This window comes from Lontra canadensis, unplaced genomic scaffold, assembly GCF_010015895.1.
Source record: "Lontra canadensis isolate GAN:19392208 unplaced genomic scaffold, GSC_riverotter_1.0 scaffold34, whole genome shotgun sequence".
Taxonomy (NCBI): Eukaryota; Metazoa; Chordata; class Mammalia; order Carnivora; family Mustelidae; genus Lontra; species Lontra canadensis.
In genome coordinates, this window is record NW_022631028.1 from 9,159,181 (window position 1) to 9,303,359 (window position 144,179).

Genomic DNA, 144,179 nt, shown 5'->3' on the forward strand with positions numbered 1-144,179 from the left:
GGATGGGCACGTGACCCAAATTCCCTGAGAGTTACAACTGGTATGTAAAGTAGTCCTCCTCTTTAAAAGAAAAAAAATTTTTATTCTGTCCTATAGGGATATACACTTAAGCTTCTAGCAATCAACATTCTTGCCTGATGGAGTATTCCTGGCTACAGCAGAACCACAAAAATAAATCACAATGATAATAATAATAATGGTCAAATACTTATGTAGTATTGACTCTGGCAAGCACTATTCTAAATGCATTATGTTTATTACCTCCCTGAATCCCCACAACTTTCCTCTGAGGTCAGCACTCTTGTCCCAGATGAGGAAACTGAGGCATAGGAAGGTTAAGTAACTTGTCCAAGGTCACAGAATAAGAGAGATTCAAATCCAGGCAATCTGGCTCCAATGTCTTCACTCTTATGGGCTACCATAGAGCTAACAAGGGAAAAAGAGAGAGATGTCATCGGTTAAGGCCCTGCATCTTGCCGTGTCTGAAGCTGCTAACCGAATTTCCCAGCATCACAAACCAATTCATTCCCTTTGGTGCTTAAACTACTGTGTTTTGTTGTCTGTGTCTTGCAACCAAAGGAGTCCCACTTCATCCATCCCTCTAATACATTCTGCCTGGGTAGAAGACAGACAAGAAGCATCGCAACAAATTTTCTATAGTGCATTTAACAGGGTTCTGACTATGAACATGAAATCCTTTTTTCTGCTTCTATTGTTAATCTTTTTCCACAGACTATGAAACAGAGGCTGGAAGAGGTTGAGTCACTCCTCCAAGACTACATAGCTAGTAAGTGACAGATGTGTCTGAGTCCCCTCAGGTCTGCCTGATCTCCTGTCCATGACCCTGACTACCTTCCTTCAAATCCATAGTGTCATTATGTTGATTTGTTTTTTAAAGATTGATTAATTCATTGATTGATTTTAGAGAGCAGAGAGTGTAAGCAGGCATAGGGAGTGGCAGAGGGAGAGGAAGAGTCTCAAGCAGGCTCATGCTGAGTGGACAGCCCATTATGGGGCTTGATCTCAGGACCCTGAGATCATGACCTGAGCTGAAACCAAGAGTTGGATGCTTAATTGACTAAGCCAACCAGGCACTCCATCATTATGCTGATTTTTTAATGCACAGCCCAACTTCTTCCAAAATTAACATAAAGGGTCATAATAGAAATGCAGATGGCAGGACTGTTAGATTTGGTGTTTTTTTTTTAAATAATCTCTACTCCCCTCCATGTGGGGCTTGAACTGATGACCACAAGATCAAGAGTCACATGCTCTACTAATTGAGCTAGCTAGGTGCCCCTAAATTTGGTGTTTTTAAACAATAGTTTTATTTATATATAATTCCCACATTACACGATTCAAACATTTAAAATGTACAACTCAATGATTTTTCTCATATTCAGTGTTATGCGAGCATCACCAAAATCAATTTCAAAACGTTTCATCACCCGCAAAGAAACCCCGTATCCTTTAGCAGTCACTTTCCATGTCCTACAAATTTGCCAGTTCTAGACATTTCAGTGCTTTGTTTTTTACTGCCAACACTGGAAATTTTATGGAAATATTGCATTTTATTTACCCATTCATCAATTGATAGATATTTGATGGGTTTTTTTGTTTGTTTTACTCTTCGGCTAAATAATGCTGTGTACATGTTTTCCTGTTTTCATTTCTTTGGATAAACCAGGAATTGCTGGGCTATATGGTAACTCGATGCTTAACCTTTTGAAAAACCTCCAGACTATTTTCCAAAGTGTCTGTATATACCATTTTACATTCTCACCAAAAGTGTCTGAGGGTTCAGGTTTCTCCACATCCTCGCCAACACTTTTCATAATCCTTGTTGTATTATAGCCAGCCTACGAGGTGCATCTCACCAGGGTTTTGGTTTGCACTTCTCTGATACTTGATGATGGTGAGCATCATCATGTGCTTATTGGCCATTTGTATATGAATATTGGAGAAACATCTATTCAGATCCTTTGTCTAATCGTTGTCTTTTTACAATTGAGTTGTAAGAGATCTTTATATAAAGTCCTTATCAAATATAGGATTTGCAAATATTTTCTCCCATTTTATGAATTGTCTTTTCACTTTTTTGATTGTGTTCTCTGAAGAATGAAAGGTTTTAATTTTTATGGAGTCCAGGTAATCATTGTTTCTTTGATTGCTTGTGCTTTTGACATCATATGTAAGAAATCATTGCCTAATCCAAAGTCATAAAGATTTATTCCTGTGTTTTCTTCTAAGGGTTTTATAGTTTTAGCTCTTACATTTAGGTCTTTAATCTATTTTGAATTAATTGTGTATGTGGTGTGAGGTAGCATGTCCAGCTTCATTCTTCTGTATGTGGATATCCAGTTATCCCAGCAGCGTTTGTCAAAAAGACTATTCTTTCTCTGTTTAGTTGTTTTGGCACACTTGTCAAAAATCTATTGACTGTATTTCTGGACTCTCAATTCTACTCCATTGATCTATATGTCTACCTTTATGCCAGTATCACAATAACTTGATTACTGTTGCCTTGTAATAAGTTTTTAGTATAAGAAGTGTGAGTCTTTTGGGGCACCTCGGTGGCTCAGTGGGTTAAGCCACTGCCTTCGGCTCAGGTCATGATCTCAGGGTCCCAGGATCGAGTCCCAAGTCAGGTCTTTGCTCAGCGGGGAGCCTTCTTCCCTCTCTCTCTCTCTGCCTATTTGTGATCTCTCTCTGTCAAATAAATAAATAAAATCTTAAAAAAAAACTTAAAAAAAAGAAGTGTGAGTCTTTTAATTTTTTTTTTTTTTAAGATTGAGCTATTCTTTCCATATGAATTTTAGAATCAGCTTATCAATTTCTGCAAAAAAGTCAACTGGGATTTTGATAGGATTGCACTGTGTCTGTAGATCATGGGGGATGTATGGCCATTTTAACAATATACAGTTTCTGATCCATGAACATGGGATGTATTTCCATTTATTTAGGTCTTCTGTCTCTTTCAACAATACATTATAGTATTCAGAGTATGGGTTTTGCATTTTCTCTTTTGTTGAAAGTATTCTTTCTAAGTATTTTATTATTTTTAATGCTATTGTAAAATGGAATTTTCTTAACTTTATTTTCAGATTATTGTTGGTATATAGAAATGCAATTGGCTCTTTAATATTGTTCTTTTATTTTGCTGTCTTGCTGAACTTAGTTATAATAGCTTTTTAGTGGATTCCTTAGGATTTTCTATAAATAAGATCATTCCAGCTGCAAATAAAGATAATTTTACTTATTTATTTCCAATTTGGGTGCCTTTGATCCCATTCTCTTGTCTAGTTATGCTAGCTAGAAATTCCAGTACAAATTTGAATAAAAGTGGTAAGAGCAGATATCTCTGTTTTGCTCCTGATCTAAGGGGGAAAGTGTTTAGTCTTTCACCATGTAGTATGATGGGGGCTTTACATGGATGCCTTTCATCAGTTTGAGGAAGTTCTCTTCTATTCCTAGTTTGTTGAGTGTTTTTATATCAAAAGGTGAAAATTAGTTTTAAGAAGAGACCTCAAGACTTTCAGATAAAGACAGAGCATTGAGCACACATATCATTTTGTTCCCTCTTGGAACACCATTTAAACTAGAGTAAAAGTTTTTTGTTTTGTTTTGTTTTTTGAAAGAAAAAAAAAAAAAACACCACAGGTCTGAAAGAATGAAGAGGAGACAATAAAAATATTTTAAGCTGGAAAATAGATGGGTAGGTAGGCACTGCCTGCAGAAAGCCAACTCTAAGCCAAGTTGCAAAAACCAACAACCAATCAAATCCACCAAAAAGTCAGGAATTTATTGCTCATGTAATTCTAGAAGGGCAAGTGAAGGGTAGGGAGGACAAAGTAAGGAGGATTGGTTAAAATCCAGTAAAAAAACCCCAAGTAGATGGCTTCCCACATCTGCTCCCTGGGCTCACCCCTCACTCCAGGATGCAGGAGACCCACTCCTCTCCACTCCCCTCCAAAAAGGAGGTTTACTTCCTGGAGAGTGTGAGGCAAAAGATGTGTAACTGTCTATAATGAAGGCTGAGCCTCTAGATTGCTCCCTATATGTCTCTACCTCCAGGCAGGAATCCCAGAATGGAAAGACCTAAGGACATTTACATTCAGGCTTCCCCAAAAAAGAGTTCCCCCACATCCCTCTGCATTTAACCAGCTCTATTCTTGGCTTGGTGTGTAGAGCCTCTTAGCCCTCCTCTCTTAAACAGGAGATTTAGACACACCTGAGAAGAGCCTTTACCAGGACATAAAACAAGGAACTTAATCGCAGACTAGTCTGAGAAAAGAAAGCTTTCAATCATCATTAACTTTCTCAGATGAGAAAATATGTGGCAGGCATGAAGAAATAGGTGGAAATGACAAAAAGGAAATGTACAGAACAACAAAAAAATTGCTCTTGGAAATTGGAACAATGACAGAAGAAATGAAGAACTTCATAGAATAAATGGAAGGCAAAGATGAAGTGTATCAGTTTTCTGGGGCTGCTCTAACCAATTTCCACAGACGGGGGGCATAAAGCAACAGAGATTTATTGTCTCATGGTTTCGGAGACCAGAAATCCAAAATCAAGGTATTGGTAGAGATAAGTTCTTTGTGAACCAGTTCTACGAGGAGAAACTGTTCCTTGAGTCTCACCCCATTTCTGGTGGTCTGCTGGCAATTCTTGGTGTCTTGAATCTTATAGAGATGTCACCCCAATCTCTGCCTTCATTTTCACCCAGGGTTCACCCTGTGTGCATGTCCATCTCTGTGTCCAAACTGCCCCTGTAATAATGACACCCATCATACGGAATTAGGATGTACCCCATTGACTTCAGTTTCACTTGATTACCTCTGCAAAGACCCTATTTCTAAATAAGGTCACATTCAGAGACACTGGGGGTTAGGACTTCAACATCTCCTGGGACACAAGATTCGGCCCACAGCATGAGGTCGTTTCTTTCTAAGAAGAACAAAATCCTAAAAAGAATACAAAACAGAAATCACAAGAAAATCAGAGGAGGTACAATACCTGGATAACAGAAGTTCCAGAAAGAAAAAGAGAAAATGAAGTTGTCAGTGAAATAGTTCAAAGGAGTCTCCCAACACAGAATGACTAAAATTTGGAGATTGAAAGCACCTACTGGACATTCAACACAGTTATGAAAAAAGGCCCACACCAAAGGGCACAGTCATGAGGTGTCAGTGTAGTGGGGACACAGAAGAACTTCAGAGGCAAAGGGAGAGAATACCAAGCAGACTCCCCACTGAGCCCGACATGGGGCTCAATCCCACGACCCTGAGCTAAAATCAAGAGTTAAACATTTAAACCAATTCAGCCACCCAGGCACCCCTAAGATTTTATTTTTAAGTAATCTCCACACCCAATGTGGGGCTCAAACTCACATCCCTGAGACCAAGAGTTACATACTTAACTGAGTGAACCAGGCAGGCACCCCCAGGTAAGCTTCTTTAAATGTCCAGAGAGAACAAAAAAAAAAAAAGTATTTCACACACAGGATTGGGAACGAGAGGGCTTTAGGCTTCTCATCAGCATCACCAGATGTGAGGAAGATAAATGACTTCCAAGATTGGATTGTAGTAAGTGGGTATGAAGGAAGAGTAAAGACATTGCTGGTCTTGCAAGGTCTCAAAGAAAAAAGCTCTCATACACACATCCTTTCTCAGGACACTACTGGAGGATGAGCTCCACTAAAATGAGGGAGTAAAGCAAGAAAAAGGAAGACCAGGATGGCAGGAAACAGGAGATACAGTGGAGAAGAGAAAGCAGGATATGCCAGGATGATGGTCAAGGGAGGTCCCACCATGAGAACCTGGATGGAGATAGGTCAGGAGACTCTAGGAGAAACGTCTCCAAGAAACTACAACTAGGACACCTGAAACCAATGAATCTGTTGGCAAAAAATGAGAGGACAGGTGAGTTAGAGTGTCAATTAGGCTTTAGTTTCACCCTCCCCTCTGCTTCCACCTCCTCCACCCCCGCTTCTGACCAGCAGATTCCAGGAGGCTATCCCCGGGGATTGCAACTCTGGGCTTCCTCACCCTTGGCTTCCTGTTGGGTTGGCTAATGACTAACACTGGCAGGAGACAAGAGGGGATGAAGCACAGGAGGTCAAGGGTCTTCCATGCCCCTCTGCCTGCTTGATGCCACCATCTTGGCAGCAGCTACATCATCTATCCCTCCCTGACCACAAATCCTGCAAAGCGGCCACTTCTCCACAGCTCCAAATCTACTGGGCTCCAATAACCCTATGTCCCCCCTTTGCCTTTCAGGCCTGGCACTGGTAATGGTTTCCCGCTGTTGCTAAAGTCTGGGGGTGTCTCTCCATCCTTGTCCATGCTTCTCCTGATAGACCTTTCATGGATAGCCCTTGGATTGAAAGCCCATGGTGTGTCAGTGACAAACTCTGTCTGACCAGGACCCTGACTAAGCCTGGGTGTGTTTGGTTTTGAATTGGTGATAAATGCATAGAGATATGAGCAAACAAACAAAAATAATCACTCCAGGAAAACAAACCAAAAGAAAGGAAAGACAAACTAATCGTAGTTTTACCATAAAACTTCACTTGTGTTGTACACTTTTATAGTCAAAATAATATACTGATACCGATCTAATCAAATATGACCTAATAATACAGAGAGTAGGGTAGAGGTCAGGGAGAAGTTTAGATTTGTAAAGTGAAAATGGGAAGAAGGAAAGAGAGCTAAAAATCTCGCCTCCCATAGCAGAAGTTAAGAGGTAACGGGTAAGATGGAAAACACAGGAAGGAGCCCACTGGGCATGATTCTTATGACATACAGAAAGAACTACCAAAGAAATGGTGATAAGGTATAAAAAAGAGTTTCCTGTGAAGAAGGGAAAATGGAAGAGAAGGGAAATGGGACTGGAAGTGGGAATGCTGTTACTCTTAATGTATTAGGTAGTTAGGACTGCATAACAAAATACCACTTTAAGGGCGGCTTAAAGAACAGATGCTTATTTTTTTTCACAGTTCTGGGAGTCGAAGATCAAGACATCAGTCGGGATGTGCTCTGGTGTGGCCTCGCTCCTTGACTTGTAGACAGCTGCCCTCTTACATCCTCACACGGCCTTTTCTGTGTGTGGTGAGACAGACAGGTCTCTGGTGTCTCTATCTCTTCTTATTAGGACACTAGTCTCCTCAAGGAACCCCACTCTTATGATTTCACTTAAAATTTACCTATGTCTTTAAAGGCCCACTCTCCAAAGAGGTCACATGAGGAGTTAGGGCTTCAGCATAAGGATTTGGGGGAACACAATTCAATCCATACCACTTAATATGACCTGTTGATCCAGGAGATGCTTTAGACTATGGGCACATGGAGTAGGGTGTATTTAGGGAGCATCCACTCTATGTTAACGTGTCCTGATATAAAGACCAGGACTGAGGGCAACAAGAGATGAGCTAAGGCTGGAGTATCGAGCATACATGCTTCTTAGGAGTCCTGCCCTGGGATCGCACAGCAGACCCGGCTGTGGGCACCAGGCATCAAGGGCGCCAGGGATGGACCAGACTCACACAAAGAACTTCCAGAGCAGAAGCAATTAAATATGGAACTGAAATTTCATCTCTTCCCCAACCCCAAACCTCAGACCACAGAATTCCCCCACTTCAGGAACATTTCCCAGTTTTCATTCTAGAGCAATCAGACTAAAAGCTAAAAGGTGACTGGGAACATCGGGAGGTATTAATCTTCAGCCTGGCTCTCCCGGAGTTCCATGTGCCTCCACCTGGCTTCACTTTGTTCTCATTGTTAACTAGTCAGCCAGAAGGGGAAACCTGTCTTTATCTGCTCAGAATCTCTCCTTGGATACCGGAGGGTGAATGGATTGGAACGGAGGAAGTGAAGTTGGAATTGGTTCTTTCTCATTCTTGGTCAATTTCTGTTTATATTTCTATAGTCCAGCAAAATGGTGTGGTAGAGTAGTTAATGCTCAAAATATTTGCTGCCCCACCCCGTGGCACCCAGCCTGGGGGATGACTATACGTCCCTATCCCGTGTGGTGTATGAGGCTTGGGCTAATAAAATGTGAGTAGAAGTGACGTGTGTCCCCTCTAAGCAGAGACTGGAAGGGGCCGGGCATGCTTTGCTATCCCTTCTGCCTCAAGACAGACAGTAATATCCCAGCTCGAGCCTGGGTTCCGGAGTAAAGAGAACAGGAAGTGGAGCTGTTTCTCCACTTGTAGCCTGGGTGAGAAACCAACCTTTGCTTTTGTGAGCTGTGCAGATTGGAGGTGATTTGTTACAGCCGCAGAACACAGCCTGAGCTGCCTGATTCGGGTGGGAATTTTTGCAGCTTGAAGCTGCCCCACAGCAGCCCATTATTAACGCATGTCACCACCACATTTCTGCCAAAAATGCATCCTTTGTTCTTCAGGGAGAAAGTCAAATATAGGAAGTGAGAGTCATGCCAAAATTGTCTGGATGCTTCTTGGCCTGCAGTGGAGATATATATATATATATCTCCTGCTGGTTCTTTTTCTCTGGAGAGCCCTAATTAATACATAGGGGTATAAATAAAAGAGAAGTTTACATCTCACCGGTAAGGGGTCAGGAACTAGGCAGGGCACCCTAGGAGCCATCTAGGACCCAGGCTCTATCTTTCAGCTCTTTTAATCCTTACTATGTAGCTCCCACCCTTAAGATGGGATCATGATCCACGGTGACTAACGGAGTTTCAGCCGTCACCCTGAAGTTCTAAGCCGGAAGCCTGAGCAATCAGGCAAAACTAAAGCATGCTTGCCTCCCTCCCATCATGAGAGAACATTAAGAGTCTCTACTGCATAACTGGAAGATGTCCTTGTTTTTATTCAAAGATTTTATTTATTCGAGAGAGGGAGAGCATGCAGACTTCTCATGGAGCTGGGAACTCTTATATGGGGCTCAATCCCAGGACTCCGGGACGACGACTCAAGCAGAAGGCAGTCACCCAACCGAGTCACCCAGGCGCCCTGCCCTTGTTTTTATATTCAAATATGGCCCTTCTAATCAGACTGATTTCAGTCTGGTTGTGCACTTGGCAACACCAGACAAGGGCTGTCAAGGTGTAAGGACTGCCCTGTTCTTGTATAGTCTGTGATGGTTGCCTAACGGGAGGTTGGTCAGACTCTCATTTCCAGGGTGGACTCCTTGCAGACAAAGACTTAGAGTGGGCAGAATAAAGGGAAATGTGCTGACATCCAATGAACTAAGAGAAAACCACCAAGCAGAGGCATACAAAACCGGGGAAATAAAACGTTAAGCCCTGGGACTCCTGGGTGGCTCAGTTGGTTAAGTGTTGCGTTCGACTCAGGTCCTGATCCAAGAGTCCTGGGATTGAGTCCCACATTGGGCTCCCTGCTCTGCAGGGAGTCTGCTTCTCCCTCTGCCCCTCCTCCCCCTTATTCTTTCACTCTCCATCTCTCTCAAATAAATAAATAAAACCTTAAAAAAAAAAAGTTAAATCCTTGGAGGCAAGAGGCAGAGGGCTGGCCCCCAGTTAGGCTCCCCCCACAGGGCCTGCTGCCTCTTGGGATGCTCACCCCTTCTGTACCCCTGGTCTTGCTACTGGAGAGCCTGTTCTCCAAGAGAGTTGGGAAGGCAAAGCCAGAATCTTCAGTGTGGGGAGGACTCTGGGAAGGGAGGGAGGGTATCAGAGGTGCTCACCAGTGCATAGGAGAGGGCCTCTGGCTGTATCTACCCACTGCAGGGCCCCGGAACTGCTCTACTAGACAGACCTCCACTCCTCCTCCTGCCCCTGCCCCACTAGGCTGCAGGGCCCCTCCCTTTTTGCAAGGGACATGACAGAAAGGAGAGTACAACGTCACGCAGGTCTTGGGTTTCATTCTTCTGTGTGTGGTCCCACAGCTCCTAGCCTCCCCAGCCCCTTCCCCTTCCCTAGCCCCCAGCCCACCCCCTGCCTGCTCTGGCTGGGCCCTGTAGCACTGGGGAGGGAAGGGTGGCTGGGACCCTGGGCGCAGCAGCACCCCCACCCCCCAACCCCCCTCCTCCTCCTCGTGGACTCTATTAAGCAAACTCTTCAGATGTCTGGATCGTGGGCGGCGGGGACTTTGGCAGGCACTGAAGTGGATGGTCACGTCAAAAGATGGCCAATGCCTCACCTGCTGTCAGGAAGAAAGGCTTCCGACATCCAGGGAGTCAAGAATTCAGTTAAGCAGGAGTGTGACTAAGATGAGAGCAGATTGCAACTGACAGCCGGGGGGCTCACTGTTAGATGTCCCCAGAAAGAGATGGAGGGGAAACCCAGGAGGCAGAGAGCGAGGGCTGGCCAGCTGAGACCAGGCTGCTGGCATGCACATACCCGGGGTGGGGTGGTGGTTCTCTCCTGTCCGCAGTTAGGATGCCAGACCTTCCCTCTCCTGCACTGGGGGTTCTGTTTTGCAGCCCTGAGCGGTCGGATTTCGTAACTAGTAGGCACCTGAAGGTGACATGAGCTATGCCTTTGGAAGGCTACTGTGGTTCCACATGTGGCCTCAAAGGTAGGAAATGGCAAGTGTGCAGGACACTCCAGTTACCCTGTGGAGCAGGAAACTGACATTTTGTGCATATCTTACCAGGACTCAGGGACTTAGCAGCTCACTAAATCTTCATGTGCCAATTACCATCCTACAGAGAAAAAATAAAACAGGTTAGAGAGGCTCAATAGTTTCCTCATGGCCACAGGCCATCTGTATGTACCCAGTAAGTCTTATCTACAAGTCTTTTCACAAATGCTCCCCCCAGACTTATATTAGTTGGTGGAATAAGTCTTAAAAACACCATGTTAAAGAAACTGAAATGGGTTTCTTTCCAGCGGGACTTCTCAGAGCTTTTGATATGCTAACGATCACGGTGGAACTTCAAGAGGGCTTCTATATGAAACAGGATTTCAACCAAATTTATTGGCCACAGCTAGACATCTGGCCTAACTTGTGTTCAAGGAACATACTTTGGAGGAAGCTGCCCATTCAGCTTCTTCAACACGAAAAGCCAGGACTCTGGATTAGACGGCTTTGATTCAAATCTCAGTTCCTCTACTTACTCTCTGGGTGGCCTTGGGCAAGTTCCTTAAAATCTCTGCGCTCCAAGTTTCCTCATTTGTAAAACAGGCAGGCAGTGATGCCTTCATTCCACAACCATTTATCCCGCCCAGACGCTGCCAGTAACCGTTCTAGACTCTGAGGCCGATGTCAGTGCTCACCTCATAGAATGTGACAGATGGGAATGTATTCCAGGGAGCAGGACATTTTTTCCTCTAAGGGGCCAGATAACAAATATTGTAGCCTCTGTGGGCCACACGGTCTCCTCTGCAACAACTCCACTCTGCCTCGGTAGCAGGAAAGTAGCCACAGACAACACAAGAATGAATGGGCGTGGCTACGTCCCAATAAAACTTTATTTATAGACACTGAAATTTGAATTTCATATAATTTTCACATCACAAATACTATTCTTTAAAAATGTTTTCAACCACTTAAAACATGTAAAATCCATCCTTAGCTCATGGGCTGTACAGAAAGAGGCAGTGGGCAAGGATTTGGCCCACGGGCTGTAATTAACCCACCCTGACTCTACTCCATAATGTTTCTGTGAGGACTAAGGGAGCTAGTAAGGCACTAAAGTCAATACCAAGAAAATGTGCTGTTCTTGCTGCTTAAATAAGTTTCACTAAGGCAATGCCCCTCCACGTGGAGTGGAATGGATTTAGAGTCAGGATGAGATGAGGAATTGTCCCAGAGCTGGGAACATAAAAAAGGGTCCCAGGCAACTGTCGTTCCCAGGACCTACCGTACATGCCCACCATTCCCAGTTCACTCAGTGCCATCGAGGCCTAAGTTCCCACTAGGGATTTACGGGTTTCCACAGAAGAGCCCAGCCAGTTGCGGGCGCTGATTGCTCCCAGATGAATGGAGGTGCTTGCAATTCTCCCTCTTATTAGCCTATTTGTTGGCTGCTTCCGTTGGCATTGTCAGGATGCTCTCTGCACGCAGGCGTCGCTGGAACGTTACAGTATAATTTATTAGAGGGTCTTGCCTCTTGGGAGTGCCTCTCATTCGCACATTTTCCACTCTGGCAGACTGTTCTAATTCCAGCCAATGAGATAACTCTTTCTGGAGACTTCTTCAAACGGGTACAAATTCCTTTAAACGTGAAGAGGCAATGAGTACAATTTATATATCCGCCTGCTCCCGCACGCGGAGCTCTCCTGCTTCTGGGGCTGCTGTGATGGCTGAATTACTCAGGCTAGAAAACTGGTTCTTGTCTACAGTTCACTCTCCATGAGTGTATTTGTGGCTGATCTAGTGGTTTATAGCTCAAACTTCTCTATGCCCGGAGCTTGTGACATTACACGTGTGTGAAAAAGCCTTCCCCATCAGTACGCATGTGCATGTAGACATAGGTACGCACGTATGTGGAGGCAGGGACGGTACGTGTGTGCAACCCACAGCTGGTGCTCACTGAGCTCCTCCCACGGAGTGATGCGAGGCACCCTGGGGGTCCCAAATTCTCCCGCTGACTGGAAACTTTTTTTTGATCACAACAGCGCGGTGAACATCATTTTAAAAAAATCAAACTTTTAACGAGAAGCTGTATTCGTTGTAACACGGTTTGTAGATATGGAAACACCATGCAGCTGGGAAAAATACCACTGGCTCGATTTGCATGTGGCTTGCAACCAACTGCTCCGGGCCAGGGGGCAAAGATATGTATATTTATATAAGTATGTATATAATATAAAAAGAAAAAAAGGATACAAAACGGACCAAACCTTTCTCATTCATTCCCAGCGTTGACAGCAGAGAAGTGTCCGAGTGTTCTGAAAAGAAGGTTGCTCCCTACCAGTATTAAAACCACGATAGAGACCACCACGGGGGCACTGGCCCACTGCCCCTGGGAGCAGAGAACAGGGCAGAGGAGGAGGGTTTGTTCCAGACATGAGGGAAATGAACCTAAGGAGACTCACTTGCCCAAGGTCACCAAGGTCAGGTAGAGGTGGGAGTCTTCTACAGTTCTGACTCCAAGGGTGCATCTTGCTGCTTCCAGGAATCATATCCGTTTGGTGGTTTGCCCTGTTACTTGAGAGTCCCTGGGGTTGGCAGAACCGGTGTGACAGCCTGGGCGGTCCAGCCTGGCCTACATGGTGATACCCATCACCGCCAGCAGGCCTATGGGTCTGGCATTTAGTCACAGTGCTTAGCCCTGGCCTTCTCCTCCGCTCCCATTCTGAACAGGAAAACAGCCTTTTGAAGATTTGGCGTTGGATACTTCGTTTTCTTCTTTCCTCACTCCTCCAAGCCACTCAGCCAGCCTTCCGTTTGGAATTCCAATGGCCGCAGGGAGTGCCCCACAATTGAAGAGTTGCTTAAAATCAGCCTTGCAGGGTTCTCCCAACTGCTGTGGGTGGGATTGGTCCAGGGCAGGAATGGCAAATGAATTTAACCACACCGGAACATGGGCTCTTGGAGCCTGCAGAGCCGTGCTGAGGTTTCAGAGTCTGAATTCAGCTGAGAAAGAGAGAGTACTGTGACTGATGCGTGCTGTCTGGCACAGGCTGGAGACGGGGAGACCAGGAGCTGGGGCTGCCACTTGTATGCCAGGGCTAGGTCAAAAGCACCTGCAGGAGTGGGCCAGTTCCAGTCCGAGTGCACACACTCCTCCCCTTTAGCTGTGTTTTGGCACAGTTGTGTAATCGGCACCACAGAAGCACCTAGTCGCCAGATGCCCCCGAGCCAGCCCCCAGCCGCAGCTTTGTGCTGAACACCCGGAGAGAAGTCAGGGTTACCAGGCAGAACATGACACCTGGGTTAGCCACTTTCACTTGAGGGTCTGTCCTGACCTGAACCCCTTCTTCGTCTTTCTAGACACGTCCCCATGACCTTTTCCAGAAAAACCAGAGCCTTCCCTGTAGTTTTCAGCGGTCCGTTTCTCTTGCCTGTAGCAGAGCCGGGACTGCCAGGGAGAACGGAGCCTTCCTTAACACCCTGAGGGGCTGCCAGGTTAGACTCTGACTTCTTTGACAGGACCTCGATCAAGTTTTTAATTCCAATACAAGGACAGTTCTGAATCTCTCCTTGCTGTGACTTTAAGGGTTCAGAGTAACTCTTCAGAACTGCTGGGAAGTCAGGGACGAGACAGACCAAGGGCCTCTCGGATACCCCTCATCTCCTCTTGGCTGCCCCAGGCAGAGGCTGGCTAGGTGCCACGTCACAGGACTCTGAAGGCAGAGCAGAAGCCTGGGTACCTTCCCGCTTCAGAGGTCATCCTAGCCTTGACCAAGACCAATTCAGCCAGCGTCTCGCCACGCTGGTGTCAGTCTAGCCATGGTGTTCCTCAGTGGGGGGGTCTAGACATATGTCAACCCTGGGGTTTAGCTGAGGGCAAGTGGGAATGAGTCTGTGCCTCCCCTCCTGTCCTCATGACTAGAAAGGATCCACGCTCTTTCCCTAAGAGACATCCTTGCACTTTCACTCAAAGGGCCAACCTCTTGCTGTATGCCTCTATCTGGGGTGAGGGGCAGCTTTCATTGTCCCCAAAAGGGTGGAGCCAGTGCCCCAGCAGTGGGGACCCTCATACAGGACTCCTTAGGTACCAAAGAAAGCTGAGGGGTGAGAGGTACAGCCCATTGCCTGTCTGTACCCACACTGACCCCTGGGAAACAGGAGACCTAATATGACCCCTGACCTTCCACCCTTCCAGATCCTTTCTGAGACTTCTGAGGAGTCAGACTTGGGTTAGGACTGGGTACTGGAAAAGGAGGACAGGGAGAACATAGTTTGCTGTTTCCTCTTACCAGGACTGGCCCATTTCCCAATTCAGCGTCCTGCACCACTTTACACAGTCTTCCTTTCAGCACTAGTTCAGGTGCAAACTCGGACAAAGAAGAGTAAGCGGGGGCGGATCCTGGTGTTTTGAGTGGTTCCCATACTCTTTGAAAGGGTACAGAGGCTGCCGTGGCCTCTTGGCAGTCCCGCTAGCTCTGTTTGTGTGGCTTTTAAGCCCAACGCTGCATTTCGGACATCTGAGGTACGTCACCGCGTACCTAACTGCACTTGGCCAGAAACGGGTTTTCTTCGGAGGGTTTTCAGTCATCCGCTTAACTGTCGTCAGCCATCATCTTCTTTAAATCACCGCAACCGATCTCAAAGGATGAGCTTACACACATTAGCTGCTTTTCTTCCCCCATCTGGACATTCTTTCGCTCAATTATGCTTGCTGCTGCAGCTTAGAGACACGTCCCGAGACACCCAAATCCACTCCCGCTTCTGATAAACAACCAGAGTCGTCCTTAGCCTCCTGCTCCCCCTGGAACTATCCCACAAGCTAAAGATGCAAGTACAAAAAGGAACCATTTTCCTAAGGGCTAAAATCTATACACAAGAAAGTAAAGATTTCCGCGTAAATTTTACTATTTTATTTGTGAAAAAACTACAAGCAGAATTCATAAATAGACATTTCTATTTAAAGCAGGAAAATGATAAAGTGGCTTCTAATAACATAGTCGTGCACATGCCAGTAACAGGAATATATTAACATCTTTTATTTGCTAGACAAAGAGCAGTGTCCAATATAAATTTTCCCAAAACATTTAAGACCTGTGAATTTCTGACCAGTTCACAAAACCACCAACTGACACTTTAGCATGAAGAAAAAAACAAACCTAACAGACTGTCAGCTCTAAAGACGTTACAGAGCAGAAACTTCCGAAAGCGTTATACAAGCTGTCTTTCTGGGCAAATGAAAAATATAGCTCGTATAATACATTAACAAAAATTCACAAGATAAGATTATGTTTTGACATACTTAACAAGCATTCTCTATTTGTCTCCAACAAACAAAGCTAAGGAAATAATGTAACCATCTTTACACAGTAAATTAAGGTTACAAGTCATACACAAGAACAGAACTGCTTGCGCATTAAAAACTGTTCAGCTCCATTGTCATACTCTAAATGTTGGCTCTTAAACCATTTTCGGTTACATACAAGCAAAGGTTATTATATATTCAGCAATTAATAAATTTTCAATAATTTAAGATACGGTAGCTTAAAAAAGTAGACTGAGAATGGTCTTGATAAGGCAGGTGGAACATTTTAGTGGAACTAAACTCACAGAAGCTTCTGCCAATGTTTTTTAAAGATCCAGATTGAAACTGAAAGGTTTTGATTAAAGTATCTTGTGGGTGTCCAGATGTCTTTACCGTTTTTAAAAAACTGCATGACTCGAGCAGAGCAAGTCAGGTAAGCTCTGTGTGTGCGCGCACGCATGTGAAAGATCCTGTGGCATTAAAACAAATGGAAACTTGCAAGTGTAACACTGTGCTTTTTTGTTTTGTTTCGTTTTTATAACCTGCTTACTGTGCCACTGAATACCAAGTATTTCTGGTCCTCTTTTAATATATGTCTTTATAATCTACACTAGTGTTTTTACGAGCTGCCTACTAATTGTAGGGCAAATTGCAAATGCAAGAAAGTTACAGGAATTCCATTTCCAGAATTACATGGCTGAGGGATGTCATCAATTTCGGAAATTAGAAGTTTTAAGGTACCTACCGCCTCACTACCTCAACAGACGACGCGATGGCAGCTAGTGGCCCGGCACCGTAACATCTGTTGAGAGAAGTCCCACTGTTAGCTGCAGGTCTATCCAAATGCCAATTTCATCTCACCTGTTCTAACGCAATCCTCCCTTCCTTCACCCCGCCCCATTCTTTCATGTATTGATTTATCACGGAGGCAAAACTGAAAAACCAAGACATTGGCAATGAATTAATTAGCAGCCTATGAGTAGCTGGTTAATCAGCTTTTTCCACTAATCTAGGGGTCCAATCACTTTACATGAAACTAATTTTGAAAAAGTACACAGTGTTTCTGAACAAAGTGCATACCAACACTTATTGGTTCAAAAAGCAGTGCAACCCACATGAGTTTGGTGGCATTTAAATTTTTTTGTAAAAAGTTAATTAAAAAACGTAGCAATTCCTTACATCTCTGGAAAATAAATATGGCTGACTAATTTACCCTCCCTGAGACCCTTAATAAAAGGAATATTAAAACTTTAGAAGGAATGTCTTTGCAATATCCCACTAATATTAAAATGTGGATTTAAAATTCATAGTCAAATCACTATGTATTATATATTCTGATGCTTACAGAAAGCATCTGATTTCCTTTGGTTCATTAATAAATACTTTAAAAATGTATTTAAAAAGATAGCATAGCTTGCATCCCAGATACAAGCATTATTTTAAAAAGAGGGGAACAATTGTCCATGCACTTGAGAATAGGACCACAGCAACAAATGGCACTGCTTTATCGTCTATACCTTTGAGAACAGAATTTGAATTATGGTGCATTGGTGACTATAGAATAGTTTTAATGTAAATGTGAAAGGAACCTTTCCTGTTGGCTACTCAAATCAAGCTGTTAATTGTTTCTTTTTGTTTTACTCGTTGCCTCCACAGACAGGTACTTCTGTTCTTAAGCAAACCAGGTTTTCCACACCAAAACGTGGCGCTTCATCACAAATCGGCTGCCCTCCCGTGAGTCCTTCGGTACGATCAAGTAAAGGAAGGTAACACCAAGTTCCCATGCTTGAAATGACTCTGAAGCCTATGAACTGTGTGGATATGAATGTTAAGAGTTAAACGGAAGAGAGACCCTAAATGCAAACAAAGCAAAACAAAACATATGAAAAATAAGGAGGGGGTGGAATCGTTATTAGTGGCCTTTGTTTTTTGTTTGTTTTTGCAAGATAGTAAAAAAAAAAAAAGAGGGAAAAGAAACCTTGAAAGAGTTCGCTCAAGCTATCTTTATAATGAGAGAGAAAAATATCACAGGCTCGCAGGAAGTATGAGCTCTCCCTGCAATTCTGGCTGCTAGTGCTTACACCATTCACCACTTGAGTTCCTTCCCACAGCAGGGAATTGAGAAATGTCTCCAAACACTGAAAAGCTCCATGTCGGGACTGGATGTGCAGTTGATAACCTCTGTTCAGTAAAGCAAACAAGAGCAGATTTTAAGAAAGAGAAAGAATTCTTGTAACTAAATTGGTAGGGTAAGGAAAAGGAGGGGACACAACGCAAACCAATTTCAATTACAAAACCATGACTGCAATGTCACGTGCAAAGTGGAGATAGGGAGTTGCTTCTGGTATGGACCAAAAATACAGTTTAGACGGTTTTAATCCTAAAACTAAGAGATGATTTATATTTACCTCAGTCATGAGTAGAGGTCTGGAAAATGGATGGAATTCGAGTTACAGAATACCATATTTTCATGAGTGCTTATGGTAAGAACAGCAATGTTAACATGTAACCGGAACTTACACGAATACTTGGCATTCTGGAGCTAGTTTAGTTACTTTCGAATGATCAAAGCCCTCCCAACTAAACCATTTGTGATTTGTCAGTTATTCCATTGCAAATGCAGGCTATCTGGAGCAGTCTTTAAATTTGAGATCACATTGTTTAAAAAATATATATTTTTCTATCGTCCAGTACTCTTTAGACAGATGAGAGAGTCAAGTTCCCACGTAGGTTGGAACATACTTCATGTAAGACTGATTTTAATTTAATTTCAGCACTTTCATAGAAGGGACTGTCCCAGATCTGTAACTGTTCAATGTTGTATTCACTTCACAGTGTATCAAGCACCAGCGTTGCCATGGATTGGTTTCAAATAACCCTTTATATATAATTTTATATTTATATATATATAGTTATATCAAAACTGATAGTACATAGTATAACTGGAAGAAAGAACTAAACTTAAAAGGATATGCTGAAAGGATGGAGTCTGTGAACACAATAAATAAAAGTTCCCTCCCCCTCCCAACCAACCCCCCAACAAAACAAAAACAAAAAACCAGTTGTAATGTACATGGAAAATTGTGCACAGCAGATTTTTTTTTTTTTTTTATAAAAAGTAGATTCAGGAGCACATCCAATTATAAATGATTGTTAGGAAAATCATATAAAACAATGGAATACATAAAAGTGTCAAGAGTAATCGTCAGGGTGCGAAATTCCTTGGTGGCCAGATGCCCATGGCAAGCAGAAATTATCCCGGCAGCTTCACTAAGAGGCCGATGTCCACAGAAGATTCTCCAGGGGGTGCAAGCAGCATGGGCAGGTGGAGGATTTGAATTTCATACCCTGATTCATAGTTTTCACAATTCCATGTGCAATTTCAGAAAGATTCATCATTTACTGCTGACATGTCGCCCTTTGGCGTGGAGGAACGGGAGGAGCCCTTGTCTGTGCTCTCCGACCCCGAGCTGCTCTGGTTCTGCTGTTCTGACCCTGCACTGGAGGTCACTGTGGATGAGGACGTCGAGGAGGAGCGAGTCTTTTCCTTAAAGTCTGTGATAATGACGGTGACGTTGCCCACAGTCACTGCCAACTGCTGTGCGGTGCTCCTGTCCACGTTTTTCAGCCGGGGCCTGAAAGCAACACCCCAGGGAACAGCCAATTAAATAAGCTATGGATTCAAAGCAACGTCATCAGTACACACGAGACTTCGTGACACTGTGGCAACGAATCTAAACTGCGACCACGCATACCAAAGCTTACTCCTTTGGCAATAGAAACCAATACTGAACAAAGCTTTGGACCAATGCAAATTATCATCAGTTTATCTTTTTCCTGTTGTGGCCACAGTGATACAGAAATGGCCGAAATATACATATACGTGTGTCTTCAAAGTTAACGGCCCATACCTAGCTCATGCTCCCCCCGCCACACCATTCTCAGCCTGCAAACCCACAGGAACAAAACCGCCCATGGGTTCTTGACTAGGACCAAGTAAATCAGAGCATCGGTGCTGTATTTCATTCTAGTTTCAAATACCTTGAGGTGTGATTCGTTTCACTGGTCTTTGTTGTAGCATTTGCAGACTGTATACTGTTTGCTTCGCTAGGAGGATCTTTCAGAATATCAGACTTTGGTCTAAGGTGGGGACACAACAAAAGGCATTTAAAACACAGCTTAGATTCACCTGCAAAATAATTTATAGTGTGCTGAGTTAGCCAAGAATGGGAACTTACTTTGTTTTCTTGTTGGTATTTTTCTTGGTGACACTAGGACTGATTTCCTTATCTTTCTCAGGTTTCTCTTTGTCTTGCTTTTCCACTTTCTCCTTCTTCTCCTTTTTAGGGGGTGGTGGGGTGGCGTACTGTTGTGCCACTTGTTGTGCCACCAGCTGAGAATTGATCCGAGGTTTTCTAGAACATTCAAGAAAAGACACGTCACTCTTTGCTTTATAAATTATTTCTCTCTTTTTTTTAATTTTGGATTTATAATTTCTTCGGTATTTTATTACTGGTATCTGGCAACTCAAAACTAAACTACTTGTTAGTTCTACACTATTGTGTCTGTGCAGTCTAAGCTCATGAAACGTTTCCTCCTTCAAATCCACCTCCCGCGTATATATATCTACCTTTAATGACACATACACATGTGCTCACAAGTCTTTCAGCCCATAAAACATGACAGTGTTTCTGAGAGTGCTGAGAACACTACTTCTTTTGAGCTGTCAAGATTATACTGACTGACAGCTTTCAAATACTCCTGCTGCAGAGGGTTAATCTCATTTTATTAAATGGACACTGGTAATCCCTTGAAAGGAGAATGAAATTAGAAGTGTGACATTCACTTCTCAATCTAATTATTCCAACTTGCTCGGCTCCCCTGCAGCTCTGTGATTGGCATGGACAACACATATAGAGCAATAAAAGGTAACTGTGGTTCATACTAGCTCCCAAGGGGGTGAAAGACTGAGAGTCACTATAAAAAACCTCAGACAAGTGATACATTCATTGTGCCATCAACCATTCTGTCCCCGCCAATCTCCAACTGACACTGGCTCTTAACACTATTGTTTACAAATTCTAAGTGCTGCCCGACACTGTGCACAATGCAAAAGCATTCAGACCCAAACGGGAAAGGGAGAAAGAAGAGCCTATGCATTATTTCTATACAATATTCATTTTCAAAGACATTCCCATCTAGACCGCCATTTATAATAGAATCAAGTCTCCAAAAACAAGGTAGGAAACAAATACCCGGATGGGCCACTAATGAGGTGACCGGCTGGCTGCTGAATGTAACCATCACCTTCAGACCCTAGAGCTCCCTCTCATCCCTCTCCAGGATGGAGAACTGGGCCGGGAAAAATAACCTGACACCCTAGGTCTGGCTCATCAGTGGGTAGGCCAGTGGATGGAACACCGTGGGGGTGGGGCGGGGGAGGGAACAAACCAACAAATTTAGAAAAACAAAACTTAAGAGCTGCTAGATACATGACATGCTGAAACCCTAAGTTAACCGCTGCGTTCCCTGAGCTCCCGAGCGCGGGTGTGGTGTGGATGAGGAGGAAAGCAGGCAGAGGAGGAGACAAATGGCTCACTCGCAGGAGTTCACCAAGGTGAGCCTGAGCATGGAAGGCACTGGGTTTGCTCTGAGTGTTTCAGTGCTCGTTCGGTGCCCATGTGGCTTTGCCTGAAAACAGACCAACATAGGTGCAACCAATCTCAGATCAAGTTTCCTACCGGCCTCCAGCAACACGGGCCTTGCTCATGGGGTGGTGGCACATGTAAAACCCAGTCACAGGTACCCCTCAGCCTGGACCAAGAGATTCAAACACAGATGGGAGGTACCCTAAGGAAAGGGAGGAGTGTACTTACTCTAAGCCCGCAGTCCCCAAACACTTCACAGCCCCTATGTGAAAGGTCACCTTCTCTTTTCCCAGGTTCTGAGAAAGGCAAAAGCAACCATTCTAACACAAGCTACTCCGCCAAAGTACAAGTTCGAATGTATTAATACTTACAAGGAAGATAAGCACCACTACCAAGCATTCCGCAAGCACTCACTGGGACACAAACAGATCCCCTGTCTAAAGAGATTACGGAGCAATTTACCTAAGTTAAAATAAAATGCCATACGCTAAACGCCGCTCAGGTGTCAAAATGAGTAACCTGGCCAAAATTAATACTGTTAAAAAAGCAGAAAAACTTTATGAAAAACTACACCTTAAGGGAGAGTTTCAGTTAAGCCAGTATGTCCACTTTACTCCAGAGAACTCTGACACGCAAACACAGAGGGGGCCCCTGGACACCTATCTAAGAGAACGTTCCACGGAGACAGAATCCAAGGAAACCACCATCCTAATCAACAGGCCCACCCAGTCTGAGTTAGAGGAGCTGTCTCACTCTAGAACACCCTACAAATTTCTGTCATTTTCAGCGCTGTACTCAATTGTTAATCAACTGTATTCTCCTCAGTGGCAAAGATCACATCTTCATCATTCTTGTCACCATGTCATTCAGCACAGTGGCAGGTACTCAATAAAATTATCTACTGGATGAATAAAGACTAAACAAACATAGCAGAGAAAGACCACGTAAAATGAGACTGGACAACAGGGTTCAAGCTTTGGTGGTCGGGAGGACGGACGTCAATGCTGACTTCCAGGAGAGAAGGCCACAGGGGATCAACAGCTGTGAAGACTTGACGGATTACAGGCTGCACAAGGCCTAGCACAGAGGTGGGGAAACAGGAACCCTTCTCTGAGCATCGTGGTGCTGAGGTAGAGGATAGCTCTGGCCATTATCGAAAGCAACAGGCCAGGTTTGAGATTTCTATAGGAAAAGGAAACTTAAATCATGTTGTACGCTGAAAGAGGGAAAAAGGCCGAAGGCAGACCAAAGAGAGGGGTTAACTCATGGGGCAAAGGAGAGAAAAGTACAATGAAGAAGAGTCCTGGGAAAGGAATGGGGACACTTTTCTTTTGAGACAGGAGAAGGATGCTATGTAAAAAGGGGATTATGAGGAAAAATTAGAGGAAGTCAGAGAGGAGAATCAGAAACCATGGACATTAAAAGTGGTGTATGGTTCGGTGAGAAACAGGCACTAAGAACAAAAAGAGAGCTAGTTATGATCAGAGAGAGAAGGAAATTGCTAATTTTAATTTTTTAATTTGAGTAATTGGAGTAAAGCTGACACACAGTGTTATAATACTTTCAGGTAATTCAACAATTCTATATGCTACACCCACCACAAGTGCAGCTTCCATCAAAAAGGAAGTTACTTGTGTCTTGGGTGTGGGAGCGGACATGAGTGTGCGGGCCATAAAGATGCTCTCAACCAGCCAGACATCATGCTTGTCCAGGATGAAGTATTCCCAAACACGGCCGGCCTGCCAAGGCTCTGGGCATACCATGGCCAACAGGAGAGGTGTCCATGTGTTTCTGCCCCTGGTGATCATTCCCTAACACGTCCACAAATACACTATCAGAATTCTTCTTCAACACATGCAACCATGATTCAGTACCTACATGGAAAAAAATCCACATGTACAGAAAAATTCAGCCGTAATTCTTAATATGCAGCACACGTGCACAGCAATGGGACTATTCTTACTTGCTTCTAAGAAAATGAACAGTGGACTAGAATGGTGAAGTTTAGTGCTGTTCTCCAATAGCCTACCAGGCCACAACCTCATAAATGAAAAGGACCCGAGGCTATTTGGGATCTGATAATAAGCAAAAAAGCAAGGAAATACAGAGTGTCTGCTAAAAGCATCTGTGTTGTTTCAAAAATATTGCTGTTTTATGTCATATATGCCCTAAAATAACAACCTAGCTCCTCAGGCATTACTTGCACCCTCCCCACAAAAAACTCTCCACAACAGACAAGCATTTATTACTTAAATTACTACAGCAGCTTTTTCAACCCCCGCCCCCAAACAAGTCCCATAGAACTTCTGAAGGGTACTGGGGATAAGGTAGGAAATAAACCCAACCAATTTTTTTTAAAAGACTGTATTTTTAAGTAACCTCTACACCCAAGGTGGGGCTCAAACTCAGAGCCCCAAGATCAAGAGTCACATGCTCTTCTGAGCCAAGCAGCCACCTGACATCTAACCAATTTTTAAAGGGTGCACAGTGTTTGGGAGCGAAGTGCATACCAATACTTCCTGGTTCAAAATGCAAAGCCAATTATTTTCGAAGGGGAAGGTAAAGAAAACTAAAAGGCTCACCAGTGTGAACCCCCAAAGTGTGCCCTGTCAGGACAGTTTCCGCAGCTCCTGCCACCTGTCCCCTTCTTGTTCCCAGGCCTGTGTCGTGACTGCATGTGGAAGAAGGCGATGTCCAATGCGCCTGGGGAATGGCACACTTAGCTCCAGTGAAGCCGCTCCAGCCTCTCCAGACAAGACACCGAGGGCTGCCTGGAGTGGCTGAGGCAAGGTCCTTGCACGGCCGTCACAGGAGGGGTGCAGCACCTCTACGGGAGGGATGGACTGTCCCCACTTCATAAAATAAGAAGACTGAGGAGCTGCAAGATAAATTTGTCTAAGGCTAACAATTAAGTAGCTCAGCTGCGATTTTTAACTCGGATCTATCTGGACTCTCTATGGACTCCTGTTACAAAGGTAACCTCAAATAACTCTCTCTGCTTTTCAAGAGTCCAGATGTGTATGTGCACGTGTGTCTGTCTGTCTGTGAGAGACTCGGGCCCAGGTACCAGGGATTTGAAAAACCCAGGTTATCACCAGACAACTCGCCAAGAACACCAGTAGCCACGTGGACCTCACCATCCTCATTGTGGAAAGAAGAGAAAAGGGCAGGGGGGTTGACAAGAATGTTTTCCACTGTCTATGGAACATTCCCAGGAAGGAGTGAACCCTTATCATGATATGGGACACCTGCAGATCAGTAAGAAATCATTCCCTTCCACAGATTTACATTGCCTAATGTGTCATCTAAGTGTCATACAACACACAGTGCATTTAATGGGCACAACTTTCAACATGTTGAAAGGGTCAATTCTTCAATATGCAGGTGCCAGTCTAAGTTCTTCAAAATTACCTGTTTTTCAACTAATAAACCTAAAATAAGCAATTAATAGCCTTCACAATACAGTGAGAAGCACTAGATCAAAGCGCACAGCTTAAGCTTTAGATGTCCACTAAGCCTTGAATTAAAGCCAATCAAATAACAACAACCACAACCACAAACAAATGAAAAAACCTATCTGAGAAATGTTATAAATAGGGAGGCCTAGTTTCCCTTCTTTAGAGAGTAAAGTTGACATTAAAGTTTTTTGTATCTTCTTTTAGACTTTTAATGGGAAAAATATCATCTTAAATTATTTTATAGGTTTATTATTGCTGTTTCAATAAACATTTACGAAGAAAATTTGCTGTGACATTTCAATAATAGACATTAAGGAAACATGTCTATGTATTTGCATTTAAAACAGCTAATATTTTGGGATGCCTGGGTGGCTCAGTCTGTTAAGCGTCTGCCTTCGGCTCAGGTCATGATCCTGGGGTCCTGGGATGGAGTCCAGCACTAGGCTCCCTCTCAGTGGGGTGTCTGCTTCTCCTGCTGCCATTTCCCCCTGCTTGTGCCCTTGCTCCCTCTCTCTTTCTGACAAATAAAAGCTGGGGGGAAAAAAAAACACAAAAAAACCCCACACAGCTAATATTTCAGAAAACAGTCCCTTCCATAAAAAGTGAAGCAAATCTTCATGTAGAGACAACCTTATTTTAGATTAGGAAAGAAAAATTTTAGAGTCTGAACATACCTGAATGAATGAATAGAAATGAAAGCACAAAACAATCTTTCTGAATTGTTTTTGTTATGTATACTCATGCCATTTTGGGGGAACACATAAACCTTTTTAAAAAAAATTTTAGTCAAACCTATTTTTAAGAGGTGTTTCCACCATATACCCATTTTCTTGTCTGCTTATGTACTCGGGAACATGAGATCTTACCACTCATTTCTCATGCATTTCTCTATCTCAGCTAGCAAACACACAACAAGACAAATCCATTTTCTTGTGGTTCAGGCAACAAAGAAAAAGAATGTCTAACAAATTTTATCTTTTCCTTGATTACGTTCAGCTTTTCCTAAATTATCACTAACAAATTGTATCTTTTCCCTGATTATGTTCAGCTTTTCCTAAATTATCATTTGTGCATTTTGCCAACTTAAGAGAATTCCATCTGGTGTCTCACTTTTCAATTAAAATACCCCCCAAAGGCTCTGGAATCAATCAACTCATCCTTTTTTTTAAGGTACTTTACAAACTTAACAAAACATCTTCACTAAGCTTGTACTTTCCTCGAGTTCTCTGGATGTTTACAACTCCCCAAACCTTTTCTTGCCTTGGCAATGTGTTGGTTGAAGAACTAGCAACTTCAAGGATTTAACAGTTCTAAGAATGCCTTTCCACTATTAGCTCACTCCAATCAGGAGCCCATTTTTTTATGCTGTATAACATAGTAACATAAAAGAACCCTCACACGACCCATTTTCCTGTCCCTATGTGCAAAAGGTCATCTTATACATAAGTACTGGGCTAGGTAGGTCAGATTCTACCCCACTCAAGAGTGACTGAACTTTTGTATTAATGATGCCCCCAAACAAAAACATACCAGCTGGGAACACAACAATGTCTGTATTTACTTCCAAGGCAATGTACACACTGGGTCAACAACACTGTCCAAACGGCAATAATGGCCCCTGGCTTTGATGACTAGTACAGGAAAGAGGCCCTACAAGAACAACCTGTTTTCTGTTCATTCTACCCACCAGGTCCTGACCCGTTGTTTTTTTTTTTTTTTTTAAATAGCAAAGATAACCCAGAAGAGAAATGCTGTGAACAGTAACAGAAGTTAGAATTCCAGCCCCAACATCAATGACCATGAGACCTCAAAAGGTGATAGAAAACTTTCAAAATCTAGAAATGTACAGAACAGATTAAAGGTAATAGGCCACTTTTAGAGCTCTTCCCCCTTCGTGTATTCTTATTTTTTAGTAATTATCATCTCACTTTATCCTCAACAATTCTAAAGGTAAGTTAGATAGCCAGCAAGAGTCTCAGTTTTAAAACAAAATGAAAGGGTTAACAACTACCCCAAAGAGAAGCAGAATCTTCAGACTATCAGGGTGGTACTCTTTCAGCTACCCATGTAAGCTGAGGCTTTTTTTTTTAAAGAAAGGATTTTAATCTCTTAAAAATTTCTGTACTAAGAATCACCAACGTGATCAATTAGCCCAATGAAGAGTAACAGATAAGGAAATACAGCAGATAATCTGGTTTAAAAATAAATCCCCAGGGAGTTTCTAGTTAAGTGCTTTCTCCAACACTATTTCAAAGGACTGACTATCTTAACAGACCTATGTTCAGCTTTGGGAAAATGAAACCATCCCCAACCCAATTCCTCCATGATGGAGGAAACACAAGACCTTGTCGCACCCGTTATTAGTCCCAACCACCAGGGTGCCCTTTCAGCTGGCTGGCTGGGGCCCATGTCAACATTACTTAGACCTAGCTGGCTTTGCTGTGAAAGATCAGTACTCGTGGCCTTCCCCAGAGCTGCTCCGGCCACAATGTCAGGCCACGCTGCACCAGGGTGAAAAGAAACCTGTATGATCTTGTGACTTTCACTGAAGCCAATCATCATTTTAACATGGATAACTTTAAAAGTCAAGTATCACTTAACTTTGCTAGGATCATACATGGTATGGCATTATTAATGCCTCTCTGCTTCCCAAACAATATCTCTTCTTGCTATTCTTTTCCTTCTAAATGTAAAGAAAATGTTCTTTCCTCTCCCATGTAAACAACACTTGTCTTCATGAAATTTCTCAAATCCTTTGGCTTATCTTTTAGAATTAGCCATTATGTGACCCAAGGGGTCTTAGCTATCATTCTAGATCACTCCTTCCCAAAGTACACATATTTAACTCAGGATAACCACTCTACTTTGTACCAGAAAACTAAAGCTTTCTCTCAAATTTGCCTTCAGCTACCAAGTTTTTAAAAAACCCAAACCAGCACCATTTGTCTCACGTATCTTTCCTTCCGCCATCTTCCACACAGCTGACAGGGAGAGCACAGACTCTGGAGTTAGGACAGCCTTTGGACTGCATATAGGCCCCACTACTGAGAGGCAGTAGTAGTAGTAGTAGTTACTCAAAATGGGAATGGGTCCATATTTCATTTAATACAGTTGAAGTCAAGATTAAACGAGGTGAAGTTCACTTAGCTTATCATAGCACCTGTACACAGAATGCATAGATACTCAACAAAATAATTCCCCTTAAAAGTAACAGACACATTCCAAAACACTACTTTTCCAGCTGCAGATGAGTCTACCACCCTTCCTCAAATACTGGGAAGCAAATGGCAAGATTTTGTAAACCTTGCCCCAGGAAATGGTTCAAGAGATATCAATCCTTCACATATGTTAATATCCTAAAGTTAATTATGCTATCTAACGCTCTCCAGATACAACTTGGTTAGGAACAACTGGCTCTAACAGAACTAATATAACCATCATTAACAAACAGCAATGTTCTATTCTAGATTCAAAATTGTCATTTTAAATATTCATATGTCTCTTAAGCCCTGAAACACACCTACTTTACAAATAACCACTAAGTATATGCACTATATAACCTTTCTAGAACTCAAGCACATTCAACAGGTAAAAGGAGCTACAGGTAGTTTGGAGACTTGAAAGGAAGACATCTTTTTTTTTTTTTTTTTTAAAGATTTTATTTATTAGAGAGAGAGAGTGATAGAGAGAGAAAGAGACAGTGGGAGAGAACACAAGTGGGGAGGAGAGAGAGAAGCAGACTCTCTGCTAAGCAGAGAGCCCAATGTGGGCTCAAACCCAGGACCCCAGGATCATGACCTGAGCTGAAGGCAGACATTTAATCAAGTGAGCTACCCAGGTGCCCCAAGACATCTAGTTTATAAAACAACCTGGCAGCAAGGAGTATCTTAGCCTCATGGTTCTCAAACTGTGGTCCATAGACTCCTGGGCGGAGGGGGGGGCGGTCCTCCAGACCCTTTTAAGGAGGGTCTACCTACAAAAGCCAAAAACTATTTCCACAGTAATTTATTCTCCACAGTAATTATTTCCACAGTAATTCTAAAACACTACTTGCCTTTTCACTTTCCAAAGATTACATGACATAGTGACATCACTGCTCTGACATCTCATGAAATGTGTCCATACAGCTGACGCTTAAAGCAACACAGGTTTGAACTATACAGGACTGCTTATACACAGATCTTTTCTGATACAGTACAGTACTGTAAATGTATTTTCTTTTCCTTATGATTTTTAAAAAGATTTTATTTATTTATTTTTTTTGACAGAGAGAGATTACAAGCAGGCAGAGCAGCAGGCAGAGAGAGGGGGAACCAGGGGGAGAGCAAAGAGCGGGGCTGGGTCCCAGGACCCGAGATCATGACCTGAGCCAAAGGCAGAGATTTAACTCACTGAGCCACCCAGGCGGCACCCCTTTACGATTTTCTTAGTAAGATTTTCTCTAGCTTACTTTACTACGGGGATACAGTAATACATGTAATGTACAAGATACGTGTTAATCAACTGTTTATGTTATCAGAAAAGAAATGATAAGAGTAGGCAATCAGTAGTTAATTAAATTTTGAGGGAGTCAAAAGCTATATGCAGATGTGACTGCAGGGGTTGGGCAGGGAGGTCGGTACCTATAACCCCCCTGTTGTTCAAGGGTTGACTTTATATAGTCTTGTGTTTTAAACATTTCTCAGTTTTCACTTCTGATACGGAAAATATTTATAGATAGATACAACCAATATGACTGAAAGCTCCTTGGGATCTATAATAATTTTATCAACAGAACTCCTGACCAAAAAGCTTGAGAACTGCTATCCTAGAACTGTGCCAAATTTTCTTACTATTCAAGTCTGCTTTATTACAGGCAAAGAAAGCAGACACTTCAGAAAGCAACTTCTAAAAACTGACGCTGAAATTATTTCTCAGCAAAACTTCAAAAAAGAAACATGAAAAGCAACATTACCTCCAAATGCAGATTAAAAAAGTTTGAAAATCAAGACAAATTTTAAATTTACTAAACAACTTTTAAGAAGTGGGCTTAAAGTATTTCAACTACAGACTAAAATCTGGCTTCCTTCTATTTCCTCTCCCCTGTGGTGCCTAAAATAACAGATTTTTATTGTGGTCATTCAAATATTTTAAGTAAATGTCCCATAATAAATATGCCCTTTAGATCTCCCAAGCCATTTCTCAACCCGCTGAGCCACCCAGGTGCCCCTCCCACAGCCATTTCTCAAAAGCAAGCCCATTCACTGATTAAGAATGTACTAGCTGACTTGAAGTAAGGAAAACTGTTTACTAAACTGTTTTTAAACTGGACCTTCTTTGAAGATGGCTAACTGAATTTTTTTGATACCTCTACTCATAATTTTCAACATAAATTTAATTCTACAGCAACAGACTTCAGTGTCCAGACTGAAAAGGTTCTTTGGTTTGCTGGAGATATCCTCTGAGCAGTATCTTCGCACCACTGCCACTCTGGAGGCAGCCTATCATCTGAAGCCACTGTCCGGGACACTACAGGTGCGATGGAGGCAACTCTCCTCAGACCCTCTTTTAGAGGAGAAAGCCCAACAGGTATCCAATCCCTACCTTCTGGGGCTAGCAACTTCTACCTCTCAAACCCCATGTGAGGGAAGGCACAGAGAAATGGCATGCCTTATGCTGTCTCCTCTCCCAGTTTCGCCTCTGGAATTCCAGTTTTTGTTTTCAAATTCACTGAACATGTTTTGCCTTGTGTCTCCTACATGCCTACTCAGGGTGCTGTGCCATCGGGATGTGTGTGGATATATGCTCAGTTTTCCAAGGAAATGAGAAGAATAGATTCCAATGGCCCAGATCGCTGGTGAGGGTCCCTTGTGTTTTAGGAGGTGATCCCTGACACACAAGCTGGATCATAGGACTTAACAGGTGAGATGTCTAAACTCTCCCCCTTTTTGCTTTCTGTATTTTGGAACTTAACTCAGTGTGACCTTGAATGAGTTACGTATCCTCTCTAAACTTTAGTTTCCTCACTGGCAAAGGAGATTAGAGGTAAGTGATCTCTAAAGGCTCCTTAACTAAGACACCTGTATTCAATATTTAATAGAGACAACTAAACTAGAGTTTTTGTTCTCAAGGCAAAGGCAAGTTTTCAGTTTATCTTGTTAGTAACTCATTTAGCCTCTTTTTTAAAAATGGGATTGAACATCCTGAGGTACATTCTACAAACTACACTGTTGTTTTAGTGACTCAGATATGACCTCTCTCTCCTCTTGCAAAAGACACACAAAATTACCTTATAAATGATGTCAATGATTTAAGAGGAATCACAGAAACTACAGATCTCTAAGCAAACCACATTTGCAGATGCAAATAAACCCAATGATGAACCAAGTCTTTCTCTCTCCAAGAAACACTATACTAAAGCAATCCAAATCACTCTGCAAATTACAGCTGTCAAAGATCCCATTTAAAATGCATTTCACTACTTTGAAATTACAGTTCATGTCACAAAACTGGGCACTTGCAAAGCACACAAAAGAATGAGTACATCTTCAAAGGGGAATAAGCGATTAGATAATTCAAAGGAATCTAAGGTCTAGCAAGTCAGTAGCCTTTCTTCAGGTCTTGGTTTTCTCACCAGTAAAATTAAAGGGTTGGGCTTAATTAAGGTAATCTTTAAGGATTCTTTCAAACCTAACCCTTAAAAACAAAGCAAAAATGTACATACTAGAAAATAACAGTTCTAACAAACAAGCTAGTTCCTGGTCAAATTATGATGTTATAGTGGGTTTCGTAAATCACTTAAATCAAAACTTAAAGCATGCCATCACTTTGGAAGGCTGTCTACTACAGAGTTTTCTCAGCCTCGGCACTATTGATATCTTGGACCTCCTCATTTTTTGCTGTAGGGCTGTGCTTAGGCACAGGAGAGTCCTTAGCAGTATCCCTGGCCTCTACCTACCAGATCCAGTAGTACCCCATCCCCAAGTTTTGACAAGCAAAAATGTCACCAGCCACTGCCAAATGTTCTCTAGGAGGCAAAATCAAAATCATCCCCAGGTGAAACCCACTGGTCTGAGTACAAGAATGTTATATAGAGGAGAAATATTTACAAACATGGGGAGGCGGCCCAGATTACAACAGCACTTCTATTAAAATTTTATCGAAAGATTTCCACCAAAACTATGTGTAGTGTGTTCATGATTCTAGTTGCTGGGGTTTACTTACTAGAGAGTGGGATTTAGAAAGAAGAGTCTGAAGAACTCTGAATATATTCAGTTATTTTTTATAGAGTTGTATGATCACTCTTCTCAAACACTGCAATAATCTTATTAAAGTTTTGTACTGCATAGCAACACAAGGATTTACCCATTATAAGAGATATCATTGACACTGATATTAAACTCAGGTCTTTGGTAATTCCATGCATAGCCAAGCATCGCAGATTTGGTCAGGAGCACACCAGTTGCTCAGATCAAAGTAACATCATTTTAATGTGTAGCACCTATTCCAAGGGGAAAGCCCAAGATAAAATGTAAAGCAACTTCTGTATATTAATGACCCTGAGACCAGTCTGATCATCACCAAAGAGATGCCAGAGGAAAGACTATTCGATGGCCTCTACACAATTTCAACTCTGCCTCTTAAGGTCATCTAGATTTCAGGCACTTCAGGTTAATCATGGTTTTTATTTCCAGTAAGCAAAGGGAAATTTTAGGGTATCTCAAACGACTGAAAAATTAGACGTGAATGAAGATGAGGACTCTGAAACCACAAGGAGCTCTCAGCTACAGAAACTAGCACTGGAGTCTCAGAATTCCTTCAACTTGTAACTATGATTTGGTCTTGTGAGCAGCATGTGGGACAGTGTGGCATGGGGTGCAGACAGGACTTCCGGCATTGACTTCTACAGTACAGTGAATCTCTGAATTCAGTGTCTGGTCCTGTTTCTTACACATGAATGACAGGTCTCTGAACAACCAGAAAATCATGAGGATTATCTGAATAAGAACAGAAACCTAAATAAAGACGAGAAGATGTTGAGATCCATGGTCGGCAGCCACATATCACACCCGAACAGGTCCAAGTAGGCACCTATCTTAGTGCCTAAGAAATCAGTCATGCAAGTACCAATATCTGCTTTAGATAAAGAAAACACCTGTTGCAAAATATTGATAGCCACTTCTTTCTAGAATGAATCCCTTTAATTCTGAAGGGCCTCAGAAAGTGATGTTAAGGACATTAAGAAACATTCCTATATAAAAACTCTTAATTCTGTGCACAGCCACTACCTATTAAGTATCTTTTTTTTTTTAAACTTGGGCAAAATTCTCAGAAAAACTTTCCTAGCAATTAAGTAACGGATGTCATCCGAATCTATCATAATGGGTGCTGCTTAATGTTTTTAGTGTCAAACATTTGTTATTACTGTGTTCAGACCAACTTCCTGGAAATACTCTATATTCTCTCCTCCTCATTATTCACATGCTACCATTACCGTAGAGCACTGCCCACTTTCCTCAATCTCTCCTACCAGACTTCTAACTAACATCTTTACTGTCTTCCTCTGTTCTATTTCAGGACCTAAGGACGTTCCTCCTTAGTGTCCTACCAGTAGTTTTCAGTCTTCCCTCTAATTAATCTCACACGATGCTATTGAGACCAAGGGTCTGAAAAAGAAAGTTTGCGTATTTCTCTAAAAGCTCTGCCCCTGCCAGTGGTTTACAGAAGTAAAACTCCCTAACTAGATGTGAAGGGCTCCCCACAATTCAGTTCCGACACTCTGCTCAAGTTCACTGTTCCTTCACAGTCACCACACCTCAGGTTGCTCCTGACTTCTACATCAAGCCACGGGTACCTTAGCTCAGCTTTTTCAGAAGGTATCTTTTACCACTTGCTGTGCTCGCTTATCTACTGATCCCTTAGCTTCGGAAGTGTCCTTCCCCATAACTGATGTGCAAAACCTATACCTATCTGAAGATGCAAACCAAATGCCACAGCTTTTGGAAATTCTCCTGGCTAATACCAGTTAGTGGCCAGATTTTCAGGGTTCCCAAACTGCCTGATCTACCTCTACTACTTAATACTCTACATTATAATACCACCTTATTTATCTGTCTCTTCTTATAAGATGATGAACATCTCTGAGGCAATACTGACATTTTAAGTTTTATGTTATACTTCCGAAACCTGCTTCAAAATAACTGTTTCCTGACAGTAGCTCCATTATTGCTGGCTGCAGGAATGTTGTCTGTACAATGTGGAGCAGACAGCAGATGCTGTATCAGCATGTAACACAAGATTTTAGTATTATAATACTTTACTGAACATTCTCTCTGGGCCTCAGACTGAGGGACTTTGTTCAACTCATCTTTTATACTGCCATTCCCCAGCAAAAGCCTAGGACACAGTAGGTTCTCAATGAATATAAATACCTACCCCGGGGACGGAACAGCTCCCAGTTTAAAAGGGGAGGAAGAAGCAAAAAAAGTAATCAGCAATGAAATGCATCCTGAAAAGAGAGGCACTGTGTTGCATGTTCTGCATGGATCATCTCAAATTCTCACAACTTTCTAAAGTCACTGCAGGAACAAAAGCCTGAAGGTCTGACATAAACAGAAGGCCACAACTAGTAGAGTTTAATCCAAGTTTATGCTCTTTCCATCAACCCACACTGCCCACCCAGTGAACCTCAACAAAGGAAGGAGGGAACTGAAACCAGTAAGTGAGGATAACAAAAAAGAGAATGGCATACTGAGAGAGAGAATGATTACAGGAAAGAATAGCCATAATATTTGAAGTTGCAGCAAATGAGGACTGAAAAAAACAGTTCTCTGAATCTGTTAATCAAGGAGGTGCATTTGCAAAAGAAATGTTTCTCTTCCATTCCTTCACAAAACACAATGCCCCTTTCACCTTTCCTCCTACCTCAAATATCCCAACTATTTCAACATATCCAACCTACACTCAACTATATACGTATGAAGAAAGCAGACTCTGACACTGTGCTGTACAATGTCTGTTATTTTTAAATATCTAGGGCCAATGAATTGGTACAAAATTCTTAGGAAGTCAAGCCTAAGGAATGCTCTTGATCATTTCTGTTTCTCTCACAAAGTAGAAAGATCTATGGGTAGTTAAATGACTTCTCAAAGCATTGCACAATTAATAAGTCTGCTTTCTTAGTCTTACAGGAACCACGTTATCATAAGAGTAAGTACTGTGGCATTAAGTGGGATTCTCCTACTACCTGCAAGCTCTCCAATTACACAGATTTATCTAAATCCCTTGCTTATAGGGGGATATTTGTATAAACTAAGATGATGGTATAGTGCATACATGCAAGTATCTACATCATTCCAACACAAGAACTTTCCAAGCTGGTACTCCATTCCAAACCAAGTATCTGCATTCGGCATCAATGTAAGCCAATTTGCAAGCCTTGTAATAAAATTCCAACAAAATAAAGGTAAGGAACCTGTGGGTTTGCAAAAATGACTCTTCAGTGTCTTTGTTTGAAAGACTTTCTCCCTCTTAAGCCAAACTGCTGTAACTTAACTTTCTTCAAAGATTCACTGAAAATCTGACTCACTAATTTGCAAAGATAAGAGATTTTTCAAATGCTTTGTTTCAGAAGTCTGGAAATAAGTTTTATATGTTTCATTTTTACTAATTTTAGAGTTGCAAAAATAGTACCAAGTTGGCATATACCTGTCATCCAGCTTCTCCTAATGTCTACTTCTTATATAAACGTAACTATCAAAACCCAAAAATTAACACCAGGGTACAGTATTGTTAACTAAACTGGACAATTTTTTTTTTTAGAGAGAGCAAGTGTTGCATACACAAGTTGGCTGAGAGAGGGGAGAAGAGGGAGATAGAGAATCTCAAGCAGGCTCTGCACCCAGCGCAGAGCCTGACATCCCTGAGATCATGACCTGAGTCAAAATCAAGAGTCAGACACTTAACCCACTGAGCCACCCAGGTGCCTCTGGACACTCTTTTTTTTAATTCTCACCCCTTGTCCTACACCAATGTCCTTTTTTTCTTTCAGCACCCTGTTTAGGCTCCCCACACTGCATTGTGTTGTTACTTCTCAACAGCTCCTCCGTTTCCTTGTCTTTGATGGCCTTGATAACTTTGAAGAGTACTGGTCCCTTATTTTGCAGAAATTTCCTTCATTTCTGGTTTGCCTGATATTTTCTCATGATCAAAATGAGGTCATACATTTTGACAACACCACAGCCATGATGCGTGTCCTCCTGCATGCACTGTATCAAAGGGTTCATGTTTTCACTGTCTTGTTATTTGTGACGTTAACCATAACCACTTGGCTATGGTGGTGCCAGTCAGGTTTCTCTAAAGTTACTGTCTTTTAAATCAACATCTTAAAAGAGTATCCTGAGATTATACGTAAGAATATGCAGTTTTTCCTCAAACTTTCACCCACTAACTTCAGCATCCAAATGTGGACTGCACAAAACTTACTATTGTTCTGTTTTTGCCTAATGGTGATTTCCCAAGTCCCTCTTTCCTTCTGTATTTATTAAATAGAATTCTCCTGTAGGTTAGGTTAAGAGCAGTCTCTTCTCTCCCATTTATTTTTATCAGTATGAATTCATGGGTATTTACTTTTTTTCTATAGATGAATAAAACCCAATACTACCCAGGTTGGCTGGGTATCTCAGTCAGTTAAGCTCTGCCTTTGGCTCAGGTCATGATCTCAGGGTCCTGGGATGGAGCCCCACATCTGGCTCCCTGATCAGTAGGGGAGGCCTGCTTCTCCCTCACCCTCTGCTCGTGTGCCCTCTCTCTCTATCACTCTGTCTCTCAAATAAACTCTTTAAAAATAAATAAAATCCAATACTACCATTTATTTATTTTGTTCCAGCTTTGGCCACCAGGAGCTCCTTCTTCAGGTTCAGTTCATTTAAGAGCCCTCATCCTTTTCTGAGCTGTTAAAAGTCCAGAAGATTTTCAGATCAACTGTTCCTAGGACTAGCTTACATTCCTAAGCACTGCAACCAAAACCTATAGCCTAGCTATAAAAGGAATAAAACACTCTTACTTAACAGTCATGTAAAGTGATAAATCATTACATCCTATCCCAATCAGTGTTATATTACAGACAGCACAACTATTAGCAGAAATTGGGTGATGTCTAAGCAAGTAATAAGTGAGAGCGCTAGACAGTATACTCACTAATATACTCCAAATATACTCACTAATCTAATGCTTCTACTAACAGAAAACTGCTGTGTTCTGAAGACATCCTTGATCATCAAACATTTTGTGGCCAGAGGTAAAATTGCCAGGAGGAATGATGACGGATTCCAGTTAGTCAGAAAATGTTCTCTAAAACACAAAACATAAAACTGTTTTTCTGGCATTGGGGGATGCAGGGCAAACTTTAGGCTCTGGAACAAACTGGAAATAGGAAAGTGTCCAAGAGCCAAAGCTGAGTGCGTGTTCAGAAGAGTAAACAGCCCATGGCGTGGGAAACAAAGAAGCCCCTCCCGTCCTCTTTGTGCAGTTCTGTCCACAGCTTTAGGAGAAATAACTAGGGGCACCTCCAAAATGACTCCCCACGTGCTTACAGATGCATGATCACCCACCATCTAAACAAAAAACAAGGGAGGCAGGTAGGAAGAGTAACAGGTGCTATGGTCTGCTAAACGGAACAACTTTTGCCTAGGATACATTTTAAGGCGGCACAATTTACCTAAGACAGAATGCACACAGTTTTAAGAGTACAGATTAAGTTTCAACAAATGTATACAGGGGTCAACACCCCCAGGCATGGTTCCTTTGTGTCTCCCTTCCAGACAACCCGCGCTCCCTGCTCCAGGAGGCCATCAATCTGGTTTTTGTCACTATGGATTAAATCTGAGTTTCACGTAAATTTATGTGAAATTATATGGCATATATTCTTCATTTGTGTATAGCTATTTTTGTTTCACGTAACGTTCTGAGATTCACCCAAGGTGCTGTATTTGTTTACTGTGGCTCCTAATGATGGACACTTGGGCTGCTGCCAGTTTTTAGCTATCAATGATTGAGGCTGCTATGAACGTTCACCAGCAAGTCTTTGTGTGGACATGTTTTCATTTCTCTTGGTTAAATTCCTATGGCAGGTATATATTTAAACTTTATGGCAAAAGTGTATTTAACTTTTTAAGAAACTGACAAACAATTTTTCAAAGGGATTGTGCTGTGTTGTATTTCCTCCAGAAAAGTATGGGCATTCGAAACACTCCACGTCTTCAACAACACTTGCTATGGTCAGTCTTTTTAAATTGAGTCGTTCTAGTGGGTGTACAGTAGTAGCTCAATGTATTTTTTTTTTTAAAGATATTTGTTTGTTTGACAGAGAGAGAAAGGGCACAAGCAGGGGGAACAGCAGGCAGAGGGAGAGGGAGAAGCAGGATCCTTGCTTAACGGGGAGTCTGATGTGGGGCTCGATCCCAGGACTCCGAGATCATGACCTAAGCCGAAAGGTAGCTGCTTAACTGACTAAGCCACCCAGGTACCTCTCAATGTGGTTTTAACATGCAAATCCCCCAAAGACTGATAAAGTTTAGACAACTTTCTGCCTAGGATGTACTTTTATACAAATGCAGTTGGAGTCTTACCAGAAACAGTAAGATTTTATAATATTCGTGAAGATCAAGAAGCTTGCCAACTGATAACCGCTGAAGCTGGGCAATGAGCAGGGAGACTGTTGGCTCTACTTTTTTGTTTAAATTGCGTTTGTTAAATACAAAACCAGAAGCCTGCTGGGTTGCATGCCCACAGAATGTGTTGTTTTAACTGATACAGAGGAACTCAGAAAAAAATGAGGTAAAGAGTACTTGTCTAATTTTGGCAGAGTAATGAAATAAAGCATTATGACTCTGAACTGAACAGCTTTAAGAAATTACCATGAACGAACTCCTATAAATTACCCAATTGACCCAGAAGAGTAAGAGTGCACATATTACATACAAAGGTTTGTAAGAATAAATGAGTAAAATACAGACACAGCAGACAAGTAACAAGACTGGAAAAAAGACCTACCACTTTAGATGACAGAATGAAATTCTGAGGAGGTTCAACAAATTGGAATAACGGATGTGAGATCAGACAATAAGATTTCACAAAATAGCAATATTAATGGAGATTATCTGCTTGTATTTCTTAACCTAAATATAACTGGACTAGTGAAAAGATTCCTAGATGTTAAGGAAATGGAATTTTAGCTCTGGTTATTTTATCAATTTGCAGAATAACAACACGAACCACAGCCTTTAGCCTTGATTAAAAAGAAAAAACCAGTCCTGCACTCCTCTCATAGGGTTGAGGATAAAATGTTGGACCAGCAAAACAAACACTTGGGGGGACAAGTATAGAAGACCTATTTTGGTTTTCACACTCACACTTTTGCATACATATTTAAGTTTTAAAAACTCTGGATTTAGTAAAAATGGAAGAATATTTCCCTAAGTTTCATATCAATATATGCCTCAGAGGGTTGATGCTACATAAATACTCCAACAAGAAAAAAAAGGCAAGCCTTCATTGCCATACTACATTTATTGAGCACCAGTGGTGACAAATCAATTTTCCAGGCAAGTAAATCTGCCCAGGGCCAAACAGTGTTGTTGGTTTTTTTAAAAAAAAAAATAGATTTTAAAAGTTATATCCTATATTTCTCATATTATTTAATACTACATGGAAAATAACCTTTTCTAATTATTTTAGGCAATTATAATTAGGTTCCCTGGAGAAGTATGCAGAGATGCTCCCAGCCCTTACAGGCCATGCCACAGTCTTCATGGTCCATGTCCACAAGAGTGCCACAGCAGTGCCGTTTCTGCTACCTTAGCACCTGCCCACTGTTTCTGTCATTAATAAAGGGTCAGTAAAGGAATCTGGAACACACTTATAAACTAAAAGGCTAGAACTGAGAATACAGTTGTTTCAGAAGCAGGTTATTATGTACTCAGTGTCTGACCACTCATCCAGTATCTTCTCTAAATCAAACTTTTTCTCTTAAATGAGTTATGACTGTAATAAATCCATCAAACATAAAAACACATTTAAAAATTATACTTAACTGTTCTTAGTAGTAAGTTACAGCCATATCATCTCAATATGTATACACATCCCAAACCTAAAACCTAGTAAGGAAAACTTGAAAAAAACATAAACTCGTAAGTCATCCTCATCCTGTAAGTAGGAGCTATTTCCCAAGAATGACAAATACAGGAAACTAAGACCAAAGCTGTTCCCTTCAAACAGCAGCTGGCCAATATATTTTTAATTGGTAGGGAAATAGTTGAGGGCATACGAGGACTAACCATTAAAGTCTTAATCATACAGAGGTGTTTCCTACCCAACAAATGACCCATCTTCTCTTGAAAGAATCAGCAAATTCTTAATTTTAGAAAACTGCCAAAAAATCAGAAATTTACAAAAACTAAATAATATTAATTATCAATTTAACTTTTTTTGTTTCGCGTAATAGCAGAATGAGCTGTCTTCTACCTTTTCATCTGCTGAAGAATGTGATAAGCCCCTTGCTCACCACCTTTTGGCAAAACTGAACAAACTATCTCAATACGTGGACATGCTTAGAATAGAGTGACAGGCAGAGCAAGAGATTCAACTGTGGGGGGAGACATGGCATACAGCAATCCCCCAACCCTAATTTTCTGAATTGTGAGTAATCATCCACAGTCCAAGATCCACAGACTGGATAGGACGGTTACTCCCAACTTCCACATGCACCCAAGCTTCAGATAAGCCCATCTCTTGATCAAAACCATCTTGCCCGAAGTCCCAATTCTGCCTGTGCACAGCTGCACCACTCAGAGGAAATCAACCATACTTAGGGAAAAAAAACCCAGAAGTTTTTCTCAGTTCTGTCCCTATGAGGGAGGATGGAAATTCAAGCCTCTACATACTTTCGGGTCTATGAATGCAAAATCAGCCCCATACAAAATGTTGCAAGAAAATGAAGGTTAATGAGACAGGGGACAGAAGGAAGTACCATAGGATATCTACTAAAAAAAGTACCAAGTACATGTATAAAGTATATCAGAGTTTTGTGCAAAAGGGAAAAGACATCCAGTTGGTGTGGTAAGAAATATCTCCAAGGGCGCCTGGGTGGCTCAGTCATTAAGTGTCTGCCTTCGGCTCACGTCATGATCTCAGAGTCCTGGGATGATCAAGTCCTGCATCCAGCTCTGGCATCTCGGGAAGCCTACTTCTTCTCACTCTCCCACTCCCTCTGCTGTGTTCCCTCTCTGTGTCTCTCTCTGTCAAATAAATAAATAAAATCTTAAAAAAAAAGGAAAAAAGAAGTATCTCCAAGGAGGAGGAAAAAAGGGTTTCAAGAGGACTGTGAAGAATAAACAGGATTTTCACACTTCTGAAGACCTAGCCTGCGCTTGTAATCAAAATGTGACTTTACAGAAACCTAGACCAGTTGCCAAAAGGTGCAAATACAGGCTTCTCAAAGAAACACATTTGTGAAAAACACCCTAGTATCCTCCTCAAAGTTCACAACAGATCATAAACATCAAAGACTAAAAATCCTACATTAAATCCACATAACTCTGTATTTACACAAAAATTCCACATTTATTTAATCACAGAAGCATCTCTGGTTTTGCTTGTTTTCCATGTTCATACTCATTGAATTTCTACCTTTTCAGAGAATCTTCTCTGTTCCATCTGCCTGACCAGTAAACTAAAGTGTGAGGACTAGAACCTTTTTTTTTTTTTTGGGAGGAGAGCAGGGTGGGGGTGGTATTCTGTTATCCTAAAGGAAGTTGTGGTTTGTTTCCATTTTTCTCCAGTAATAAAAGTTAACTCCAGAAAGTGCTGTGTCTGTGAAAGAAGTCTGAATCAATAGCCAATAGAGTAATGAGTTTAAACATTTTAAAAATTACAATTCCCCAGGGTAATCTTACTGTAGTTACAGGATTACAAATGCCTTCCAAAAATGTTAATACATAGGAGAATACCCGCAGAGGTTGCTCAAGTAAGCTCGATACTCTCTCTTTTGTTCAGTTTCAAAGTGCAGAGAGTCCCTGACTTGCAGTGGTATGACTTGATGGTGCGAAAGTATGCACCATCAGTAGTGGCCATACTTCCAATTTCAGATGTGGCTCTTTTTCGGGACTAGTAGCACACGGTATAATCCTCTTGTGATGCTGGGAAGCTGCACATGCAGCTCCCAGTCAGTCCCAGGGCCACAATGGTAAACAACTGATACACTGACAACCATTCCGTTTTTCACTTTCAGTACAGAATTCAACAAATTGCATGAGGTATTATTTTACTTATTTTTATATGGCGGGGGGGGGGGGAGATGGAAAGGGAGAGAGAGAATCCCAGGCAGGCTCCACACCCAGTGTGGAACCCAATGTGGGGCTTGATCTCATGGGCCTGAGATGATGACCTGAGCTGAAACCAGGCATCAGACGTTTCACTGACTGAGCCACCAGTGCTCCTTACATGAGATATTATAAAATACGTCCCACTAAAAGAAGGTTGTGTTAGATGATTTTGCCCAACTGCAGACTAACCCAAGTATTCTGAGCACATTTAAGGTAGGTTGGGCCAAGCTGTGATGTTCCATAGTTAGGTATTATTACATGCACTGTAGACTTGATATTTTCAACTCACAATGAGTTTATTGGGACCCAACCCCCTAAGTCAAGGAAGATCTACTGTTTTTTCACAGTAATAAGTAATTTCCTTTATCTTACAGACAAAGAGGCTTAGAGATAACTAGTAATTTCTCCAAGAATCTGGATTGCATTTAACACATGGTAACAACCAGGTCAGTGCCTAACCAAGACTTGTAAACATGTTTCCCAGCTTATTAACAGAAGGGTCACTGCCTAAAACTCCAAGCCCCAAGTGGTGTCATGTTCTCTTAATATTATCAGGTGTCAAAGGGAAACTTTTACGTTTCCCACCTTCTAACACCAACTGAGATGTCAACAATTTTAATGTGTTACTACTTCAGAAAGATTAAAACATGGGAAAGTGATGTATCAGAACAGGCAAAACGGTACGATTTGATTTATCCCTATGGATCACTTAACTCTTGCCCAGAACAGTTATCACTGCAACAGATAGAGTGTATTTACAACTGAATTAATTTAAAAAATACTGCAATGTTCTATTTTTTTTTTAAGTTTTTTCTACTTATTTATTTAACAGAGATACACAGTGAGAGAGGGAACCTAAGCAAGGGGAATGGGAGAGGGAGAAGCAGGCCTCCCACTGAGCAGGGAGTCCGGAACGAGGCGGAGCTCAATTCAGGACCCTGGGATCATGACCTGAGCTCAAGGCAGACGCTTAACTACTGAGCCACCCAGGCGCCCCCCAACAAAATACTCCAATATTCTAGTTCGGAAGTTAGATTGGACTCCCTCCCTCCAAAATAGTTACCTTTTATTAATATGCAACCTAAAGCTTCAGGGAAGGGGCTGATGTTGTCATATGACTATCAACTGCCTTTTATTTTATTTATCTATTCAAGAGAGCGAGCACAGGAGTGAGAGAATGAAAGAGAGCATGAGCAGGGAGCCCGATGCGGGGCTCTCGATCCCAGGACCACGACCTGAGCTGAAGGCAGACGTTAAACTGAGCCACCCAGGTGTCCCTGTCAATTGCTTCTTAAAAAGTCACCTGAAAAAAAAAAAATAAATAAATTTCCAAATCCAGGAAAAATACTCTTCTTAAAATTGATCTGCACTTTATTCTGCTGCTCTGGGGCACAAAGAGAAAAGAGCATGGGTTAGTAGAGGGAATTATGGGAAACCTACACTAATAAATTTTCCCAGAAAAATACCAGATTTGTGTCCCTGGAATATGTTTATTCACTGTGCTAACTACTAAGGAAACAGAAATAAAGAACACTACCTATGTATCTCAAATAAATTCTTCAGTACTTAACATGGGTCGAGTCTTCCATGGAAGCTTTTGTGAATGAAGTAAAGTTATTAACCTACTCAGAAAAAAAGTATGTGCACAAGTAATTATCTGCATGCAATTTCAGATTTGTAGATCCCACGGTTATGACTGGTCCAACAAATATCAATTTATATAAAAACAAACAAGAACAGGGATGACTGGCCAAGATTCCATCTGGAACTTGCAGAATCTCAGAATGCTAATGTTCAAGCTGTCTTATTCCTTCTTCTCACCCACTAGGAGAACACAAATTCAGTAATTAAGGTGGATCATGCCTAGAACACTATCCAAAAACACAGCTAAATTTGAATGGCAGGCCACACACACACAAATGCCATCTTACCTCTTCTTATCGTTTTTTGTCATCCTACTTTTTTTCTATAAGTCACCTACATTATTTCCACTAAGGTACAATATCCACATCCAAGAATCATTCTATCTTTCCCTCTCCACTCAGCCCTGTCATTGCATTTTATTACAGAGAAATTAGCAGAGTTTTTTTATTTTTATTTATCTATTCTGAAATTGAGTTTTTGCCTCAATTTAAATAATTTAAAATAATTTAAAATAATTTAAATTCCCTAATTATTTTCTGATCAAGCATAGTTCATGCATTCTTTTTTGAAATCTGAGCCTCTGTAAAATATGATCTTGAAGATGAAGAGGATTACCAAACATCTAGTATTACAGGACTGAGAGAAGTTCTGATTCCATTCTCCTATGACACCTTGAACATTAGCCCTGAAATCAAAATCTGTACTCTGAAGTCCTCTCAGACTAGAGATATTTTGGAATATGTTCCAACATGAGGGAATAAGTCTTTTTAAAAGAGTTTTATTCAATCTCCTTTGCAAATGAATCCATTGGGCCAATTTGAAAATGTAACTATTACAGGAGATCCTTGAGTTGATGGGGGTAGAATAAAATGGAGTGGCTTGGGTAAGATGAGTTCCACAGGCCTATGTAGCCAGTTTGGGGCAAAGGCAACTTTCAAAGGTAGAGATGTGGCCTCTCCTGGATGCCTCCAAATGAAATCTCAACATCCCTGATAAAAGTCTACTCTTTCCAACCAAGCAGCCTTCCTTTCAGGTAAAACAGTACTCCAGTATTGTCTTTTCTTTTTGACTGTGGGGCTGCACTTAATGACATGCATCTAACAAACAGAGTATGACTTAAGTGACTTCTGAACTTAGAATAATAGTGTGGCTTCCTCCTTGCTCACTCTTGGACCACTGGGAGAAGCCAACAGTCATGGTCATGAGGAAACTTACAAAGCCTTAAGGAGAGGTTTATATGGTAAGCAACCAAGACCTACATCCAGCCAGCAAGGAACTGAGGTCTTCAGGAAAGTCATTTAAGTAAGTCATTTTGAGAAGCAGACCCCTAACCTCAGGCAAGCCTTCAGACGACTGCAGCCCAGTCCAACATCCTGTGAAAAGCTCATTAGGGACCCTGAGCCAGAATCACTCAGATAAACCATTCCTAGATTTCTAACTCTGAGAGGAGGTTTCAGAATTGAATAAAACTGGTTAAAAGCTACAAACTTCCACTTACAAGACTTAAAAGTACTGGGGATTTTAATGTATGACATGATGAATACATTAACACTGCTCACAGTATATCTGAAAGTTACTAAGAGAATAAATCCTAGGGTGCCTGGGTGGCTCAGCTGGTTAAGCAACTGCCTTGGGCTCAGGTCATGATCCTGGAGTCCTGGGATCCAGTCCCGCATTGGGCTCCCAGCTCCTTCTCCAGCTCTCTTCTCTCTCTGACCTTCTCCCTTCTCATGCTCTCTCTCACTCTCCCAAATAAATAAAAATCTTAAAAAAAAAAAAAAAAAAAGAGAATAAATCCTAAAAGTTCTCATCACAAGGGAAAAACCTTCCCCCTGTTTTTTTTTTTTTTTCCCTTTAACTCTATGAGGCAACAGAACTTACTGTGGTAATCATTTCACAATATATGTAAGTCAACTCATTATGCTGTATGCCTTAATAGTGCTGTATATCAATTATAGATCAATAAAACATTAAAGGAAAAAGGGTGTGAGATAATACATTTAAGTTTAAGTTGCTATTTAGAGGATAATTTGTTACATAGCTCTAGATAACTCATACACACACACACACCCCCTCCCGTATTTCCCAAATCTACAGTATTTTATAAAGTTAAAAAAAAAAAAAAAAAAAAGCCTAGAAAAAAAGACACACGTTCCAGGTTATAAGACATCTACTATTTTCTACAAAACTCTTAAGGTTATACATCTCGATCAGATCCACTCTAAAGCAAATAAAGGTTAATCTGAGGAAGCTAAAAGTAAAATCTTAATTAATTAAAGTAACCCAGCTCTGACCTCATAGTTGACTCTTCAGATATCCAATCAAATCAAACTGTCAATAGTTACTGTATTCCTTTAGACCATGAGTAGAAGGCCAGACTTTTTTTGGCTCTGTAGGCCAAGAGGCAAAAATAAAGATTATGGACATACTTATGTAACAACCATTTAAACATATAAAGACCATTCTGAGCTTTCCAGACCCTATAAATACAGGTGGTCAGCTTCAGAGCCTAAACTACAAAAAGTCATCATCTCTCATATAAAAGCAACCCAAAACTTTCAGTGTCCGTATTTCAAAGGACTTCCCCACAGGCTGCACTTTATCCAAATATCAGTTAAAAAAAATCTTATTAATTGGATTGGCTGCTTTTTACTGAAACAGTAAGGCTTGCCATTCCAAAGTTAATAGTATGTCAATCCCAGAGTCAGAAGAAGAGAGACAGCATTACTGTCAAACTGAAAGAAATGCAAATTTGTTTCACTAAGAATATTAAGGGCAAGGGAGGCAATAATGGTAATACTCCCAGCAAATAAATTTATCGTTAAACAAGGGGCTTGAGTAGCAAAAATGACATACTGGTTATAGCCAAAACAATAAGGAATTCTACTACTTACCTTCAACTATTACCGTTATCACACCCTCTGCCTTTAAAACTCATCAAATTAGTTTCCTCTCTATATATGTAAATATAATTACTGTATATTTGGGAAATGTAAGCTTTGAGATATAGTTTTGAGATAGATACACATATCTATTATACATAATATATATATAGTGTATGTTATATATCTATATATAGCTATAGCACACAGCTCTGTAAAATCAGCTTATTTGCACCAATGGCTGGAGTGAAGCCGTCATTACAATCTTAAGAGTCAGGAGACCTCTAACATCTAGTCCTTACACTCTGTGACTAGCTGCTCAGTCTTTGCCCAGTCTTTTGTCTTCTCTGGGATTAATATTCCACATAAGAGAACTAGAATTTATTATATCTGAAACTTCTAAATAGTAAAAAATCTATGACTGATACATATATAGAGTTGAAACAAGAAGCCTGAAATAAGTTAATTCTGTCTCCTTAACTGGTCTTAGGTGGTAAGCAGGTATTATACTGAACAGAAGAAAAGAAAATAAAAAGAAATTAAGGTCTGGAAAATACTCCATTTGCTTAAGTTTTCATATTAGGAGAATTCTCTAAGCCAATGAAATGTCTTCCAAGAGAATGTCAATCTCCTTGTTAATCTGCCTTAAGACAGTGCTTTATCCCTGTCTCTAACATGCAAACCCATTAATCTCCACAGAATTCTCCCCTCCCCCCCAATAAAGACTTCCTGTTAAATGCACTCTCTTAAGGGAAAATATCACTCAAGAACTTGAAATCAGGCTGGCGGGCCCATCAATGACCCTGAAAACTCCTATAGGAAAATAACAGGATCAAGCTACATCCGCCACAAATGGATACCCAGTGCTGACTGGGAAATTTTATTTAGTCCTGCACTCAACTTGGAGACAGAGTATCCTGCTTAGTGACTGAACGCATTTAGGGATGACATCATCTTATCTTTGGCATACGGTGACAGCAAGGATCCAATCTAAATCCATGCATAGTATGTACTGAGAAACTGTTTAGAGTCTTCAATATTTTAGATATACTTAGCATCAAGTTGTGAATTTACTTAAGAGTCCATACTGAAGTAAAATTTTAAAAAACTGAAAAATATTAAGCACTTTAGGAAAATTCGATGTTTTAAGAAACTTACATTTTCTTAAATTTATTTAATAAATTTAACGCTGTGCCATGGCTAATGATCTTCTAGCCAACAAAATCTATTCCATAAAATTATTAAGGGCTGAAAAGAGGAACAGGAAAGACCTGAATGTTTCAAAGAAAAGAGTGGAAATGAAACTATAATGTTTAATTGAGATTTGGGACTTTAAAAAAATCTGACCATTATTCTCCTTCCTCTATGTTCTACAAAAGATGTGATCGCTTACAATTTTTTAGAGTCACAGATTAAATATTTATATATAAAAAATCAATAATAAGTGAAAAACAAAAGCAGAAAACGAGGAGTAGGAAAAAGAATATATAATACTGTTGCTATATATAGTTCATCGAACGCCAAATTTTGGTTCACAGCTTCCCAGGGCTCCCCTGGGTACATCTGAAAACCACTGAGTAACAGATTCTGGCTGGGGCCATTTGATCATTATGAGTAAATGGAATCTCTCTAATCTTCCTCTGGTATCAGTAGTTTTTTTTTGTTTGTTTTTGTCCATTTTGGGAAGAAGCTAAACAGGATCAGTTGGAGCAGAAATTTTCAGATGAGGGTTTAGATATTAGCAACCAGATAAAGTTAAGTGCTTAAGTATGAAAACAATTAAGGCACTTAAAACCAGGCCAGGTGCCCGCTTGTGGGGTACAACAGAGAAAGCTATAGGCAGTGTTACAGTTTTTTGTTATCTGGAGAGCCCACCTCAGCACATGGACAAGTTACTGAACTGACCTCCCTGAAGTTCTCCATCACAGACCAGTAAGGTGATTCTCACCTGGAAAATTTTCAGCAAAGGTGCCCACCAGGATCACAGAAAGGTCTTCAGGTTATTACCATGGATATTCCAGCTTTGCCAATGCTTTCCGGTGAGTTTAACCACTAAATAAGTATAAGCCTGGCAAGGCCAGTCATTACCAAAGAACACTGGTAAGTCTCTGTGCATTTTGTTCCCCGGACAATTAAAAACAGAAATAACTAATAAAAAAAGTCAACCATGATTATAATCTTTTCCTTAGTTTATGTACTATGATGTGTCTTATTTAAAGCTGTGAGGTAAGTCCAGACAAAAAGAATAGCAGACAACCATGTTCTACTTGTTCTTCCAATTTCAAAATTATTTACTCCAATTTCTTTTGTTTAACAGATGACAAAAATGAAATGCAGATACTTAGTGATTTTCCAAACATTTTACTGACATTTTGTCCCAAGATCCTAACTCCTGGCTAGAGTGGTCTTGCCTTTTTTATTCCATAACACTGCCTTCCTTATAAAATTTCATATAAATATCCTGAATATTATAGAATATTAATATTAATATAGTATTAATATAGTTAATATTATTATACTCTTAAGTATTAGAAATTTGTCTTATGACTCATCTATCAATAAGCATCAAAAAAATTAATGAACAATTGGGTTTGCCTGCCAATTCTGGACTTAAGATTATCTCCACCTCAAAAAAACCCCACCCAACCAAGTCACAAGTACTTTATTTAAGTCAATGAATTTTGCTGCCATTTGACAATGGTTCCACTACAAAATAACTGCTTTTTATTATCTCTCCACTACGAATTTTTGCACACTGACTCCTTACCATCCATCCCACAAATAGGAATGACAAATAGCCAGCACCAATCCCTTCCCTTCCAAACCCAGAGCAAACATGGGAGAGACCAGATGAGGCTCTAGAATCCTCCAAACTACACTCCAGAAAGCTGTAAGATAAAACCCACAACCTATTCTTTTCTCACAACTAGTATTTCCAGTTCCTTCTTTTTTTGGGGGGCCACCTTAGCCTCTACACTAATGCCAAAATCATCTTTTAAAACAGGACTATGATCTTTCCTCTAAAATCTTCACTGTCTTTCAATTACCTAGAAAGTCAATCCTAAAACCCACAATATAACACCAATCTAAAGTCTGCTACCTATATACTTAACAAATATGTCTGGCTACTGACATAATGACAACTCTTCCTTTTCCTATCTCCGTTCCAAAGCTTCTCCTGACTGCTCCTGTTCAGGACACTGTCTCCAGCCAAGCAGTTTTTGAGCTCCTATTAGCTCTCCTATTCTCTTTATTTGGTTCTGTAGACACACATAGCTAATGGAATTTTTGTCCAGTTACTCTGCACTTTCATTTATTCATTCATTCAACATACACTGTATCTCAAGTGCTGTGCTAAATGCTAGAAACACAACAGTGGGTAGATCCCTACTACTCCTAAAGAGCTTCATCTGAATAGTCAAACCAGCAAATAATCACAAATAGAAAATTACAAAAGAGGAAAATAACCCAAAGAAATGTCAAGGGCATATTCAAAGAAAGTAGTCTTAGGGTGGAGTTAATGAGGGATGTGGGGAGGGAAGAGTCAAGGACAGAAGTCTCAGGTAGGGGAATAATGGAAAATGGCACTTGGTATGAAAGAAAGTCTCATGGTGTTAGGTGATACTAAAACAGGACCAAGGTCGCCGATATGCAGAGATCAGGCAGCAAAGGTGAGGCTGGAAGAGCGGGCAGGAGCCAGACAGGCACTATTAATTAGGATCCATCTACTCCAGTCGCCATAAATTCCCTGTCTGCTACTATAATCAAAAACTTAAAATGTACTTGCTGAATGAAGTTAAATATGGAAATGTGTTGAAATATTAACAAAATATGCAACTTGCTAAACAAATCAGCAACCTGGTAGCCAATCCTACCAAATTCATATCATTGATTCCCAATCACGCTTACTTACCCTCAGAGATCTGCAATTCTTAAATCTAACTGCACATCAGATCAACTGGGGGCCCTTAAAGAACAAGGATGCTCTGGCCCTACCAACTGTAATACTGATTTAATGGGTATTTTATGGGGGCCACCTAGACAAATGCATTTTATTTTACCTATTTTCCTGGTCTACATGTTTTTAATCTATAACTGAAGTATAACTGGCTTACAAGATCATATGAGTTTCAAGTATACAACATACTGATTTGACAATTATACACACTACTCATTGCTTACAGTAAGTGTAGACACCATACAATATTATTGTAGTATTATGGACTATATTCCCTACACTGTACTTTCAATCTCTGTTACTTATGATTTATTTTATAACTGGAAGGGTGCACCTCTTAATCCCCTTCATCTATTTTTCTCATCCATCTCCCTATCCACCTTCCCTCTGGCAACCACCAATTTATTCTACTTATGTGTCTGTTTTTTGTTCTTTTTGTTTCTTAGATTCTACACATAAGTGAAATCACATGGTACTTGTCTTTCCTGGTCTAACTTATTTTACTTAGCATAATGCCTACACATCTGTCCATGTTGTCACAAATGGTACTATCTCACTCTTTTTTATGGCTGAGTAATATTCCACTGGCAATACACCACATTTTCTTTATTCATCTATCGATAGACATTTGATTGACTTTCTTATCTTGGCTATTGTAAATGATGCTGCAGTAAACATAGGGATGCATTTATCCTTTTGAATTCGTGGTGTGTTGTTGTTGTTTCCTTGAGTAAATACCCTGTAGAGTTATTGGATCCTATGTTATTTCTATTTTTTTATTTTTGAGGAACATCCATACTGTTTCCCACAGTGGTTGCACCAATTTACAATCTCCCCAATAATGCATGAGGATTCCCTTTTCTCCACATCCTTGCCAATACTTGTTATTTCTTGTCTTTGATTTTAGCCATCCAGAGAGAGAGAAAATGATATCTCATTGTGGTTCTGATCTGCATTTCTCTGATTAGTGATGTTGGAACATCTTTTTATATGCCTACCAGCCATCTGTGCGTCGTCTTTGGAAAAATGTCTATTCCGGTCCTCTGTTCATTTTTAAATTGAAATGTTTTTTGGTGATGAGTCTATATATTTTGGATATTAGATATGTCATTTGTAAATATCTTCTATTCACTAGGTTGCCTTTTTTATTTTGTTGATTGTTTCCTTTGCTGTACAGAAGCTGTTTATTTTGGTTAGTCCCAATAATTTATTTTCGCTTTTGCATCTCTTGCATGAGGAGACAATATCTAGAAAAATGTTGCTGTAGCCAATGTCTAGGAGATTACCAATGTTTTCTTTTAGGAATTTTATGGATCCAGGTCTCACATTTGGTCAAAACTCCATTTTGAGTTTCTTTTGTATATGGTTTAAGAAAGTGGTCCAGTTTCATTCTAAGACACCATCTTTCTCCAACCATATATCCTTGCCTCCTCTGTCACAGATTAAAGGACCACATATACAGGAATGGGCTTATTTTGGGTTCTCTATCCCGTTCCATTGACCTGTGCCTATTTTTGTGCCAGTACCACACCTCTATACTATTTATTCATATCTGGGATTGTGATATCTCTAGTTCTGTTCTTACTCAAAAATACTTTGGCTAGTCCGGGTCTTTTGTATTTCCACACAAATTCTGGAATTGTTTTATAGGTCTGTGAAAAAATGCTATTGGTATTTTGATATGGATTGCACTGAATCTGTAGACTGCTTTGAGTAATATGGACATTTTGACAATACTACATCTTCTAATCCATGAGCATGGTATACTTCTCCATATGTTTGTTTATACTGTCTACAACCTCAGTGTCTTAACAGTTTTGGGAGTATGAAGTTTTTCACCTCCTGGATTAAAATTTATTCCCACATATTTTATTGAGCAGAAGTATTTTAAATAGCTCCCAGAATACTCTAATGTGAAGTCTGGATAGAGAATCATTTGTCTTAGGGATAGTTCCCCTAACAAACTTCTCAGAGATGGCTTTTGTTTCTCCTAGCTGCTCCTTTTGAGATAGGCCCTTCCCCTATTCCTCCTAGGTTTAACACAACTGCTGGTGCTCCCAAACACATCTGTGTAGCTACATCCAAGGAACCACATTCATTCTTTTTATACCCTTTCGAACAAGCAAGTTGCTATAAAAAGCAAAGGGAGTGGAGGTGCTGAATTGGAATTTAAAAACCACCCTGAAATAACCCAGTTCAGTCTTGAATACTCTAGTCAAAATTCTCATTTGTGCAAAAGGGGTAAAATTCCTAAGGTGGGAGACAAAAAGGAGTAGATGAGTAAATTCTGCCCAAGACAGAGCAACGTGCCCCATCATCAGCAAAAAAAGGAGAACAAACTGGGAAAGGGTAACCAATTGATTCATGTTTGCTTGCTTCCCAGGCAAAAGGCTCTGAGAAACTGAAAGAAAATTACAGAGGCCAGGGTCCGAATAAATTGGGAGGAGAGGAGTGCATTCAATCCTGAGGTTGCAGGCATATATCAGCTATGAGAACCCAAATACAAGTCAAATGCAGGTTGACTCTTAAGCTATTAAAATTGCCTAAATTTAAGGAGAGATTTTGGCTATAGCTTTTGTTTTATAGTAAAAGAAAACTGGTAATCAAGGTTACCTGTAATAATGGGATTCTATCCCTAATGCTGCTTATATACAGAGGTAGTATTTAAAATAATTCAAAATCAAATGTATGTTATGAACAATTTTAGAATTCACTGGCTCCTTTAGATCATCTGTGCATGCCCTGTTCTTCAGTATCAGGTTGAGGTGCAAAGCACAAAGGAGATTTTAAATGATTACGTAGGCAGTTTTACCTATTAAAAAAAAAAATCAGTATTTGTTTGATGAAATTTATCTCAAAAGATACAATCCAATTTTACCTTCTGTTTTAAAACTAAACCCATTCTAAGAACAATTACAAATGACACAATGAGAAAAATTAGCTCTCTCCAAGAACTTTCTGTTGTAAGATGAACCTGGGACAACTGTAAATCACACCATCCTGGCACCATTATTTGAAGCCATTTTTCATTTAAGGAGTCTCACATCAATCGCAGAAGTGCCTTTCATTACCCATCCCACTTAATGCACAAAATCTCCCTCCTGTTTCACTGACTGGGGGTATACAGAGCTGATATGAGAATGCATTATTGAGCTTCTTAATGCCTTTGCTTCCTGTTAGCTAAGGGCTGAACACTTGTCAAAGCATCTGAACTGTGCAGCACATGTGGAACTGTCAGCCTAACAGTGTTTTAAGGAGAATCTGGAGTGTATGAATGAAATAAACAGTGTCTGCTCAGCAAATGTCTCCCACCTCCAAACTTCTAAATTTCAAACATACATGAAATGTTTTTTTTCTTTGAATTCAGAACAAGAACATTCCATGTTACCTTTTGATGACATAATTTAAAACACATTTCAATCAGATTTTTATTTCCTTCCCCAAACATAATTACACTCTGAAAAAGAAGTCTGACTGAAAAACGCCATCCACCGCAAGTCAGTCTTTTAACAATGGCTGCATTTTTGGAAATACATTCTATCCCACTGTCACCATTAAGGCAATGGTATGTCTATGTATTTAAAATATTCATTTAACATATATCTTAGACTGGCAGAAGCAATGCAAAATTACTTTATCATGCATTAGGCAGCGTTTTCAAATATACCTCTGTTCATGTGGTTATTTAAAATTATTTCTATAAACGCAGCAATTTAATACTCCCAAACCATTTCCTCTACATTTAGTATTTCTTCCAATTGTAGATGAAAACACACAAAACATTAAACCACCCCTTAATAAAACTGTTTTTAAAGTAATGAGCCTGTTTACACTGGACCAAGCTTAATGCCAATCAAAGAAAGATATCTGGATTCCCTTTTGGAGATTATGACCTAAACCTATAGACAATGCAAGATATTTAGTGCATTCAAAGTTAAAAAAAAATATATCTGGTGCAAGGTAATAGTTCATTCAGTGAACTGGTGAATACATAGGCAAAGGAGTAATAGCAATTTGCTGCAATAAATCCTTAGGACTTCATGCAGAACAGCTGAACACATCCTAATTTTTAGAGGAATCTATGTGACTCAAATCTCTGAGGTTACTGAAGGGAGGAGGGGGACAAGCTGAGAAGAGACATTTCAGAAATAAATGCAATTAAAAAGAAACCCTGAACAACAACAAAAAAATCAAGTAGCTTGCTGTGTATAAATCTATACCATCTATAGAAGGGAAAGAAGTATGCAGACCTGAGATGAAAAAAATGTAATCTGTTTAAGAAAGGGGGGCTTTGGAATATAAAACAACTGATACAATGTGCTCAGCCAAGTACCTGAATGGTAAAAACTGCATTCTCATTTCTTCTTTGGGTGGTTAACGTAGATAGATAGCTAAGTTACTCAAAGTGGGAAGTTTATTAAAGGACAGAGATCTTAGCTTTACTTTCAAAAGTCTGTAGTTATTATTTTTCTCCCCAAATTCGTAATTTTTAACACATTACCCATTATATCAGATGGTATCTCTTAAAAATTGCTATTATGCATTTTCAAAGTGGTTAAGAATCCTTCCTCATAGTAAGACTGATGCCCAACATAAGAGAACTTAAAGGTCTGACTTACTGAGGTACTAAATGCGAATAATCTGAACAAAAACAAGTAAGTTTCCAAAGAATCAAAACCAGCTTCACCTTAGTTCTCCACCAAATTTGGAAAGGCAAAGCCTGAAGAGATGGGTCCACAGTCAAGGGGGATCCTTCACAGCAACACAACTACCTTCCACTCCCCACTTTTCTTCTCAGTGTAACTCCTCTGCAACTCAAGTCAGCGTATCACACTGACTGCAGGTGTGCTCTGGATGGGTTACGGAGAGCCGCCTCTTTAAAATGACAGTGATGCCAGGCACCTTCCTGGCTGCTGTAAAGATAAAAGTCACCTAAAAATGCCTTGTACCAGGCCTGGGAAACTTACGGGAGATTCGCTGGTCACTCATTAAATAGTTACTATCCCACCTCCCGCTGTAGATCAAACTACAGCTCACCTGGGCTTTTCAGTACACACCTGCTCACCTCTGGTAGACTCCTTGCTCTTGTTTCTCACAGAGTCTCAAAGTTCACTCTTTCACTCTCACTGCTTACTTACACCACTCCCTCACTCCAATGCACGAGCCCAAATTCCCACATGCTCTGCAGAGCTAAATCTAAGCTGTTACCCTCCTGACCCATTCCTCAGCAGCACTGGCACTTCGAGTCATTCTCCGGAGATAACCTCTTCCCAGACTACTCTTTCTGCTGCCCAATTCAACCCACGGTGTCATTCTTTTTAATTATACCTTGAGAATCACTTCTTTCATCGACTTGACAAATATTTATTGAATATCCACTATATGCAAGACCCTCCGCATTATTAGCCTCTCTGACTGACAAAGGAACTGACAGCTGGAAACCGCTCCATAATTCAAACCTAGAGTTCTCAGTTTCGCTTACACATCACACTGGTACTGTGTTGCTTCCTCACTTTCAACACAGTTATTCATATATTCAAGTAATTCTCACAAAACAACAATTTCACAAATGAGAAAACTACAATAGGTTCAGCAATGGTATGGACCTTGTAAGATCTAGCTAGTGACAATGCAAATAACCTTTTTTAAGTCTTCTGTGTATACCCCTGAAGCTCTACGGATGTACTTTTCAAAGACCTTGCTGGCTTATTCTCTACCACTAACTACACACCTGTGTTTGCTGCATTACGGTTTAATATTCTCAGGACATGGTTTAATATTCTTGTGGTCCTGTCAGGCAGTAGCAGCAGTTTTGGGTTCGAGTGGTTTGAGTGTGTTATTACAGAAGCAAAGATTGCATTTCTATCTCCACGTAGACCAAGGTGTTCCGCTGTCTGGTGCCCAAACACACTGCTGCTATTTCTGCTGCAAAACCTTCCTGTAAATGCCTACCATTACCCAGAGCCAGAGTGTAATGCTTCATTCAAAAGTCAACCAACACACATTAGGTGTTGACAAGTCAAACAGTACCTGTCTTCTGGGGATGGATAGGGGCAGGGGTGGCCAGACAATCAGGCAAAACATTAATTTTAAATGGGAAAGATGATGGTGAGGATGCTAGGTATTGTGGCACAAAAAAGAGGGAACAGCAAGTTTTCCCTGGGAGATGAGTAAAGGAAATGATGAGTCTTCAGTGAACCAAGTGAACAAAGGAAACATCCCTAGGAGGAAAAAAAAAAAATCTACATATGGGGACAGAGACAAGTAAGTGTGGGAAAGTCCCGAATCATTTGGACAGCAGGTGCTCACTAAGTACTCGGGTTACTGGAAGACTAAAAGCATATGGCTGGTGGTGATGTCTCCAGCAAAGACCATCGCTGCTGCCAATTTCAGTTTGCAGGGATAAAGTCACACGAGAATGGAGTCTACTTGTGATGTATTCTTCTAGCGCCAAAGCCAGTCTCAGACTCAACCACCCAACTCAAAAAAATGACTTCAGTGGTCATCTCCTCAATTCTCCCAAGGGCATACAGAACCAGTATGATTCCGAATGCAGAGAGAAGGTAATGTGCAACCCCGTGGAAGCATCTAACAGTGGAGAACTGGAGCCAGTTCTCTTCAGAATGGATTAAGAAAGGCTGTGGGGATAAAGAACGCTGTGTTTGCACTTATCTCAGTACTGAACACAGAACGGATACATAACTCAACCTGAGGTTTGTTCTCTTATCTGAAAGCTAGTACTAAATGGTAAGGAATTTCCATTGCTGTTGTGTTTCTCTCAGAGGGGAGAGGAAAAAAAGCCGAAAGATACACTATTTTCCGCAGGTCGTAATAAGATACCTGCAAATAAGGCAATTGTTAAGACTGTCAGATGATGTATTTATTTAAAACAAAGCTTTGTTAAAAAAAAAGAAGAAGAAGGAGGAGAAGGAGAAGGAGAAGGAGAAGGAGAAGAAGGAGGAGGAGGAGGAGAGAAAGAATACAGTCTGTAAATTGGAGGATTTAGAGCTGGAAAGCACTCCTGAGCTCTAGTAATGGAGTAATAAGTAGCAACAGCAATCATGGGGAACAAAAAGCATCGTTTTAGAATGCTTCACAAACTCAGTATTTATATTCACTTGAACTGGTTGTATTTCAGCATCAGCTTTTTAGCCTAAAAATACTTTTAAACATATTACTCTATTACTGACATTGTTCTAATCACCGAGAAGCTGATTACTACCAGGAAAAGTATTTTCTAATGTGCTAAGAACACCTAACTTACAGATAACAGTTTTGTAGTAATTAAAATTAGATCATTAAGGTCTCTGCAAGAAGATACTTTATACAAGTTCAACTGTAGTGTGTCCCATTTAACCCTTGCTCTACCAGGATGAATAATCAAAGTCTGAATTTACTTGACTCAAGCCAAAGTATTTTCATGTTCCATTTAATAGTGTTTGTTAACCTACCTCATGGTTGCTGTGATATATTCAGAAACTTTGAAGTATACTGTAAACTATCTATATTCAGATACCTCAGAACACAAACCTAAGTACATCTTACATATAAGAAAAACGAGCAATCAACTCTAGCACACATGACAAATATTAGAATAGCAAATATTAAGGATAATTAGCCAATTTGTAAATCTGATGACAAACTCTCTTCTAATTTATCTCTAGAAACTAATGTAAAAAGAGGACCCCCCCCCCCATGTACCATGAAACCATTTCATAGATGACCAGGACCACATATACACCTGGCAACTTTCAAGGCCAAGATCTACAGGGGAGGCAAAAATGAGGCTGGTTCACTCTTAACTATGTCAGAAGACTAAGAATTATTCCAATCAATCCTTGTGCAGCCATACTAATGATGTGAATAAGAAACAGTAAACACTTTTTTTTTTTTTTGGTACTGCACCAAGAGGGATTCCATTATTTTTAGCAAATTTACCTTTTATAGCACATTTATCCTTAAACGTAGTAGAGCAGCCTAAAGATCAGAGCAAGTATACTGGTCAAAGCCAATTTCTTCCCCAAACACCTTCCCCTCCATATTCCCAAAACACTGACAAACAACTGTCAGAAAATATTCTTCAAAAACAGAAAACCAAAATCCATCATCAACTCCAACTAAATGCTGTGAAGAAAAACCTAATTAACTCACACAGTGAAAATGCAGCCAATAAGCAAAAATATAGTGTTGGGGGAAAATTAAATCAAGGTTAACTTTGGTTACCTGTTTGTTCACTACCGACCTTTCTTCAATAGTCTGCAAACATGCTTCCTGGTTTGTAATCGAAAGCATCCACATCAGCTGGGAGCGGGTCCTGCCTACTCAGTTTCCTAGGCTACTGGTGGCAAGAGGACAGGACCAGATTTTTCCTACACAGCTAGGTGCCGCTTTGCTAGCTGCAGCCTAACTGAAAGCTTGGGGTTAACACAATAGGACCCATCACCATAGAAGGCTTGAAAACTATTACCTGAAATCTGTTTCTGGCAAACTCCAAGATAGTAGATGTTTAAAAGATTACAGCATGCTTATTAAAACACTTTCCCATATTTTCACTTCTGTGAATCAATTATGTTGGGATAAAAGCCTGTTAACTAACTTACATGTCTGCAGAAGCAGACACTCCGTATCCACAAGATGAACCTCCACACAACTGTGTACAATGTACAGCACAGGAGACACCTCCCAAAAAGGCACAGCTAATTCTCTGATGGGAATGATCTCGCACACCACCTTAACATGTTACTCCACCAACACTCCAAATGCCACATACTTTCTCCCTTACAGATTTCTCATTTAAGTTTTTCAGTGAAGCAACTGAATTCCTACCAAACTCCCCCCATCTTTTCATTAAGTTTAAATACGCTGTTTTACTTTCTAGCAACAAGAAAAGTAAAACTTTTGCAAGCAAAACTCTGCCCATGAAGCCGGAAGTGTGCACTCTTCAGTCCATACCATCATGTCTGAGAGGTGAACTCGGGCCCCTCCGGTTTCAAGTTCATTCTCAGAGTTGCCTAAATGGTGTGAGCCTGTGCATGTTTATACAATGCCCAAAACAGGACTTTTCTGTACAGAGAAGATTCATAAAAGACATGGCAGTGCTAAGTATACCGATGAGGTACTCAAATAGCTCTCTAACCTGGTATGTACCTGTTAAGTTTACTTTTATTTGTCATTGCTGTACTGACTTTTGCATATGAGATGATGAGCAGGTAAGAACTCCAACCCTAATGCCATAATTAGGCATATAGTTTGCATTCCTTCCCTTATCAGATTTTAATAATATTTATTCAAAACCTGCCTTGTATTCGATAATTTTGCTAGTAAGCCAATGATGGCAAACTAAGATGAAACTGAAACGTATAGGTATGAAGGGAGGAAAAAAGACAACAAAAAATTAACACCTCTCATGTCAGAATTACACTGCAGCAATTTATTTCCAGATGGCAATTGTTAAAAAGCTTGCTGTAACAATGAAGTCTGTATTAAAAAGCTTCAAAAGGAGAAATAGAAGACCCTTTCTACTTCTTCTGCTATGAGCTCTAAACAGGGAGGAGAGACAAACTCTCCTCAAAAGGAGAGCTCAAATGGAGACACTGGTTCCCCACCAGTCTGAATTTCCAATAATAATTGGAGAGCATTTGGCATTCATTTTAGGGTGTGTATATATTGTGCATCTCCATCAAGCTCATACTTGTACTTCAAGAAAATATCCTGAACAGGCCTAGGGTGAAAGTATTTACTGCTTTTTCACTGTAAACGAATGATGAAAACAAAACTGTTCGCACAAGATTTATACTACATTCAGAAGGTTCTGGGGCAAAAAATATAAATACTCTAAGCTGTTTTTCACTGTTGGTTAAGAAAACTAAGAAACAAGAAAAGAAGGCATTAACCCAGTATCATTTTACCAACAGTAATAAAAGCTCCTAATGTACATATATCATTCTTTCACTGGTAAAACTGCCTTCTTAAAAAATGTACTTCTATAAGACAAAAAAATATAACTGGACTTCATCAAAATTAAAAACTTCTGCCCTTCAAGACACAGGTTAAGAAAAATGAAAAGGTATATGTACTTACTAAAGGACGTAATATATCCAGGATGTAAAACTCTTACCGACTCCAGAGAGACAGACAACCCAATTTAAAAAGTGGGCAAAATATCTGAATTTGACCAAAAAACATATACAAATTGGCTAATAAGCCTAAGATGCTCAGTATCATGAGTCATCTGAAAAATGCAAATTAAAACCACAATGAGGTTCCACAACATATCCACTAAAAAGGCTATAATCAGAAGTGTTGGTGAGGACATGGAGAAACTAGAATCTTCGTATGTTGTAATATAAAACAGTACAACCACTTTGGAAAACAGTTCAACAGCTTCTTCAAAGGTTAAACATGAAATTATCATAAAAGTCAACAGTCCACCTAGATTACCTACTCAAGAGAAACCCATATCTGTGCAAATGTTTATAATAGTACTATTCTTTTTTTTTCTTTTCTTTTTTTTTTTTTAATAGCAGCACTATTCTTAACAGCCACAGATTGGAAACAATCCTAATCCATTAGCGGATGAATAAAGAACATGCAGTTTATCCATGCAATGAAATATTACCCAGCTATGAGATGGACAAACCTTAAAACATTATGCTAAGTAAAAGAAGCCAGATATTAAAGACTATACACAGAATTATTCCATTGACACAGTATTTCTACAGAGACTAAAAGGTATCAGTGGTTGCCTGGAGAGTACAAACTGACTGCAAACAGGCAAAGGGAAATTTTTGAGGTGATTTAAGTGTTCCAAAACCGGACTATGGCGATGACTGTACAAACTGTATAAACTCGCTAAACTGTTTGACAGGTGAATTGTGTATTATAATATTAAAAAAAAAATCTGTTATAAGTGAAAACCCAACCCTCCAAAAATTTTAATAGAAGCTAATTTAATTTTAAAAATATTCTCACATTTACCAAAGGCAAAAGGTTGTATTTTCAAACACCAATTGTATTAGAATTGAAAGGAACTTAAGACGACAGTTTTCCACTTAAGGCGTATTGTTTAGCAATGTCTAACACAGCAGATATTTCACTCTTATCTACATGGTCAAAAAAAAAACAAAACACACAATCAATACATTGCTCAGTAATTGTACTCTTGGGCATTTACTCTAAAGAAAGAAAAACCTGTGTTCACGCAAGAACCTTTACATAAGTGTTTCTAGCAGCTTTATCTGATCATAGCCCAAAACTGAAAACTCAAATACCCTTCAAAGGGTGGGTATTACAGCTTCAGTATGTCCACAGCATGGAATACCACTTAAAAATAAAAAGGGATTAACTACTAATACACACAATTTGAATGCACCTTAAAGAAATTACAATTAAGTGGAAAAAAAAATCCACTCTTAAAGGGTAACATATATATGATTCCATTTACAAAACCTTCTTGAAATGACAAAATCACTGAAGAGAGACCAAATTAGTGGTTGTGGAAGAGGCAGGGAGCAGAGGAAGTTAACTGTAGGGATTCTTGTGATGGACTCATTCTGTATCTTTACTATGATGGTGGCATTACAAACTACTTGTATGGTAACATTACCTGCAACTAAATACGCGTACATACACTCTCTTTCTCTCTCATTTCCTCTATCTTACAACGCCACAGACAGGTCTAAGTAAAACTTGGGAATTTAAAGAAAGTCTGGATTGTGTCATTGTCAATTTTCTGGATGTGTTACTGTTTTCTACAATCATTCAAGATATTATCACCAGGAAAAGCAGGATAAAGGTTATAGGAGATGTGATATGTCTCTAGTATTTCTTACAACTGCATATAAATCTACAATTATTTCAAGATAAAGTTTTTTTTAGGTTAACAAAAATTCAACATAGTTTATTTGCACTGCTACTTCCACAGAATACCAACAGCTCACATATTCTGAGACTGCATTACGTTTTAAGTCTTGCAATATATTACTCTTTTTTATGGGGTAGAAACCTTCTCCTGCACAGCAGACCAAAGAAAAGTGATCACAATCAATCATTAACTACTGCTTCTTAAATACCAGAGAACAAACATAGGAAAGAAATTCAGCACCTAAAACTTCTACATCAAGCTGCATAAAAACAATCACTAGAGGTGGATTTAAAATCTTAACCAAACACCCAGGAACAACCTCTTCAATCGGAAAGGTATCGTACAGATGAAGCCATGCCTTCGAGATTGTAGGACACACAAAAAGGCATACCCTTCAGGATTAATTCCAGGTTTACCAAGTAAGTTCAAATCACCAACCTAGGTTCTTAGCACCTTGACACCTTAAACTCCCATCTGATAGGATACCTGGTTAGTGGAAAGAATTATCACAATAAACTGCTTATATGTCAGTCTTTTGGGAGCCCGATTTCATCTTCATCTCTCAATTCCACATAAAGCATGCAAAGCTATCCCCTTTCCACCTGGTGACCTACTGACGGCGCCCAGTCTTCAAATGCAATGGACAGCTGCCAGAAAAAGGAGGGCTGAGGGTGAAGGTGCAGAAGCCTTCCCTTCCATTTCAAAGTAAAAAGCAACAGCAAAGGAGCCATTTGAAAACTGTAACGTTACCTGACACTTATAAAAGAAAGATAAACAAGATGGGCACATACTGTGGTCCTTTTGCACTCTGAAATTACAGGTAACAAGACAAAGGACAGAAAACATAAGAGACTATAAAGGCACCAGAAGAAAGGAACACCGAAGTTCAAATTATAACTCAGGGAACAATGTCCAGAAGATGAAACCTTCTTAACATTCCAACACAGTTAACAAACAGAGAAGGATTTCAAACAGCTAACAAACATACAAAAAGAAGTTTAAATTTCTGGATAAGGGAAATGTACAATAAAAGAATGAAATACCATTTACCACGGTCCCATTTTCCACTCTCATTTCTAGATCAGAAACCTGATATCCCCAACTGTAGGTATTCTAAAAGAAAACTGGAATTCTGCTGTTAGCAGAAACACTTTGGAGACCAATTTGTAATTCTTAATGCTCAAAAGGCCCATATCATATAATCTCGCAATTCCATTTAAAGATCTCTTGTACTTGTCACAAGATGTGTACAAAGATGCTCACAAAAGTGCTATTTGTAATAAGGACAAGGAAAATCCACCTAAGAATAGATAAGCTGTATTTTATCCAAGGGAACAGTATGTAACAGTAAAAATATGCAAGCTAGATCCAGTTATCAATGGTTTGTATCTCACACAATGCTAAGTCAAAAAAACCCAAAAACAAACAAACAAACCAAAAAAACAAACACACCAAGGTACAAAAAGATATGTGAAGTACACCATTTAGGTAAGATTTTCCAAACTAAGAAAAAAGGTTTATACTGATGATGAATTCATACAAACATGTACCAAAAAATAGGGAAATATGCAAGGGAATGATATGTATCTCCTTCAGTTATAGTGGCTGGGAAAGGCACTGAGGGAGAAAAAGTCAGAAGAGGTGCTCACTGTTTCAATTCCTGCAAAACGTTCACTGTTTGAATATTTTAATCAAAACTATCCAAATCAAATGTGGAAAAAAATGTTAACATTTATTAAATTTAGGGAATGAGTATTATTTTGTGTTTTTCTATTAGTTTAAAAGATTATGTTTTTTCAAAGGTTTTAAAACGGGAAAGTACATTAAGTCAAAGGTAAAAAGGAGATGCAAATTCTACCAGGAATCAAGAAGAGACATCACAAGTCTTAGAGACATTACAAGGATAAGGGAAACTTATAATTTGTGTATGTGACAGCTTAGATGAGATGTCTCAAAGAATTTTCCCAACTACCAAAGGTTACATAAGAATAGGTGATGTAAACAGACCTATAGATACTTTAAAAAACTGATTTGTACTTAAAGACTTCAACAATTAAAAGAATAAAACCAAAAAAATACCCCCAACCAAGACGACTTCTTTGGTAAATCTCTACCAAAAACTTTAAGAAAGAATTCTACACTGATTCTTCCTTCCAAAAAGAACACTCTTCAACTCAGTGTTATGAAGTCAGCATTACCAGAACATCAAAGATAAAGACAACACAAGAGAACTATAGATCCCTCTCAAGAATATGGAACCAAAACTCCTTAAGAAATTAGAAAATTGAATCCAGCAATACCTAAAAAGGATAACACATAATGAACAACTGAGTTTGTACCATGAGTGCAAAACTGTTTCTCGTATCTGAAAAATGAAAATACTAAAATACAATTTTATTGACATATTAGCAACCGACAATTGGAAATAAAACATAAAGTACAACTTAACAACAGCATAAAAAAAACCCCATTAACTATTTAGGGATAAATGTTAACAAAATATGTATAAGATCTATATGCTACAATATACAAAACACTGATTAGAGAACCAAAGACTTAACTGAGTAAGAGATATACCATGCTTGTAGATGAGAAAACTCATTAATGTTAAAATCAATTTTCCTCAAAATGATCTGTAGTTATGATATCCAACACAGCAGCCACTAGTAACATGGATATTTACATCTGTGTTTAATTAAAATCCCATAAAATTTAGAATTCGTTTCCTCAATTTCACTAATCACTTTTGAAGTGGTCAAGTCACATGTCAATCACTACCATACTGGACAGTGTAGATGGGAAACATTACCCTCATTACAAGTTCTTACTGCTATTGGACACTGCTATCTACAGAGTCAATGCAATCCAGTCAAAATCTCACCAAATTTCACAGAAATGAGGATGGAAAAAGAAGATCTCATATACTCTAAATAAATAAATAAATAAATAAATTTTTAAAATTCAGAAAAAGTAGTACCAAGCTGAGGGACTGAGGTTACTGGATTTCATGATTTATGATGACTGCTAACACTATTTAAAGACGGTGTGGTACTGGCAAAAACACAAAGTCCAGATACACACACACACACACAGACACGAGATCATTTGATTTCGAACAAAGATACCAATGGAACTCGTTAGAGAAAGGAGAGTCTTTCAATAAATGGTACAGAAAAAGCTGGGATGTCCATATATAAAAATTAAGAACCTCAATCCATACTTTTATCCATATATAAGAATTAACTCAAAATGGATTAAACACCTAACTGTAAAACCTCAGAGTTATTATAAAACTTCTGAGAAAACATAAAGGAAAATCTTTAGGACCCCCGTCTATGTAAACATTTCTTGGATAAAACATAAAAAGCATAAGTTGCAAAACAAAAAATACATATATTGAATTTCAAAAAATTAAAAATCTCCATTCTCTGAAAGACAGCATTTCCCCAGTTTTGAGAAATAATTGACACATACCACTATATAAGTTTAAGGTATACAGCATGAAGGTTTGATTTATATACATCATAAAATGATTACCACAAGTTTGGAAAAGCCATCATCTCCTATAAATACAATAAAAAGGAAAAAAGTTCTCCTTGTGGTAAGAACTCTTAGAATGTACTCCTTTAACAACTTTCCTATATGCCACACAACAGAATCATGGTCATGATGCTGTACATTTCATCCTTAATACTTATTTATCTTGTAACTTGGCATTTGTGCCTTTTGACCACCTTCCTCAAATTCCCTCTCCCACTGAAAGACACCATTAAGAAAATGAAAAGTCAATGACTAGAAGAAAAAATATACAAAATACGTATCTAATAAACTGTTATTTGGAATATATGAAAACTTGTATGAAAGCTGAGTAATAAATGCAATGGACAAAAAAAAAATCCTGATGTCATTTCCCCAGAGATATATGGGTGACTTACATAAAAACACATGAAAAGATGAGGCACCTGGGTGGCTCAGTGGGTTAAAGACTCTGCCTTCAGCTCAGGTCATGATCCCAGGGTCCTGAGATCGAGGCCCGCATCGGGCTCTCCACTCAGCGGGGAGACTGCTTCCCCCTCTCTCTCTGCCTGCTTCTGTGCCTACTTATGATCTCTGTCAAATAAATAAAATCTTAAAAATAAAAAAATAAAACACATGAAAAGAGACTTATCATTAGTCATTAAGGCAATGCAAATTAAGACTACAATGATAGACCACTAAAATCTACTATACTGGTATTACAAAAACAAAGACAAAGAATTGGCAATGTCAAATACTGAGGATGCACAGACAGGGATTTCTACACTGTTAATGAAAAACAAAATGGTACTCTTGGGGATGATGCAAATATTATTCTTGATGGTAATTATAGGGTTAATAAGCTCATAAAAATTCACAGACCTGTACACCAAGAAGGATTAATCTTACTGTATGTGAATACCTCAGTACACCTGACCTTAAGTATTTTCTTTAAAATATTTTAACATTTCAGTTTTCCAAACTCAATTCAAACTTCCCTAACAATTCCTCTCATCATGTACTTCTAAATGTACTTCTGAAAGCCTCATATTACCATACTGATCAAACCTCAACTCCAAAGACAACCAAATGTTCCATATGACTAGACAATCTAGTATTTCCAATGCATAGTACTGTAAAGCTAATCACATAAACTTCACGAAGGATAAAAGCATGTAAAGCATTCCACCTCTGCCAAAGTACTACTGGAGCTCCACAATCATCTACGAAGAAAATCATCCAAGAATAATAATCAAATGAAAGGAGTCTAAAAGCAAAGGAAATCTTAGGAGTGCTATGCATGTGATGGTAACAACAACAACAACAACAACAACAAATCACCACCCACATTCATACATCCCTCCCACGGGGAGAAATTAGGTGGGCAGACAAATCAAGAGAAAGATAATTTACACCTGCATCCCCTCATATCAAATTTCCCTGTCATGCAAACCAAATCATAGGACTTCCTATGACAACCACCAAGTACTCGAAGTCTAAGATAGTTCAGACTGTAACAGGGAGTATTTCACAGAAGTGCTTTACACAGAGAAAAATGAGAGCTGGAAATTGAGAATAAACAGTTCTTATTTCATTGTGAAATACACACGTGCCTACCACAGTTCTGCATCTTCAATGTAAAGAAACCGTAAAATCTAAGGCATAATAGCACTCATACTGCAGCGTACAGAGGAATGCCTCGTATCATCTTCCTAATGCTTGGTCTGTCAGAAAGGTGATACAACTTGGCAGAAGAGGACAAAACTAGTCCAGAAGTCTAGTCCAGGTTCTACTACCACTAACCTGTTTCATGACTTGGGGCCAGTTACTTAAGCTCACTGGATTCTAGTTTTCCTGGATGTAATGACTGGATAAAATCATCTCTAAGGTCCATTCTAAAGAAGTTTTTCCATGGAGGAAAAACAGTAGCCCAGGGCAATTCAAAGAATTCTAGCTCTTCTTGGCCAGATATAACTATAGTCATCATGAATATGGATTTAACATTAGCTCATTTTATAAAAATGTTCATTATTTATTTCCCAATAGCCTATAGGCTTTAAGTAGAAAGCACAGTGCTGCTCAACAAACCCTACACACAAGAAACATGTAGAAAACAACATCAAGGGCCATCACAAACTGCTAAAAGCCAGTGATAAAGAGAAATCTTAAAAGCAACTAAGACACACTTTGTAAAGAAAAAAGGGGGTGGGGGACAACAGCAGATTACTCATCTGAAATAATGAAACCCAGAAAACAATGGAACACCACCTTTAAGGTACTGAAAGAAACAAACTGAACCCAGAATTCTATACTCACTGAAAACATCTTTCAAAACAAGGAGAGAAACTGGAAGCCTCACACACTGTTGGTAATATAAAATGGTGCAGCCACTTTGGAAAACAGGTTAAAGAGTTACCATTTGTCCCAGCAATTCCAATTCTAAGTCTATATCCCAGAGAAATTAAACCATGTGTCCATACAAAAATGTGTACACTAATGTTCATGGCAGCATTATTCATTAATAGCCAAAAGGTTGTTTATCTATACAAGGAATATTACTTTGCTAGTAACAGGAGTAGGTACTGATATATGCTACAACATACATGTTTCCAAGGTGAGCCTTAGAAACATTATAGTAGTGAAAGGACCCAGTCACAAGAGACCACATGTCATTTGATTCCATTTATACAGAATACCCAGAACCCTGAATCTTTAGAAAGAGAGTTTATCAGTGGTTCCCTAGGACTGGGGATGGCTGGGTGCACTGGGAGTGGGGGCACCCTGAAGGGTGACAGGTAAAAAGCAGGGGATTCCTTTTGGGGGTGCTGAAATGAGGCCACAGTTCATAATTCTGCGAATATACTGAAGACCAGTGAACTGCACACTTTAAATAGATGAACTGTATTATATATGCGTTGTATCCTCAAAAAGCTGTTATCAGAAGAAAAGCAAAATAAAAACTGAGAAATAAAAAACAAAAGACTCAATCACCAGCAGACCCAAACTGTAAGAATGTTACAGGAAGTCCCTCAAGCAGAAGGAAAACATTACCACATGGAAATCTGGCTCTACACAAAGGAATGAAGAGCACCAGAAATGGAAGGTATGTGGAAAAATAGAAAAGATTTCTTCTATTATATTTCACAATCTCTTTAAAAGATAGGTGACTATATAAAAATTCTCTTAAGGAGGATTACAGCAGAACTAACAGCAGAAAGGCTGGGTACAGGAAAGTGGCAGCATACTTCTCCTCTTATACTACAGATGACCCTTGAACAACACAGTTTGAACTGCGTGGGTCCAATTACAGGTGGATTTCTTTTCAAAAAATACATGGTACAAAAAAAATTGTAAATGTGTTTTCTCTTCTTTATGATTTTCTTAGTATTTTCTTTTCTCTAACTTCGTTCACCACATTATACATTAAATAATATATACAGCATACATAATACGTTAACTGACTGCTTATGTTATTGGTAAGTCTTCCTGTAAACAGTAGGCTGTAAGTATTTAAGTTCTGGGGGACTCATAAGTTATATTTGGATTTCCACTATATATGGGGCTGGCACCCCTAATCCCCAAGTTGTTCAATGGTCAACTGATATGTAAAGAAGTAATCTTAGATATATACTAAAGACATATACTAAACAAACAACTAAAACCAGAGAGTTATAGCTAAGAAGAAAGGATATAAACTGGATTAAAAAAACAAACTCAACTAAGCCAAAGACAGCAGAAGAAAAGAGGAAAGAGGATGGGTGGGAAAAACAGAATACAAATAGCAAGGCAGATTTAAAACGAATCATATCAATAATCATAACAACTGAAAATGGTCTTTTTTAAAGGGCAAAGACTACAATAGTTATAAAAAAGAAACCCAATTATATCTGCATATAAGAAATCCACGTCAAATATAAAGACACAAATATGGAAAAAGGTATGTTATGCTAACCCTCTTCATTTATTTAATCTACTTAACGACAAAATCTACTACACGACATAGTATCAGAGCAAAAAAATTACGTGATAAAGGTGATTTCATAATGACAAAGGGCTCAATTCCTTAAGACATAATTCTACATATTTAATCCATCTAATAAGCAGAAGAATTAAATTAGAAGTAAAAAACAGTAGGATAACTGAAAATTCTCACATATTTGGAGATGAAGCAACAATTCAAAATAAAACATCAGCCAAAAGAGAAAGGGACAATCAGAAAATATTTTGAGCCAAATGAAAATGAAATACATTATCAAATTTTATGGATTGTAACTAAAGTAGTACTTGAGAGGTTAATTTATAGCATCAAATGCCTATACATGAAAAAAAAAAAAAAAAAAAAGTCCTCTAATCAATGACCACACTAGTACTTTAGGAAACTAGGAACAGAAGAGCAAATGACACTCAAAATAAGCAAAATAAAGACCAAATCTGAAATCAAGGGAAAACAAGATAAACAAAGAAAAAAACAACAAAATCAAAATCTTGTTGAGATAAATAAAATCAGAAAGACACAAATCATCAATAAGGACTAAGAAAGGGGACATCTCAATAAATGCTACAGGTATTAAAAAGAATGATACGGGAATGATCAACACCTTTACTTCAGTAAAATGGGCAAATTCCTATATTTCTTGAAAGGCACAAACTGCCAAAACTCATTCAAGAGTTAACAAATAATCTAAATATTCCTATACACTTACAGAAATTTAATTTGTAGTTAAAACCTCCATAAGGAAAACCACCAGATGGCTTCACTGGTGAATTCTAACAAACACTTAAGAAGAAATAATATCGGGCGCCTGAGTGGCTCAGTGGGTTAAGCCGCTACCTTCGGCTCAGGTCATGATCTCGGGGTCCTGGGATCGAGTCCCGCATCGGGCTCTCTGCTCAGCAGGGAGCCTGCTTCCTCCTCTCTCTCTCTGTCTACTTGTGATCTCTCTCTGTCAAATAAATAAATAAAATCTTAAAAAAAAAAGAAGAAGAAATAATATCAATTCTATACAAACTCTTCCAGTAAAATAAGAAGAAAAATTATGCGTTCCCACCTTATCCTAGGAGAGCCACATCAGTCTAAATACAAAACCAACTACGTTGCAAGAAAGCTAGACCAATCTGAGAGACAAGAGACAGAGATAAGGAGAGAGCACGAGCACTGAAGAGAGCCAGAGAAGCAGGGTCCGGGACGCAGGACTGCTGGGATCATGACCTGAGCTGAAGGCAGACACTTAAAAGACTGAGTCACCCAGGCAACTCAGATGCAAATACTCTTTAGAAAGAAAATAATCTAACTCAGATTATTGCCAACAGAATACAGAGTGGGATTTTTCCTAGGAGTGAAAGGTTGGTTTAAATTCCAAAAATCAACCAATGTAACTCAGCATTAAATATGAAAAACTGTATGACTGTCTTAAAAGATGCAGGAGATGCAGAACAGGGAAATGTACCTGACAAATCCAACATCGATTCCTTAATTAAAAACTCTTAGCAAACTAGAAGAGAACTTCCTCAAAAACTACAACTAATACCATACTTAATGATAAAAGACTGAATGCTTTACTCCATTAAAACCCAAGAACAATGCAGGGATGTCAACTCTTTACTACTTTTATTCAACACTGTTCTGAAAAGTTAAACCTGTAGTAGGCAAGAAGAGAAAAATAAAAAGCATCCAAATTGGAAAAGTAAAACTGTCTTAATTCACAGATAAGATCATCTATGGAAAAAACTGCAAAATCCTCAGAAAGCTACTAGAATAGGTAAGTTTAGCAAAGATGCAGTACAAGACATACAAAAGTTAACTATTTGTAAAAATCAGCTAAGAACAATTTGTATAGCATCAAAAATGTGAAACACTTTGTGATGAATTTGACATAAGGTATGCACAATTGGTATATTAAAACACACAAAACACTGCTGAGAGAAGACCTAACTAAAGAGGAGCCCTAAAGAGGAGACACCATTTTCAGGGATTTGAACACTGAATCTAATCTGGTTAAGATGTCAGTTTTCTGCAAATTCAATGAATTCCAATAAAAAGCCCAGCAGGCTTTTTTGTAGAAATTGACAAGGTGGGGATGCCTGGATGGTCAGTCACTGAAGCATGTGCCTTCAGCTCAGGTCATGATACCAGGGTCCTGGGACTGGGTCCTGCATTGGGCTCCTTGCTTAGTGGGGAGCCTGCTTCTCCCTCTGCCTGCCTCTCTGACAAATAAAGACAGATCTTTTAAAAAAATTTTTTTTAAATTGAGAGGGTGTGATTCTAAAACTTATATGCAAATACAAAGGATCTAGCAGAATAGGCCAAAGTGACTTTGAAAATGAACAATATTAGTAGTCTTATACTCCCTGATTTCAAGACCTTAAAAAAACAACACTAGGACAGTATAGTACCAGTGTAAAGACAAAACAGATTGACGGAACAAGACAGAGTCCAGAAGCAGCATCAAATACACAGTCCATTGATTTTCACCAACATGCCAAGGCAATTCAATGAAGAAAGAATAATCTTTCCAATAAATGATGCCAGAATAACAGGATGGCCGTATGTTAAAAACAAACAAACAAAAAACAAAAACAAAAATGAAAAAAAGAGAAGAAAAAAAGCAAAAACCCCAAAACCAGCTTACCTCACCCTTACAAATCTGTATACAAGCACCACTTCAAAACAGACTACATACCCAGACATTAAGAGTTAAAACTGTGAAACTTCTACTAACAAGAATCTGAGAAAATTTTGGTGATGTTGGGTTTGGCAAAGATTTCTTAAATATGACACAAAAATAAAAGTTATAAAAGAAAACAAACATACATAAAACATACAAAACAAACATACATAAAACATACATCTGAATCTAGAATAACTCTCACAATTCAGTAAGTCAACCAAACTTAAAAATGGGTAGAAGATATTTAAAAAAACTTAAAAAGATGGCAAATAAGCATGTGAAAATAACGATCTTTATTAGTTATTAGGAAATACAAAACCACAATGAAATACCATCAGACACCCTCTATTTGCCTAAAATTAAAAAGGCTATATACCAAGGCTGGCCAAAATGTGGAACAACTGAACTCTCACACACTGCTTTGGGAATTTAACACACACAACCACTGTGGGAAAAAAAGAATAAAAAGAACCCAGTGATTCCACTGCTTTACTCAAGTAAAATGAAAGTGTACGTCTACACAAGACTTGTTCAGGAATGTACAAGACAGCTCTATCTGTACTGGCCAGAAACTGGAAATTCAAATGTCCATCAACACCTGATTAGATATAACGGCAGAACAGGCATATAATGGAATAGTACTCAGCAATAAAAAGGGATAAAAATAAACATGGATGAATCTCAAAATAAGCACACTGATTTAAAGAAACCAAAGGAAAACCCAAAAGTACATACTGCAGAATCACAGTTACACAAAATTCAAGAAAATACAAACTGACCTGTAGTTACAGAAAGCAGATTAGTGGTTGACTTGGGATAGAAAAGGGTAGAAGGAATTACCAAAGGACAAGAGAAAATTTTGGGGGGTGACAAATATGACAATTATCTTACCTATAGTGGTTTTTCAGGGTATTCTTTAAACCTGAGTATCTTACAGGCCAATTATATTTTAATAAAGCTAAAAGAAATTAAACCCTGATAACAAGATGTTCTTTTTCTCCTGATTACAATACTTTTTAGTTTTTTTGAGAGGATTAATACAGAGATAGAGAAAATATGCATTACTGTATAAATTAATCTACATGTTTTATTGTTCATTTTTTAAAATTAAGAGATCAGATCTAGTTGTTTAGTTCTGTTTGAGAATGTATTCTAGAAATGCTACAACTACATCATTTTTTTGTAGAGCAAAGTATTTTCTCACTAGCTTTTAAGTATTTTCAAAATGCTTTATCTTCATTCCTAGTCATTTTAATTGGCAATTAGAGCCTAACATTTTAGCTGTAAATTTACTATCAATACCGTAATTACCATTACACACACACACACACACACAAACACAACACACCCCATAAATTGTAACATGCATCTTTTCAGAAATAATCTGTACCATCAGTGTTTCACCAAGGCATAAAGTGGTTTTCCTGATGGTTGGAAGAGTTTATAAATCTAAGTTCTTTACAACTTTATGTAATTTTAGGGTCACTGTGCTCTTATATTCCCTATAGAAGAGTAAAATCCTACTCTTCTTCCCGATCTCCATGCCAGTATCTGGTCCAGCAAAAAACACAGCCAGGCTAAGTTTAAAGATCAACATTCTAGTTAGCTCCTTCTTGCTTCATAGCATCTAAAACTCTTTGTAGGGCTGGACAGAGGGAGATGTGGGACTTGTTTTCACCACTTTTGAATCCCTGAGTCTTGAAAAGCCAGAGGTAAGGGAAGAAAAGATAACCAACTATCACTTGCCAGAAGCCTTCTTTTTTACATTTCAGGGCTTGGGTTTGTTTGTTTGTTAGAGCTGGGGCTGAGTGGTGATAAAAAGGTTTAAACTAATGATTAAAATGAATTTCTGGGTTACATGAACAAAGTCTAAATCATGTAAATTCGAGTGGAAAATGGCACGAACTACTCTGCATTCATCAGCTGATCTTTGCTGCAAAGCACAGGAGGCCAACAAGATTGCTTTCTTGATTCTAAAGTGGCAATTCTTAAAAATGTGTTCATTCATATGCAATAAATAGTATTCCACAATTTTTAATTTTTTAAAAAAGATTTTTATTTATTTACTTATTTGAGAGAGACATCACAAGTAGGCAGGGAGGCAGGCAGAGAGAGAAGGGAAGCAGGCTCCCCGCTGAGCAGAGAGCCCTATGTGGGGGCTCAATCCCAGGACCCTGAGATCATGACCTGAGCCAAAGGCAGAGGCTTAACCCACTGAGTCACCCAGGCATCGCAGTATTCCACAATTTAATACAAGTATCTGCCAAACTGAAGGCCAAATTATAATCCTCCAGAATGGACCCATAGAAAAAGTCTGATTTACCTGCAAACTACAAATATTCTACTCTAAAGGACAATCCATCAGCCCAAAAGCCTGTTCTTTAAAGGAAAGAAAAAAATTAAAAAAAAAACAAAAACAAGAAAACCGCATTCTATAGCTTACTTTTTACAATCTAGATAGATTTGCTCAATTGCATAAAGGTAAGAGAGTTTTTTACGATGAAAGACTAAGAAGCAGATACCACCCATGAAGCCTAAGTTTTAAGTTTAGCTCACACCTCTTTCCTCAAAAATTGGGATTTGTTTGCACTAGGGTTAGAAAAGTTAAAATGACACAAAAATAGTCAAGATATATCTGTCATTATGTTAGAATTTCAAAGATTTTCCACCACTTCAACATACTATTACTAAAACTCTGGAGAAAACTACCATAAATTTAAATTTCACTGTAGAGATAAGACATCTGAAAAAATAAAGAGTTAACAAATACAACCCTCATTTCTAAAACATTATTTCATATAAAACTAAAGGGCCTGGATAAAGGAAGGAGGAATAAGAAAAAACAATTAGACCTATTTACCTATTTGACAAAAATCAATGAACTGGAAATAAAGCAAACTTTTGCAAAGCAAAACAGAAAAGTAAAGATTATACTGGTCACTGAGAAGAACAAAGCAAATATCCTTATACAATATTCTGAGCATGTTATGAATAAAATTAATTCTGAAAATACACCTTTCAAAACCACAAGAGGATCACAATGATTCATCAAGTTACCATTAGCTGGTTTAACTAATGCAATTAAGCCTAACACTAAATTTAGCAGAAGTTCCCCAGTTAGGGATCAACATGTTGCAGTGTACTAAATTTACTCATGTTTGTATAGGACATTTCCTGTTTGCAAATGTTTTTACAACTAGGTATGGATTTTGTAAGGTTGCATGTAAATCTCTTTAGAAGCCAACTTTGCAGTTCAGCATCAGTCTCTATTTTCACTGAGAATTTATATATTCGCAAAGTTTGTGTTCCATTAATTAAAGCTTATTAACAGTTACCAAATTTAAAATGTCACAAATTCTTATTTACCAGAACATTCCATCTCATCAGATGTATCTTCTCTCATGAAATTTATTATTAGATCAATGACTTTTGGAAATACTGATATACAGGGGCACCCAGATGGCTCAGTTGGTTAAGCATCTCCCTTTGGCCTAGGTCATGATCCCAGGGTTCTGGAATTGAGCCCCACATCCGTCTCCCTGTTGGGCGGAGAGCCATCTTCCCCCTCTCCCTGCCACCTCCCCAATCACCCCCCTTACCTCCCCCCAGCCCGGCGTTCTGCACTCAATTCCAGGCACACAGGCATTCTCTGTCAAATAAACAAATGAAATCCAAAGAAAAAAGAAGATAAAATATACAATTAAGAGGCTTCATTTATAAAACAGTACCAACTCAAAGGGAAAGATTACCTAGGATTTCAATCCTGAAAAATAACAGATAAAATACCAGTATCTCCAAAGAAATGGAACAAATAACCCTAAAATTTATACGGAACCAGAAAAGACCTCGAATAGCCAAAGGAATATTGAAAAAGAAAGCCAAAGTTGGTGGCATCACAATTCCGGACTTCAAGCTCTATTACAAAGCTGTCATCATCAAGACAGCATGGTACTGGCACAAAAACAGACACATAGATCAATGGAACAGAATAGAGAGCCCAGAAATAGACCCTCAACTCTATGGTCAACTAATCTTCGACAAAGCAGGAAAGAATGTCCAATGGAAAAAAGACAGCCTCTTCAATAAATGGTGTTGGGAAAACTGGACAGCCACATGCAGAAAAATGAAATTGGATCATTTCCTTACACCACACATGAAAATAGACTCAAAATGGATGAAGGACCTCAATGTGAGAAAGGAATCCATCAAAATCCTTGAGGAGAACACAGGCAGCAACCTCTTCGACCTCAGCCGCAGCAACATCTTCCTAGGAACATCGCCAAAGGCAAGGGAAGCAAGGGCAAAAATGAACTATTGGGATTTTATCAAGATCAAAAGCTTTTGCACAGCAAAGGAAACAGTTAACAAAACCAAAAGACAACTGACAGAATGGGAGAAGATATTTGCAAATGACATATCAGATCAAGGGCTAGTGTCCAAAATCTATAAAGAACTTAGCAAACTCAACACCCAAAGAACAAATAATCCAATCAAGAAATGGGCGGAAGACATGAACAGACATTTCTGCAAAGAAGACATCCAGATGGCCAACAGACACATGAAAAAGTGCTCCACATCACTCAGCATCAGGGAAATACAAATCAAAACCACAATGAGATATCACCTCACACCAGTCAGAATGGCTAAAATTAACAAGTCTGGAAATGACAGATGCTGGCGAGGATGCGGAGAAAGGGGAACCCTCCTACACTGTTGGTGGGAATGCAAGCTGGTGCAACCACTCTGGAAAACAGCATGGAGGTTCCTCAAAATGTTGAAAATAGAACTACCCTATGACCCAGCAATTGCACTGCTGGGTATTTACCCTAAAGATACAAACGCAGTGATCCGAAGGGGCACGTGCACCCGAATGTTTATAGCAGCAATGTCTACAATAGCCAAACTATGGAAAGAACCTAGATGTCCATCAACAGACGAATGGATAAAGATGTGGTCTATATACACAATGGAATACTATGCAGCCATCAAAAGAAATGAAATCTTGCCATTTGCAACGACGTGGATGGAACTAGAGGGTATCATGCTTAGCGAAATAAGTCAATCAGAGAAAGACAGCTATCATATGATCTCCCTGATATGAGGGAGAGGAGATGCAACATGGGGGGTTGAGGTAGGAGAAGAGTAAATGAAACAAGATGGGACTGGGAGGGAGACAAACCATAAGTGACTCTCAATCTCACAAAACAAACTGAGGGTTGATGGGGGGAGGCGGGGTTGGGAGAGTGGGGTGGGGTTATGGACATTGGGGAGGGTATGTGCTATGCTGAGTGCTGTGAAGTGTGTAAACCTGGCGATTCACAGACCTGTACCCCTAGGGATAAAAATATATTATATGTTTATAAAAAATAAAATTAAAAAAAAATACCAGTATCTAAATTACTAATAATTCAAAAGATTGTCCAGCCCACCTCTTGGAGTAGCTTTTTCCTTGGAGTAGCAAGGAAAAATCCCTTGCTAAGTAAGGGAAGCTCAGTCATTCTGAGTCCTATTCAGCTGTAAAATTTCCAAGAAAAAGACTTCATGATCTTGTCAATTTTAATCCTTTTCCTCCTTAAGCCATACTGTATCTAGACCACTCTAGCCACTGTTCTACAAACGTTTCAAGATAGCTCTGTTTCTAAAACCTTAAGCCAGCAAGCACAACAAAATGGAATGTAAGAGAAAGGCATTTTCTAGTTCTCCTGAGGTGACCCTTTTTAAAACAGACACTGGTTGAGCAGAATTCTATTTTGCAATAAATTGTTGTCTCAGCTGTGAGCAGAGGAGCAGGTATGAACTTGAAAGGGAGATGATAAAGAGAGCTAATGTTAAGAGACTATGTAAAGGGATGCCCCAGTGGCTCAGTCAGTTAAGCGGCTGTCTTTGGCTCAGGTCATGATCCCAGGTCCTGGAATCGAGTTCCGCGTCGGACTCCTTGCTGGGTGGGGAGTCTGCTTCTCCCTCTGCCTGCCACTCTGCCTGCTTGTGCTCTCTCCCTGACAAATAAATAAATTAAAAAAAAAAAAAAAGTGAGAGACTATGCAAAGAAGGGAACCTGGGTGGCTCAGTCCTTCAGCCTCTGCCTTTGGCTCAGGTCTTGATCCCAGTGTCCTGGGATCGAGCCCTGCACAGGGCTCCCTGGTTGGCAGGAGGGCTGCTTCTTCCTCTCCCACTCCCCCTGCTTGTATCCCCTCTCTCACCATCATTCTCTGTGTCAAATAAATAAATAATCTTTAAAAAAAAAAGAGAGAGAGAGAGGCTATACAAAGAGTAAAATTAAAAACTAAAGAGAGGAAGTAAACAAATGTTGGCAGTATTTCCAAGTCATTCACCAAGTGCTTTTTAAAATTTTTAATAGACATACCCTATTTGCAGAAAATATTAATCAATATATGACATTATTTTAAAAAGGAAACATTTTAAAACTAGAGATTGGGAGAATGGATTACACTTTAAAAGTTACACCAAAGAGTACAGAAGCTGTAGCACATTAAGACCTTGCCTCTGAAGATTTAGCTGTGTCAGTGGCACTATCCTTGGCCATGTGGGCTTCAAATTTAAATCTGGGGCAAAAATGTAAAAAGGAAATTCCACTACAAAATGAAATGCACAAAGTTCTTCAATGACCACAGAAAAAAAGAATCGAGTTTTCCCAAAAGAGTTTATATGAGCTGAGTCTTAATCTAAAGGTGACTTTTACCAAGTAAAACTAAGAGGTGGAACGTCTTCAGGCAACACAGTGACATGAGAGAATATGCTGAGGAACACAAGTTTGACCAGAAGGCACATGCTAAGAAGTGGCAAAGATGAGCTGGTAGGTAGGACATAGCCAGACCATGACAGGCCTCGCAGGTCAGGTCGTTTAAGGAGACAAGGCAATACCTCCTCGGGCAATCAGGCAGCAATCAGGCAGCAACCAAGGATTCTAGGCAGACAAGCTACACGATCTGTCTGTTTTCTAGAGAGATCACTAGACACCTGGCTGAGCAAAGCTACTCCAAGAGTCCAGGTGCAGGTCTGTACTGTAGAGATTTGCAATTAATGAAGTTCACAATGAACTGAAAAATTAAATAATGAGGACCTAAAATTAAGGTGGTAGTGACAGGAATATAGGAGGAATAAAACAATAGAATTTGGCATCTGACTGCTGCAGGTGGATGTCTAATGATGCCTATAGACTGGTGGCTGTATAGATGATATTACCGTTTTCGGAAAAAAGCTTATTAAAAACAGTAGGAATGTGAAGTTGGAGAAGATAGGAGTCCAGTGCAACCGTGCTATATAAACCCAGCTGGGAATGTAAACTCTAAGGCTCATTTCGTTATCTGTAAAATGGAGATATGTATCATACCCTTAAAAGGATTAAATGAGACAATGTATGAAACAGTCTTACTATAGTGCCTATTTGGTAAATGCAGGTTAAATGTTGGCCCTTATCAGCATTACTATTAGGTTGAGTGCAGGTTACAGATGAAGACTTTGATGAGGTGTCCCACTCTTCTTCCTGTTACCCGATGAAGCCCCTTCTAGGTCTGTGTTCCAATCACTCCTTCAATAACGGCCGTTCAATAAATACTAAGCATAAAAAAGTACAAATGTACACCTGTTCTAATAGAACCAAACTTTACCTTGGGGCATAACATAGTATTAACTATTTCAGTAATACACTTTCCAAAAAAAAGAAAAAGAGAAGCACTGAGTCTTTCTTTTAATTAAACAACAAAAACTATGAAGACCCCTAGGGCTGTAGTGCACGATTCTGTAGTTAATACACCTTCCACACCAGGTGTTTTGAGAGAAAGCGCTTATCTTAAAGATGTGTAATAGGAGGATAACTGAATCTAGTCATCTGGTCAGTCTGTGATGAGTTTAAGTTCTTAGACTAGGAAAGAGAAGAACAAAGATTTTTAAGTCCATAAATGAAGGGTTATTAGTGAAGGATTTCAAAATAAAAACCTCAATTATAACTTAAATAAGGAAATTTCAACTATACGTACTTTTTTAAAAAAAGATTTTATTTATTTATTCGACAGAGAGAGAGACAGCACAAGCAAGCAGAGTGGCAGGAAGAGGGACAAAGAAGCAGGCTCCCCGCCTAGCAAGGAGCCCGATGAGGGACTCGATCCTAGGACCCTGGGATTCATGACCTGAGCAGAAGGCAGCCACTTAACCGACTGAGCCACCCAGCATCCCACAACTACACATACTCTTGCCAAAAAGTTTTAACAGATAAAACCTTCTTATTAAGAGATTCTGAAATGTATAAATATCCTGGGGATGGAAGAGTGACACATTACAAATACATTATTTTCAATAAACTTTAGACAAGTAATTTGGCATCATGATATTTCATTATTACATTAAAAACTGCCAAAACTGACATAAATCACAGTATAACTGGAGGAACAAAGAAATCATCCAGTTCCATGAATTTCAGGAACTTCAATTAACTGCAACCCACGGTTTAAAATCCCAACCCTGCATATGTATCTACACACACATAATATCATTCAATGTGACATTTTTAAACCTTTACTCACAATATAATTGCAGTAAACAGACACTGTGTACACTGAAACTTTTTTTTTTTTTTAAGATTTTACTTATTTACTCAACAGAGATCACAAGTAGGCAGAGAGACAGGAAGGGAAGCAGGCTCCCGGCCAAGCAGAGAGCCTGACTCGGGGCTTGATCCCAGGACCTGAGCCAAAGGCAGAGGCCTTAACCCACTGAGCCACCCAGGCACCCCTATACTGAAACTTTTAAGACATCCTAAAGCACTGAGGAAAAAAACAAAAATTTATGAAACGTACTTACATCGAATTTCAGTTAGTCTGGATGGAGAGCCACATTCCATAGCCCTCACAAAAAGAAAAAAATCCAAAACAAAACAAAACACTCTTAACTGCAGAATTTCCTGTTGCTAAGATTCACCAAAATCAGAAATGAGTTCTTCATAAAGAATTATGAGGTGTCCTTAATACATTTACAGGTTCAGCAGACAAGAAGAGAGGCACTGTCAGGCACATAAGGAGGAGGCTGGGGGTGGGGGGGGAGAAAGCGGCAAAGAACACTCTACCTACCCACCTCCCCCTATTATCACTCCTGTCTTGAGCACCAAAATGCAATCCCTGCTATTATAAATAAACATCAATGATGTACACCAAAAGTATAGGTCACGATAAGTTCACTGTCAAACATTTTGTTCCAGAGTACTCAACAACAAATTAGAAGACTTGTGACTCCTTCAATTTTCTTAACTGGAGGAAAAAAAAAACCCAGCACAAATAAAAACAGCAATGCATACTCTGGAAAGCAGAATCTACACATTAGAACACAAAGACCAAAGGCCTAATTGTATGTGCTCCATCAGACCCTGTCTAGGCACCACTGCCTTGGGAGAGTCAGTCATTCACAAACTCACTGCTGCCTCTGACTACTGATTTTCATGATGGCATGCCATGTTCTTTCAAAGAATTGTGTAATTTTCTGAATGAGTAAAGTGATAAACAGTACTTCAAAAGTGATTTTAAGACAGTCACCAGTATTATACTGCATATCTTTAGCCCATTTTCATGAGTATATTTCATGAAGAGACAGAGTGAGAAAAACTCAACATTATAAACAGAAACATCACAAGCAAAATAAATCCCTTAACCTAATAAGCTTACATTAACCTTTTTCATCATAGATGATATGATTAATATCTAATAATAGCTAATAATCAGGATAATTCTAAACAAAGTAGACACTATATTACTGCCCTTATCTAATTTAAATGGCCTGGAAAAGTGTTCTCCCCTGAGACAGCAGAGGAGGAAGGAAAGAAATTAAAAGAATGCAGTTAGAACACTTTGGTTCCCTATTAATTTGTCCATTTAATTATGTCACCTTTCTATTTCTTCTATTCTACTAACTGGGTATGAAATCAACTAAGTTACTTCACTTTTCTGAGTCTCAACTTCCTCAACTGTGAAAGTTGGAAAACCAACTCTATCTCAGAATTGTAATTCCAGTGTTACACTGGAAAAACAGACAAAAAACTAGTATGGTAAATGTAAAGTGCGGTGCAAATGCATAGTACTTGAGAATATCATCTTGAGACTTAAAGTCTAAATGCTCAAGTGCCTGGTGAAATACCCTGCACACAAGTGCTCAAATATTTGTCTCTTTATTCCATCATCATTTAAAACTTAGGTCCCAAAAGTTCAATTCTAGAAAACAAAGACTATCTCATGTACTACTTATGTATTTTTCACTAGTAATATTACTAAGAAATCAGTTGTGCCTTTAGTATGAGGAGTCATTCAATCCAATCCAATACAATCCATCAACAGCTTCATTACTTTTAACTATGTGTTCTGTGTTAAGTCCTGTGCCAAGTTCCTTCAAACATTCTCTCACTTAAACCTTATAATACCCCTATGGAGAAGTTACTATTCACAAATGAAACACAAAGCACAAGATTAAGTAACTTGCCCAAGGTCACCAGGTTAGCAAATGACATGGCTGGTGTTACTCAAACTGAGGTCTGACACCAAAGCCTTGGCTCTCAATGCCAACTACTACTCTCCAATATGGTTGCCACATGTGGCTACTGAGCACTTGAAAGGTGGCTAGTCTGAACTTGGTTGTGCTGTAACTGTAAAATGCATACCATATCATAGTATGATTTTTATCACAGTATGATAAAAAGAATATAAAAATATCTCACTGCAATTTTATACTGATTACATATTGAAATGATAACATTCTGGATATAACTGATAAAATAAAGTAAGTTTCTTAAAAATGATTTCACCAAAGGACATCTGGGTGACTCAGTTAATTAAGCTTGAGCTCAGGTCATGATCTCAGAGTCCTGGAATCAAATCCCGCATCCAGCTCTTTGCTTAGCAGGGAGCCTGCTTCTTCTTTCAGCCTGGTCCACCTCCTCTGCCTGCCCCCGCCCCCCGCTTGTGCATGCACTCTGTCTCTCTGACAAACAAAATAAAATCTTTAAAAATAATCATTTCACCTCCTTTTTACTTTCTCACTGTGGTTAATGAAGCCTAAAATTTCATGTGGCTTGCAATGTATATACTTACACTGGACAACACTGAGTCAGAACATCATACAGGACATTTGTAATACCAAGAGCAAAAAACAGCTTTAAATTTACAAACACAACATGTTTTAGAGTATAAATATATTCTCTAATCTCAGCTAATAGCTACTGAAATGCTAAATCAGTGTAACCAATATAAACAAAACTTTACAATCTCAATGTAAATGTTATTTAAATTTCAACATTCCAGAATTAGATTTTTAGAACTTATTACGAATACTGGTTTTTCCAACTACCAAAGTGATACCAACTCATCTAAACTACAGAAATTACAGAAAAGCATACACACATACACAAAAGAATCCAAAGGAATCCACCATGCTACTGCTCAGAATAATTTGATCACTCATTACTTCCAAGTAAATATATTAAATTAAGTGGTGTGAAATATTAAAGTGGGATCATATGTTTTATCATTTTGAAACTTTTTTCTAATACTGTGAACATTTCCTTTTATTATATATTCTTTCTAAAACTTCACATTTTATTTTGAAATAATTACAGATTCACAGAGTATTGCAAAAACAGTATGAAGTTCCATATAATTTGCACCCCATTTCCCAGACAGGGTTGCATCCTCTGGATTACAGTACATCAAAACCAAGAAACTGACACTGGGACACATGTGTATCGTTTTAGGTCACCTTATCACATGTGTAGATTCATGTAACAAACACCACAATGAAGATTAGATTTAATTAACACAGAACATTCCCTCTCAGTACCCCTTTACAGTCACAACACCCACCCCCCAGCTTGGTGACTGTTAATCTAACTTTGTTATTACAAAAACGTGAATGTCTGCCTAAAGTGTATGACCTGCACAGACTGGCTTTTTTCACTCAGCATCAAGCCCGTGAAAGCCATATCAGTTGTTGTATCCAGAGTTTGTTCCTTCTTCATTGCTGAGTTGTATTACATCTGGTATGGATGTACCACTCATCTAATCTACAGAAGGACATTTGGATTATTTCCAGTTTTAGGGTATTACAAATAAAGCTGACATTTTTAAGAGCTGCAAAATATTTATAACTATTGCATGGTTTTTATCAATTCCCTGATTTCTATATAGGCATTTTTTTTTTTTTTAACTACAGCAAGAATTACTATCAAACTCCACTTTTTGGGCCACAGATCCTTATGATCTTAGCAAAAGACCTGCCCCTCACGCAGCACTCTACCAACACTTCCTGCGTGCATCGGCCAGGCAGCATTTTTTTGTTATAATAATGATGCAACAGATGTATTTACACAGAAATTTTTATACGCAGAGAACACTAATTCCTAGTTGAAATGTTAGGTCACAAGGTACAAATATTTTTAAAGGAACTGATACCAACTGGCCTTCAGAAAATTTAAAGCAACGTATCTAGCACCAAGGCTCTGTTACAATGTCCACTTCTTCCTAGACTCACTAAAAATGTTTAGTCTTTAAAATTCAACTTGCCAAAAATGTTGTTTTGTATTTAAGTAATAGAAGTTATACATTTCTCATGTTTCCTGCCTTAATTTGTAGTTCTTTTATTAACTACCTATTCATATTCTTTGGCCAACATTCTACTGAAACACTAGTTTACTGTCAAACTTAGTTCTAACAAAGAACAAAGAAATAGCTTTTTAAAAATACATGTATCTGAAATCCAACACACATATTAATAGCCCAAGACAATATCTGATTTTTCAGTGTGGAAGACACAAATTTAGTTGATATGATCCCCCAATTTATAAGTACTCTTCTACTACACACAATGTTATTTATTAAGAAATCGCCTCTAATTCCAGCTCTAAGTTCATGTACATGTTCATGTACATCCCTACATTCATGTGGGGATGCCTGGGTGGCTCAGTCAGTTCAACAACTGCCTTCAGTTCAGGTCATGATCCCAGGGTCCTGAGATCGAGTCCTGCATCAGGCTTCTTGCTTAGCAGGGAGCCTGCTTCACCCTCTGCCTGCAGCTCTCCCTGCTTCTGCTCACTCACTCTCTCTTTCTGACAAATAAAGTCTTTTAAATAAATAAACAAACAAATAAATAAATGTATGTAGATCACTTCTCTTAAATTCACTGTGAAATGTCAAGACGTAAATTTTCTCTAACATCAAAACTATCCCCAGTTTCATTAAGAAACATGGCTGGCTTCTCTTTAGAATTTAAGGTCATCTAACCAATAGTTCTCAAAATTATGCTCCCTAGACCAGCACTAGCAGCACTAACATCACCTAGTAACTTCTAAGAAATGCAAATTCACATGCCCTACCCCAGGCCTACTTAATAAAAAAAAACCCGGAAGGTAGAGCCAGAAATCAAGCAATGTGTTTCAACAAGCATTCCAGGGGATTCTGATACATACTAAAGTTTGAGAACCACAACGTTAAACAAATTTAATAGAAAAACATTAAATCTGGATTGCCTTACACACTTATTCTTTTCATGAAAGACTATGGCAAAGTTAATCATGCCACTGATACTAAGAATTCAAAGATATATTTTCATTCTCCCCCAAAGTAAAAAAAAAAACCCAAAAAGAAAACTGGAAACTGGATGTTAGCTTTATTTTCTACAAAAAGGAATCCCTAAAACCATGAAGTGATCACAAAAAATTTCCTTAGAAGAAAAACCCAAAATGAACAATATAAAACCAACAGGTCAGAACTGATGTCTTTCAAACCAGAGACTCAATTAGTTTTGTATCACACACTGCTTGATACTCCCATTCCTACATGGAACTACAACCTACAACACTTGAAAATTCAATGAACTAATGTATTAAACAGCACCTGGAAAACTATAATTACTCAAATATTTGTGGTCCAGGGAATAAATAAATAAATAAATTGGTCAAATAAAAACAATTCTGTATGGCAGAATAAAAGTGACCTTTATGTTGTTTTGTCCCCTAACTTCTTATAAGCATGTATTACCACCTTCACAACCAAAATAAAGGATAATCATGACTATATGTAATGATACAGGAAAATACCCTACATCAGTTATTTTTAAGTTTTACCAACGCACTGATAATCTCCCTCCTTCGTGTAATAAAAATTTACAAGAGACTGGGGTAGTACCAGATAAACAGAGTTCCAGCCTTCATGCTTATTAAAGTTTGAAATTCAAAGTGAATACATTGAGTATTAACCCAGTTACAAAGGTGTGTTACTACGGTAGCTACTTCCTATCCAGCTGGGTAAGTGTCCCATTTCCCTCCAAGTAAGACCTTCTGAGCAAGGAGCCCAATGAGGCTCAATCCCAGGACCTTAGGAACATGACCTGAGCCAAAGGCAGATGCTTAACCAACTGAGCCACCCAGGCACCCAAGACAATAGAACTGTTTGGTTTTGACTGAAGGTAGTTTAAGCTGAATTTTTATTTCTTGAAACCTTGAATATTCCGGCAGACTTATGATATTAAACAACTTTTAGTTCTATAAAAGAATGAACAGTGTATAAACCTTATACCCTACATATGAAATCTGATCTCTTCTTAGAAAGCAGTCACCAGGTTTATTTTCTCCATGACTAACCACCAAGTACTCAATAGGTTTTAAGATCCAATACAGGCTGATAAAATTGGCATCCTAAATCACCTTTAATTTCCAGTCCCTCCCAAAAGCTACTTCATCTTAAAATGTATTGCTAATGCTCTTAAATTATAAAGTTTTAAGTTAAGATTTTTTTTTTAAACATATCCCTTCTACCTGTTTCTTTTCTCAACCAAAGGATTGTTTAAATAGTTTTTCTAAAATGATAAAGGGAGGGAAAGAGAGCATTACCTAATCCTATTGAAAAATCAAAATTTCACTTGTTTACCTTATGATTTCAACTATTCATGATTTCTAACACTGCAGTTTTCTTGCACTGTCTTTATTGACAATTCTTCTTTGACACAACAGTCAATCACTGCATAGAACTGAAATTAAAGCTAAATAAATGAAGTGAATGAGTCAAGACTTCAATTTAACAGAATTAATCCAGATTACTCAACAGAATACACTCCATGTACAACTTCCAACTTATAGGTATATTAACACAAGAGAACTTACATGATGGACAGCATAACCTCTCCATCAATACCCAACACGTTCTGTACCCATTTCTAAACTACCTTTTAGATGCCAGGTTACATGCACACCCATCTAGTTCCTTAAAAGTGATTTTGCACATGACTGATCCTCTGCTTCATTATCAGATTTTTAAGACTTTCGGCTGCTTAAATAACCAAATGGGCAACGAGAAAGGATTAGGAATCATCAAGAGTTATTGTTTAGGTAAATGTGCTCATGCTCTGAAGCTCCAAACCACTCCAGGAAGTACTTTAAATGCACTGCCTACAGCGTCCAAGACATGTCCAGCACATGTTTAGAAAAACAAAACCAGAAAAACAGGTATATTACTTTTAAGGACACACTTCATAAAGACAACTTTCCCTAAACTAGTAACATTACACACACAGGATTCAAGCCCCAATATGAAAGCTTATTTATTACATAAAACTTTTAAACTAACTGGAACAGTTTTAAGGGGGATTCCAATTGAAACTCGTCTTCATCTATTCTATATACACTTACTGAACCCGTCAGTGCAAGGCACTGTACTACCATTGTTAAGAAAAATAAAGCTGTGAAAAGAAAGGCCCTGTCCTCAGGGGGGCAGCGGGTGGCTCAAGTCAATTAAGCATAGGACTCTTGGGTTTCTGCTCAGGTCATAATCTCAGGGTCATCACATGGAGCCCCACATGGGGCTCTGAGACTGCATGGAGACTGCTTAAAACTCTCTCCCCCTTTGTCCCCACCATCCCTCCCTCCCTCAAATTAATTAGTTGTGTTTTTTTTGTTTTTTTTTTTTTTAAAGGTTCTACCCTCAAAAAAGGTAGAACATAACAGGTGTTATGTTCTAGGTAAAACAGGTAAAAACGTAACAGGTGATCAAATAAAAATTCTGTTCAAGTGTTAAATGAGTTATACATGATTTGGAGGGCGAGGCAATCAAGTAAAAATGCAATTCAAGTGTTAATGATGAACTACACCTGACTGGAGTGATGAAAAGGCTTCCTGAGACATCTAGAAGTACAAAGAGTAGTGAGGCAGGACACAGAAGGAAGGAAAAGCATTTCAGATAAGTCCAGAGAAGAGAAGGTGCGAAGGTATGGAAATGTATCATGGTCCATGCCTGGGAAACAAGCAGTTTGGCAGGAAACACACACACGCTGTATGTGGAGGGCAGATGGGGTTTGGTAGCCGTCTGCTTGCAGAAATCCTAAAGGGACGTGAAAGGACTAAATCAGAAGCCCCTTGTGATGCTTAGTACTTGGACTTTATCTTAAAGGCAACGAGAACTAGGAGGTAATTTAAGTGGACCAAGCAGAGAGAGCTGGATTTGACAGCCATGAGCATGGATGCATAAGGCCGGTGATCATGGTTATTATACAGTAAATGGGAATTACCAGCCTGTGGGGAGAAGTGGAAAGGTGTGGATGACATCTGAAGTGAAGGAAGAGCTGAAAAGGATGTAGGAGGGAGCAAACTAACTTGTTTTAGTATATGTGCTGCCGAAGCGAGCACGGGAGCAAACTAACTTGTATCAGCCTGCACAACAAACTACATCTAAGAATCATAAATCCCAGATTCAGTAAGGCTTTTCCCAATATACCCACACAGACCAACTATCTCTACCATGTACTCATTTATTCCATGCCTACCACCACTGGATGCTCCTCACACCACTGAAGATCTTTTTGTCTCACCTTTTCAACATCTGTTAGGTTCCCTGAAAGCAGGCATTTTCTATTTACTTAACCAATGACTTGAAATATAAATGACTGATAAAACACTACAACTGATGAGGCAAAAGCTTACTCCATTTATGTACTGTAGAAAAGTTCCACACACCAGGCTTTATCCTTACACTCAATGATGTGTGAATTTACACTACAGCTGAGAGAAGACACCTGTGTTCAAGTATGTAGGTAATAAAAAGATACCAAGGAGATATCCTATTTCTGGAATGTGTAAGGGTCTACATGCAGAGTTGAGCTCTAAAATAGTCTTAGGATGAAACAGCAGCACTGGTAAACTCAGACCCATGCACACAAACGCAGATGAATCTCAGTAAGGCAGGCCCAGGAGTGCATCTAACTGGATGACTCCACTTACACCAAATTCAGAAACATGCACAATTGCTCCCCAGCACTGGAAGTCAAGAACAGTGGCTGAAGTGACTGTCAAGAGTGTATCACAGGGGCGCCTGGGTGGCTCAGTGGGTTAAAGCCTCTGCCTTCAGCTCAGGTCATGATCTCAGGGTCCTGGGATCAAGCTCCCTGCTTAGCAGGGAGCCTGCTTCCTCCTCTCTCTCTGTCTGTCTCTCTCTGCCTGCCTGCCTACTTGTGATCTCTGTCAGATAAATAAATAAAATCTTAAAAAAAAAAAAAAGAGTGTATCATAGACTCTGGGGTCCTGGGTGCAAGTCACATGGTGTGTTCACCTTGTGAAGGTTCCTCAAGCCTTTTGCTTATGATTTGTGCACTTCTCTGTATATGTACTACAGTTCAAAAAGTTTACTTAAAGGGGTGCCTGGGTGGCTCAGTGGGTTAAGCATCCAACTCCTGACTGGCTCAGGTCATGATCTCAGGATCCTGGGATGGAGCCCTCAGTCTGGCTCCGGGTTCAGTGCAGAGTGTACTTAAGATTCTCTCTCTCCCTCTGCCCCCGCGGAGAGGCTATCAAATAAACAAATATCTTTAAAAGAATAAATGAACCTTAAAAACAAAAACAAAAACAAAACCCTCCTTACCTAAAAAAGAAGGAGGGAACTTCCTGATGGGGAGGAAGACTCCACAAACAAAAAGGCCCCGGTGACAGAGCCAAAGAGAAAATGAGAGCCAGAAGACTGCAGAACGTTCCAGACTGCAAAGAACGTTCAGACTGCAAAGGAGACATTGAGGGATCCACTATTACCTGAAGTTCTAATGAACTGAGGTAGTGCTGACAACCTCCTCAAGTAGCTGCCGTTTACCAACAGTTTTTATTAATCTTGGAATCTCTTCAGCATTGACAGAAGCACAGGATGAACATATGCCAGCCACATGGGGAACTGACAGGATACACTGACAAGTTAGGTGGCCTGGCCTCAGGATATGGCAGGCAACTAAGGAATAGCTGACTAGCCTGTACACAAAGGTTCCAACTTTAAATTGTCCCCAACCCAATGAGCTAAATGGCAGAGACTACAGAAATAACCTGCAGAAGTAAAGACCCCTTGCTCCAAAAGAAAGGAGTATGCATGCTGCCCAAAAAGGCAAATGTGTACCTTAACACTGTCTAGAAAGAGGTTCTCCTCACTCTGCAGTTCCACATTCTGCTCTGATTTCTCAAAACACTTGCCACTGGCCAAAATTATTTTATTTTTCTGTTTACTTGCTTATTTTCTCTTCTTCTCCATAGTATTTCAAACTCCATGAGAACAAGGACCTTGTCTGTTTCTCCACCACTGTACGCCAGAGCCCATTTGGCTGTGTGCTCAATAAAAATTTATCAAATAACCACAACTACCCAGGTAATTTACTTTAAGGTCACCAAGTATACATAAGATCAAGTCAGTACCAATAAATCAGCAAGTTCAATATAATAGCAAATACAAAATAAATTATCACCGTTTCTGGATAAGAGCGATCTTTAAAAACCTACCAGCTTTGAGGCCAAAAGGTTTGGTAAAGTTTGATGGTTCAGAAGTCACGTAATTATTCCATGTATTTAATGTATTTATACATTTATTTAGAAATGTATAAATGTAAATGTTTATACATATATTTATAAATAATGTATTATTTCCATGTATTTAATGGAGAAATTTTATGAAAGACAAACACTACAGTAAAAACCCATGTGACCCAAGGAGAAAAACCACTGTGGTGGATGACCCGAAACCATAGAGAAGAAACCTGGCTCTACTCCAGGTTAGGTACACCCCACCCCTGCTTTCTGGGAGTTTCTTACCTGAAAATTATTACCTCAGGGAGATGCACTTCTGAAGCAAGATTAGAACTTTCACATCTCGCTAAGTATGTATGTTTTCCCCTAAAACTTCTTAAAGTACTTCATGACTATTCAAGGGCTATTGAGTTGTTAGGCTACCTGAATTTGAGGAGAGAAATGTCCAAACTTACAACTTCAAAAAATGAGGGAGTTCCAGAACAAAGGAAACGTTTTCCAAACAAAACAGAGTACCAACTTCTAATTCAACATATGAGTACCAACTTTTTTTTTTAAGTGATATAATTGTATTACACATCTAAAGTAATTTCCTCACTTCTGTCTGCAAAAGCTCTAAAAACTTTTCAGAGAGATGGTATGCAAATCAACGTGATTTGAACCCAGTATCACAATAAAATCTGGCTCTTAAGACTAGAAAAGTTCCAAATCTATGGAAATTACCCAACACAAAAATTTACCAACTTTCAAGTGAGTGTCATTTAAGCAGTAGCTGAGGGTCAAAATGCAGCACTATGATCAAAGAGGCACGAATCAGCTCCCCCTGCTGCAGCAGTACCTTGGCAATCTTTATTTCCAACAAAGACATTATTGGATTCAGAGAAGTAGCAAGACCAAAGCAAAGTACATTGAATCTACCACTGAGTCTAGGAAGTTACTCTGCTCAACACTCAAGAACTTCCACTTAACAAAATGGTTAAGTAAAGTTGTTAATATGCAAGGGTTTTTCATTCTAAAAGCTGATGGCATCATCTTTCATGAGACTGGCAAGCCCTACTTTATCTATCTCCTATTATCACCTAGGAAAGGGATAGAGTTTCCTCCCCACCCACAGCCACCTTCAATATACACTCCTTTATTTCCTATATTGAAAGGCTTAGGGTAGAGTTCTCTCAGCATGGTGAGGAGGCAACCTTCCCGGGAGCAGGTGACCCTTCCATGCTTTTAAGCTGTATCACAGAACAAACAGGAGAAAACCATAGGATGTGATGGAAATCTTCCCAAACTGATTTGTGGTGATGGTTGCACAAATCTTTAAAATAACTGAAATTCAATGAATCGTGCACTTACTATTAGTGAATTCTACAGTATGTAAACCATACCTCAATAAAACTATAAAATAATCACCAGCAAGGAGCAGAGTGCGATGATATAATTAGAAAAAGGAATGTATCTAAGACCCAAAGAGACCCTCCATATAACTGACACATCCAATACAGACCCTTGTTTCCCCCTGAACCTCCAAGTATCCTATTAAGTATATCCTCCTCCTTCCTTTCACATGTTCCTTTGGAACATCTGACCTCCTTCCATTCTGCTCTGTGCTGCTCCAGTAAGAAAAAAGACCTTATGAACCACTTCCATGAATCTACCTGGAGAATTCAACATATAAAGTACACATGGCAATAACAATGAAAAGTTGGCAGGTGAGCTTATAGAAATCAATTCCCTTTTCAGAAGAAATGGGAAGGAGGAGGAGGCATCCTAATTGATTCCCCAAGCCAGACTGCTCCAATCTCCCACACAGCACTTTATTTATACCTCTCTCAGAGCCTTTAAAACTTGGATTCTGCTCATCTTTGTGCATTTCTAACCAACCCCCCCACCCTCACCAATGTCTTGACCAGTATCTTTCACATCCTAGGAATTTAATAAATGCTCTTTGGGTAAGAGTTATTATTCTCCTCATTAAATTAAGTGACACCAATTCTATCCTCAAAGGGTAAATACAGTTCTGTGTCCTGCTGGACCTACTACTAATTAAACTTTGACTTCCTTCGTTGACTTGGTAGATTATGGCAATAAAGACAAAAATGATGAACAAACTCCAAAATGACCACTGGCTAGGCCAGCAGCTAGGCTGTTGTTATAATATGAATAAGAAACACCAGCTCAGAGCAATAAAACCCAATTTCTACACCAGCCAGCAGGTTAACAAAGCCCTTTTATTATTTTTAAAAGTTATTCTAAAATCACAAATTTTTGCCTATTACTCAGCATCCAAACCCAGCAAGTTTTCTACTGTCATCAATACCAGATCTGATTAAAACTATGCAAGACAAAAAGTATTAAATATTTGAAGTACCAAAAAAATTACAAGAAAAAGACCCAGGAAAATCACAGAGCAGTAACTAGTATGGCAGGGAAATTAACCAACAGTTTCTACACTTCATAACGCCTGGATGAAGACCTGTTGAAAGTCGCCTTCCCACATGAAACCCATTTCTAGCCTAAGAAAGCCAAAATGTTGTCTGCTTTCCAATTAAAGATGGCTTCAAGAATAGATCTCAAACACCAAAACACTGACAATAACCAAGATGAAACAAAAAGGCCACGTAAAGGTATCGCAACTTTTAATAAGAGTGTTAAGTCCTCAGATCTTGGAAATCTGTGTTCAAATCCTACTCAACCAGAGACCTCAAAAAATTACACGAAAACCCTTAAAGATAAGAGATAAGTATCCTGGTTCCTGAGATATTTCGTCTTTAGTAATTTAATATATCTGCTAAAAAACTGAATTTCACTGTCATCATCTGTAACTCTGAAAAAACTTTAAACATCTCTATTGCTTTTAAAATCAAAACCTCCCACATGCTTCCAAAAAGTTGATAAGTCAGATTTTTTTAAAAAACATGTAGAAACTGAAATGCATTTCATTATAAGATAATTATTCCCAGCAATACATCAGATGTAAACTTGAATTTGGTTTTGCTCTTCACCAGTTAAGTTCTCAAGTTCTTAGGAGTTTCCTAGTCATTTACTTGAACATCATCTACGGTAACACTCAAAGCAAAACCACAATAAAGAGATTTGGCCTCTGAGGGATTCTACGTGTAAAAAAACATTACTCATAAATAAAATACAATCACTATTGCTTTAAATAACAAATACATTTCTAAACTTTCATGCCATTTGATGGAATTCCCTGTTTCAGAGAGCAAAACAAAATCTATTAAGCTCCCAATAAGTGCTTTTTATTTTAACTAAATTTGTTCTATCATAATACAAAAAGTGACATGAATTTGCTGTAAAAACTTCTGGAGAAATATTGTTAGTTCTTGAGTACTTTCATTCAAAACACTCTTTACTGAAAGAGTTAGTGGAAGTCACAGAACTGCTCCACCAGTAATTGGACCAAATCATCCCAGAATTATATTCTTTAGGTTACCCAATATCCTAGGTAATCCCAAGTATAAATAAAGCAATGAAACCCTGGCAGGATACGTTTAGTCAAAGAATAACATCCAGTGAGAACTATGGAGTACTGCAACACAATCATATTGGAACACCACCAACTCAAAAACAAGTACCTGATGAAATGAGACTTCTGGCAATCACCTTATATCTTCAAGGATCCTCTAGGCACTCACTCCTCCCCAGCTTTCACACCCATATACCCCAATGCCTTCCTATGAAATGACATCAAGAGTACCTTCACTTCAAACTCCAACATTAAGGACACACACTGCAGATTCAATTTAAAAGATGACCAGAAGGCTACAGAATCATCTTTGACATTTTATCCAAATATATCTAAACATTAAACGTGTAGTTCAACTCGTTTTGATACCAGATGCGATTTACTACTCTCACCAAAATGAAAAGGAATTCTTTCAACATTCTTTTCATTGTAATAAGACTTTAAACACAGAAAAACTTCAATAGTCTATTCATTTCACCATTTTGCAGAATCGTCCTCCAACATCCCTCTGCATAAGATAATCAGAAAAAAAAAAAAAGAGTTCAGCTTTCCAAAAAAATGCACTTGCTTTATCAAACCCCAACATTTATTTTCAAGCACAAGAAAGTAACAGACATTTGCAGCTCAAGACAGGAAAAGCACAACAACCAGCATAACTGTACATCCACCACTAAATCGCTCAGAGAAGAAAAAATTCAGGGCAGGCAAATTAAAAACATTCTACACATGGTGAAAATAAAAGGTCTAAACTCCTACAATCCATAGCAAAAGCACTGCTTCCTCTCTTTTTGAGCCAATACCAATAAGCCAATGGATACAAGTGTCAAATAAATCCAGCCTGTTAGAAATAAGACGAAAACCCGGAAAAATTCCCTCCTATAAATCACTCAATGAATAGGACCGCTTTGCACACAACACAAAATACACACAACCAAAACCACACATCAACCAACCACCCCCAAATGCAAAAAAGCCATAATCAACAAGTTGGAAAGAGGGCATAAAGTATAGCTCTCCACCCTCTCTCCCCGACCTTAAAAAAACAAAAGTCCTTCAACAAAAGCTAACACAGATCTTCAAGTACCTGGTGGAGGTGCCTTTCCTCACATCGCAGATGCTGCATTTAAAGGCTTCAGCGCTGTTTCTGAAGGTGCAGACGCTACAATCCCAAAAGCCTTCGTCTGCCGCAGGTTTCGCTTGTCTTTTTGGCCTTCGGAGGAGTGAGGAGTGGGGGAAAGGGGAGGGAAGAGACAGGGAGCAGGAAAAAGGGGGAGAAACAGCAAAACACAGGCGCTGGTGAGCCCTCGCAATTTCGCAGGAATCCAGTGCTGGAAACTTCGCTCGGGCGACCACCCACCCACCCTTTCCGGGGACCGAACAGGGACTGGGGAGGGCACGGGGCGCCCCCACCGGCACCCTGAAACCTCCGAGCCAGGACCGTGCTGCCTCGCACAGCAGGCGGCGGCGGCGCCCCGGGAAAGGCCGCGGCGGGCGCAGGAAGCGGGCGGACTTGTGGACTTGAGCGTGGGGCTGGGGGGGCCGGCAGGGGAGCCGCGGGCCGGATCTGGAGGGGGCGCGCAGGGGCAGCCCGAGGCCGGCGGCGGGGAGTGGGCCGGCTCCTTCCCTCTCCCCTCCCATGCTCGCGCCCTCCCTCCCTCCCCACCTGGTTAAATCTCCCTTTGTCTGGGAGGAGTGGCGGCGGCGGCGGCGGCGGCGGCGGAGGGCGGCTGAGGAGGAGCCGCCATGGCTGCGGCGCGCACGGCCGCCGGCCCCGAGCGGGAGCGACACCGCCTCCCGCCGCCGCCGCCGCCACCGCCCGCCGCCGCCGCCGCCGCCTCCCCCCGCCCCCGGATCTCCATCTTAGCAGCGCCTCCCCCCGCCCCGGGTGGCTCCGGGGCCTAGTCGTCGCCGGCCCCCGCCCGCCCCCAGCCCTCCCTCCCCTTCCGCCCCCTCAGCTCCGAGCAGGTACCTGGTCGGGCTCTTCTTGTCGCCCATGGTCATGGATGGGCTGTACCCCCGCCCCCCCCAAAGCCGAAACCGGCGCCGCTCGGAGGAGAAACGCCGTCCGGGGAGTCGTCGCGGACCGGCCCCCCTCCCTCCCCCGCGCCCGCCCGCCCGCCCTCAGCCGCTGGGGCTCGAGCTCCGGCCGCCGCCGCCGCCGCTGCTGCCAGTCTCCGGACGAGACTAGTCCCCGCCAGCGCCGCCTCCGCCGAGTGACTGACGAGGGGCGGGGCCGGGCGCCGCGCGTCACGGGCCGTGTAGCCAATGGGAGAACGGCGGCCGGCGCCGCGAGGGCGGGGGCGGGGCGCGGGGGAGGGCGTGGCGTCGCGGACGTGGGCCGGGCTGTCGATGTGCGTGCCCGGGAGTGTGTGCGCGCTGGGGGCGCGCGTGCCTGCTGGTGGCCCGGCGGCCCGGCGTGGCGGAGCGTGCAAGCCCGGCGGGGCGCACGTGGCCGCGCCCGGGAAGCGGCGATGGGCTCCGGACCCTGCGCGTCCACCTTAAGGGGCTGTCGCGGAGACTGGCCCCAATCGTCCCCCAGGGAAGTAGTTCCGTGCAGTTTGCGCGTGCTACTGGGGCTTGCAACTGCCGCCGCTTGCTATGCCTCGAGGCTTGTAGTGCCCCGGGAGCCGGCGGGCCTTTCTTTTGGCCCGGGTTCTCGTGCTCCCTTCCGCTCTTCTGCCACGAGGAGCTTTGTATCAGCCTCTCCTAAAGTCCGGGCCTCCTGCCGATACCCCAGTGCTAAGCCCCTTTCCAGGCCCCTGAGGCAGGAGAGAACTGTGCTGAAAGGGTGTGGCACTAATAAAGGCTCCCCGAAGCCGACGCTCAGGGACACCGACTCCCACTTGAGAGCCGCCCCCCACCCCAAGCCTAAATAGGGCGTTTCCCTAGGGAACTTGCTGTTCCAATCCTGGTGGCCACATGCCAGCAGTCTAACCTTGTGCCTCAGCTCCTCATCTGCAAGGTGAGGCTAACAATCCTCCTCCTGGGGTCATTTGGAAAAATTCAGAGATACAATGCACGAAAAGCACGCAAGTGAGTGCCTGGCACTGAGGAAGGACCAATATAAAGTACTGGGTTAAAAACTATTGGAACTGGGTCTGGGTTGAGCACCATTTCCCGCCACTTTGGACGATTCTTGAAGGCGAGGAACGGGCAGTACTCTTTAATTTCTGACCACCTTCAAGAATGCTTGCCAAACTGACTTGAACCTGACTTAGGCCCCTTTGCCCTCAGGGAGTCAGGACCCTAGATGGTTAGCTAAAAGACTTGGCTAGGTGGAAGCTCTGGGTGCGGGTAGGGAATTGGTCAAAGAATGATGCTAGAGGTTGGAAGGTGCGGGTAGGGGTGTGGAGGGAAGATAAGACCCACCCACAGCATCCACTGAGATATGTTTATATGCAAACACAGCCTGGGTTATCAGGACTGCGCGGAATGGAAGGAAACGAAGGAAACGTACCAAGGCACAAGATGAGGGAAGCTCACTGGGACTGAATGCCCAAGGAGCAGGAAGTCCTAGGATCATTCCAGGGAACAGAAAGGAGAGAATAAAAGAGGGAGGGAATGAATGTGTCAACGATAAGCTTGATCAGCACATGCTGTCCTCTCCAGGCAGGCACACCCTGGAGAGCCAGGAGCGAGAGCGTTATTTAGCAAGGGTCAGCAACCTCCTGGGCCTCCTTGGCTTCCCCTCTTGTCTTCTGGGGAAGGGAGGGAGAAAAGGAGGAGGAGGAGGAGGGAGATAGAGGGTTGGGGGGCCAGAGAAAGCCAAGGGGCATGCACACAAGCCATGGCCCAATGCCCCCAGCCTTGGCCCCTCGTGTCTGCCCAGCTTCCTCCCAGGACTGAAGGTACTGAAAGAAAAGGGGCATTAAGAAATCCCTGGAGGAGTGGCCTCTGGATAGGGGAACTGGGTAGCTGGGAGCAACAGATAGTGGAATGGAGACTGACTAAATTATGTACACAGAATAAAATGCACAAATCGGTTTTTAGCTTCATGAATTTTTGTAGATATCTACTACACCTTTGTATCCACCATCCAAATCAAGATACCAAAATTTTCATCCTTCTAGGGAGTAACTCCCCTCCCCACAGGTAACCTCTATTCCAGCTTCTGTCACCAAAGATCAGTTTTGCCTGTTTGAGCGTCATAAGCATGGGTCATAAGGTATGCACTCATGTGTCTGTCAACTTATTATTTGTGATATTCCTCCATCTTGTTGCCTATTATCAATACCTTTTTTTTAAAGATTTTATTTATTTATTTGACAGACAGAGATCACAAGTAAGCAGAGAGGCAGGCAGAGAGAGAGGAAGGGAAGCAGGCTCCCCGCTGAGCAGAGAGCCCGATGCGGGACTCGATCCCAAGACCCTGAGATCATGACCTGAGCCGAAGGCAGCAGCTTAACCCACTGAGCCACCCAGGCGCCCCTTATCAGTACCTTTTTATTTGCTTGCATAAGTATGTGGAATTCCATTGCAAATACATGGTCACGTAGTTATCCCTGAGAGACAAACTTTTTTAGTGCATTTTTAAAATTCTTTGACCTGTTTCACCTGTTCAAAAAAAAGTTTTAAAGAATGTTTTTAAGAAAAAAAAAGTTTCAGAATAGAGAACTAATTTCTAGGAATGTATCAGACCCACACAGCACCATGTGGTTGTAACTGTAGAGGCTCTAATTTCGCTCCGTTGTTGGAGGTAAATATCTACTAAAAGTCTCCTTGTAGGTACAGGAGCCAGACAAGACTACTTCTGGAGCAATGTGCTGTAAAATATCTTGGCTCTAGGCAGAACATCAGACCATCATTCTAGAGTGGTGCTTTGCATCTGAGCTATGTAGGAAACAAATCTTCCTCCATGGCATTGCCTTGAACCACTGTGGGATGTAGGGATGAGTTGGATTTAAGAGACAGCCCCTCCCCTGCTTTTCTTTTTCCTATTTTGAACTTCCATCTCAAGTTTCATTTGAAGGAAGGGTTCTGCTTTAAAATTTATTTGAAATCCATGGTCTTTGGAATAGATTCTGGTTAGAAGCATTCCCCAAGAAGTGTCCGATGTAAATGATTCCACAGATACAGAAGACAGATTAAAAGACCCATTCTGCCTCCCTTCCCATCATTCACTCTACTTCAGTCACACTGGCTTCTTTTGCTGATCTTGGAACATTCATGCTCCCACCTCAGGGCCTTTGCACCTGCTGTTCTGGCTACCTGGAATGCTCTTTCCCTAGATAACCACATTCTTAGCTGCCTCACTTCCTTCATGTCTTTGTTCAAAAGTCACATTCTCAGTGAAGTTTTTCCTGGGGCCCTATCTAAACATACCACACACCAATCCATAACCTGATACCTTAACTACTTCTGTCCCCCTTAACTACTTTACTTTCTCCCCCTTTGACTACTTTACTTTTTTCTCCTTAGCACTTATCACCATCTACATACCATGTAGTTAGTTTACTTATCTTGCTTAGCAGATCTTTGCCCAGGAGAATATAAGTTCCATAACAGCAAAGATTTTTTTCTCTCTCTCTCTCTTTTTTTTTCCTTCCCCCTCTTCTATGTAAGTGCCCTGGAGAGTGCCTTGTAAGCATGCATTGAAGGAGTGGGGTCTTTATCCTGAGTGCCATAGAAGCCACTGTTGAGTTCACCAAGAATGTTTGTCTACCTGAGACTGTCTGAGGTCTGCCTTAATAAGAGATGCTGAGATGCTGAGAGAAAGCAGACCTCTGGAGGGAGAGGTTGTGAAGGACCTTCATATTGGCCTGGCAGAGCAGGAGTGCAGCTCCAGCAGGCTTCCCTTTGTTTGCTCAAGAAAGAAGCAAAAATTATTGATCCTCACCAAAGAAGGGTCTGGAATGTTAGCAATTTTGCTACCTCCTCTCTTTAAATTTGCAAGTGCTAGTCCTAGACAGAAAACCCACATATTCACTAGGAGGAGGACTCTGAACCTTAGGAATACCCAGTAAAGCTATTATAAACAAGTCAGGGGGTGGGGGGGCCTTTCTCCAAATACCTCATGGTTTAAGCCATCCCACCCATGTGTCACCTTCCGGTCCGAGTCCCAAACTGCAATTCGGTGTGAGGTTTTCACTGGTCTGCAGTGAGAGGAAATGAGAAAACTAATAGTAAACGTTATGAACACTTTCCTATATCCAAGTAAATTACCAACAATTGAGTCTTGGGAAAGAGTATTTTTTATAATGAGGTCATGTCCTTCCAACTTTTTTCTTTTCTTGGAAGGCTGGATAATTGAATGCCCCCTCCTCTCCCCCCTACCTTCTGCCCCCTCCCCACTCCAGATTTCTAGGTTTATTAACTTTTTGGCTTTCAAGATGTTCTGGCTTATAGTTGAGTAAGAGCATTAGATTCATGCACTAGACTAATGCAAAAAAAGATTTTGATATTCATATCTTGAGTTAAAGACATAACATTCTTATGGAAATAGTGCCAGACCCCTTCAAATAGTCTTGCTTTTTCTGCTTCATCATTCTTGATGTAATATATAAATGCCCTTTTTAATAAAGGCAATAGTAGACATTAATTCTCTTTCTAAAATGTTCTCAATTGACCACATCACAAGGTGACAATTCTGTGTTGACTTCTTTTTCTCATGTGATCTCTACTCCCAGTGTGGGGCTCAGAGTCACAACCCCTGGGATCAAAAGGGGCACATTCGACCGACTGAGCCAGCCAGGTGCCCTTATGTTGACTTTCTAACCTTCTCTCCACACCAATTTTGTTCTTGTCATTTTAAGTATTCCAAAATCTAAACGATTTTAGCAAAACTTTCAGTGGGAGTGTTACTGAGGAGAAGAGGAAGAACAGTATGATTTGGTGACTAAGAAGCCACCCAAGCAGGACAGAAACTAAGAAGGTTAAGATTCCGACCCTAATTGCTAAGACTGAATGCCCTACTTCACACTGAATGTTCCTTCAGTGGTTCAGGAGTAAACATTGTTTTTCTTTTTTTTTTTTTTTTAAGATTTTGTTTATTTTTTTGGCAGACAGAGATCACAAGTAGGCAGAGAACCAGGCAGAGAGAGAGAGGAAGAGAAGCAGGCTCCCCCCTGAGCAGAGAGCCAGATGCGGGGCTCAATCCCAGGACCCGGGGATCATGACCTGAGCCAAAGGCAGAGGTTTCAACCCAATGAGCTACCCAAGCACACCGAAAACATTGTTTCTTGAAGCAATTAACTACATAGAGTGTTTTAGGAACTGCAGAGAACCTAGCGCACTTTACACAAAGACTGGGGCTTGTGCTGGTATCACTAGGGACATCTGCAGAGTGATACTGAGGATAGGATTAATGTCTAGAGAAGCAGCCTGGAGTCAGAAAAAGGTGGAGCTTCCCTGACCATCTGTGTTTGAACCTTAACCAGATTTTGCAACCAGCCTGTGTCACCTATGCACGTGCTTATCAGAGCTATGAAGTTTTATTGATCTCCTTCTGGCACAGTAGGAAATATCACCAGTCGAAATCGTCCTGGGTTAGACCTTATGCCATTTATAAAAATTAATTCCAAATAGATTATAGACCTGAGCATAAAACCTATAACCATAAAACTTGCAGAAGAAAATACAGGAGAAAACCTTTGTGCCCCTGGGTAGACAAAGATATCTTAGACCTGATACAAAAAACCATGATCCATAGAAGAAAGAATTGATAGTTTGAACTTTATCAAAATTAAAAACTGCTCTTTTAGAAAGACACTGCTAAGAAAAAGAAAAGACAAGTCAAAGCCTGGTAGAAGATATTTGCAAAGCACATATCTGAAAAAGGAATCATATCCCAAATATATACAGAACTTTTACTATACATGAAAAGATAAGCAACCTAATGAAAACATGAGCAAAAGATCTGAATGGACATTTTGTTGAGAAGGATAAGTGAATGGCTAATAAACACATGAAAAGACACTCAGCATCCTTATTCATTAGTAAAATGCAAATTAAAAGCATAATTAGATGCCACTGCACATTAGAATGCCTTAAATCAAAAAAATCCTGACAATCCCCAGTGCTGGGGAGGAAGTTCAGCGACCCTCACAATGCCAGTGGGAGTGCAATATGGTACAGTTCCTCTGGGAAAACGGTTTGGCAGTTTCTTATAAAGTTAAACATACACTTACCATATGAGCCAGCAATCCCACTTCTAGAAAGTTACTAAAAGAAATAAAGACATATGTTCACACAAAAACCTGTACTCGGATATTTATAGCAGCTTTATTCATATCACCAAAATCTGGAAGCAACCCAAATGCCCTTCAGCTGGCGAATGAGAAACAAAAAGCAGGTCCATCCCTACCACGGAATACTACTCAGCAACAAAAAGGAACAAATGACCAACATATGCAATAGAGATGAGTCTCAGATATGTTATCCCAAGTGAAAGAAGCTGGTCTCCAAAGGTGACATACTGTGTGATTCTATTTATATGACATTCTGGAAAAGGCAAAACTACAGGGATGGGCAGATCCGTGGTTGCCAGGGGTTGCGGTGGAGGGAGGGTTTGACCAAATGGAGGGGCAGCAAAAGGGGATTTGGGGAGAAGATGGAAGTAATTTTCATCTTGATTGTGGAGATCGCTACAAGACAAAAATGCACTTGTCAAAACTTGGACCTGTACACCACAGAGTTTTATTATATCTTAATTACTTTAGTAAATCTGACTTTTGACCGTTCTGTCATTCTAGAATGACAGTCTCTATGTTCCACACTGTGTGCCCCAGTGATATTAACCACAAGAGCTAGCATTTTGTAGTCTAGCTGCGTGTCTAGCACTTGGGTAATCCTTGCTTTCCTGAGTGTTCTCCTTAGTAATTCACCCAATTATTCAGGTCCTGATTCTTGGACTCATCCTTGACTCCTTTCTTGGCCCTATACCCTACATCCAGCCCATTAGTAAATCTTTTGCACTTGACCTTCAACACACGCCCTCAATCTGAACACTTCTCATTCTGTCTCTCGCCATCACTCCAGTCCAAGCTAGGATCAGCTTTCGGCTGCCTAAATGACCTCCCTACCTCTCCTCTTGCTCCCTGCACCTGTCTGGATGGGCTAGGTTATGTCCAGAAGTGGCATGCCCACTGTGGGCCAGTTGCAACTCTGTTCCACATCTCCTTCCTCCAGAACCCAGGAGGATAGAGCAGTGTCCACGTTGAACACTGCTGGTCACAGAGACGGAGGGTAAGGACTTCTGGAGAGACTTGCACTGGCAATCGATTAACAGCTTAGCCTTTAAGTGACACTCCTGACTTCTGTCCAGTGGTCACAGCCCATGGCCCCACTCAGCGACAGGAAGTGCAGCCCACCATGTGTCCAGGAGGTGGAGAGCTGGAAGTATGTGTCCATCAGCTTCATGACAACCATGACTCAATCCCCTGCTCAAAATCCTCTCATGACTTCTCCTGACAGTTAAATGAAAATCCAGAGTCTTGACTCTGGCCTTCAAGGCTTACTGACTTCATCCTGCTTCCAGCCTAGCTCTGGGCACACTCTACTCTTGTGCCTTCCTGCCAAGCCCAACCATCTCTTAGGGCATTTCTCTCTCTTCTCCCCCACATACTGCCATAGCGCCATCTTTCTCGTTGTCCAGATGTCTGCTACCTCTTCCCTCTTCAGAGAGAGGATCTCCCTGACTGAGATATCATACACACCATAACCCCCGGCCAGTTTTCCCCTTATCCGCCTTAATTTTTCTTTTCATCATTCTTATGTCCTGCCATTACATGCTGTATTATTTGTTTTTGCCTGACTCTCCCACTAGAATTTAATTTCTATCTATCAGGACAATGACTTGGCTTTGTTTCTCCATCCCTAGTGCCTGGAACAGTGTAGAGAATATTCCTCCACAGAGTAGGACCTCAGAAATTCTTTGTGGAATGAATGAAGCACTTTTACATCTATGAGCCCATTGAAACTCCTGAGTGACTCAGTGAGGTAAGAACTATTATCATTGTCCTCCTTGACAAAGAATCTGGAGGCAGGAAAGGGATTTGCCTGGAGTCAGGGACAGGGTTTGCGTTCAATCTCAGCATCTGATTTCCAGGCTCCACCTCTTATTATTTTTTTAAAAGATTTTATTTATTTATTTGAAAAAGAAAGCGAGCGAGAGAGAATGGGAGTGAGAGGGAGAGGGAGAAAGAATGTGAAGCAGATCTGCGCTGAGCACAGAGCCCAACACGGAGCTTGAGCCGGAGATGGGGAGATCATGACCAGAGCCGACACCAAGAGTCAGACACCAAACTGACTGAGCCACCCAGGTGCCCCCGAGATCCCCTCTTCATCTCTGTCTTCACTATGCTGCTTGTGAGGCCCAGCTTTCACTGACAAAGAACCAGCCAATTGTGGAGGGTGCCTAGGGAAGGGGAGCAGATGTGGAAGTTCAAGCGGTCCTTTCTGACTGAAGATCCCAGGGTCCTCATAAAGGCAGAGAGGTTTGCCGGCCCTGGTACACCTAGTCCACGTTATGGTGAAATTCTTGCCAAATCAGATAAGAAATGTGTGACGGAACCCAAGGAATGCACGATGCACTTTGGCACTGATCTATTTCGGGCCTTAGAAATATGCAGAGCAGGGGGTCCCTACGATGGTATCATTTCCTGCATTGTTTCAACAAATATCTATTGATCCCTTGGATCCTGAAATTGCTTCCCAGCAGCTGGTGCTTGATACCTTTAGAATCAGAGTCACGGAATTCTGAGGGTAGGAAGGAGAGTCAGGACAAGCAATCTGTCTACTTGTATCCTTTTAGTTCGGGGGGCAAGACCCCTGGGGGCGTGGAGATTACAGAGGGCTTTCTCACACATCGTCGCCCTTGATCTTCACAGCCCCCCTCTCTCGGTGAGAGTCACTATCATCCTTCTCCTTAGGAGGAAGGTGTGCGTGCTGAGGCTCAGGCAGAGCACAAGACTTGCCTAAGGCCATAGACCCACGAGCAGGTTTGAAACCTGAGCTTCAAAACCTGCTTTTCTGATGGCAGGTTCTCATCACTAGACCACAAACAGGATCCACAGGACCCAAACACCCTGGGATTCCTTAAGAGTTAGATTAAGAAAGGGGCTCCCCCACAGGAACATCTAATGTTGGGGTCTGTTTATACATTATCATGGACTGAACTATGTTCTTCCTCAGATTCACAGAGTAAAGCCCTAACCCCCAGCATCTCAGAAAGTGACTGTATTTGGAGATAGGGCCTGCAAACCAGTAATTAAGTGAAAGTGAGGCCCTTACAGGTGGACCTAGTCCAATGGGACTGGTTTCTCTTGTAAGACAGGAGGAGACATGAGGGGTGTATGCGCGCAGAGGAAAGGCCATGTGGGGACCGAGTGACAAGGAGGCTCTCTGCAAGTCAAGGAGAGGCGAAACCAACCCCACTGACATCGTCATCTTGGATGTCCAGCCTCCGTAATGAGACACAACAAATGTCTGTCATGTAAGTCACCCCATCCGTGGCATTTTGTTACAGCAGCCCGGGCACACGAATAGTACACATGTCATGAGTGTGTGCCTGGCTACAGAGAGGCCACCCACAGGATAGGAGTGTTTACTCTGTGGTCTGAAAGCGTGAGGTGTTTTCACGAAATGAATGCTAACGATAACCCCGTGAGGAGGGTTCAGTCATGGTGCCCCTTTTATGACTAAGGAAAGTAAGACAAAGTAGAGTCACTTGCCCTGAGCTGCGCATTTGTAAAGTGGCAGGGCTAGAATTCGAATCCAGGAAGCCTGGGCTCCCAAGCCCTTGTCCTGAGGATCTAACTGAGTTATTTGTCATCATTCCCACAGTCCAGGTGAGGAGACTGACACTCAGACACTTGTCCAACATCCCAGAGCCAGGGCACGGTGGACCCAGAACTGCAACTTCTTTGTATTTCATCACAGACAGAATCCCTGGAACTCAAGAATCCTGGAAGTCATTCACTGGAGGAAGGGAAGGGACCAACTTGAAAGAGCAGAAGCTGAAATCTATGTAGGCATAGAATGAATTTGTTGGGGGGAGAAGCATGTGATCGAGAGGTCTGGGCCAAGTAAAAGGTGAGGGGAGAGGGTAACGTGGAGCCCAAATTTGGGAAGGCTGGGGGGCGGAATGTAGAAACCAGAGACCTTTGAGGAGCATGGGGTCCCCCACCCCCTTTTTATACCTTCTCCTCCCTCTTGCTACTTGCCCATGGATAAAGAAGTGAAGTAACTTGCCCCAGGCCACGTCACAAGGCAGGCAGCTGGCAGGTGTCCTTGACTCTCAAGTCCACTCCCCTCTTACTTCCTTGATAGCTACTCACAAGGCACCTACTATGGGCCTGGTACCGGAGGTTGACAACACCCGGGTGAAGGACACGGTAGGCCTAGCCCTGGGGAGCACACGGTCTGGAAGAAACGGGTACATGTGCAGATCGGTCCCAGGGTGGTGAGGACCATGGTGGACAGGTGATCGTAATCATCAGTGTTCTATCGCCTCCCAGTATCTTCCTTCTTTCCCAAGCAGTGTATTGGGCCTGTGCTCTCAGCCTTGAGAAATCTAAGAGTGAAGGAAAAAAGGCCCGTTGGTCTCTGCCTCTCGTGTTCCATAATTCTAAACTCTTCAAGTTCCCCTGGGACAACCCAGGGCAGGTAGGGGGATAGATAAATGTCCCAGAGAAGGAAGTGGAGGGGAGTGCTTTTTCCAGACAAGAAAACTCTTCACAGGTGCTGGGGGTGGGGGAGGGAAAGAAGACAAGGAGTTAATTAGGGGGAAAGAGCTGAGAGCCCGAGAGCAGAGACTCTGTTCACAAAGGGGGTCTGGGGAAGGCAGCAAGACCTCAGAACAGGTGTGCTGGTGGTAAGATCCATGCAGACAAAGCCACGGCCGCCTTGCAGAGATTTAGAGACCCAACATGGAGTGAGCATTGCCTATGTGATGCCTGAACTTGGAAGGGGCCATGAAGAGAAAACCAGGGATGTCTTTAAGGCGACCTGTGATGAACAGATGCCCCAGGACCGGGGAGACACCTCCCTTAGCACAGCGACCCTCGAGAATCTAGAACATAGAATCACCACTGGAGAGAGGGGAAGCACCACACTGAGGGAAACTGACTTGGGATGGGGTTCAAAATACATATCAAGAGGGGAGAGATGAAGATAAGGAAAGACATGGCCAGCGGGCCTGAGATGCGTGCCTGCCCCATCGTAGGAGAGGCGAACTGAAGTACGTGAGTACATGCTGGCCCAGGACGGGCAGGGAGAGCATCCCAGGCCCAGGGAACCGCACATGCAGTGACACTGAGGGGCAGTGGCTCATGGGCCACAAGGAAATCAATGTGTTAGAACTAGGACGATGTGGAGCAGTGGAGGTGCCAGTCCAGAGAGGGAAGCCCTGTCTTGATGCAGCTTACACACCGGGTGCATGGGCCGGAATTTATCTTGAACATAGGCTATCGACACATTGTAATCAAGGAAGCTGGAGGATTAGTACTGAGTCTTTAAAGTCTCTTTAGGAGCAATATAGATGTTGGTGACCTCTTAAAATGAGAAAGTATGCAAAAGGACAGCAAAAATGTCAAAGAACTGAAAAGAACAAGGAGAGGGTGAATGGAAGGAAGAAGAGATCTTCGACAGCAGAATCTCCTGGACTTTTTTTTCTTATTTTTTTTAGAGAGTTTTATTTATTTGACAGAAAGACAGAGCACAAGCAGGGGGAGTGGCAGGCAGAGGGAGAGAGGGAAGTTGGCTCCCATTAAAGCAGGAAGCCCAATGCTGGGCTGGATGCCAGGGCCTGCCATCATCACCTGAGCCAAAGGTAGATGCTTAACTGACTGAGCCACCCAGGTGTCCCCCACTTCTTTGAGAAAAATAACAGAGATTTGTTTTCCTTTTTTTTTTTTTTTTTTTGGAGAGAGAGAGAGAGAGAGTGAGTGCAAGCAGGGGAGGGGAAGGGGAAGGAGAGAGAGAAAGAATCCTAAGCAGGGTCCACACTCAGCACAGAGCCTGAATCAGGGCTTGATCTCACTACCCTGAGATCATGACCTGAGCTGAAACCAAGAGTTAGTTGCTTAACTGACTGAGGCACCCAGGTGTCCCCACCTCGACATTTTAAAATTTGGACCTCCCTGCTCTCACCCCTTCCAACTGAGTTCACTTCCCACCCTTAGTCCGAACTGATGACTCTCTCCACCAGGCATTAAAGCACGCTATATCACCAGCCTCCCCAGTCAGAGGAAATAGGGTCGGGGCTGGGGCTCAACAATCTCTATCTGGACCTTCTGTTAGAAGATGAATGATGTCACACTTTCCAGATAGAGACAGTCAACAATAGTTGAGCCTGGGCGATACTCAGGGCTCTGGCAATCCTCAATTGGTCCCTCATCAAAGACCAGAAAAAACTGAGGCCAGGGGTACTGGAATTCAAAGACATTCTGAGAACCCACCTGAGAGCTGAGGTTGGCACTGGTGAGAGCACCCGGTGTCCCAAACACCTGAGCCAAATCCTGCATGAAAGCATGATCAGAACTCCAGATGCCTGTAAGAGGAGTAAAGGGTTCAGGTCCTTACTGAGCTCCTGGGAGTGTTCCAACACCGGGGTTACTGGTGCCGGTAGTAAGTCTTTCAGGAGCCCCTTGGGTACTTTCACATGACAGTACCTGAAGATGTCGGCCATGTGCCTCAGGCAGAAGACTGGCAGCTGGGCCTGGCTGCAGCCTTGGAGGAGGTACACAGCGCCCTGCTGGCCAAGCAGGTCAGGCCATACAGTGTGCTGGTGGGGACAGCCACCAAGGTGCCAGGGCACAGCTTGGCCATGGTGGCCCAAAGCACCTTGGTCCAGAGTGCATGATCCAGGCCATTGGCTCGCATGGCCCAGCTCCTGGGAAGCCACAAGACCCAGGCCCCCGGCGCTGCCTGAACTGACAACTGACAGAGTTCAACCTGGCTGTGGCCCTCAGCCATCTGCAAATCTCCTGGACTTAATTCATGATTAGACTTTGGGGGTGAGGCACACAGAGGAGTCAAGGATGATGCCCAGGTTTCTGACATGGGTTAATGAGTCAACCATAGTGATGTTAATAGAGCTAGAGTTACAGGAGAGGAGGCTATGTGGAGGAGGAGATAGTGAGTTGAGCTGTAGATGACGAATTTGCCATATCACTTAGGAAGCTTTTGGCTGCAAGTAACAGCAAAACAAAACAAAACAAAAACCTATACCAACAATAATACATTAATGAATTATTGATAACATAGTTGGAAGCCGCTGTCCCAGATAGGATTCAACTGGCTGGTCATGAAGGACCCAGGTGCCATTCTTCTCTTGTTGGATTTGACCTATTTCTCATGGTTACAGATGGTTGTCATGACTCTTAATATTACAAGGCACAGCAATATCTAGAAGGAGAAAAGAAACCATCACTCATGTGTCTATCTAAGAGAGAGAAAAATTTTCCTAGACATTCCCAGAAATCGCCCCGTCTGGGTCACATGCCCACTCCCTAAGCAATCACGGGCTTCCGCCGATCGTCAGGCAAGGATGGGCAGCTGAGGAGTCGTCCATGCACCACTTCTACTAGGTGACTGTGGCACGTGCAAACGGAGATAATGTTGGAACCAGTTGGAGAGGAGGAACGGAAGACAGATTTTGGCTGAAGATAGCACAGAGCTTGAATGAGGAAAGCTGTGGATGAGCCCCAGCGGGGACAGAGCAGAAAAGAAAAAGAAGCCAAACACAGAACTCTGGAGAATACCACTATTTAAGGCGGTTCCTGAGGAAGAAAAATTGCAGTGCCACGGTTGAGAACTTGCCTCTGGATTCCAGCAGACCTCGATGGGAAGTCCAGTCCTGCTGCTTATTAGCCATTATTAGCTTATTATTCACCTAACAGGTGAAGATCCCTTTATCACCCTGAGCCTTCCTGTCCTCATCCACAAAAGGGAAGCAGGAAGTCCCACCTCCTGGGGCTGCTGCAAAGAGTTGATAAGAAAATGCACACACAGCCTCATGTGACCTCAGCCCACAGCAGCTCTCCTGGGCCCTGGTGAAGAAGAACAGCCTAGACAGTGTCTGAGGGGTGAAGGGAAAAGCCAGAGAGTAACCAGGATGGGATGGTGCCATTGAAGGCACGGAGCGAGAGGATTTCAAGGAGGAAAGAGTGGGCAATTATGTCATCTGCTGAAAAGAGGTCAGGTCAGAAGTGGACTGCAAAATGCCCTTTGGATTTAGCAATTAGAAGGTCACTGGCACCCTTGACAAGAGCACTCTGAGTGGAGTGCTGGGGTTGGGAGCCAGGAAGCAGAGGGTCAACAGTCAAGACCAGAATTCGACTTGCCTGGCTACAAACCAACATCAATGTTCTTCGCATGATGCCAGGAGGCGCTTCGTTTGGAAAATTCCCCTTTTAAGTCATACTTCAAAAATACTCATTTGGAGAGCCATAAACAGTAGGATTCCACAATCTGTGAACGAAACGGCCCCTCTTCATCATTTTTAATTTTTTTGTGGATACGGCGAAGGTGGTTGTTTCCTTTCATTAGAAATATGTTGCGTGCTTTTGGAGGATTTGTGTTTACATTACCGTTTTATTGCTATACGGTTCTTTTTTATATAACATATTTTACAACCATAAAAACAAACAAACAAAACAAAACCCAAACAACATATGTGCTTCACATTAAATTCAGAAAGTTCAAACCCCTCACTCGGTGCACGTTTTTTGAGGCAAAGTGTGGGACTAGGAAAACCCTCTGAGAAACGTGCAATTTGACAAATCCGCCTTTAAGAAATGATAGCAGTTGCTTTCGAGACTGGTTTGGTCATACGGATCGTGTTTGTCAGGGCTGTCATTAAAAGCCTAATATTTTTCCCATTGCAGAATGTCTCCAAGTGATTCAGACATGGGCAGAGGCGAAGCACAGTCAATTTTGTGACCTCTCTCGTGCTACCCACCCCTGTCCTGGCTATCTTAACTCCCCAGTGGATGATCTCTTATCCCTAGCAACAACTGCAGCTGCTACTGTTTCTTGACTCTGGCGAGGAACGTGGGCTTAGGGCCAAGTCTACTGTCCAGGGCTCCCCATGGAAGATGCTAGAAGAGCACTACACACTCTCTCACCATCAGTGACCCAAGTTCACCACCTCGGCCGAACATCTGGATTGCAACACACAGAGTTCAAAGGTCTGGCGTGTGTGTCTGCACCTGGTCTAGCTGTTTAAATGGAGCTGACCTCAAACCAAGCACCCGGCCTCAGTGCTGTTATGTACACGGAGGCTGGGAGGCCAAATATAAATATTAACTTCGGCTTCTTCTCCCTGCAAGACTCTATGACTCAAGGATGCGTATTAACCATCCACTGTGCACAAAAGCTACCGCATTCTATTCTCTGAGTACTGAACTCCTCTCCAAGGAAGGTTGATCTCCTTTCTGACCATTGTGAATGTTTGTTTGTTTGCTTTAATATATCACAGCACCTTTCCGCTGAGGGGTTTGCTGTCACCTCATTGGGTGGAGGGCACGCTGCAGATGTGCTTCCCATCCCCAGGAGAGGCTTGTGAGCAAGCACCATATGTTATTAAGACCTCTCAGAACTCATTGTCATTGCCGGCAGCACAGTCAGGGACACGAGAGGCAAAATGGGGCCATGAAGCAGACCTGGGTCCTCGATGCCCAGCAGCTCTGAGCTGTTCCTCCTCTTTGAAGTCAGCTAAAGAAGATAGATGAGAGACACACACAGAGAGAGAGAGAGAGAGAGAGTGAGTGTGTGTGGCAGGTGTGGCAGGTGTGGCTGAGAGCAGCCAGGGGCAGAACAGGTGTAGTAGTTTAAGGAAATGGTAGAGCATGACATTCCTGGACACAGGAATGGACCTAGTTTTTCTGTTTCAAGAGAGACCTGAAGATACAAAGAGCATGATTTTTTTTTTCTTTTTAGAGAGAGAGAGAGACTGCGTGAGTAGGGTGGGGAAGGGCAGAGGGAGAAGAGGAGAATCTTTTTTTTTTTCTTTTAAAGATTTTATTTGCTTATGAGAGAGAGCAGGAGCAAGAGAAGGGGTTGGGGCAGAGGGAGAAGGAGAAGCAGGCTTCCAGCTGAGCAGGGAGCCTGATGTGGGTTCAGTTCCAGGACCCTGGGATCATGACCTGAGCCAAAGGCAGACACTAAACAGACTGAGCCACCCGGGCCAAAGAGGGAGAGAATCTTAAGCAGACTTCATGCTGAACGCAGAACCTGAGGCAGGGCTCAATCTCACGACCCCAAGATCATGACCTGAGCTGAAATCAGGAGTCAGACATTTAACCAACTGAGCCACCCAAGCACCCCCCGGAGAGCATGATTTCATTTCCATAAACGTGTATTACCAAACTGATGATAATATCCAAGGTAGTAAGTGCTGGGGGACAGAGGTGTGCACAAAATCCTATGGGGTTACGAGAAAAAAAGACCAACCTTAACTGGGATACTAATAAAAGTTTCACAGAAAAAGAAGCATTTGAATGGAATGATCAAATCATTCTTTCATTCGACAAATGTTTTTTGAGCCCTGTATGTGCCAGCACCACCCTGAGCACCCCGGGGAGGACAGACAAGGTCACTCCTATCAGGGAGCTGACTCTTTGAGGAAGCTAGACCACATGCATCGTGGGTACCAGGCCCTGGGAGTTGCCCTCTTGGAGACAACATTCTGTGGGAACAGATGAAACAGACAAGTGACTTCAAAACTGTGCCATGGGGGTTATGATCAGAGAAGGACAGGAGGCTATGGGATGGTAAGAAGGGGACTTGGAACAACTGGAAGAGGGGGCAATTCTGTCCTCCAAGGACGATTTCACAGCACCTGGACACATTTTTGGTTGTGGAAACTGGGGAAGCGGCGTGCTGCTCGCATCCAGTAGGTCGGGGCCAGCGATGCTGCCAGACACCCTACAATGCCCATCCGACAACAGGCTCCAACAGTCTGCTGTTGACAATTATCCCACAGAGAATCATCCACCCTGAAATGTCAGTAGCACCGAGGCTGAGAAACTCTGGCTTAGCCCTAGGTCAGGGAATGCTTTGGGGAACAAGTACAGTTCGATTTGAGAACTGGAGGATGCTGGAAGTTCAGAGGCTGAGGAAAAGGAGTCCAGCATCTAATCAGAGTTTGAAATAATGATGAGAGAGAGTCGTCCCCAGGAACTCCAGCCGAGAAGGCAGGGAAGGTGGAGGGGAGTTGGTGGGAGATAAAACACAGAATCTAGTCTGTTCCCAAAGTAACTAGACAGTCTTCTATGCTGTGTGAGAAAATGCGGGCTTGATCTGGAGGGCATGATGGCTAATACAATCTCCCCCCCCGCCACCTCTCACACACATCTACTACCCCTTTGGAAAATTTTAAATCCAGTGATGTGATTTCATTTGTTTTTAGAAAATCCTCTCTAGGGGCATCTGGGTGGTTCAGTGGGTTAAAGCCTCTGCCTTTGGCTCAGGTCATGATCTCAGAGTCCTGGGATCGAGCCCCACATCAGGCTCTCTGCTCTGTGGGAAGCCTGCTTCCCCCTCTCTCTGCCTGCCTCTCTGCCTACTTGTGATCTCTGTCTGTCAAATAAAAAAAAAAGATTAGAAAATCCTCTCTAACGGCAGTACAGATGACTGGAGGAGGGTGGGGTGGGGGGAGAGATTGGAGGCACAGAAGAGACTGCTACAAGAAAGAAATGATGACCGCAGGCCATGACAGTGAACATGGGGAAGCTGCAACAGACTCCTGAGAATAGAGACTTTTTATTTTTGATGATTAATTGGGTGTTGGGAAGGAAGGATTTGCTTAGGATGACTCTGAGGTTTCTAGCTAAGGGCTAGTGTGAGCAGTGACATGTGTGACAGGGAGGAAGTAATGTGTAGGGGACATAGTTCAGTTTACAAATATGGTGCTGATGGTCCTGTGGGGACATCCAAGTGGACACATCGTGTTCACAGGGAGAAAAGCAGATCTGGTGTGGAGGAAAGGCAGGCGCTGGAGACGTGGTTTAAGACTGAAGTCTTAAACATGGAGAAGGCACTCAGGGACAGCGCCTGGTGAAAGATGAGAAGACAAAAGGCAGAATGCCAGAGTTGAGGGGCAGAAAAAGAAGGAACCACAGAGGATGAACCAGAGACATAGGAAGGGCAGTGACACCCACTGAGGAAGGGCCTCACTTGGAAAATAAGAAAGTGGTCAGGCTGTCCAATGCAGCGGAGTTTAAGTAGGATGGGAAATTAGATGAAGCCATTGGACATGTCAATCAAGAGGTCATTGGTGACCTTTTCAAGAGCAGTTTCACTACAACAGTGAGCATGGAATTTATTTTAAAACACTCGATTACCCAAATGTAGAGGAAGAAAATGGGAACTGAATGTCTTTATATCTGGACAGAATTTGAATAGCAGACATTCTGCAGTCTTGACAAACAGAAAAGGGGTAAATTGATTAAGCCGAAAACCAGATTAACAACAGGCTAAATCTTAAGAAGAGTTATTGTATAACAAAAACAGAAGTGTGGAGGCAAGCAGCCTCAGAGTCCACTCAGCAGCTTAGCAATGTCTTAAAGAGTTTCGACTCTTTCTTTTTTGCTCTGTCACTCTCATGCTGGTGACCACATGGTCACAAAATGGCAGCTGCCGTTCCAAGCCTCACATCCTTACATATATGTCAGTACCTAAAGCAGGAAGGAAGATGCCAGGGACCAAAAGGAAGGTCACCTCACACTTCTCTCTCCTTTCATTGGAAGACTTTCCATTCCGTCTTGTCCCATGCCTTCTCTTAGACCATTGAAGATGAAGGTAAACAGGACTGCCATTAAGTGGCTTGCACCCAGTCGTGATTCTTCCCCTGGGGTTAGGCATGGCCACTTGAATAGAACTGGGATTCTGTACACAAGGAAGAAGGGGGCCTGGCCATTGGGATAACAACCAGTAGTGTCTGCCATAGGAAACCATCTTTTCATAGGGAGAGGGGAAACGCACCAGCGACCTTACAGAATGGGACAAGCTCTTGGGATGCTTTGAAAAGAATGATTAACTTTCATCATTAATAGTCACAGTTGAGACATTATAAAGAGATCCCTCACTAACTGACCACCCACTTTGAGCAGGCGGCCTATGGCTCTGCAGACCTTCTTGTATCAGGGACATCAGGATATAGGTAACAACTGGGAGGATAATGTTGGCCATGAAGTATACTTATTGAGGGTCTTTTATGCGCCAGACACTTTATATTCATATTCTCAATCTGCAAGACACAGTGAGTTGGATAGATGCTGCTCATATGTACGTTGTGTAGAGGAGAAAACTAAATCGCGTGGAGGTTCTGTGACTTGCCTGAAGTCCCTCAGCGGGTAGCAGCTGACCCAGGACCGCCTCACCCCAAAGTCTGCGCACATGCTGATGACCCCTTACCGCTGCCCTGGATAAAAAGAAGCCCCTGGGAGGTTTTGTCACACCCTGGAGACGGAAGCAGTCGTGTGTGGGAACAGAAGCTGCAATGCCGTGAGCTTTTCCTTTTTACCAATGTCCTGAGATTTCAGCATTTCATTTCCCCACACAACATTGCAATTAAAGCACATCCAGCCACAGCCCATTCCCTCCAGCTTTCCACCCTCATTAACGAGCTTGCTGGTCTTAGCCTGGCACCTGCGGGACCCAGAGACCGAGGTGGGAAGGCGCGCTCCCAGGCTAGGTGCAGGGCATGGGAACTAGAACTTCTTCCTGGTGGAAACAGTGTGGATGAGGTGGTTTTGGGGACTAGGATGATATTCTGAGGGCACTCATATGGAGGAAAGGGGGACCTTCCACAAAAGAGGACGGAAACTCTTGGGCGCTCAACAGGATCTCAACTAGAATTTAGGTTCATGTCTTGAGGCGAGAGAAGTAGAGCTTAGTGGACTAACTTTCTCAGCTCTGTGCTCAGCATTCTAGGGGCATTATGTCCCTGAGCCTCACAGTGAGGTCATGGAGAAGAAACTTTTATCATCTCTGTTTTATAGATGAGGAAAAGGAGGTTGGAAGCATTTAAGCAATTTGCTTAGGGTTGTATGGCTAGTGAGTGGCCGAGATGAGATTGGACCCACCGAGATCCGTCCCTCCACACCGATCACCTGTAACCATGATGCTTTGCTCCTTGGGGATTCCTTAGGTACTGCTGTGAAGACACAGCTCCAGGCACTGAGTGAACACAGGGCAGGAGCAGGAGGAAGGGGTTCTTGGAAGCTACAATCTGTTTCTTTAAAATCCTATTTCTGTTCCAAATACAATCCAAAGTGTGTATATTTCAGGAGGAGCTCACATACATAATTTAAATCACGGCAGCATGTTGGAAAGGCATTTTAACAGCACCGCAAATAAAAGCAAAGAGGCCATAAATACTATATAGCCCCTTAGTGAGGCCTATCGTGCCCTGGGGGTTGGGTGAAGGGGCCTTGTGTTTTTTTCCAAAAGAGAGAACCCTAAGGCAAGCCAGCCTTTCTCACGGTTAATACAGGCCTGCTCTAGATTGGGTCTTGACTAAGTCCTTTCGCTGACCAGAACCCAGTTCCAGGCACTAATGTCAACCCCTCTCTCCCTTGAAATTGCTAACAGAATTTGGATTCCTCTTGCCAGACACTAGAGCTATGATCCAGAAACGGCATTATCACAAGTCATAATCAAAGCTTAAAGCAGAGTTGTGCCTGAGTGGCTCAGTTGGTTGAGCGTCTGCATATGGCGCACGTCATGATCCCGGAGTCCTGGCATTGAGCTCCACATCGAGCCCCACATTGGGCTCCCCGCTCACCAGGAAGTCTGCTTCTCCTTCTGCCTGCTGCTGTCCCTGCTTGTGCTCTCTCTCTCTCTCTCTCTCACTCTCCCTCTATCTCAAATAAATAAGTAAAATCTTAAAAAAAAAAAAAAACCCACAAAGAAAAAAACCTCAAAGCAGAGGGACTCTGAAGCAATGGTATACCCATCTGACCCTCCTCTAGCTCACAGTGCACTTATAGGGTACCCTAATATGTGACTTAGAACATTGCATCTCTTAGTCTGAGTGATACAACCTGGCGCCAGGGTACAAGACGTAGTGGGTGGAGGGCAGCCTGGATTTCACCCCTTGCTCTGCAAAGCACCATAAAAAATGGTAGCACTGACCCAGGTCTGGCCTCAGATTCCCAGAATGTTTTCCAGTGTTTAAAAGCAGGAAGCTGGAGGACATGTTCTCACCCAGCTTAAAGGGAAAGAAGGAATCTGAGAACTCTTTTCTTGTTGAATTACTTAAATCCTGTAGCGCAGCTTAGAAAGACTCAATTAAGAGGAGTTGTTGGAAAACCTCAGAACCATGAAAGGCCCAAGGCCATGTTCAAAAAGCTTTCAAAAACTGTTAGCATGGAACAATTTTGTTTAGTTCACAAAATTGGCATTGACCTGGCCCACACCTCTCCTCCTAGCTTCATCTCTCAGCCTCATTCCCAACTCCTCATAACAGAGGTAGAAGGAAAATGCAGGGTGGGTTCTAGATTTTGGCTTAGAATTGGTCACAGTACTTTTGAGCTGTATGACCCTGGGCAAGTTACTTAATTTCTCTGAACTCCAATTTTCTCACAGGTTTATCACAGTGGATAAGTGGGATAGTGACATATACAGCACTTTATAGTATGCTTGCCCCTTGGAAAATGGAGAATGCATAATAATTACTATTAACCCAAGCAGCGCTGGAAGAAAAAACTCAGGAGTGGTCAGCCAATGTGACACCTCCTCTCTTCTTGCCTCAGCACCCACTGGGGTAGTGGCCAGTGTGATAAGTATGTATGTATGACTAGAAGTGGGCATGACCAACTCTATCTTTTTTTTACTTGTCAAGCATCTATCGATGAGCAATTGACCTAAGTGTGGTGGTGAAGATAAAGATGAAAAAAAAAAAAAATCCACTACCCTTAAAGAGTTTGCAGATTGGTAAGAAAAGACATGGCAAAGGGGCATCTGTTATTATCAGTTCAGAAAAAACTGTGCAGGCATCTGTCATTTATCTCCTCTCTGTTCCATCCATCAACTGGAAAGGCCAGCCCTTCCTGCATGTCTTATGACACCTGATTCATCCTGGGGACAGCTGACTGGACCAGAGCTAGACACTGGACTGGACCAAGCCAGTTAAATTCTTTACTGGGAATTTAAAACTGAGTGGCTTAGAATTCAGGAGGAAATTAATCATGATGGTCTAATATCAAAAGCGTTATAACCTCAAGGCTGTTAGAATTCTCTGCCTTGAGCACACCAGTGACCAGAGAATTTCAGAGGAAAGGAATAATGGGATGCCAGGTAGCTCTAGAAAGACCTTGCAGAAAGAGACCGAGGGAGTAATCTTCTAGGTTCCTAATGGCTTTTCAGTCCCTATGAGTCTCAGCTATACTTCTCCCCTCCCCCAAATAGGACTTCAAGAGTCTTCTCTTCTGATAAACCCCTTTTTACCCAAGCAGTGGATGCCCCCTGGTTCCACAGCAGAGCTAAATGTGTGGGACCCACTGGCTGGAGATAAGAAGCTGCCAAAGGCCACTCAGATAGGATTCTTTTAATCAAAATAACTGCCACTTGAAAGCCTGATTAAATTAACGTTTGGTTTTTAATCCAAACAACTGTTTGGCAATTGATCTCATTTGAACAGGTCCAGGAAAACAGGAATATCCTCTTTTACTCAGTACGCCAGGATGGTAAGTGATGGTGGGCCATTATGAAGAGTTTCCTGAAAAATACATACTTCTGGGGAAATAAAATTCCAAAAGTTGTGGATAAAAAAAGAAGTGTCATTAGCATTATTTTAGGCCCTTTCAGCCCTTGTGATTTTTAAAGGGAGCCAACCACTTCTTCTGAGGTCTTGGGTTTCTTAGGTATGTACTTAATGGGCTTAAGGGACACTCTGTGTCCACACCACACATTGTGTAGAAGGCTGGGACAGCCGGTCAACGATCCAAACACAGTGTCCACCCAAAAGATCTTTTAAAAAAGCATAAACACAATTACTTTTATCTAAGCAACCTTTCTGAATATCCTGGACTTGCCAGTACATTAGCAACATTACTTTGCCATCACTGAAGCCTCTAAAATTTAATTCAGGGAAGTCTATGAAAGGGGTATTGCATTTGAGGAATATGTATAGAGCCTGTACATCAATTGGCATCTTGGGACTGCTCTGGGGCACTGAGGTCAAAGTTTAGTGATGCATGGAGTTGTCGTCCTAATGGTAAGTATTGATCAGTAGCCTCAGAAACAACCAGCACACACGCAGTCTTGCCCCAGCCAGACGCCAGGCTCCTAGGAAAGGAGTGTCTTTCCCAGAGAGCCTTGAAAAACAATGCATGGAACACTCAAGGCTACAATACAGAGAGGCACTAAGATAGTGAATGACTGCTTCAGCAGGATAAGTGGAAAATGATAATACCATGCACCATCTGCATAGCTATGATACCTACGACGAAGAGACTGAAAACCAGTAAACATAATCAACACATAAATATGTACGTTTTTCTATTGCTGCCATAACAAATTACCCCAAACTTTGTAACTGAAAGTAAGACAGATTTATTATCCTACCTCTGTAGATCCGAAATCCCAGCTGGCTGAATGGGTTTCTCTGCTCTGGGTTTCACAAGGTCAAAATTAAGGTATCAGCAGGCCTGCATTCTTTTTTGGAGACTTTGGGATGATGAATCACTTCCAAGCTCATTCGTGTTTTGGTTGAACTCAGCTCCTTACAGATATAGGGTTGAGGTCCCTGTTTCCTTACTGGCTGTCACCTGGGTGCTGGTCTTTGCTCCTAGAGGCTGCCCACATTCATTCTCATGCTTTACACATTGCCCACCACCCTCCATCAGTGCTGGAGTTCCTTCCAACACTTGCACTCTCTCCAACTTCTACTTCTGCAAAATCTCTCCTACCTTTGGCCGAGAAAGTTCTCTGCTTTCAAGGGGTCATGTGGTTAGACTGGACCCATCTGGATCATCCAGAACAATGTATTTTAAAGTTTGTAATTTTTTTTTTAAGAGAGAGAGGGAGAACATGAGCAGAGGGAAGGGCAGGGGAAGAGGAAGAACTAAAGGAAGAAGCAGAGTTCTTGCTGAGTGGGGAGCCCAATGTGGGACTCGGTCCCACGATCCTGAGATCATGACCTGAGCCGAAGTCAGACTTAACCAACTGAGCCACCCATGTGCCCCTAAAGTTTGTAATATTAATTGCACTTCTAGTCCCTTTTGCCATGGTACATACCATATTCACACATTCCAGGGACATTTTAGGGGACCCGTTATTTGGCTTACCAAAATATACATACAATTTTATATCCTGAAAAACAGGATTGTAGTCAGTTCCCTGGTGAGTCTGCATTGCAATCTAACTGAGCAAAATGCATTTGATGGTGCATAGTTAGTTCTTGCTGCATAGCAAATTGCTCCAAAAGTTAGCAACTTAAAACAATGAATTGTCATTATGTCACAACTTCAGTGTGTCAGAATTCAGATGCAGCTCAGCTGAGTACCCCTGTCCCAAAGTCCCTCGTGAAGCTGTTTACAAGGGCTACAGTTCATCTGAAGTTTCAACTGGGGCGGGGGAGGGGGGCGGTTAAGGATGCACTTCCAAGTTTATTCGTATGTTGGCAGGCCTCAGAAGAGTTCCCTGAGGTGTTACTGGCAGGCCTCTGCTCCTCACCTCATGGGTCTCTCCTGACCCATGACTCTGCCTGAGTGTCCTCCCAACATGACAGCTGGGCATCTGAAAGATAGTGTGGGCTGGAGGCAACTGGGAGAGGGTATATCAAGAGAAAACAAGGGGCGCCTGGGTGGCACAGTGGGTTAAGCCGAAGCCTTTGGCTCAGGTTATGATCTCAGGGTCCTGGGATCGAGTCCCGCATCGGGCTCTCTGCTCAGCAGGGAGCCTGCTTCCCTCTCTCTCTCTCTCTCTGCCTGCCTCTCTGTCTACTTGTGATCGCTATCAAATAAATAAATAAAAAAAAAAAACAAGAGAAAACAAGAGCCTCCGATGGAAGCCACAAATTTTATTATTTTATTTATTTATTTATTTATTTATTTATTTATTGAGAGAGAGAGAGAGAAAGAGCACATGCCTGCCATGGGGGCTGGGGAGAAGAGGGCCAGAGGGAGAGGGAGACAGAGAACCTTAAGCAGGCTCCGTACCCAGCGCAGAGCCCAATGTGGGGCTCAATCTCACGACCCCAACATCATGATCTGAGTGGAAATCAAAAGTTAGATGCTTAACCGACTGAGCCACCCAGGTACCCCACAATTGTTTTTTAACCATCTGAACCATTTTTAAGTGAGCAGTTGTGTAGTGCTAAATATAGTCACATTGTGCATCAGATCCCTGGAACTTTTCTGTCTTGCAAAACTGGCACTCTACACTCATTGAATAACTTCCCATTCCCTTCCACCCCTGGGAACCAGCATTCTATTCTCTGTCTCTATGAATTTAACTAATCTATGTGCCTCAAATAAGTGGAACCATACAGTATTTGTCTTTTGGTGACTGGGATATTTCACTAAGTATAATGTTTTCCAGTTCACCCATGTTATTGCATGTAATAGGATTTCCTTCCTTTTCAAGGCCCCCAAAATACCTTGTCATATGCATTATACCACACTTTCTTTATTAATTCATCTGTCAGTGGACATTTGAGTTGCTTCCACTCCTTAGCTGTTGTGAATAATGCTGCAGTGAACACAGCTATGCATGTATCTCTTTAAGATTCTGCTTCCAATTATTTTGGGTATATACTCAAAGGTAGGATTGTTGGGGTGCCTGGGTGGCTCAGTGGGCTAAGCCTCTGTCTTCGGCTCAGGTCATGATCTCAGGGTCCTGGGATTAAGCCCCACATTGGGCTCTCTGCTTATCGGGAGCCTGCTTCCCCCACCCCACCCCCTGCTGTCTGCCTCTCTGCCTACTTGCGATCTCTTTGTCAAATAAATAAATAAAATCTTAAAAAAAAAAAAGCAGGATTGTTGGATCAGATGGTATTTCTATTTTTAATATGTGAGGACCCTCCATACTGTTTTCCATAGCAGCTGCACCACTTTACATTCCCAACAACAGTGCAGATGTGTTCTGATTTCTCCACATCATCACCAACGTGATACCTTTCATGTTTTATTTTGTTTTGTTTTGATTTTTATAGTGGCCATCCTGCTGGGTGTGAGGTGATATCTCACTGTGGTTTTTGTTGTTTGTTTGTTTTTTTAAGATTTTATTTATTTGACAGACAGAGACCACAAGTAGGCAGAGAGGCAGGCAGAGAGAGGAAAGGGGAAGCAGGCTCCCCACCAAGCAGAGAGCCCGATGCGGGGCTCGATCCCAGGATCCTGGTATCATGACCTGAGCTGAACACAGAGGCTTTAACCCACTGAGCTACCCAGGTACCCCTCACTGTGGTTTTGATTTGCATTTCTTTACTGACATCAAGTGTCTTTTCATATGTTATTGGCCATTTGTATATATTCTTTGGATGGAAGCCACAGTCTTTCAAAAACCTAATATTGAAAGTAATAGCAATCACTTTTGTTGTATTGTATTCATTAGAAGTGAGTCAACAAGCCCAGTCCACACTTGAGGGGAGCAGAATACTAGGAGGCAGCATCCTGGGGTCCATCTTAGAGGCTGCCAACCACAGAGCATCAAGCATCCAAGCAGAAGGACAACTCTGGCCATCGGTGTTCCAAGGAGCTTCTCCTAAACTTCCCTTATGATAAGTATCACTTGGGGGCATTTATTAAAATCAGATTCTTTGGTTGTTCCCCAGAGGTGCTAACTCAGTGGATCTTGGATACGGCTTGGGAATCTGCTTTTTTAAACAGCTGCCCGGTTTGGTTTTTGTTTGGTTCGTTGGTTTTTGTATTCTTTTAAAGACTGTTTTTTGTTTTTTTGTTTTTTTGGTTTTTTTTAATGGGGTGCCTGGGTGGCTCAGTGGGTTAAAGCCTCTGCCTTCGGCTCAGATCATGATCTCAGGGTACTAGGATCAAGCCCCGGAATGGGCTCTCTGCTCAGTGGGAGCCTGCTTCCCTTCCTCTCTCTCTGCCTACTTGTGATCTCTGTCTTTCAAATAAACTCTTTAAAAAAAAAAAAAAAATCTTTTTTTTTTTTTTCCAAGTAATCTCTACACTCAACGTGGGGCTTGAACTCACCACCCTGAGATCGAGAGTCATGTGCTCTATTGACAGAGCCTGCCGGGTGCCCCGGTTTCTCAAAGATATAATTCACATGCCATAAGATTCACCCTTTTAAAGTATACAATTCAATGATTTTAACATATACAAAGGTGTGCAATTATCACCACTCTCTGAGAACATTTCATCACCCTTAAAGAAACCCCTGTCCATTAGCATTCACTCTGCTTTCCTCTCTCCCACCAAACCCCCGGCAAACACTGATCAACTTCCTATCTCTATGGGTTTGCCTACTCTGGACATTTCATATTAATGGAATTGTACATGAGGTGACCTTTTGTATCTGACTTCTTTCACTTAGTATAATGTTTTCAAGGCTCATCCATGTTGCAGCATGTTCTCCATCCTTCTTTTGTTGGCTGAGGATTATTGCATTTTACAGCTGCATCACATTTTATCCACCCATTTGTTGATAGACTCCGGAGATTCTTATCATAAAGGAAGCCTGAGAAAAGCTGCACACTTAAGTTTTACAGGGAGATTAAAAGCAGTTTAGCTGCCTTAGGATGCGTGGAAAAAATGCAAGTTTCTGGGCCCAAACCAAATCTCCTGAATTAGAATCAGGGGAAATGCCCAGGAACCTGTTTTGTTTTGTTTTTTTAATGTAAGCTCTAGGTCCAGTGTGGGGTTTGAACTCACTACCCAAGGTCAGGAGTCATACGCTCTACCCACTGAGCCAGCCAGGCACTCTGGAACCTGCATTTTAAACAAGCATCCCAGAAAGATTCTTTCACACAGTGAAACTCAGACTTGGAGCAGTAGCAAGAAGAAGTGGGTAGCAGGAAAAGTGAGGAAAATTATTCCCTCTAAGAACATTATTCCCAAGAAGCACCTTTCCAGCCATTTTCAAAGGTAATGTGATAAGATGGCCATTAGCCATTTAGCAATATGACTGACAAAAAGACCTGAACAGGGGTGCCTGGGTGGCTCAGTGGGTTAAAGCCTCTGCCTTCGGCTCAGGTCATGATCCCAGGGTCCTGGGATAGAGCCCCACATCGGGCTCTCTGCTCAGCAGGGAGCCTGCTTCCTCCTCTCTCCTCTCTCTCTGCCTGCCTCTCTGCCTTCTTGTGATCTCTGTCAAATAAATAAATAAAATCTAAAAAAAAAAAAAAAAGACCTGAACAGAAGCCATATGAACAGCAAATCTTGAGACACAGGCAGGAGGTGGTCAAAGGTGACACTTCTTGTGCCTGTTCTGTTTTCTGTTTTGTCCTTCTGCAGACCCAGCCCTCAGCCAGACCCTGCCCCCACACCAGCTTCTTCTGATATAGGAATTTAACCACCTAGGTCTGATGTCATAGATTCTTAAGAGTGGAGAAGGACTTAGGAGTTTATCGTGTCCAAAGGCTCACAAACACAGCTAATTTTCCAGTCAATTTTAGGATTCTTTAAAAAATTCTGCTTTCGGGACACCTGGGGGGCTCAGTGGGTTAAAGCCTCTGCCTTCGGCTCAGGTCATGATCTCAGGGTCCTGGGATCAAGCCCCGCATTGCGCTCTCTGCTCAGCAGGGAGCCTGCTTCCTCCTATCTCTCTGCCTGCCTCTCTGCCTACTTGTGATCTCTGTCAAATAAATAAATAAAATCTTAAAAAAAAAAAAATTCTGCTTTCCGGCAGCACCTGGGTGGCTCAGTGAGTTAAGCGTCTTACCTGTAGTTGTGGCTCAGTCCATGCATAATCTCAGGGTCCTAAGATGGAGCCCCTTTCAGGCTCCATGCCCTATGTCAGGCTCCTCACCAGCACGGAGTCTGCTTGAAGATTCTGTCCCTCTGCCCCTCCACCCCACTCTCTCTTTCTCTCTTGCTCTCTCAAAGAAATCTTTTTTTTTTTTTTATTCTTTTTTCAAAAAAAAAAAAAAAAAAAAAAAAAAAGTCCTGCTTTCCAACACTGCCTCCCACTCTTCTTCCCACATACATACGCACACACTCCAAAAGTTTCAACGGGTAGCTCTGGGTCCCTGAAATCTGTGGTTTTGCAAAGCCCTCCAGGTGAATCTGACAGTCAGCCAGATTCAATAACCACTGCTCCAACACCCTCGTTTTTCACAGCAGGAAACTGACCCAGTATCAGACAACTCCAGGAAAGAACATTTTCTAGAACTTAGGTCTCTTAGATCCTCATAAATATCCTTTTAAACCTGTGTTGTCAAAATGTCTCATCACTGGAGTAAACACCATATAGAATTTGAGAATTCAGTGTTCACACCGGGGTACAAGCTACACATAAGCTTTCGGGATTTAGGTCCGTCCTCGGCGCCATGAAGGTCAGCTGACTCATGTGAAGCAGCAAGAGAATGAAGGATGAATGAAATTGCTGTTACCGAGTTAATACTGTTTGGAATCACAGCCATTAACATTTCAATTTGGGGGTTATCTCCAGGTGGTTTGATCATCATTAAGATTTAGAAATTAGAAAATTTGGACTTGAGCCATATCATAAATATGGAGAAAATGCTCACTCACATTCATTTACTGTAAACCTGGAAATAACAACTTTCCAGTTCAGTGGCTCTCCAATCTCACTGTGTATTAGAGTCACCTGGGAGTGTTTAAAAATAAACCATGGCCCAGCTCCGACCCTGAAGACCTCAAGAAATAGAGTCCAGGGCCAAGCCCAGGCTTACGTATTTTTAAAAATAAAGTTCCTAAATGAAGCTCCCCCCTGTTATCCTGATGTAAGCAGGGTGCACAACCACTATGTTAGCCCCTTCAATGTCTAGGAAATGAGAATAATTAAAAAACTTTAAGTTTCACATTATATCCCAGAGAAACATTTTCACCCTGAATGGGCTCATGAAGGAGCACGTTCTGTGATCCTACAGGCTGGGAATTATAATCAGGAACATTTGTGCACCAGTTTATAATTTGCTAAGTGCTTTCACACACATGTCACCACCCAGTTATGATTATTTATTAAGTGTCTATCATACCTTTCCTGCTACAAGTTCAAGGTGGTGGATTCTCCTGCCCATTCTAAAAAGAACTCCATTAATGAGGCTTTTCTTTTTAGAATCTTAAATAAGGTAAAGGGGGGAAAAAAAAGTCAGAAAACTGGGCAGAAATCTTTTCCACCGAAAAATTGTGCCATATTAATGACGCGAGGACTCCTTGAACATGATATGTTGAGACTGGGCTAAATTCAGCCTCAGAGATTCACAGACCCTTGAGGTTGAAGTAATGATGAGAAAGGAAACGGGGAAAATGTGAGTTCTAAACCAGTGATTTTCAGGTTCTAAATGGCATATAAATCAACTGGAGGTCTTGTTAAAATGCAGATTCCTTTTCAGTAAGTCTCCGGTTGGATTTGAGATTCTGCATTTGTAACAAGCTCCCAGGTGACACCAATGCTGTTGGTCTACACATCACATTTGGAGTGGAGAGATTCTAGAATTAGGGACAGGCAGGTGGAAAGAAGTCAGAAGATTTGTCCCCCACCTCCCACTCCCCAAGGTTCTGTGATAAAGTGACCATGAGACTTTAAAGAAGTCTCTAAAATCTTAGATTTTCCCATTCATAAAATGGAGCCAGGAGATGGCTCTAGATCGGCGATAATAAATACTTAACCCTCATGTCCACTTTCCCAGAGGCCATGGAAAGACAGAAGATCCTGGAGGCAGAATGGACACGATTTCTAGTTCCATAGCCCAGAAAATACAGGTGGTATCTTCAAGAAGCACCTAGCTAATTTAAGGTGTCATGTATTGCAAATGGTGACCCCTGTATCTCTTTCATATGAGTCTGACTGTCACAAGAATGAGGTTCTGAGAGTTGTTCCAGGTGTGGACAATTTTTTTTAAAAGATTTTATTTATTTATTTGACAGAGGCAGTAGGCAGAGACGCAGGCAGAGAGAGAGAGAGGGGGAAGAAGGCTCCCTGCTGAGCAGAGAGCCCGATGTGGGGCTTGATCCCAGGACCCTGAGATCATGACCTGAGCCAAAGGCTGCAGCTTAACCCACTGAGCCACCCAGGCACCTACAGGTGTGGACAAGTTTTGATGGGGAAAGAAGTTGTCATAGTGGGAGAGCCTGAAGCACCACAAGTACTTCTGACAGGAGAGAGCCAAAAGGGAGGAAAGGAGTCCAGCAGGAGACTGGCAGAGGAACCACAGTGGGCAGGCTGAATCCACTCCCTAGTGTCCTGGTCCTTGGATTATCGTCCGGAATCCTGGTCTTCCTAGGATTTCTACTTCAGCCCCCAAACCTGGACTCAGCCAAGAAATGACCTCTCTGACCCAGCCCATGCAGAGGAAAAAGACTCTTCTAGGGAAAGCCTGACTACACACTCCATTAGGATGAAGGATAGTATTCTGCCAGCCTGGAGGGGTCATGCCCAGTGCCAGCATTGTGCTCCTGGGAATCCTGGATAGCCTCTCTGCCCCATCGCCTGTGGTCGTGCTCTGGCATTTCCTAATATCAAAGGGAGATGGTTCTGTATCAGTGAATAGAAACACTATTCAGTGGGTGGTCATCATGGGCAGAAGTTAGCAGTGCACTCCTCATGCAAATACCTTGGGGGCTGCAGAGCTTTTAGACTTTCAAGGTGAAAGGAGATTTTCTTAGAGGGAAACACGTATATTCTTAATACACAGATGATGCGCCAAAGTACTGCACTTGCAACTTTCACTTTTGTCTCATTTAAGCCGTGCAACGCTGCACGTTCAATGTTCCCATTTCACAGATGAAAACACTGAAGTTCAGAGAGGTCCCCCAAACTCCAAAGCTCACACAGCTGAAATGTAGATGACCCAGCATTTGATTCCCAGTTCATGAGACTCCGAGCCTGGTGTTCTCAACCCTCACTACCTCCTGGTGTTCTCAGCCCCTCACTACCTCCTGACACTGTTCTTGAAGGGAGAATTCTTGAGAAGCTCAGATTGAGTGAGAATGATGAAGTAGAGTCAATTTCCTTCAGTCTTCCTTGTTTGGGACAAAATGAGTGCACAATATATTGGAATGCTTCTTGCAGTTCATGGAAGAAAAGATGTGGACCTGGCCTTTCTGTCACCAGGTGCTGGCAACCTCCTTTAGGGGTCCCGAGTTACAGACAGATGACATAGAGAAGGTGCCGGGACTTTGACTATATCCTTGAGTGGGGTCTAGTTCCTTTTATATACCAAGTGCAGATGCCCTTAGCAACAGTCTTGTGCATATCCCCAAATTCTGCAGTCAATTCAAGCATGTTTGAGTAGGACATCATGCCAGAGAGAGAGACAGGTGCTAGAAGGTAGAGGCATGTGAGCACAACAGACGAGACCCCCTCTCCAGGGCTGCTCTTCTGCTTGGGGGAGGGATTGGGAAGAGAGTCACAAGTAAGACATTTCATGGGCAAGAAAAATGATGCAGAGGAATCCTGCAGCGCCCTGGGACCACACAAGGGCCCCATCCCTCAGCAGAAGTCTAAGTGAATTGAATTAAACATAATCAACCTTTCCCAGCCTATAGGAACTTGAACCAAACCAGAGGGGAGGCCACTTCTGTCACCCAGAGTCACAGCCGCTCTGCCTCTCATTTGAAGAAACACTCTCTACGAAGTTGTAGTAAATTCCCTGCCAACTTGGCAAGTGCTGCCATGCCAAGCCCTCTCTTGGTCTGGGCAGAGAAGTACCAGGCATGTACACATGTGTGCACACACATGCGCACACACACGGAGGCTGCTGGACTCATGACTTTCCCATTTCATATCCTTCCTCCCCTCGGGTGGAGCTGAGGATGGGATTTCCTTCACAATTTACCCAGCAGATGCTGTTAATGCAATGTACTCTAAAACTATTTCCTCTATTCTTAGCGAAATACATGAAGGTATTAACAGTTGTAGATTTGGGTGGGTAGAATTATGGAGGAATGTGTTTTCTTCGTCTTCTTTTTTTTTAAGATTATATCTATTTGAGGGAGAGAGAAAGAGAGCATGCACACGCACACAAGTGGGGAAGAGGGGGCAGAGGGCCAGAGGGAGAAGCGGACTCATGCTGAGAAGGGAGCCCAACAAGGGCCTTGGTCCTAGGACCTCGGAATCATAACCTGAGCCAAAGGCAGATGCTTAACCAACTGAGCCATGCAGGCACCTCTCTTTTCTTCTTCTTTTTTTTAAATTATTTTTATTTTGTAATTGTTTTCATAATGAGCATGGATCACCTGTGAAATAATTTTTGTCAAATAAAGAAAAGTGAGGTCTCCTATGCTACCATTGCTTTCTAATCCACATTTGCCCTGGAAAATAAGGAGGCACGTGGTGTCTTTGAGGTTTGTTGGCATGGTGTGGGATGATAAGGACATTGGACTAGGAACTACAACACACAAGTTCAGTTTCCAGCCTTCCAGCCTTTCTAACTTTGGGACACCAAGCAAGTCATTGAACTTCTCTGAGCCTTCATTTCCTCATTTGCAGCATGGAGCAGTAATAGCTCCCAGGAGATAAAAATGATGCAGTAATGTCAAGTGGGATTATCATTATAATTATTCATGTAGCTGAAAATTGGCCAATTTCGCACTCATGTAGAAAGAAGAAAAAACAATGATTTCGGGAGTTGTAACATGCTGATCTCAACTGATACCAGAGTCGGAGCGGGGGGTGAGTAGGGATTTGGGAGGGTGGAAGCCAGCCGGACATTGCAGAAATGACAGCATGTGATTCTGAGGCTGGGTTATAAAAGGTATTGTGATCCTGCCTTACTGTCTCTTGGCTCATTCATTCTGGGAGAAAGGGGAAACTAGCTGCCATGCCACGAGGACTATCAAGGGAGGTCCTCGGGGTTGAGGAACGAAAGCCTCCTGCTGACGGCCAGCACCACCTTGCCAGCCACATGAGTGGGCCATCTGGGAAACCATGCCTTCATCCCTTCTGAGGGGTACGGTCCAGGGGGACATCTTGACGGTAACTTCTTAAGCAACCCCAGGCCACAGTCACCCAGCTAAGCCACTCCCTCTTTCCTGACCCGCAGAAACCGTGTGAGAGAATAGAAGTGTACTGTTACTTAAGCTGTTAAAGTGTCTGGAGATCTCTTTGGCAGGAGGCAACGATCAAGCCTTCAGCTGGCAGCCATCTAGGAAGGTTAAGGACCTACACACGTGGCTTTGGGAAGAGCAATTCATTCCAAGCCCATTTAACTTCTCTTCATGATGAAGTGACCTGGGTTGTGGATGGAGGGAGTGTGGGCAATAAGTGTATCTCTTTGGTCTCAGGAGAGCCTTTAATTGGATACCACACGCCACTCTCATCCACACTCAGGGAGGCAGGGTCTTAGCGGTGGTTCATTGATTTGGCCCCAGGAGAATGCATGCAACAGCTAATTCAAGACTTGAAGGGGGGGAAGATATACCAATACCAATACAAATATCAGTAATAATAGCAATACTCTTCGCTAAGACTCATATTAACACTGCTAATACCCAAGGTCCAGACGCCTCCCCCTTGAAGGGCCCAAATTCTTCGAAATCCAGTAATCACTCATTCCTCTAATACACAAGGAAAATGACTTCAGCCTCCTCTGCAGTGCTTTGACAAGTCTCCTTCAAAAACTCCACAGATTTTCAGAAAGTTCTACCTTGTCTGGTCAGTGGGGACTGCAGCTTTGGTCTGTACTATTCCCTAGTCCTCAACCCTCATCCTCTGCTCTTGAGGCCGCCGGAACCGGTCTCCCCCTCCATTGCTGTTGGAGCAGCTCACTTCCTCCGTGCCTCAAAACATTATGAACACAAGGCTGGGCCCCTAGAAGTTTGTGAATAATGAGACGGGTATTGCAGTCCTGCACAGCAGACTAACTAAAATGGAGTCTCTAACAGCTTGGTCCTTGGGCTCCTTGGCGGTTGCTGTGACAGGGGCTTCCGTTGTCCTGTGTGCACCCTTGCTGACCACTGCTTTCCTGAACTGCCTCCATTTTTCTCTGGATTCCGCCCCACCCCCACCCCACAATCTTCTTTCCTCCCATTACCCTTCATCCCTGGCCTCCTTCTCCCAGGATTGTCACCACCACCTCCAAAAACCTGCTACCTTTCCTGTAGACAAGCTACCTCTGTGTGTAACCCTTTCCCACCAGCTGGTAACAACATAACTACACACGTGGGCTGTGTCACAGGACAAGATGGCCCCCGTCGAACTCCAAGCTCTTCATGAGCTCTTCGAATCTTTCCCATCCCTGTTTTACAGGTGACAAAACCGACTTCCAGGGGGATGGGGTTTTGTGCAAGGACCCAGGGTGAACAGAAAAGATCTGGGACAATTCCCAGGCCTCTTCCAGGCAGAAGGATAACTAGGTTGGAGATCGTTAGTTGAGGGCACCTGCAGAAGCTAAATTGAGACTGTCTGAAGCATAGGGGGAAGGAAATGTAGGTAGAGTTAGTTCCTAGAGGGCTTATAAATAGGACCATTGCTCATGAGTCCTGAAAAGTCCCAGGGTCAGCCTTCCTGAGGACAGGGAAGGGGGCGGGGTCACATGCCCTCCTGAGGTCATTTCTAGCTTAATGATTCAGGCAGCAAAATCCCAGTGTGGGTTCAGCTCCCCTGACTGTACTTTCATTTTGCATTACGATTTGCCACTTGAACTGATGAGAATCCAAACTGATGTCATTTCCCTCCCAATAAGCTCTTGACCAGAAAACATCTATTTCTCCATCTAACAGGGAATTTTTTTTTTCCCACCCAGTTTCTACAAAATCACATGGCAGTTTGCCTCAATATTTTCCTTCTTTTTTAAAGATAACATTTGTCAGGGCTTCTCTTCTGGTTATAAAAGTAATGTACATGTTCACTGCAAAAGAAGATGGATGGCGTAGAAAGCTAAAAGAAGAAAAAAATTATACATAATGTCACACCCATAGAAAAACATTAAAAATTATAATATGTTTTCTTCCTGTCTTCTCCGCATGTGAACGATATTTTTTTTACCTTAATTGGATCAAATGCCTTTTTTAAGGCTCCCATTAAAAGTAGGAGAGGGAAGGATCCTATATTCTGGCTTTAATGAAAAATGAATTTATTAATAGCTTACGCTGATCAAATACTCACAATGATCCAGGCACTCTACAGGCATTGCCTTAATGCACAGAAGTATTTTATCTGCATTGCCTTACTGAATCTTCCTAACACCCCATTGAGGAAGATGCTAATGCCATGCCCATTTTACAGATGAGGACACGAAGGCACAGAGAACTCAAGTCATGTGACCAAGGATAGCTAGTTCATAGTGCAGCTGGGACAGTAGTTTGTGGTTGTTTTTTTTGTTTTTTTTTTTTTTTTTTGCCTCTACAGCCTGGGCTATTAACCCTTAAGAGTATATAGAGAGTTTATCTCTTTTTTAGCAAAAACTGCCACAGCTGGAAAGACCATAATGAAAATGCTGGCAACCTTCTCATTTAACTGGGAATACTTCAATGGAACCACAATACGTTCATGGAACAAAGACCATGCTCCCTGCTGACCTTCCATAACACTTTGCTCTTAAAAGATACAGGGAGAAAGGAAATCCAAGGAAAAGGTCAGAAGTTTATTAGCTAGTGCTGCTACAAGCTTACAGAGGCTCTCCTATAAGCTGTTGCTATTTTGGTATTTGATGGCCATCTAACATGTCCCTGGGTACGGGGGCAGCTGACAGATGCCAGGGCTCAGCACACAGGCTGTGATGTGACTGCTCATTCTTTCTATGGTCATCCATTGAGCACCTACTGTGTTTCTCTCAGGCGCAGAGCTAGACATGGACTCCGCACGCAATCTGTATAAAACCAGCAGCCATAGGTTCAGCCTAAGTGGTGAAGTGGTATTACAATTACCTCCCACCCCTACCCCAGAGTCAGGAAATGAAACATTATTTCAAAATAAGAGCTCAAAATGTTATATTGGTTAAATAGCATAACTGTTAGAGTGCTTTGATGGCAAGCAACAGAAACTGACTCTGGCTGGTCTAGGCAAAAAAAAAAGAGAGTTTCTTGGAAGGATATTGGAGAGTACTCTAGAGCAAAGGGAAGGCTAAAGACTCGGGCATGGAGCCATCAGGCACCCAGCATCTCCAGAAGGTTCTTGGCAGCAGAAAATGCTCAAAAATCTCACCCAGCTGCCTTGGCTGGAAAGAGAACACTCCAACTGTTCTCAGTTTTGGGCCTGAATCCATGATTCAGATTTTAGAGCGGGAGCCCTCATTGGCCTCGCTGGCGGTCACGTGCCAGGGAGAAGTGGGCACCTGGCTAACCACTCCATCAGACAAAAATGGAGACCCATTAGCTGGAGAAGACAGGCTAGAGTCTGGGCCACTGACAAACCCTATCCTTGAATTTCTTGAGAATGACGAGGGCCAAGTACAGAGGCTGCAACAACACTTATAAAAACCAAACCAAACCAAACCAAACCTTTTCTTTTCTATCCATTTCTCTCACTGGTTAAAGCTACTCTACAGAATTTCTCTCTCTGGTTACGTGCAGCCCTCCTGGATATCTGGTCCCATGTGCCCTCGTTGTGCAGCATCTCTATCGCCTGGCAGCGTGTTAGAAAGGCTCGGGCTCCACCCCAGATCTACCGAATCAGACTTGGCGTGTTATCAAGATCCCCACGTTGTTCCTCTGATGCAGGTTAAGTTTGGAAGCCCTCATTTATATACCTTGCTCTGCCCTCCTCTCTCCATTTCTCTATCAACCCAGTTTCTCACCCATCTGAAAGAACCCCTCTTCTTCAGCAAGAGGGAGGAGAAGGGCTGTCAGCTACAAGGTTGCCTCTGGTACGGTGAGAAAGAAACGAGAACACACGTATGCCAATAATTTTTGTCCTGTAAACAACGACCAAGCAGACACAGTCTGTGACCTTGGAGCGCTCATGTTCTAGAGGGAGGAGCTGGCCAGGCAGTCCAAATGGATGTTGAGGGCTTCCAAGGGCCATGGCACCGTTCTCGGGGCTGAGCTGGATTTGGCCCAGGGACAAAGGGACAAAATGGGAAATAATGTTTTACTGGGCTGCACCGACACATGTGGAGGTCCAGTGGTATTTGGGAGTGCCCTCTCAAATGCCATGCTGAGATATAATACTGTGCCAGGGTACTCATGGCTGGCCTCTCTCCTACTCAAAGACAGAGCACTGGGAGTGGCTCCCAAAGTATGCACAGAGGGGTGGGCAGGTGACTTTAAAATGTCAAGTTTTGAATGTAGAGTTTTGAAAGCTCTAGAGTTCAGGTACTGTGTGGCCTCTCATCATATTGGTCCCCACAACATACAAATAAAGCAGGCACGAGATTTCCCCAAAGTTAGCAGTCTCCTATGAGTCATTTCACAGGAACTTGGTGGCAGCCACTTGGCTGAAAGCAGCTGCGAGGAGGAATGTCCAGGCTGAGCGGCCACAGCCGTGGGCGTGGCTTTGAGTGTGGCTGGAGCCTGGGGACAGGCTGTGGGCGTGATCACAGTCAAGGGCGTGGCTGAGGGTATGGCTGGAGCCAGAAGACAAACTGTGGGCGTGGCTGTCAGTCGGAGTGGTAACCCGAGGAGATGCAGCTGACTGGCCTCCTCTCAGGGACCCCAGGGACTTAAAGAACTGTGCTTTTGGTCCCCCAGGGCAGGTAGAACTCTAGGTGGAACCCAGAAGGACCTGAGCCAAGGGTGGGGACAGGCCCTGAGGAGCCTGTCAAAAGATCTCAGAAGATGTCCCAGTCGCACACCTGGGGGCTTTCTGTGTCTGCTGGTGAGAGTGGGGTGTGGCATGCAAGAGACCTGAAACCACTTGGACTCCTTTCTGGAGGGTATGCCAGTTCAGGAAGCCCAAGCTGACAGTGTCTATGGCAGAGAGCTTGACAGAAGGCTGCCCTTCCCCTGTATCTGGCCAGCAGTATTCTTCTGCAACGCTGTCCTAAGCCCCCCTCTCGTCAGTCATTCAGATCTTGAAGGCTGCGAGAGGGGACCCACACCATCCCACCCACTTCCCCATCTTCTGTCTTCTGCAGGCCTCCCAGTCCACAGAATAATCTTGTCCCTTCCATCAGGAAGAAATAAACAAACCAAGCAACCCCCGACCCCCACCCCATGCTCACCAACCCTGGTCTCTCACCAGCCCAGGCTGTACACGAACAGCAAAGCTTGGAACCACGTTTAGGCTCAGCTAGAACACACTGCCATGGTGTCCAATGAGTTAATGGTTGCAAAAGCTTCAGAAAAAGACATATTCTGCTAGTGGAGAGTATGATTTACATTTCTTTGACATTCTCCAGTTTCAAAAGCCACTTACAAATGCCAGTACTTCTAAGTTTTATTTCTGATACTTGTACCTATAAAGAAAGGAAATGCTCATAAGAAGGAAAAAAAAAAAAACTTTAAACCATGGCACTTTAAGAAGGAAGAACAGAATATGCAAAAAGCAATACCGATGAAATAAGCTAATCGGTTTGTGAAGTAGCCCCAGCCACAAGCCCACACTAGGACCTCCTCATCAATACTGAGTGCTTACGTAGTGCTAGGTGCTCTTCTAAGCACTTTACCAACATTAACCCACAGGATATTGTAGTAACTAAGCCAGTTCTTCTCAAATGGGAGTTAGATACCCCTGGGAATATGTGGCAATGTCTGAATACATATTTGCTCATCATAACTTGAGGGGAGGGCGTTGCTACTGGCACCTAGTGGGTCACACATCCCATGATGCTAGGACAGCCCCATGACAAGGAATTAACTGGCCCAAAATGTCGACAGTGCTGAGGTTGAAAAATCCTGCTGTAAGCGATAGGGGATCATCACTCACCCCATTTTACAGATGAGGAAACACGTACAGAAAGGCTCTTCCAGATCCTTAGCTTTATGATCAAACATAATTGGCAAAATGAATGCAAACCAGGGATTGAGAAAAGTTTGCCAATATTTGAGATGAACTAAAAGAGGGAGGAAATGGGAAAGCATTAGGTCTGCATCTGTCCTGTGATTTTCTTTGTCAGGGTTATGTGAATCCAGGGATCCTACAGAACTGAAACACCGAAATTGTTCACGGTCAGGGTGAGCTGTCTAAGACACTTTCAGTGAGGTCAGTGACACTGCTTTCCAAACTCATTGCTTGCCTCCCTATTTACTATTACTCTGTTTTCCAATTTCACAGCTGCACTTCTCATTCTTTTCTCAATTTGCAGCCTGTACTTGTACCTTGTTAGGTCCATTTGTGATTGCTCAGTCTGGGGGTGATGGAGGGAGGCCCCTGCCCTCCTGATCCAGAGCGCTCTCACATTAGACAGTCTGCATCTATCAGTGGTCTGTGGGGGATAGGGTAGGCAGCCAGCTGTCTCCAGATCTTTCCTGGGTAAAACCTTCTCAGAACCATCCCAAATATTAGCTGATGGCCTATCAAGGAATGAGGCTAAAAGGAATTGGAAAGAGTGTAAGATCCCCCCATATGGACTGCGATGAAAAAATACTCGTGGTGTTTGGAGTGAAAAAACCAAGTAGATGACTGCTTGGCTGGCTCAGTCAGTAGAGCATGCCACTCTTGATCTTGGGGTCATGAGTTCAAGCCCCACACTGGGCATAGAGCCTACCTAAAAAGAGAAAGGAAAAAAGAAAAGAAAAGCCAAATACAAAATTGAATGTACATTGATGACAAATTTTTATAAACCTTGTCCTTTGGGATGTCCCAGTCTCTAAATGAACATATATGACCTTTACCAGACATAAAAACTAGCAAGAAATTTTTTAAAAGATTTTATGTATTTATTTGACAGAGAGAGAGAGATCACAAATAGGCAGAGAGACAGGCAGAGAGAAAGGGGGAAGCAGGCTCCCCACTGAGTAGAGAGCCTGATGAGGGACTTGATCCCAGGACCCTGAGACCATGACCTGAGCCGAAGGCAGAGGCTTTAACCCACTGAGCCGCTCAGGCGCCCCCACTAGCAAGAATTTTTTAAAAACCCACATAACAAGAGAAATGAATGAGGCCCACAAAAAGGCATGAACGAAAATGTTCATGGCAGCTTTTGTATGTGATAACTAAAATGGAAGCGGTCCACGTGAAGTCAGAAGGCCAGATAAACGGAGGGTACGTTGCCACGACAGAATATTATAGACCAACGAGAAAGAACACCCAGCTGCCGTCCAGAGCTACGTGGACAAGTGTCAGACGTGATGTTAGGAAAAGAAAATCAGAACACAAGGAATACATGCCATAGTATCTTATTTACAAGAAATTCAAAGGTAGGCAAAATTAACCTGTGGCGATGAGTGTGGACAGGCAAGGGGCACAGGAAGGCTGGAGAGGAATATGGGGTGTTTCCTCCCCTTCACCCCTGGGAGCCACTGGGCTGATTCTATATTTGCATACGTCACTCAACAAAACAAAAGCCCTGGAAGTAACATGAATCTGCTCTTTTAGAAGGCAGTTTAGCCACAGTTTAGTCAAGTGTGCTGGTTTATTCAAACTCAAGTGTGCTGCTGCTTTGAGGCCTTACCCACCAACCCCAAACCCATCATGCCCCCCACAGAGACAGTGCCAGAGGGGTTCCTATCATTACAGCTGTATTGGGGATCCTATTTCACCAAGGCTTTGCCTGCATATTATAGTTTCCCACTTGAAACTCTATTTTCTTGCTGCTTCCCAGCTCTAGGGCTGAGCCAGGAAGTTCAGTGCCTTAGGGAAAAAGAAAGATCAAAGAATAAAGAGCCCATTGATCAGCATTAGTCTCCAAGCTGAGGTTCTTGACCTCTGCAGAGACAATGGCCTTGAAAGCAAGGCTTCACGGAGGAAGGGGAAAGGTATTTCTCAAGGACACAGTTCCCCGACACCGTTCCGCTGGAGCAAAGTCAGGCTGGGGGCTCCAGGGGGCAGTGCCCCACTAGAGAGCCTCCACGCACCCCAGGGGAGTTGATCTCTACTGCTCTTGGAGCAGCCACGTGGGATCCTGGTAGCTGGGGTCCCCTTTAGTTCTGCTCCCCTTTAACCCCTCCAGGGTTCCAGATCCCCTGAAGGTCACCCAGTGGACCATACACATACTATTTTCTAGGTGTGCTACCAGAGGAGAAAGGTAGAGAAGTACCACGACAGATCACTGAGTTTTGTCATTCCCAGATGTGCCACAGACCTATTCATGCCACACTGGGAAGATGGTGGGAACAAAAGGAAAAGCTGAAAGAGCCACTGATAAGGATGGAGGGCTCTAGGGAGAGGAGACTTAGAAACATCCAGAAAATGAGAGGGAAGTGTGAGAACACAGCGTAAGTGGATCACATCCCAGGGCAGAATGCAAGGAAGTCTGCCAGCCCCTGGAGGACCTGCCTCTGGCTCTGGGGCCCTCAGCCCGGGAGTGATGGTGTGCAGGTGATAGCCACAGTGCGAACAGGACTCTGAGGAAGATACCTGGGCCCTCTGGAGCCTGTTCAGGGCGTGCAGGGGACCCAGAATTTCCCATGGGCCCACCCTGTGACCGGGGAGGTGGAGCCAGCTTTGGCCTGTAATCAGGAGCAACAAGCTACCACAGGCAAAGAATGCAAAACCAGGAGCAAATAACCTGGACTCTGGGTGCCAGCCAGGGTCTGTCCTGGCCCACAGAATGCCTTTGTACTAATTAGAAAGAGCCTCCTTCTTCCCACACACACAGCCCCACGGGCTCATGGCTTAGCTAGCAAACCAAGGGCTAGATTTCAGCCCTTTGGTGGGTGTGCTTGCGCAGAGGGCATAATCCCACACCCATTCGAGATGGCTCTGGTTTCAGAACTTTGCCACAAAAAAAGCTAGGAAAACCAGTAGCCTTTCCATGGTGCCCCAGGCCAGGTAGTCACTCAGATGGATCATTCCTTAAAGGAAACCTGTGAGGATCTTTGTTCCCCTTCCACTTCCTACTCATCCCCCACCTGCTCAGGCCCCATCTCCCAGGGGTGGGGGAGGGGAGGATCGGCAGTGATGGGGGTGGGGAGATGAGGCTCAGAACTCTGGCTGCACTTCTCCCCCTGCCCAGGCAGGCCATGACCGAGCCATCTCACAGATGGTCTAAATGACCAGGCTGGCATAAAATCCTATTGCCTCCCCCTTCACTTTCTAGCTGGGTAGAGATATGAAAGGGAAAAGACTTATTACAGAAAAATAAAGAAGTTACACTTCCTTTGCGCATCCAAGCATCAGGCAAGTAAAACTGCGACCCTACTAAGCAATATTCTCCCTCTGGTTACATTTACGGAAGAGGAGTTGGCGCCTCTTACCATGGGGGGTGACTGAATGTTCTCATTTGCCCTTGAACTACGTTGGATTTTGCTAATTCCCATCCCCATTATTACTTAGTATTCTCAGAAGTGTCTCAGCACAGACTGTAAATTCTGTGGTCACCTATTAATAAAGACACAACAGATATCAGGTCTGTCCTGCTTTCTAACCTAATGCCACAGAAGAAGGACAGACATGGTGACAGGGCTAGAGAATCCAGGCAGGAAGAATCTGCCCAGACCCTTGAGAGAATGAATTTGGAGAGGAAAGGAGTAAGCCTTCTGCATAGATGGGTCAATGTATAAATGACCTATTGTTGCATCACATATTACTACAAAACCTAACAGCTTCAAACCAAAAAATCAATAAAGCTTAGCTTGCACAGCTCTGTGGGTCAGGAATTTGAAGGTGACCTAGCTGGGTGGCTGTGGCGCAGGGCGTAACCAAGATCCAGGCCGGGGATGTTGTGGTGTGAAGGCCTGAGTGGGGGTAGAAGGTCTGTTTCCATGACGGCTCACTGGCTCACTCGCCTGCGGGCAGGAGTTCCTCACTATGTCGCATCTTCACAGCATGGCCGCCATGTTGCCTCCCCCCAGAGCAAGTGTTCCAAGAAAGAGCAAAGCAGAAACCGCAATGACTTTTATAACTTCGCTTCCGAAGCCACACTCCATCTTCTCTACAATATCTCATTGATGATATAACCCAGTCCCATACAAACATGTGAATGCCAAGAACGGAGGATCACTGAGGGCTCTCTCAGACTACGGCTACCCCACTGAGTATGCACTATGTCACAGAAGCAGAAATAGGGGGCATATGCTCAGAGAGTTAGTGACTGGCCAGTTGTCTGGAACATGTTACTGACTTCCCACTATACTCAACATCAAACAGTCCTCTCCGGCCAAAGTCCAGCAATCCAACCTTGGAAAGTATTGATCTACCCATATGTTTGAAGAAATGGGAATTTGCAATCCCTTTATCCACAGCTGAACTCCAGAGGAAAGCACTAAGAAACATTTTAGTTTTGCAAAAGCACGAGAAAAGCACATTGTGACCCTGTATGGGAGCCGAAGATTACTATTTTGTAAAAGTCCACTCCTGGGGAAAAAAAAAATACACCATTAAAAAACAATCTTTGAAAATCCATTTTTTCTTTTTTACTTATGGGCATTTTTCCCGTTTGAAAAAAAAAATGATGTACCACTTGTGTAATTTTTAAAAGATTAAAAAGCATTAAAAAAATACGCTCTGCACAGAGCTGCAGTCATTCTCTTCCAATCCCTGACTCCTTGACTCCTCTGAAATGAGGGAGAATGAGTTTCCAGGAGTCAGCCCTAAAGAAAGAAATACAGCTAAGGCTGAGCCAAGGGGGATGTGGGCTTGCTGGCTGCCTGGCTTTGGACTAGTCAGCATTTTAAGTGGTTAAGGTAAAGCCTGGAAGTTTGGGTTTTCGAGTCACAAATGTTTTTTTGCTTTACTCTGTGATCCTAGTAATACTAGCTCTTTTCTAGATTTTTCTCCATTCTTAGCTAATGTGTTACATGTCTTATATCCTTGGTTTTTTGTGTGCTTTTTTTTTTTAAGATTTTATTTATCTATTTAATGGGCAGAGAGAGAACGCGCACGAGGGCACAAACAAGGGGAGCGGCAGGCAGAGGGAGAGGGAGAAGCAGACTCCCCACAGAGCAGCAGAGCAGGGAGCCTAATGCAGGAATCAATCCCAAAGATCATGACCTGAGCCGAAGGCAGTCACTTAACCAATGGAGCCACCCCGGCGCTCCCTTATATTTTTGTTTTAAAATGTTTTAAAGTGTTACAACATGAAACTGGCTTGGATGTCCTTTTAGAGAACAATCCCTCCATGCTCAAGAGGTACTTATTTAACAATTATTTCTTGGTCACTCCCTCAGAATACCATGATGCCCAGGGCAGACACAGCCCCGCCCACATGGACCTTTCAATGTGGTGGGCATGAGAAGGGAATACTGCCTTGCAATTTCCTTTAGGGAGGATGGGTCTGAAGGGAAAGCCTGTTATCTCTAAACCTCATGGATGGGTTTTAGAGGTAACTGGAAGGAAGCCAGGATGAAGATATTAGATTAGTATAGAAACACCCACCATCTAAGCATACCAAATAGCCACAGAATTGCTGGCATCATTTACATCTTTTCTCTCTCTATGACACCCCTCTTTTTTTCTTTCCTCTATTTCTTCTTCTTTTCTATAATTTATTTATTTTTTTAAAGAGTTGTTTATTTGAGAGAGAGAAAGAGAGAGAGAGAATGGGGGGAGAGGAGGGCAGAGGGAGAGGGAGAGAAGCAGACTCCCTGCCCAGTGCGGAAGCCAACCGACCATGGGCTTGATCTCATGACCCTGAGATCAGCACCTGAGCAGAAATCAAGAGCTGGAGACTTAACTGACTAAGCCACCCAGATGCTCCTTTTCTCTATTACAAAGATGGGATGCAACACTTCGAGATATTAAGAATACATCCTTTTAAGGGCTTCTGGGTGGCTTAGTCGGTTAAGAAACTGCCCTTAGCTGGGGTCATGATCTGAGTCCTGGGATGGAGCCCTTGTGTCTGGCTGCCTGCTCAGCGGGGAGTTTGCTTTTCCCTCTCCCCCTGCTTGTGCGCTCGCTCTCGCTCGCTCTCATATAAATAAATAAAATATTAGATATTTTTTAAAAAAGAATACATCCTTTTCCATGTTTTAAAAAAAACCCACACATGTACTGAGTGCTCACAGGGCTGATGGCCTCACTTACATGATCTCAGTTCAGTAACACAGCAATCCTACCTGTGGGTAAGGTCTATTTTTATTCCTATTTCACAGATGAGGAAACCGCACCTCTCTAAGATCAGCGCCCACGTTCAAGGTCACCCCGCCAGTAAATGACAGAACAGGGATCCAAATTCCCATGAGCCTGAAACTCTCGTCCACCACTGGGATGGGGCCAGCTCTGACTTTTGGCTTCAGTTGCTTAGGGAGCCTGTTTTGACATCAGCCAGAAATGAACTTCAGTTGTAGCTCCTATGAACTGAAACGGCAAACTGAAAGAGAGGAAAGAAAACAGCTTGAGACCTGTTTCAGACCCTGCATGAGGCGAGAAACAGAGTCAGCGGAAATGAGAAGCCAGCTGGATTCGGCAAGTCCTCCAGTAAGGGGGGCCACGCGAACCAACTTAATTGGATGATTATTTCAATTATCTAATTAAGAAAGATTACAGCTGAACAAAGACAGAGAGGGCCTCCAAGGTGATAAAAAAAAAAGAAAAAAAAAGTTGATTAGCTGGGTTGGCCCTTGGCGGCACTGGTTGGTGGCAGGGACTCCCCACTGGAAGCCGTGGCCCTTGGGGCGATTAGCCACTGAGAGCCCCTCCTCTTTCTCCCCTTCCCTCCCCAGCTGAAAGCTGTCTTCTGCCTCTCTGCTTGACACCCTGCCCAAGAAACCAGCATTCTCCTCCCTTCCTTCTTTCCTTTTTCCTTCCCCCTTCCTTTGTTTTTATACTGGTTTAGTAAACAAAAATCACTGTAGATTTCCCTGTACAGTCTAGGACAGAGGCTATAGTCTGGTTCTTCTACCATCCCCATGATGCCCTGTCCCCCACCAGGAACCCCATCCTCATGTATGGCCCATGCACTTCTTAGAAAATAAATTATTCACCAATATTGAAGTCCAGGATTTCACATAAAAGTCCAGATCTCTGGCTTTGTTTGAACAAACGAGATCTGACAACCCTGGGTCCACCTTCTCAGAGGCCAGATTCCTCATATTTACTGCTGTGTATGGCTCAGAGCTGT

The 144,179-nt window shown here is 41.9% G+C and overlaps 1 protein-coding gene and 1 pseudogene across 1 annotated transcript; both read right to left on the reverse strand.

Annotated features, from left to right (window-relative positions):
- Positions 1 to 18,184: 18,184 nt before the first annotated feature.
- Positions 18,185 to 97,229, reverse strand: RYBP (RING1 and YY1 binding protein). The gene is made up of 5 exons (XM_032867405.1): positions 97,071 to 97,229; positions 96,186 to 96,311; positions 20,051 to 20,227; positions 19,854 to 19,952; positions 18,185 to 19,447 (listed from the first exon to the last, which is right to left on the reverse strand). The coding sequence occupies exons 1-5, from the start codon at positions 97,100 to 97,102 to the stop codon at positions 19,195 to 19,197; spliced, it is 687 nt and encodes a 228-aa protein (XP_032723296.1). The 5' UTR covers positions 97,103 to 97,229; the 3' UTR covers positions 18,185 to 19,194.
- A 12,106-nt stretch (positions 97,230 to 109,335) lies between these two features.
- Positions 109,336 to 110,014, reverse strand: LOC116873587 (annotated as a pseudogene).
- Between the last annotated feature and the right edge of the window lie 34,165 nt (positions 110,015 to 144,179).

Coding starts and splice junctions, on each gene's coding strand:
- RYBP (XM_032867405.1), bottom strand. CDS start 97,102: ATGACCATGGGCGACAAGAAGAGCCCGACCAG. Junction 20,228..96,185: donor AGGAAAGGCACCTCCACCAG/GTACTTGAAGAT, acceptor TGAATGTTCTAG/AAAACCTCGGATCAATTCTC. Junction 19,953..20,050: donor AATACCAACAAGAAAACAAA/GTAAGTTCCCAT, acceptor TCCCCACCTTAG/ACCAAAGTCTGATATTCTGA.